Source organism: Balaenoptera borealis (assembly GCF_965194805.1).
Source record: "Balaenoptera borealis genome assembly, chromosome: 3".
Lineage (NCBI taxonomy): Eukaryota > Metazoa > Chordata > Mammalia > Artiodactyla > Balaenopteridae > Balaenoptera > Balaenoptera borealis.
Window position 1 is genome coordinate 375,941 of NC_138866.1, and position 136,425 is coordinate 512,365.

At 61.0% G+C, this 136,425-nt stretch overlaps 6 protein-coding genes and 1 long non-coding RNA gene across 21 annotated transcripts in view; 3 read left to right on the forward strand and 4 right to left on the reverse strand.

Annotated features, from left to right (window-relative positions):
• CDCA4 (cell division cycle associated 4) overlaps window positions 1-4,123 on the forward strand; it is a 12,504-nt gene extending 8,381 nt beyond the window's left edge. For all 10 annotated transcript variants that reach the window (XM_082386808.1, XM_082386807.1, XM_082386809.1 and 7 more), the window contains one exon: window positions 608-4,123. In XM_082386808.1, the coding sequence (XP_082242934.1) occupies window positions 614-1,288 (675 nt within the window). In that variant the 5' untranslated portion in view covers window positions 608-613 and the 3' untranslated portion in view covers window positions 1,289-4,123. The remainder of the gene's footprint in view (window positions 1-607) is intronic.
• A 1,576-nt stretch (window positions 4,124-5,699) lies between these two features.
• CLBA1 (clathrin binding box of aftiphilin containing 1) lies at window positions 5,700-12,694 on the reverse strand. Its single transcript, XM_082386816.1, has 6 exons — window positions 12,452-12,694; window positions 11,359-12,138; window positions 10,085-10,230; window positions 8,456-8,585; window positions 7,355-7,459; window positions 5,700-6,447 (listed from the first exon to the last, which is right to left on the reverse strand). The coding sequence occupies exons 2-6, from the start codon at window positions 11,839-11,841 to the stop codon at window positions 6,283-6,285; spliced, it is 1,029 nt and encodes a 342-aa protein (XP_082242942.1). The 5' UTR covers window positions 11,842-12,138; window positions 12,452-12,694; the 3' UTR covers window positions 5,700-6,282.
• A 6,058-nt stretch (window positions 12,695-18,752) lies between these two features.
• AHNAK2 (AHNAK nucleoprotein 2) lies at window positions 18,753-47,530 on the forward strand. Of its 4 annotated transcripts, none has more exons than XM_082386798.1 (7): window positions 18,753-18,990; window positions 34,606-34,664; window positions 34,780-34,878; window positions 35,643-35,726; window positions 36,590-36,740; window positions 37,127-37,311; window positions 37,468-47,530. In XM_082386798.1, exons 1-7 carry the CDS (start codon window positions 18,936-18,938, stop codon window positions 47,053-47,055), a joined length of 10,221 nt encoding a protein of 3,406 aa, XP_082242924.1. In that variant the 5' UTR covers window positions 18,753-18,935; the 3' UTR covers window positions 47,056-47,530. The 4 variants fall into 4 exon arrangements, with proteins under 4 accessions (XP_082242924.1, XP_082242927.1, XP_082242926.1 ...); XM_082386801.1 differs by lacking the exon at window positions 18,753-18,990 and adding an exon at window positions 23,993-24,183; XM_082386800.1 differs by lacking the exon at window positions 18,753-18,990 and adding an exon at window positions 26,446-26,532.
• A 2,902-nt stretch (window positions 47,531-50,432) lies between these two features.
• On the reverse strand, window positions 50,433-64,525 carry PLD4 (phospholipase D family member 4). Its single transcript, XM_082386802.1, is given in 12 exon segments — window positions 50,433-50,895; window positions 51,327-51,423; window positions 51,498-51,663; window positions 51,828-51,967; window positions 52,655-52,855; window positions 53,433-53,560; window positions 54,000-54,120; window positions 54,303-54,486; window positions 55,243-55,439; window positions 57,881-57,954; window positions 57,957-58,059; window positions 58,236-64,525. Coding segments are annotated over 12 exon segments (1,722 nt in total). The 5' UTR covers window positions 58,344-64,525; the 3' UTR covers window positions 50,433-50,692.
• A 111-nt stretch (window positions 64,526-64,636) lies between these two features.
• CEP170B (centrosomal protein 170B) lies at window positions 64,637-90,970 on the reverse strand. Its single transcript, XM_082388228.1, has 20 exons — window positions 90,771-90,970; window positions 87,769-87,900; window positions 80,602-80,691; window positions 78,929-79,103; window positions 78,713-78,852; window positions 78,126-78,464; window positions 76,839-76,977; window positions 76,116-76,220; window positions 75,484-75,966; window positions 74,517-75,241; window positions 74,264-74,434; window positions 73,709-73,799; window positions 71,842-73,557; window positions 70,368-70,611; window positions 68,062-68,221; window positions 67,654-67,797; window positions 67,451-67,539; window positions 66,902-66,995; window positions 66,707-66,758; window positions 64,637-66,497 (listed from the first exon to the last, which is right to left on the reverse strand). The coding sequence occupies exons 2-20, from the start codon at window positions 87,871-87,873 to the stop codon at window positions 66,262-66,264; spliced, it is 5,298 nt and encodes a 1,765-aa protein (XP_082244354.1). The 5' UTR covers window positions 87,874-87,900; window positions 90,771-90,970; the 3' UTR covers window positions 64,637-66,261.
• A 1,131-nt stretch (window positions 90,971-92,101) lies between these two features.
• On the forward strand, window positions 92,102-100,009 carry LOC309626276. 2 transcript variants are annotated; one of them, XR_014243078.1, is made up of 3 exons: window positions 92,102-92,312; window positions 92,695-92,866; window positions 98,830-100,009. It is a non-coding gene; the product is annotated as an uncharacterized lncRNA (long non-coding RNA). The 2 variants fall into 2 exon arrangements; XR_014243079.1 differs by lacking the exon at window positions 98,830-100,009 and adding an exon at window positions 93,925-94,333 and having other exon boundaries at window positions 92,103-92,312.
• A 34,052-nt stretch (window positions 100,010-134,061) lies between these two features.
• ZBTB42 (zinc finger and BTB domain containing 42) overlaps window positions 134,062-136,425 on the reverse strand; it is a 4,294-nt gene continuing 1,930 nt past the window's right edge. For both annotated transcript variants that reach the window (XM_082387624.1, XM_082387625.1), the window contains exon 2: window positions 134,062-136,425. This exon is cut by the window's right edge and continues 1,154 nt beyond it. In XM_082387624.1, the coding sequence (XP_082243750.1) occupies window positions 136,291-136,425 (135 nt within the window). In that variant the 3' untranslated portion in view covers window positions 134,062-136,290.

Genomic DNA, 136,425 nt, shown 5'->3' on the forward strand with positions numbered 1-136,425 from the left:
AAATGCATTTATCCTGTTTTTGGTCCATTTATTATTTTTTAAAATTTATTTTATTTATTTTTGGCTGCGTTGGGTCTTTGTTGCTGCGCGCGTGCTTTCTCTAGTTGCGGTGAGCAGGGCCTACTCTTCATTGCGGTGCGCAGGCTTCATTGCGGTGGCTTCTCTTGTTGCGGAGCACGGGCTCTAGGCGCATGGGCTTCAGTAGTTGTGGCTCGCGGGCTCTAGAGTGCAGGCTCAGTAGTTGTGGTGCACGGGCTTAGTTGCTCCGCGGCATGTGGGATCTTCCCGGACCAGGGCTTGAACCCTTGTCTCCTGCACTGGCAGGCAGATTCTTAACCGCTGCGCCACAAGGGAAGCCCCATTTATCTTTTCTGATGGAGACGGTTGCGCTGCGATTTAGAGGTGGCGTCTAGAACAGCCTTTACAGGGTCTCTGTGGCTGGGTTTGAGCCAGAGGCGCGCAGGGGCTGCAGCCGCCTGGAGTTGCCCCTCAGCCCCGTCCCGCGCCCCTGTCTGCGTGGGTCACTCCTGACGTTGAGACTGAACCTGGGGCAGAGTCTGCGGGGACCCGGAAGTGGGCTCAACGGCATCTTTCTCGGTTTCCGCAGGGCACGATGTTTGCGCGAGGGCTGAAGAGGAAGTGCGCGGAGGACGAGGAGGCCGCGCCCGCGTACAGTCTGCAGCGCCAGTCGCTCCTGGACATGTCGCTGGTCAAGCTCCAGCTGTGCCACATGCTGGTGGAGCCCAACCTGTGCCGTTCGGTCCTCATCGCCAACACGGTCCGGCAGATCCAAGAGGAGATGACCCAGGACGGGAGCTGGTGCGTGCCGGTGCCCCAGACCGCGGGGCGGGCGTCACGCGACCGCCTGGTGTCCACGGAGATCCTGTGCCGCTCGGCGCGGGAGGGGGCGCGCCCGGCCCCTGACCCCGGAGACCCGGCCTCTGAGCTCCAAGTGGTCCCAGCAGCGCAGGCTCCCGGGGCCCCTCCCGGTGCCGTTTGGGACGGGGACGGTCCTCGAGAAAACAGAGGAAGCTTTCACAAGTCGCTCGATCAGATATTTGAGACACTGGAGAGTCAAAGCCCCGGTGCGGTGCAGGAGCTGTTTTCCGACGTGGACGGCTCCTACTACGACCTGGACGCCGTGCTGACCGGCATGGTGGGCGGTGCCAAGTCGGGCCAGGACGGGCTGGAGGCCTTCGCCGCCACGGCCGCCCCGTCCCCCAGTGCCGGCTGCAAGTCGGACCTGGGCGAGCTGGACCACGTGGTGGAGATCCTGGTGGAGACCTGAGCCGCGGCCGCGGCACACAGCAGATGTGTTTGCGAGGCCCACGAAAGCAGCCGGCGTGCTGGGGGTGTGGGTGCCCGCTGCCCTGCAGCCGGGGCTGGCCTCTGGTTTGTCTGCGATTAGGAGACCGACCCAGAACAGCATCCGGTCCGCCCGCTCCCCCCTCTCTCCCTCCCTCCCAGGGCTGGGCTGCTTTCCCGCAGGCCGGTCATCGCGGCTGCCCTGGGCCCTCGTCTGTGTCCTGCTACAGCCCCGCTGGAGGATGCCAGCCCCCTTCCGCATCCAGCCTCATCCAACTTTAGATAGGTGAATTTTCTAAAATTAAGTTTTATATGTTTTGGGCAATATTTTGTCTTAAGATATATTTTTAAACTTTTAATACTTTTATCACTTTAGATTTTTTTAGCTATTTTCTTAAAAATATATTTTTTCTATAAACATTCTCTGCTGCTACATTAGAAACTTTTATAACCTAAACAGTTGCAGTTGGTGTATTTCATTTTTTTTTAAGGTTTAACACACACTGTTCTTTTTCCAACAAGTGTCACTGCCGTGAGTCTGCAGTGTCCACACATCGTGATTTCCACTTTAGACTCGGGTGTGAGCCTTGCCCATACCCACTGCTGCGGTCAGAGCGAGGTCAGAGTTGAAGGCCTTGCACGGTGGTGCCTTTACCAGATCTGCTGTGCGAGCCACGTCTCAGACTTCAGTGTAGATTTTGGAGGGTTTTATTTATGCCTATTTATGTATAAGTGTCTTCAGAGCCGACGGTCAGGTACGGTCTACCTGGAGATCACGCGCGCCCTGAGGTGTCTTGGGCGGTGCCTCCAGAGGGTGTGTGACTCGGGGCCCCTCCTGCGCGGGTTCCCAGCACAGCTGACCTTCCTCCCGAAGATGCTGCCCTCCGCGTGCCCCTGCCTGGCCGGGCTGCTGGACCCGGGTCAGCAGGGCCAGTGTGCCAGTGTGTTTGGGGAAGGCGCGTGTCCGTGCACCACTGGATTGGAGATTGGTGGCATAAATTTAAGTCTAGGGTTAAAGAAGTCTGTACACATGTCATCTGTGGGCCCTCGATCTTGAGGGTCGTTGATGGTGGGGTTGGCTGGGTGGTGTGTGTGCCCTGTGACCCTGCCCCAGGCACCGAGACCGCCCGCGACTTTTAGATCTTTTTCACTTGTTTGCAAGTGAGACTGCACTCTCTCTGCACACCCACCCCACGTTTCCCGTTTCTCGTGCTTTTTCTTCCTTCTCCAGCCCTTACCCAAAAAGGGTTGTTTTCTTTTGCGCATATGCCATTCTTAGTGTCAGTGGTGTGCACCTCATTTTATTAAAAAATTATCCAACAAAGTGGAAATGTGTTGTCAATTATCTACCATGTCGTAGTCCTCGAGTGGGTCTTTTTACCCTAGTTGAGCTCAGCCAGATTATCTAAGGGAGACTGTGGGGCTGCGAAGGGATTCCCCGTGGGTTGTTGACAGGCAGGCTGTGGGACGACTTCATCACCTGACCTCGCAGGGCTCTGAGGCAACTCTCCCCACCCCAGCTCTTGTGGCAGAAGACAGGTGAGGGACAGCGCCCTTGGATTTGGGCCGATGGTGGGAGCCTAGCCTGGTCAGGAAGCTGTGGGTGAGAGGCAGGCTGTGGCTCTCAACGTCCAAGGGTTGCTTCCTTCAGAGTCTGAAAGTATTTCCTTGTGGAAAGTAGCTTAAGTATGTTTTATAAGCAACAAACCTAAAGCGGTATTTTGTGTCTTTATGGCATTTCTATCTTTTTAAAACATTTGCTCAGTTTCAGGGTAGCTACAGTGTCTTATCTGGCAGCCTTCGCAGTATGACACAGGCAGGGCTCAGGGTGGGGAGTGGGCAGCGCCTATAGCCAGGCTTCGGCTTTAGGGTCCCCATCCCCTGAGAGGCTGAGACCCCAGCCTCCTTTCTGCCCCTGCTAGGGACCCCTCCTTCCTCCCTTTGCTCCTCGGGTTCTTTCCAGCCACCCACTCATTTCGGCAGCTCCCTTGAGGTGCTGATGGCCTAGACGTCCCGGGCAGGGCGAGGTGGAGCCCTGCTGGACACCGATTCCTCTGGAAGCATCAGAGTTTCTCCAGAGAGGAGCAGAGGCAGGTGGCCAGTTGCTGACGATGGATTTGAATTGAATATGGAAGTGCGGGGCGGGGCGGGGCCGGGCTTTAAACCCCCCGTGTGCGTGTGGTCACGTGTCTGTAAACTTTGGAAAAGGAAGGCTGCTGCCTTCACCCCACCACCTCTCCTGGGCTGGTCCTGGGCTCCGGGTCAGGAAGCTGGGTTTGTGGGGAGCGAGTCATGGTGTGTGTTTGCAGTTGCTTCTGAGCACAGCTGAGCTCCGGCCAGCTCCTCCCCCGGAAGGACTTGGAATTCGCTTGCTGCTGTCCGCAGGGCCCGATGTCCCGGGAGCACGTGGAGGGAGGGGAAGTGGGGTTTCGTGGAGGGAGGCAGCAGCCAGCCCTCGAAAGGAAAGACTGCGGAGGGGTTCCCAGCCCTGAGGACAGTTCAAGGTACAAGCCTTGGCCAGTGGCAGGTCCTCACACTGAAACTTCTGAACCGTCGCTAATAAACATACATCGAGTTATCTTTATGGACGGTAAGTGATATGAGATAATCATCACACGAGAAGGTGATTAAAAAGCTCGTAGGCAATGCAGGTTGAAGTACTGAGATGTGTCAGGCAGTGATGGATCCCAGTTCGGTTACTTTTCTGGAGTTTGTGAATTCCAGTCTAAGCACTGCTTGCGTTGCTTCCCTCCATATTTTGATGTTGTATTTTCCTCGTCATTCATTTTTAGAATAAACGTTGTCACGTGTCCTCCTGGCTGTCTGTTGCTTCCTCCCCCATGTGGCTGGTTCCTGGGCTGGCAGACTCCAACACTGGGTCCCTGGGCATCTCTCGGCTTCCGTCTGTGTGGTCACTCAGGACCCCTTCCCTAGCGTGGAGGCATCAGGGAAGCCAGGCTCCTTTTTACACAATGGCCAAGGTCTCTCCAGGCCTGTGTCTCTGAACCCAGCTCTGTGACGCTGATTGAGACTTGGTGGCAGAAACCCCAGAGTGCCCGCCAGAGGGGCTTTCTCTCTGCTCTCCGACCCCCACTTCTGCGAGAGCTGCCTCTGCTCGGGGGGATTTCTTGCAGCTCTCCCCCTCACGCCTGGGCTGGAGGATGGGCCCAGACCTGCCCGCCGCTGGGGCTCGGGACTGGACTCTGCTGGCCCAGCGTGGAGCTGAAAGTCTCCTCGCTCGCCGCTGGGGTGATGAGAGCGGCTGTGGGCCTCTTCTGTTGCCTAATTTCAGTAAGTATTTTAGACTTCTTTGTAGTCTTAACCGTGTTTATTTTCAACCACGGTTTGGTAGCTGATTGATTGGGCTTGTTCTGCTCAGGGTGTGAGTGACCGCCTCCTACACCCTGTACGTCTGAATCAGGTGACCAGTCAGCACTTAACCGTGTGCCAGCCTGTCTCTCCCAATTCAAGAAGCCCCCTCCTCAAGCACATGGGCTGGACATGAGGACACAGAATCAGAGGCAGACTTGATGTCTGATTAGACGGGGAGTGAGGGGGAGGGGAGCAGTGGTTTCTGGCTTGAGGAGCTGGGTGGGTGGCGGAAGAGCAGAGCGGGGTCGGGGAAGAGTTCGGATTTGGGGCCTGTGGAGTCTGGGACTCCCGTGAGGAGAAGCTGGAGACCCAGCTGGACGCTGGGCCGGCGAGGGGAGGGGAGAGCTCGGCTTGCAGCCAGGGGGCAGGGAGGGCAGCTGTGAGGACAGTAAAATGACAGCATCTGAGTTTGAATCTCGGGGGGGAGGCAGAATGGCATATTTTGGGTTGTCACGTCTAACTTTAACCAAAGGCTGGGAAATGATGGCACGGCCCAGGTGATCTCTGCCGGTGGGGTCCTGGGAGACCCCAGAGTGGATGCTCGCCTTTGACGGAAGCAGCATGGCAGAAAGCAGTTTCCAAATTCCCACCTCTTTCTGGCTGAAAATGGAAATTAGGCAGATTTCCCAAACATACAGCCCCCCAAAATCTGTTACCTCTTAACAAAGGCTCAGATCCACAGGTGGTCTGTGGAGTGGCCGAGGGTGCTGGGGTGCAGGTGACAGCCAGCCGCCTCCTTCTCCCATGTGACAGGTGACATCTGCTGGTCACTGTGACCCCACTTGGCCTCTGTCTGGGTCTGACACCTCCATCGATGGAGCTGGCGTCTGAGGCTGCCCCCGGCTGTGGTCTCCCAGACTCGACAGTGGCCTTGGAGGGACAGTGACGCCGGGGGCCTGCTGTGCGTGTGCCAGGCCCCGCCAGTCTTCAATCCCCAGACCTCCCTGAGGCACTGGAAGGGCTGCCTGCCAGGGTTTCCAGCACCAGTCCCCACAGGGCCGGTGATTCAGCAAGAACACAGCTTGTCCAGGCTGTTGTTATTTAATAAAATTTTACAAAAGTCAGTGCCAACTGCTGGGCTCTGCGGTCATAAGAGGTTCCCTCAGCTGAATCCTGCCGGCAGGCAGACATCACCACTGGGTAGGCACCCAGGCACCGGGCAGGCGAGCACACTTGCTTTGCGGAAACAGCACCTACCCTTGCGAGTGCCCTGCCACGTGGACACCCAGGCCAGGGGCCAGTGTGGCAGCAAGGCACGCAGGGCCTCCCGGGTCCCTGAACGGCTGCTCCCGGTGACAGACAGTTCCAGCCACGTGCGAAGCCACCCTGGGGTCCCAGGCAGCCAGGCCTGGGGTCCCGCACAGGTGCCCCCAGCGGCTGGCAACACCTTCCCGGGGGAGGGTCCCTGGAGCCAGGCTGGGGTGGGGCTCCTGGGGACCCGGGTGCCCCCTTCCTGGTGACTGGCTCTGCCGAGGGACACACCCCCCATCAAAGCGTCAGCCCTGATATGGACCACCCCTCCACCAAATAGCTCTGGTTTCCAGTACCAAACCAAACCGGTAAGAAACCGTAAAATCCCTCATCAAGACACAAAGTCCTCCCGCTTTAGCAAACGTCACTGTTAAACAATGTCATCTTTAGGTTACGAGGAGTGAAAATCTTCTTTTTCCTTGGAATTGTGATGTATTGCCCATTTCCGCGTACGGGGGTCTTGAGGAAGAGGCTGTATGTGATCAGCCTGCCCTGTCTGCCGCCCGGCGTCCCTGAGAGCTGGCAAGAGAGGAGGGACAGGTCGGGGAGAGCACGCGCGCCCCCAGAGACGCCCCCGGCCGCCTGCGCCTGCCCTGGGCCCCCGGCCCGTCTCTGGCGGCGTCTCCTTCCCCTCATCTTGCGCCCCTCCCCACGCGCTGCCACCACAGAGACGCGCGGGGACAGAAGCCACAGCTTCTCCCGGAGCAAACGGGACTTCGCCGTGAGCAGGGCCCGCTCTGCCCTAGGGCCGTGTCGGCCTCCTGTCCTCCTCCCACCCGGCCGGTGGCCCCAGGGACATTCCCAACGAACGGCTGCTGTGGCCGCGGGCCCCGCAGGGGCTGCCCGGGGTGGGGGTGGGGTGCTTGCTGGGGACGTTTCTGTCTTGCTGCTCTAAGACGGCCCCAGGCACGTGCCTCTAGAAGGTTCCGCCTCCTGCCCCGCGGTTTCGCAGAGCAGAGGGGTGGCCCCTGTGCCCGTCTCCCGCCAGCCGGGCGGCGCCAACTCACACCGGAGCCCCCTCCCTCCACGCCCTCCTGCCGCCCCAGCTCCGGATCAGGCCCTTGGCCTCAGCGCCCCCTGCATGGCACCCCGCACTCCACGCTGTGCCATCCCGCCTTCTCCCTGGGGGCGGGGGGCGCGCAGAGCCAGCTCCACATCCGGGCAGCACGGGGTCCTGGGGCGCGGGGGTGGGGATGCGCCCCGCGGGAGCTGGGCTGCTTACGGCGCACCCCTCCCAACACGTGGTCCCAGGGTGGGCGGGAGACCCCGTTCCCGGAAGAGGCTTTTCCTCCAGAGGGGCTGCAGGACGGAGGCCGCCTGCCTTCCTCCTGCCTGCCGCCCCTCTGACTCTCACGAGCCCATGAGAGTTAAAGGATCGAAGCGACTGGAACCCGAGACCCAGGCCCCAGGCGTCCCGGGCGCTCACCTTGGTCTGGATCAGGGCTGTGCAGCGGTGCAGGCGGAAGCCGAGCTCTTCAGGCTCGTGGAGGCCAGGGTCTCCCAGAGTGCGGCCCGGGCCCTCCGAAAGGCTCTGAGGAAGTAAACCAGTGTCAGCAGAGGGAAGGAAGATTAAAAGGTCGTTTTCTCCTGTTTTCCTTTTTTCACCTGGGCCCTGCGGCACGTCTCCCTGGAAAATGGCAACGTGGCCCCGACTCGGGCTCCGCTGGGGGCTGCCAGCCGCCCACCCCGGCTCATGCGGCCCTCCGGCCAAGGACCGCGGTGCCCTTCTCAGCCGTGGTCCTCGCCGCCTCTCCTCCCCCGTCCCCCCACTGTCTCCCTCCCGCAGAGACTCACCAGCCGGGTCACTCTCCAGCCCCGCAGGCCCCCTCCAGGCCAGTATGGCCACTGCCACCATTCCTGTGCCCCCGTGTTCACCGGGGCCTGCCTGCCAGCCCCTTCTGTGTTTTCCACTTTTGAAAATTTCCATAATACTTAAAAAATGGAAAAAGATCTTTGCCAACTTGGTGCCTGAAAGACGACCATCCTTACAATTTGCGTTTCTTTGATGACTCATGAGCCCTATGGCGTGTAAGTGGCTGTGAGTTGGGTCTCAGTGAGACACGTGGCCTCTGGCCGTGGCCTTCCCGAGCGTGTCCCCGGCCACCGCTCTGCTCCGGCTTGGCTGGCGGTGGACCCCACACCTCCCCTGCACCCCCCGCCTGCGGCCCTCACAGTGAGCCGGCCCCGCTGGAGCCCCGGCCCCCAAGCCCACCGCCTCCAGTAGCACCTGTGGCGTGTCTGCGCCCTGCGGCCCCCAGCGGAGTGCGCCGCTACATCACCGCGCTGCCAGGGCACCTCCTTCACCAGGCGCCGAGGGCAGGGCTGCGCCTGACGGCCCGTCGAGGAGCTGCCGGAGCCAGACGAGGGCGCCCTGGCTCGCCCTTCCCGCCTTCTGAGACGGCAGCGTCCCGGCTGCAGGTGCGCGCCCGACCCCTGCCCCGTCCAGGAGCGGCGCACAGCGTGGCTGGCAGAGATGCTCAAGGTCCAGCCGGCCCCCAGGAGCCCACCTCCACCCAGGTCATTTCACCTTCTGAGCAGCGTCTATTCCGAGAACAAGAAGGAAGTTTTCCCGGCAACGGGACTCGCTCCAGAGGCATCGGGAAGTCATCACAGTCCTGGTGTTCTGAAGAGCTCTCCAGAGTTTTCTGGATTCAGAACTGGAAAAGAGCGGCATTAATTACAAACTAGCCCAGAAGGCCTTCAGAAGGGAGGCAAAGAGGGCACCTGACCCTTCAGAACTCTGACAACAGAGCCCCGGCTTCTCACCACTTTGTTCGTTTACTCAAGCATCTACTGTCCTGCAAGTGCCCAGCACTGCCCCCTCCTCCCGGCTTTATTTCTCTCCACAGAGCACAGCCCTGGCCTGAATGACCAATTTCACCATCCCGTGTCTCCTCCGAGGGCAGAAGCTCTGGGAGGCCAGATATTCCGCAGTCTTGTTTCCTGATGATCTCAGGTGCCTAGAACCATGCCAGGTGCCACAGAGATGTCCAGAAACTGAGAGGAGCAGATGCCCAGAGGGATAAACACGAGTGTGAGCCGCAGCCCCGCCCTGCTGTTCAGCCTGGCCCCCAGGAGAGGAGGCGTGGCAGGCGCGCAAATGGCTACAGGGAGACGGACTCGCCAAGTGCCGAGTCGCTTCCAGACCACCCCAGAGTAACCCTGACCCTCTGTGTCACCACAGCGTCCAGCCCGGCCCGGTCCCGACACTCAGGACCACCTGTGCCTGCGGGTGCCCCAGGATCACACGGCCCGCCTTCTGCCCTGGACCACGACCTGGGGAAGCAGCATGCCCAGAGGGCACACCAGCCACCTGGGCTGTCCTGGTCATCCAGGCTCTGGCTTCTGTCCCCAGGCCTCTGCTGGGGTGGGGGGAGAGTGCTCTGGGCAGGCGCTGGCTGGGACCCCAGCTCGGACCCCCGCCAGAGCCTGGGAGAGCCCACCTGCAGAGCTGTCTGACACAGTCTCCGCCTCCCGCCTGCCCGGCAGCGCGCAGGGACCAGGGAAGCCAGCCCCCACACGCCTCCACCTCCTCCCTCTGCGGCCGGCCGGGGTCCAGCAGGTCCCAGCCTGCTCAGCCGCTATTTTATCCATGCGAGCTAAACTGGTTTTTCACTCAGTGCTCAGTGAAAGGGTGTCTTAGAAAATGGCCATCCACAAACAAGTGCCTTTGCCATCTCCCTTAGGGACCTTGCCCTGGGAGTGTCAGCCTTGCTGGCAGCCCCAGGAGCAGCGGTGGGCTGACCCTGTGGTGGGCCTAGAATGTCTCCAGGGCGCTGGGGTGTCTCCAGGGTACTAGGGGGTCACTCGGTCCAGTCCCCCAGGAGCCCCTGTGCCCGCCACCCAAGCCCACTGGTCCCTCCCTCACCCCCAGCACTCTCACCAAGACCCGAGGAGCTGGCACTCCCTGGCCCACTTTGCTCCGGGTGAGCTGGTGGGGGGCGAGGGGGGGGGCTGGACATGGTTCCAAAAGGAGGAGCCGCTGCACCTGTGCCACCCGGTCCTTCGACCCTTGGACCACAGGTGGCGGAACCTCGGGAGGGACAAAGCTCTCTATAGAGGTAAAAACGGAAGACCCCATGCGTCCACCATATCAACCAAAGGCATAAATGCGGAGCTGCCAGAAGAAATGTGAGTACCAATTCAAGTTCATTACCACAGTTTATGCACAGATTCAAGGCCAAGTTTTTCTTCATTGCTTGTTTCTAAGAAATGGTCGAAGGTGGAAACATCTTCAGTTGCCTGTGGGACTGGTACTTCTTGAAAAGCGAACCTAAAAATCTTCTCATAGTTGACAATAGGCTGAAAAAGAAGAATTAGGAGAAATACACACATCATGTCACCTTATTCCAAATTTATAATTTTGGTACAAATGAAATTTGTAAATGATTATATACCGTTACTGCTACTAAAACATGACATGTTTGTTCTTAAAAATCACTGCACTGGGCATCGTGCAGTGGAAATCAGTGTGTGTGGAAAAGTGTGATTAGGGGACAATAGTCATAAACTTCATCAGTGGCACATGGAAGAAAGATATGCACACAATAAAAATATGAGCACTGTTTCCCACGTGTTAATTGGTTGAGAAATCCATTCCTATTACAATAAACATGGCCCTTCCTGCAAAAGAGGTTTGCAGGTTGTGAATTAGTGTGAAGTGCTGGAAGGTGGGTTGTCTGACATCAGGGTGGGTGTTGGTAGACCGAGGTGGCTGGGAGAGGTGGGCGTGTGCGTGGTGTATATTCACATGGGCCTCAGTTCAGCAGGTGTGGTTTTCTGCATTCACCTGGGGTTTCCTGCAAAGTTCACATTATGCTTCAATTGTTCCCGATACAATAATCGCATTGGAAGACAGTCCTGTCTTCAAAACAAGCATTAAAGCAGAGCTAACTGTACGAAGACTGGATCTTGTCAGAGGTCCTGGTTTAGAAAACAAACGGTCCATCCTTAGAACCAGCACATCGTCTCCTCCCTTGTCTGTCTCACTTTTGGTGTTCGGGGGAAACCGTTTGGGAAGAGAAGGCAGAGAAAGAGGAGGCTGAGAGGAAGCCACACTGAAGGGAAACCCTGGAGGTCAGGGCAGGAAGGGTGGGCGGAGCAAGGGGGCGAGTCCTGGGCTCTCCAGGCCACCTCCAGTGCCCGGTCAGTGCACGCACACTGAAATGTGACTCTTGGTGAGGTTTTCTAAATAAGTAGATTGACAACTCAGACGAAATGCTCTTTCACCCCATGCCCTAAACTGGGGCCAGGAAAACACAGCCTGGTTGATGGAGAGTGGGCAGACGCTCCCCTCAGGAAGGTGGAGGGAAAGGAAGGCGGGGGTGGGATGAAGACCCGGAGAGAAGCAGACCCCCTCCCTGGCCAGCCCACCAAAACATAGGAGACACTTCCTGTGCAACATGGCAAAGACGAGTACTTTAGAAGTACCTCAGAAGGTGTGATGGCGCTGGTTCCTGTCACCCCAGGTCCACCCTGGTGAGATTGGCGAGAACCACGCTCCTCCTGGGCAGAAATGGTTCTCGGCGGCTGAGGTTCTGTGGGCCTCTCCGGGAGCTCAAAGGACTGAGAGAATTGTTCAGACCTGGCTGAGGATTCCCGAAAGCCTTCAAACTCCCCCCAGGCACCGCTGTGTTCCCCTAGGTCTGGACCACTGGCGGAGGCAGACAAGCCCTCTCCGCTGCGCCCAGAGATCCTGGCTTCCCCATCGCCATCCGGCGGGGGAAGGAGGGAGCGGGGACTCGCCCACTCGACAGCGTCACCGCTCTGTCTCCCAGGTGCCGAGCCTGCACCGCTGTCTTTAGAAACCCGGCAGAAGGAAACCCCGCCTGCTTGCTCTGCGAGGTCACTCAGAAACGCGCAGCGAGGGGGCATGTGGCCAGGTGCTCCCCCCAGCTCCCGCTGGCCTTGCATGTTGGTGCCGCCAAGCCCGCATAGACGCGATGGGAAGATGTTCAGGAGACATGCACACTGCTGGGCGCGAGCTGCCCGGGGCTGGACAGGGCCCGAGGGGGTTGCCTGCTCGCCCACTGCCCAGCAGCTGCCGGCGGCTCCCTCGGGAGTACGGATGGCCTGGTGTGGGTCCACTGTCGCTGTGGAACGGACACAGACCGCATACACAGCCTGGTCACCCAGGGAAAAGTGACCGGAGCTGCTGCCCGGCTTCTTCCTCCACGCGTCTGGGCGAACGGTCCAGCACAGGGGCGTGTCCTAGAGACCAACCAGGTGCTGGGGGTCAGCACTGCCTGGGAGGGTGGACGAACTGCGGGGTCCTGCCTCGGCCGCGGTGGGCAGGGGTCTGCGAGGCCCAGTCTGGCAGAGCCGGGGAGAGTCCGGGCGCCCGCGGGAGGGCGGCGCCCGGGGGTCCCCGAGAGTTGGGTCGGGGGCTCGGGTAGTCCCCTCGCGGGGTGGGCGGGGGTCCGAGGCGGCCGCTGAGGACCACGATCGGGCCTGGCCTACGGCTCCCGAGGGGCGGACTTGGGGCGCGCTGGGGCCCCGGCGTCGGGCTCGGGCCCGCACCCACCTCGGCCACGTCTCCGCCTCCGCCCGCGGACGCAGCAGGCTGCCGGGGGTCTCCTCGGCCTGCGCCGGAAAGTTGCCCGGCAACGACGCGCGACTGTGCAGCTTCCGTCGTCTGCCGCCCTGGCGTCAGTGCGCCGGCGCCGCGCGGGGCGTGGCAGCGCCAGGCCCCGCCCCCGCGCCGGCGAAGTTCTGTGCGCGGAGGGAACGGACTGGCCTGCTGGGACCCGTCACCGCCGCGCCTCTCAGCCGCCGCGCGGAGAGGCTCTGGTTAATTAGACGACTCCTCGTGCTGCCACCCAACGTGGAGCGGGCGCCCTACACTCCCCGCGGCCGGGAGTGAGCAGGCGCGTGCTGCCGCCAACGTCCTTCCCTCCCACCCCGGCGGCCAGCTGCAGCCCTCCGACCCGGGCCGCCCTGGATGCCCTCTCGTGCCCCTGCCCCGCCGCAGTGGGGATGTCTGTAGCTGTGCCATCTGTCTTGCCAAATCCTGAATCCCCAGAAGCTAGTACTTCCAAGCGTGGGTCTCCTGGCAGGCAGGAGCGGGGGCGCGACCCCGTCCCTCTCGGGTCCCATGTAGTGCCCTGATTCTCGGCCTGGTCACCAGCCAGCCCCAAGGCAGAGCAGGGCCAGTCTGGGCCATGGACCACCAGCCCCTCCTGCTGCCACCTGCCCCAGGACAAGGGTCACTCATGGGCTAGCCCTGCCCTCCTGCTAGCTCCCTTCCCAGGCGCTCCAGGCCTTTCCCCATCTGCCTAAATCAGCCCTCCACAGATGCGGCCGTCAGGCCCCCCGGCTGAAGCCCTGATCCATATGCGGTCTCCCAGTCTACCTCCATGCTCAGATTTCTCCACCCTGGGACCTCCTGGGGATCTCCCTGGGCCCTGTCCGGTTTGCATGAATCACCTGCTCTCTTAATGGTCCTTCACAGCTAAGCTACCGAAAATTTCAATTTTAAAAATTACCAGATGAGATCGTTCTCTGAACCCTGGACCGTAGCCATCTGCCCCGTCCCCTGCTTCCCGAGGGGCACAACGGCCAGCAATGCAGTGTTGGAGCAATGCAGTCAGACTGCCCAGTGCTGGGCAGACACCGGGGTGACCCTGCAGGAAGGTGACCAGACACCGGCTCTCTCCTGCCTCGACGTCACCCAGGGAGAGCGGTCCCGTGCTGTCCACCCACTGCTCGGACCCCCTCATCCACTGTCCTTGCCATCCTTACAGTCCAGGGGCTGGAAAGGGGTAGGAGGGGTGTTGTCCTCGTGTCCCGGTGAGGAAACTGACGCCCAGGCACGAAGACCTGAGTAAGAAGTGTTGCTGGGGCTGGAGCCGGCTCTCCAGACCCTCGGCAGCTCCCCACGCGCTGTCTGGACCTCAGTGAAGAGTGAGGATGGCACTGTGACCCTCAGGGGACAGAATGAGGTGACCCAACAAGACACAGGCCCGCGGGTGGGTTGCTCTGCGTTATGTGGTGTGGTAGCTGAGTAAAGCCTCCTGCAGGAGCCCCTGCTGATCCCCAGAACCTGTGAATTTGATGTCTTACAAGGCAGAAGGGACTCTACAGACATGATCAAGTTACGCCTCTCACGATGGGAAGAGGGTCCCGGGTTACGCCGTTGAATTCGATGTAATCCCAAGGGTCCTTACAAGAGGGAAGAGGGAGGGTCAGAGTTTGAGAGAGAAGATGGCAGGACGGAAGCAGAGGTCAGAGTGATGCAGGGCCACCAACCAAGGAGCGCAGGTGGCCTCAGAAGCTGAAGAAGGCCAGGACATGGATCTGCCCTGAAACAGATCCCCGGGAGGAATGCAGCCCTGCCGACACCCGGAACTGTAAGGGAATAAATGAGAGTTGGTTTAAGCCACTGCCTCTGCGTGTGTGTGTGTGTGTGTGTGTGTGTGTGTGTGAGTGTGGTTACACCTGGCTGACCCCTGGCTACCCCTCTAAGGAGGTGCTGCCTTGGGGGAGCCAAGACTCAGAGGAGGCAGCAGAGGTGACCCCGACATTGGGTGCCGTGCCCTGGACGCAGGAGTGGGTGGGGGAAGCCCAAGGAGCTGACAGGTGGCCCCTGGCTCCTCAGGCCGGCATCTGGGGGCTCTGGGCATGACGTGGGCAGAAGCCGAGGGCCAGGCCTCCAGGCGGGTGGGCAGGGCAGGCAGCTGTTGAAGTTTAAAAGGCTTCACGTGCTGGGGGAGACTGGCCAGAGGGGGCAGGTACCCATTAAAGTGGGGGCACAGGGCACACAAGCCACGACTCCCCGAGGTGCTGTGCGGGGTGGGCACAGTGTGGTCAGGAGAAAGAGCCCATGTGGCCCTCCCAGGCTGCTCCTCTCTCGACACCTCGGTCCAGCCCTGAGCCCCTGAGCCCCTGAGCCCCAGCCCTGCGGAACGGTGGTGGGGGCAGCTTCTCCTCTGCCATTGCCCAGCCGAGCCTCCCTTGACACAGCCTCAGGAAGAAGGGGCCGGCTGCCACTCCGCCTGGAGCCCCGCAGTATCCTAGCAACTGTGCACATCGCCTGGTGAGCCATGGGGAGGGGTCACCCGCTCCAGGAAGCACCTAGCTTTCCGCTCCTCAGCCCCGAGTCCTTAGGGTGAGTCCCCAGGCCTGGAGTGGGCACTCAGCTTGGGGGAGAGTGAGGCAGTGAGAGGCCGGGGGCCAGCGGACGTGGAGCCCTTCCCCCCGCCTCTGTGCAGAGGACTGGGTGCGAGGGCAGATGGCAGTGGAGGACGTCCCAGGTGCCCCCAGCACCCTGGTGTGCCCCTCCAGCTGGGCTGGGCTAGGGCAGGGACAGTGGCAGAGCTATTTTTGCTTATGCTGCCGCGGCTGCTGCAAGGAGGCATCAATCATTGATGCTCTGGGCATCCCTGCCTGCCCAGAGTGGCACGGAGAGCAGCCGGCCAGGAGGGTGGGGCAGGCCTGGGGCTCTGCTGAGGAGCTGGGGCCCAAGGAGCTACGGCCGCCGGCAGCCCTGGCTCCTCACGCTGTCCCCACCAGTGCACTGCACCGCCAGCCCCAGCACCTGGGTACCCAGCCTGAGACCCGCGACCAGCGGGCCGGGCCAGGGCTGGGGTGTGGCGCCAGCCTCCCTGGCACGGTGGTCCTAGGGAGGAGGTTGAGCAAGTGCGGGCCAGCAGGAGAGAGCGCGGGCCGCTCACAGCCCCTACAGGCTGCCCCCCGCAGGGGTGACCCTCAGAAACGGTGCGGGGCCTCGTGTGTGCCAAGGGTGGCTGTGAGTCAGCCCGCGTCTCCATGCTTCTTGAGGGGCAGCTATTCCTGAGCCATGCCAGCTGCTGTGGCCTCCGCCAGCGGGGCGTCTGTCCCCAGAGGGGGACCTCAGGACGGGGCTGGAGCGGAGCGTGACGGCAGGAGCTCCTGGCTGCGCAGGGCTCTGCGGCAGGCGCCTGGCCAGGCTTCGGCTGGGCGGTAGGGAGGGCAGGGGTTGGGCACAGATGGGCCTCACAGGTCCTACCCGGGCGGCCTTCTCCCCATCAGGCGCTGTGACCCGGGGGCCGGGCTGGGGTTCCAAGGCCCCCACGGGTTGGGGGAGGGATTGGTAGGAGGAGGCAGGGCCCAGCCTGGCTGGCCTGGGGGCGGACTCATGGGCAGTCTCAGTCTACACAGCTGCAGTCCGCCGTGTGTGGGGTATACTGCCGGAGGGACCACACCCTTCCGGAGATGAAATGGGCCTACAGGGCCCCAGGTGGTACGTGGGGGTGCGCACAGCGGGTGAGGCCAGCCCTCTGCCTCAGGGGAGACAGGAGAGGGGAAGGGGCAACCCCTTGGCTGGGGGTGGGGGGCGGTCCCTGCCTACCCTCATCCTGAGTCTGGGGCCCTGAGCCAGTGCCGAGTCAACTCCCTGGCCGCAGAGCGAGCTCGGCCCCAGCAGGAAACTGTAAGCCCACCCAACCCTCACCAAGCCCGAAGGCAGGAGTGGCCCCAGGGAGGGTCCCTGCCTCAGCCTCCCCCAGGCCCTGGCTGGCCAGGATTCCCAGGGAGCCCCCAATTGCCCAGGGACTGTCCCCAGAGGGGCCAGTGGTGCCCGCCTCCACTCTCCCTCAGTGGCCACATGAGACCCCCTCCTCCTGGCCTCTGTTTAGGTGGGGCAGCCCCCTGGCCTCCCCACCCAAGGCGCCATCCTCCCCCTCCCCGCAGAGCTGACAGGAGCCACCACAGCCCTGTGTGCACCATGCTGGACAATCAGGATATGTCACACAGGGTGAGGCCACTTCAGCTGAACGGGGGCCCAGGATCCACACGACTTATCCAAGTTCCCATGCCTAATAGGGCAGGGGGACAGAGAGCTTGTGCTCACTGCACAGACTGCCCCTTGTTCCCAGGCCCGCAAGGCCAGAGTCACACACACAGAGGACAGGCAGGCTGAGCCCCCCAACAGGCCCGAGCAGATGCCAGACACACCCAGGGACACATACAGCTGTCTCCCTGTGCCCACAAGTAACTGATTCCCATCCGGACAGAGCAGGCCAGGGTCTCGGGCCCCAGGGCAACGCTGCCTGGCCCGAGAGAAGACACCAGGGCAGGAGGGGTGAGACCCAAGCCCCAGTGTCCCCACCTAAAGGACAGGGCTGTGCCCCGTCACGCCATGGGCTCGAGAGACGGGAGGCTGCCAGGGCCTCTTCCCGGCAGTGATGTGTGTGTCTGTCTGACCGTCTGCTGGAAGGCCGCCCGGCTGCAGCCCAGCTAACGGGAACTGCGGGGCATGAGCCGTCCCGCTGGGCAGGCTCACCTGGGCCCTGCCGGCTGTGCGTATCCCTGAGTGAGCCCAGGAGTAAGTGGTGTGCTCTGTGTGTGCACCTGTGTGTGTCTGCATCCTGTTGTGCACAGCCCGGCACGTGGGCCTGAGTGGGTGCATGTGTATGAGCGTGTTCCCAAGCATTTGTGTGTGTGTGTGCGCGCGTGTGTGTGCCTGTCTCTGAGTGCATGCGGACATATCCAAGTAGACCTGTGTCTGTGTATTGGTGTCAGTGTGTGACATCTCATCTACAAGCGTTTGTGTGTCTGTGTCATGTGTGTGTCTATGTGTGTTTCTGTGTCTGTGTCAAGTCTGTGTGTCTGTGTGGTCCTCCTGTTTTAGCCTGGCCCCTTTCTGCCCCAGGAAAAGTTGTTTGTGTGTGTTTCATCTGTCCCAGCACCACCGGCACCATTCCAGGGCAGCCCCCAGGAATGTTGTGGCCCCGGCTCCTCACCCCCAACCCCTGCAGGACCCGCACTCCCCAAGGGGCCCTTCCTCAGGTCTACACCAGGCTGGGCCTCAGGTAACCCCCTACTTTCTCAGAAACAGAACTCTACCAGGCATCCCCACTCCCTGCCCACACCCCCCAGACGTGCCACCCGCTGAACGACACCCAAGCTGGAGCCCAGGGTGGCCCCTAAACCTCCCCAGTGGTCTTCCAAGTTCCCTCTGCCAGCTTCCAGAACATCCAGGACCCTCCTCCCTCATCACAATCCCGCCCTGGTCCAGCCCCCACCCTCTTGCGGGGCTCCTGACCTCCAGCACTGCGCCCCTAGGGACATCCCCCAGCCACCTGGTAGTCAGTCCTGCTACCCCCTGCCCCCAACCCCACTGAGCCTAACTTTCAGCGGCGTGAACCAGCTTCGGCTCTCTTACTCCGTCCGTCCTCTGCACACACACTACTGCGTTGCTTCGGTCCAGAACGCTGTTCCCTACTCCTGAAGTCGGAGCTTAGACTGTCCGCCCGGAGCCTTCCAGGACCCCTCCCCACCCACCCCCACCGTGGCACCATGCTACCCCGCTGCGCACACCTCCAGACCAGGAGCCCCCAGGGCCGGGCTAGTTGGGGTCAGATCACATGCCGTGGCCTCCCTGGGCTCCCGCTGCCCCCACGCCCTCGCCCAGGGTGCCCCGCTCCCCAGCTTGTGACTGAAATGTCTTGTGTCCGGACTGGGAGGGAAGACTGCGGCGCGCAGGTCAAGTCCGGGAGTCTTGGCGCGGCGTCCGGGGACCCCTCCCTGGCAGGCGTCCAAAGTCAATCCTCAGGACTCCGTTGGGGCGCGGGGCGGGGCCCATCTAGCGGAGGGGCGGGCCTGCCGCGGAGCCTGTGCCGGTGATCAGACTGGAGGTGGGACGTTGGCTGGGTCGGGACTGAGAGGCGGGGCCTTAGGGGGCAGGGCCTGGGTCACGCCGGTTCCCGGCTGGACAGGGGCGTGGCGTGGCCACTAAGGGCGGGGCCTGGCGGGCAGCAGCCAATGGGCTGAATGAGGCCGGCGGCACCGCCCGCGCTCGCTCCGCAGTGGCTGGGCTCGGGCTGGGCTGGCCGGGGCGGGGTCCTGGCGGTGGCGGGGTTGGGGGCGCGGGCTCCGCCCGCAGTCCGAGGTCTGCAGCCAGCGGCATCGCGGGGCTGCGGAGGCAGAGCGTTGCGCTCGCCCGACCCGCTGGCCGCCCGCGCGGCGGAGCCGGGATCTGCGACTGGACGCGACGGGCCGCCGCCGGCCAGCACCGCCCGGCCGCCAAGATGTGCGACTGCTTCCACATGGTGCTGCCCACCTGGCCCGGAGCCCCCGGCAGCGGTGCGCCTCCTCCCCGCCTGCAGCCCGCTCCCCTCGGGGCGGGTGGGCTCCGCGCGGGGCGCGCGCCGGGCGGGTCCTGGGGCGCGCAGTGCGGGTGGGCTGCGGCGCCGGCCGGGGTGGGGGTGCCTCCGGGACCGGCCCGCGGTCTCGAGCGCGTTTCTGCGCCTCGGGGGCTGCTCGGGTCTGTGCGTCCCTCCTCCTGCGTCTCGCCTCTTACCTGTCCCTGTCGCTCGGCCTCCCACCCCTCTCCATCCCTGCCGCTCACTTTGTTTCTCTGGGTCGCTGACTCGTCTCTACCACTCTGTCACTCCTCGCCTCTCTCTCTGTCACTCACTGTCCTGTCTGTCTCTCCCTCTCTGTCAACTGTACCCCTGCTGTAGCCCTCGGGGACGTGTGCTGTCCCTAGAGGCAGCCGCCTTGGGAGGGCCGCACGTGTAAGTGGGGCATGACTGCCGTGGGTCACCAGGCGGTGGGAACCTGCCGCCAGGACTGCCCTCTGATCTGCTTTTGGGGAGAGCAGCCTGGCTGGACCAGGAGTTAGGGTTATTGGCTTTGGTCCAGGACTGCTGGGCTGGGCTGGGCTGGGTCCAGCGTGCGCGGCTGTGTGCTGGCTCCCTGGCTAGGTGGTGGCTGAGGTCTGGGGCTTGGTGAGGGGCCTGAGTGGGGTCAGAGCTCAGGCCACAGGGTCCCCCAGTTCTGAGCAAGGGTAGGTGGGGCTTCCCCATGGGGCAGGACCCCCTCCCTCTGCACCTCTGGCCGCAGAATGAGAACCAGGTGCTCTGTCTGTCTGTCATCTGTCTGTCCCTGCACTGGGCCTGGCTCCAGGGCCTGGGTGTCTCAGCATCGTGGAGGGCAGGGACAGTCTTTCCAGCCCAGGGTCAGTAATGCCGCAGCCTGGCCACACCCAGGACACCTGGCCAGCTGCCGGCAAGGGGGGCTGGGGCCACACTGCATTAGCACAGGCGGAACCCCACTCCCTGGGGAAAGCAGAGATCGATGATGATGGCACTGCTGATGCAGAGGGGGTGGGGCTCCCCTTCAGCTGCAGCAGGAGCCCCCATGGTCCCTCCTGTTGCCCATTCATCTGGTTAGCACTGAAGCCCAGCTGACCTCCTGTTTCGGGCTCCCTTGCCCAGGTGGGAACCCAAGGCACCCCGATTCTCCCTGGACGGCCAACGGGAGAATGATGGGTCCCCAACCCCCTCCTCCTGACTGTGGCGGGCCTGGCCCACATCCCTGGGAATCTGCCGCGTCACAGGGAGAAGAGCAGGGCCCAAAGGACTTGGGGCTGTTGCTCTGCCTCGCATCCCACAATGGCCTTCTCCTCTCTCAGCCGCCGCCTGGAGACTCCCAAGCTGCAGGGTCTCAGGCCACCTTCTCCACCCTCCTGCCTTGCAGAAGCCTGTGCTGGGAGCACCTCCCCAGCCGAGGCCCTCATTCTTACTCTGACGTGTGGTTCTCTGACCTCTGGGGCAGTTCCTCCTTGTGTCCAGCCTGCAAAACCATCCCCTCTTAGGGAACAAGATCAGTGGCTTTCACGGGGCGTTGGCAGGAGACCCGGCCCTGGGGGTTGTGTCCAACATGCAGATTCCCAGGCCCTCCCCATCCTTCTGAGGAGGCCAGGGAACATGCATTCCTAATAAAGAACCATGGGGATTCAGTCCAGGCATTTTCCAGCTGCAGTTCCCTCCTAGCAGGCCAGAGGTGGGCAGGCCCTCCCCGTCCCTCGTGTTTCTGCCCAGCCCACACCTGCCCTCCTGGACCAGCCCCTCCAGGTCCTCTGAAGACCCCTCCCACATCCTGTCGGTGCCCCAGACAGGGGCCCGGGGGAGGGAGCCAGGTCTGGTCCAGCCTGCACTCGGAGGCTGCCCCCTGGTGGCTGTGCTGGGAACACACCAGCACAGGACCCGCCTAGCCTCCCTGTGCCTGGCCAGTCTGAGTAGCACCCGCTCACCCCCACCCCACTACTGCCTTCCCAGGCGACCTCCCCGTTCCCGCGGGGGAAGGGATCTCCGTCTGGGCGCACCGCCCTCATGCAGGCACCAACCACTCCACCTGGAATGGGCCCCCCCCTTCCTATCCCAGGGGCAGCTGGTTCCTTCCCGAGGCAGAGCTGGGTCCTAGGCAGCTAGACTACTGATAGGGAGCCCCCAGCTCCCCGGCTGGGGCTCTGCGCTGCAGCTTCAAGCCCCTGGCTTGGCCTGAGGCCCCTCCCACACCCACCCTGAGAAGCCCCCACAAGGGTCAGAGAGCCCCAGGTGCAGATGACACCATGAGGGGTATCTGGGTGGTCTCTCCCTGGCAGGGGGCCGCGGCAACACTAGGGCCTCTCCCGAAAGCAATGCAATGTCGGGCATCCTGTGTGGTGGCCTCACCCTTCTGAACAGGGCCAGTGGCCTCTGCACAGGCCTGGACTCTGGGCTATGGGCTCGATCTCGAATCTATGAACAGGAGTGACCATGGCTGCTCACGGCCCAGGCAGGGCAGAGAGGTAGAGCTGTGTAGCCAGGGAGGCCAAGGGGTGGCTCCAGTGAGCTGTCCAAACTGGTGGCTTTGCCTGGGTTGTCCACACTGGTGGAGGACTGTGTCCCCATTTTGCAGACAGGGACACTGAGTTTCAGAGCAGTGAGGCAGAGCCCCGAACCAAAGTGGAGCCTCTCTGGCCTCCACAGGGGCCAGAGCAGCCATGCCACACGCTCTGATGCTGCCCTGCCCCCCCAGGCAGGGGGCCCACAGGGGCGGGCACGGAGAAGGAGGCCTCAGAGGCCATCCTGGGCAGGAGTACCGACCTTCCTGACACTCTAATGAGGACGATTCTGAAAGCCACCGCTGGTGACAGCATATGTGTTGCTGACAACACCCCCACTCCTTCTCTTTGTGGAGAAACACTGAGTAGCCTAGCTCCAGCCTCAGGAAGCGGGGTGGGGCCCAGGAGTGGATAGGAGGGCCCAGTGCCCCAAACCACCTGCCTCCGCCTGTGTGCCCACTCCACCTGGGGCTCATCAAGGCCTTGCCCTTGTGAAGGCCACGGCCTTCTCTCCCTCTGGCCAATCTCTTTCATCCTGGGCCCAGCCAGGAGCTGCCTCTTCCTGGAAGCCCCCTGGATTGTTCTCCTTCAGACTCCAACCCTCTCTGTATCTTCTCTTGTGACTGCCTTTGCTGAAAGGCTGTGTTTCGGGTTCAGCCTGGGGCTGCTTTGCCTGGGGGTGGGGAAGTGGAGGTGCCAGCGAGGAGAACCCCAGGGAGGTTGGGTGGGGCATGGGCCATCTGGGGGCCCCCGCCACCCATTTCATGGGTGAAAAGCCCAGATTTCCCCAGCTTGGCCCTCTGCCTGGACAGGGGCAGTAGGAGGCAGACCCTACGCTTAGGGCTAATGCGAAGCGGGGTTGCCTGTCCACCCACCCATCCATCTGTGCATCCCAGGGGCCCCGGGCCTTAGATGTTCACAAATTGGGGAGCAGGGATTCACCAGTGTTCATTCATCAAAGGTGAGACAGGTAGGGCTTCTGCCATCAGTGCCACCTTGGTGCACAGGGAAGTCAGGGAGGGCTTCCAGGAGGAAGGGCTGCCTGATGCGGCATCGTGTGCAAGAGGCCTGGAGAGAATGTTGACTGGGGAGCAGCAAGTAGCTTAACAGGGAGGGTCTGGGGCTGGGGGTGGGGGTTAAGGGTGGAGAGGGGTGGGGACCGTGCTGTTAGGAGGGAGGGCTGTGTTCCAAGGGCACCGGGGAGCCTCAGAGGGCTTCAGGGCGGGTCCCATGGGAAGGGATGAGGCCCAGTCGGGCGGAGGAGGGGGCACCAGAGGAGCTGAGGCTGAGAGCAGGGAGGGTGGACGGGGAGCCTCACGAGAGCTGGCCACGCACCCCTGAGCCCCCTCCCCATTCTAAGGGCAGCTGCCCCTTTTGGCCGGGGTCTGGTCACACTGGGTGCCTTCAGGGGCATCTCTAGGCCCTGCCTGCCCGCCCTGCCTCTTCCTCCAGGTGTCCCTTTGTTTTTCTTTTTTTGGAGGCACAGGTGGCCGGGAGCTAAAGGTCCACCTCGCTGGGATAAATATTTAATAGTCAGAAGCACTTTCTAAAATGGAAAGATGGAGCTGGCCCCGGGAGGCCTGAGGGGCTGGGGCGGGGTGGGAGACGGCGTCCCACTGTGCCCACTGCTTGCCTGGTTCCTGCCCTGTGGGGAGCCGGAGGACCCAGTGTGTATACCTGAGGGTGAGGGGCGGTGACGTTGGGCCCCTCCCCAGAGAGCTTGGTGGCAGAGACTCGCCCGCGCGTCGCGCCCAGGGCTGCTGGTGGAGCGGTAGGCGGAGCTGTGGCTCCCAGCCGCCAGCAGAGGCGGGCTTTCCACCTTCTTAGCTGGTTGAACGCCAGGAGTCCCGGGAAGGTCCCAGAAGGGCTCCTGCCTGGACACAGCACCGGATGTGGGTGTCCATTGCCGAGAGGATGGCCGAGGCTCAGAAAGGAGCGGCCCAGGATACCTGGGCGGGGTTCTTATTTGGGCCTCACTGTCACAACAGTGGGGTGACAGGCTCGCTCAGCCCCGTTGTCCACTGGAGGGTCCACCCAGGTGCCGGTGTCTGCGTGGGCTGGAGGCCCCGGAGGTGAGGCCCCGCTGGGCCAGGTCAAGGCTACTTTGTTTGGGGCTCAAGCCTCCGGCTGGCTGCCCACCCCAGGGTAGGGGTCAGACCGTGAGTGGCCCACATTGGGCTCTGGGTGCCCTGCTCCTCCTACACCTCCCCCGACCCTGGCTGATGCCCTTGTTTCCCAAGAGCTGCCAGCGCTGCCAGACCTTTCCAGGCGGGAAGAGGATGGCCCCCCACCAGGCACCTGACTGCAGGACCCCTCCAGGCGGCTCCCCCCACACCCCCGCCCCGGCAGGCCTTGCTCCTGGGTGGCAGAAGCACCTGCGGGCTCCTCCGTGACACAGCCCCTGAGAATGCCCCGCTTGCCCCACCTCCTCGCCAGCTGATTCACTATCCGCTGCCCCTGGCCCTGCCATGCCCTTTCCCACGGTGACTCCAGGGAAGGGCCCGGAGTCCAGGTGGCTCTGAGCTACGGCTGCCTGTGCAGCGGGGGTCGGTGGACACGTGCTGGGCAGCTGGCATCCAGGCCTGGAGGTGTGGCAGCTCAGCAGCTGCCCTGCCCACCGTCCCTTCAGCTGGCCCGGCACCTGCCTGGAGCCGGGGGACCGGCGGGTGGGGTCCCCGGGAGCCGAGGTGGGCGGACAGGGCCCCCTCAGCCAGAGCCCTTATCCGCTGCGGAGCCGGCTACCCGCCTGCGGGACTGACGCCAGCCCAGGGGCGGGGTGGGGAGTGGCCCCCTGACTCTCGCCGCTACCGGATCACAGTGGTCCCGACCCGGAGCCCCGTGCCAGCAGCTGACTCCTTCCCTTCCCAGCCACTTCCCATCGCCCTGGGGCTGCCCCCGCACAGCACTGCAAGGGCTGCTGGCGCTGGGCTCCTGAGGGAGCGAGTCCAGGGTCTGAGCCGGGGCGGGGGGGTGTTGGAGTCTGGAGAGGGCTTGTGGGGGGCGGGGTCAGAGCACAGGGTGTCGGGGAGAGTGTGGTTGAGGCCCCCTCCAGCCAGTGGGCGGGGGGTGTCTGGCCGCAGGAGGTGGGAGCCCGGCCAGGCTGTCACAATGGTCCAGGGCCCGGTGGGTGGCCGCGGGGGAGGTCGTAGGGTTCAGGAGGATGGGGGACGGCTTGATTGGGATGGAGCGTCCAGGCTCAGGAGGGGACGAGGCAGGGTGACCCTGCTGCGTGCCAGCATCTACCCCCACCTCCCAGCTGAGTCAGCTGCCCGGCCCTGCGGGGGGGTAGGGGGCGGGGGATTTGGGGGTGTCGGTAACAGTCTAGTGGGGTGTCGGGCAGTAAACAAAGAATTCCCAGGTGAGAACTGTGTGGGCCGGTGGAGTAGGTGAGGCCGCTGGCCAGCAGGCCTGGCCGGTTTTCCTGTCTCAGTGCAACTAGAGTCTTCTATGACCGTTAGGTTTTCAGCGGGGACAGGCCGGGAGGGCCCTGGTGCTTTTCCTCCTTCAGGCCTCTCCCCCAGTTTTCCCAGCAGTGCCGGCTGCCTCGAGCTGGTGGAGCCCTCTGCCCACCCGGGGGCCCTCTGAGCGGCCAGGGGCCTCCCCCTGCTGTCACCCCACCTCAGGCCGCTCTGGGCTTCCGCTGCCCGGTGGGGGCCCGGCCTCCCGGCAGCTGCTTTCGGTGCCTGTTGCCCTCAGTTACGCAAGGAGCCCTCAGCTCTGCGGCCACCATCGCAGGCCTGGTGTGTCTGGTGGGGGTGTAGGTGTAGGTTCGGGCTGACCCATCGCCGCCCTTGAACCCCAGCCTGGGCCCCTCAGCTGTGCCGGCCTGCTCCGACCTGCTCGTGGGATGCAGGTGCCCGCAGCCAGCTGGGCCCCACCCCACGGGGCTGTGCGGTGCAGGGCGGGGCAGCCCCAGGACCAGCAGCAGATCTGCAGATAGGCCAGCCCGTGGGCCTGCCTGGGCCTGCCGGGCCTGCCCGGGCTCCTGAAGCTGGGAGGGGCCTTGGAGCCAGAGTCCGCGTTCTCCCGCCCCGCTCAGGGGTCCCCCAGGGCAGGGGCTGGGAGTCCTGGGGGGCAGAAGGGTGAGGTGACAGGAGGGGGCGGGCCAGGCAGGTGGCGTCTGGGGAGCGGGGGAGTTGGGGGGTCTGCAGCGCGTGTTCCTCAGTTGCCACTTATATCCAACGACTGGGGAGGGGTTGGTTAAAGCTGCTGGTTCCGGGGACCCACCGCACTCAGCTCATCAGATGCCCTGGAACTTTGAGGGATGAGTTTTGGCTGAGAGGGCTAGAAGGTGGCCGGGGTCAGGCTGCCCTCGAGGGGCATGGGCAGGGGGGCAGTGGCCAAGGCCACCTTCCCCAAGGTCACTGGCCCAGGCCATGGGTGGGCTCGGTCTGGCCGTGCTCTGGCCTTTGTGGCCTTGGCTGTGGAAGGGGCTGGCTGTGCCCTGGGCGGTGGTCTCAGCAGAGCCTGAGGGGCCGTGCAGCACTGAGGTTCCAGAGGGAGCAGTGGCCTGTGCCCATCCTGGGTCCCTCCTGGAAGGGCCTCCGTCCCTGCCTTGGGCTATGCCTCCACATCCCTCCCCTGCACCCCCAGCCCGACAGCCCTCAGCCTCTGTCCCAGGCTCGTGCACAGCTTGCCAGGACGGTCCTGTGTGACATCTGAGCCTGTCCACACAGCAGGACTGGACTGGACCGGGCCGGGCGGGGCGGTGGCAGTGACTCACACATCCCCGAGCTGGGCGGTGTTTCCTCCCCGAGTCAGCTGCTCGGCCTGGGGGGGCGCTCTGGGGGAGGGGTGGGGGCCTGGCCCCGCTGCGGGGGCCTGTAAGGGGACCCGCCCAGTCCCTCTGGTAGGGCGAAGGGGGCTTGGCGGGCTCTGGGCCCCGTGGAGAAGGGGGCCTGTGGGCGGGGCAGTGGAGGGAGGGGCCGTGGAGGGGAGGAGTGGGAAGGACGGCCAGAGGGAGCTGCAAACCTGGGATCTTCACTTCGGGGCAAGTTGGGAGGACGTCGGGTTCGGTAAGCGGCTGCGCTGTCGTCTGTACCCACCCTCTGCCCCCTGTCCCCTGCCTTCCTCCTGGGTTTAGCCCTGGGGCACCTGACCACCTCAGCAGGTGGAGGGTGGGGGCACAGGGTTGGGGGGTGGCAGAGCTGGGCCGGGCATCTCCCTGACTCTGCCCTGCTTCAGCTCCAGCCGATGTTGGAGGGTGCCCAAGGGCACCAGCATGGCCATTTCAGTCCCAGGACAGGCAGATCCCCAAGGCTGGACCGTGTGGCCTGCAGGGGGTCCTCAGAAGATGGCCGTTTGGTGCACTGGGAACCCTGGGGGTTGGCGGGAGGGCGCTTAAGACACGCTTACGGGCAGGTGCCAGGTGGGTGGTGGGGGCCCGTGGTGGTGGGCCGCCCTGTCACAGGGTCACACTGTGCTGGGCATCTAGGTGCTGGCCTTTCAGCCCAGACAGAAAGAGACTCAGGCCCGCTGGTCCTGTTGGGGTGGGCAGGAGGTGGGGACGCCCCTTTCGGCTGCCGGGCCCATGGAGGTGGGGGACTGGAGTGCCTGCTTCAGGTCTCGGTGTCTCCAGGTGCAGGAGGAGAAGCGCCGGGCCCACCTGCTGGCCCTCCCAGCCCTCGAGACCCCGCTGCACCCTCAGGCTGGGCGGGACTCACCTTCCCTTCCTCTGCCCACCTATGCCCACCACTAGCATGCACCTACTGGGTGCCGGGCTCTGAACGTTTGTGAGAATGTTCTCGGGACCAGGGACCAGGCAGTGGCCAGAGGTGATGACAGGGTGGCCAAGCTGGACCGTGAGATGGCGGAGGAAACTGCGTGTGGAAGGGACAGAGGTCGGGCGAGAGCCTGCGCTGGAGGTCAGCTCCGAAGGTCTGGGGCCCAGGCAGCAGCGGCACAGACCGGGGAGGCTGCCGATGATGGCGGGCCAGGCAGACCGACAGGCCGGAGAGGGCGATGGGAAAACCTCCTGGCCGCAGCGGTGGCTGCAGTGGCAGCGGCTGCGGGGTGGGTGAGGAGTCCTGGCCCCCAGGCCCGGGCGGGCTGAGGCTGCTTCCCGAAGCCTTGGAGGCAGAGCAGGAGCCTGTGGGTGTTGCTTCAGAAAGTCTGACAGTCTCGTGACGAGTCAGCAGAGCTCGGCACTTTCCTCGTGGGGTTCCAGGATGGGGTGAGGCCAAGCGTCCCGTGTGCTGTGGGCACCGGGCTCCAAGCCCGAGGGCAGCGTCCCCCGAGGAGGGAGCCTACATCCGGGACTCCCACCCCCTCGGCTCCCTGGGCCGGCCGGGGGCCTCAGCTGCGGCTGTGCACATTCACACACACACCCAGCACAAGCACGAACACCCCGTGAGCAGAGGCCCTCGTGCTCGTAAACACACACACGCACGCGCGCGCGCACGCAAGGCTGGACACTCAGGCCGCTACCTAGGGCCCTCCTTTGTTCGCAGCTCTCCTCCCCACCGCTCTCACAGCCCCCCAGTCCCACCGCGGCCCTCGTGACACCCCAACTTGTGCCCACACCCGGCCCCACTTGGAGGCTGGAGCTGGGCCCTGGCAGCGGCCAGTTTGGATGCAAACTTGGGTTCTGTTTAAGCAAAACTGCCACACCCACGAGTGGCCCTGCTCTGGGCCCCCTAAGAAGCCGCACTTGGCTGTGGGCTGGCGGGAGAGGCCCCAACTCAGTCCGGGGCCCAAAGGGCAAGGTAAGTATGGGGAAGTCATCCAGGCAAATGCCCCCCTTCCTGCGTCCCCCTCCACCTGGTGCCCCTCAGCCAGCATCGCACATCTCCTCGGCTCTGCCCCCTCCGTAGACTCACTTCCTGGAGGTCCCACCCCGGAATATTACAGTTCCCGGGAGTGAAGCTTTTCAGCTGACGTGGTGCCAACCCCCCTCCCCCAAGTGCCCCGCTAGGTAGTGTTTGAGGCCATGGAAGAGTTAGGGTGAGGGGCTGGGGCCACAGCAGGGCCTTGAGCCTCGAGGAGGAGGGGGAAGGGCATTTGGCGAAGTACCAGGTGCCAGCAGCGGGATCTGCTGGGCCTGGCTCAGCATGTCACCTCCACATCCTTCTCTGTAAAGTGGGGCTTTGGTGACCTTATTTTATTAGTCATTATTCGAGGCGACTGCGGGGCCAAGGCCAGGCCAGGCAGGCTGTTGGGACACCTCCCATGCACTCGGGGTGGGGCCCCAGGACATGGGGGCTCGCAGGCCAGTGCTCTGGGGGGTACTTGAGTGCCTCCTTTTCCCTCCCCAGGGGCATGTCTGAGGCTGGCAGGGCTGCTGGCGGCCTTGCCCCGTGGCAGGCAGGATTTCCTCCTTCCTGTTTGTGCATCTCTGGGCCAGGCTCCAGCCAGCCTGGGGTTCTGCCCTAAGGGTGCAGAGGGACCCTGAGCTTAAAACCACAGCCGGGCATCTTCCCAGCGGTCTGAACTTGGGCGAGGCCTGTCCCCGCCTCCCTGAGCCCCGCTTTTTGTTCCTACCTTGGGTGTAGGGCTCTTGCACCCAAGGGGGTGGCTGGGAGGGCAGGACTGGGCCGGGTGGGGGCCCAGAGGCAGGAGCGGTGGTCCAGCTGGAGCAGGGCTGGCTGAGCCTCCCCTGCCCCCAGGTTCCCGGCTGTTAACACCTTTCCTCATCCCTGCCCTGGAGCGGATCTGGGGGTACGGCTTCTCAGGGCCCGGGGGTCCCCGCCCGAATTCGGGGCCTTCCACCGCATCCCCCCTGGCACACAGCGCCCGGCCCAAGGCCCCGCTGGCTGCTGGCCCGACCGCACACCCGCTCGGGGTCCCCTCCTCCAGCAGCCGCGGTCCAGAGCCTCCCCAGGTCTGGGCGGACCCGGACCGCCGCGCTCGCCCCCAGGGACACGCCTGCCTGCCCCGCGCGGAGGGCGGTCCGGGCCTTGTTTTGCTGTGACTCAGAGAAGGCTGCGGGGCTCAGGGGAGGCCGGGCTGCCTTTCTGGGCGCGTCCCCGCAGCTCCGCAGACCTCCCCGCCCCTCTGCCGGCTGCCGCAGCCCCGAGCCCAGGCTGGTGGGGACCCTCCGACGCCCCCAGCCGGGCACAGGGCGGGAGAGGCAGCCCCGCAATGACCGGTCCCGGGCTGGCCGGGGTGGGAGCGCGGCCACCCTGGACTCCGCCCGCCGCGTCTAGTCCCCGCGCCGCCCCGCGGGCTGAGCCACCTCGGGCCAGTGGCTTCCCCTCCCCCAGCCTCAGGTTCCTCGTCGCTCACCCACAGCGCGCCCACTTTGGGGATGGGGGTGAGGGTCTCGGCACAACTGGAAGGGAAACTGCGGCCGGAGAGAGTGGGGTCAGCTGCCCTTGCCCTTGGCTCCCGCGCAGGGCAGCGGGCTCGGTGGGGAACAGGCTCTGATCTCCACCGCTCCCGCGGGCGGGGCCTGAGTCAGCCTGGGACTCGCTCCCCCCCCCCGCCGCCGCGCTCCCCCCCCACCCCGCCTCCTCCACAACCCCCTCTCCGCGCCGCCCCCCCACTCCCCGCGGTCCCTCTGGGCTTCCGGGTGGGCAGAGTAGCCCTCTGACATCCATGGGGAAATCAAGGCTCAGAGAAGGGACAGGCTTGCTCAGGGTCACACAGCAAATTGGCCAGAGAGTAGCAGCCAAACCTGCACTCCCGCCAGGACTGGGCTTCCCCCGTGTGCTGCACAGGGACAGGGACGTGCCTGGTGCCCATGCCGGCTGCCCGGCCTGTGGGACAGGGATTCCCTCCCGGCTCTGAGCCCTGCTGGCTGCGGTGGGTTGGGAGTGGGCACCCGTGTCCCCTCCTCGCCAGCAATGCAGTCACAGCCACAGAGGCTGAGGCTGAGCCCAGGGCCAGACCTAGTGTGAGATCCTGGGCTGCTTCTCCTGGAGTACTGAGTACAGTTCCGGGGGCGCTGGGCCTGGAGTTGCTTGTGGACCGGTTTTAAGGAAGGGCTTTGGTTGTTGAACCATCACAGGACTATTTACGTAGCCTGTTTCTCCTTGTGCGGTGCTCGCAGCGTTGTTTCTCTAGGAATATGTCCAATTCCTCTACATTTTCAGATTTTTTGGCATAAAGTTTATAATTTCCTCATTTCAATTTTATGTAGAATTTAAACATTTTGGGAGAAAGGTACAAATCATGTGTGTGTAGCTGGATGCATTTTCCCAAAGTGGACACGCTGGTGGAACCAGTACCCCTTACCCCCACCAGAGGCCTCTCCCCCGCTGGTCTGCCCCCTCCCAGAGGACTTCCAACACCAGTGCACTTGTAAACCGCGTGCAGCGGGTTCTGTTTGAGTCTAGCTTTACTGCTGCACTAAGTTTGTGAAATTCCCCCACACTGTCTGTGGACGCAGTTCATCGGACAGAGACTCCCAAGTTTTTTTCATTCTACTGGTTTTTTTGGCGGTGCTGCACATCATGCGGGATCTTACTTCCCAACCAGGGCTCGAACCCGTGTCCCCTGCATTGGCAGACGGATTCTTAACCACTGCGCCACCAGGGAAGCCCCTAATTTAATAATTTTAACAATTAATCAGTTGTTTCCTTTAGGGCTAGTGTTGTCTGTGTCCTGGTTAAGAATTGTTTCCCTATCCCCAGTGTCATTTCTGTTTATCTTCTGGAAACTGTATCATTAAACTTTGGATCTGCAATCCACATGAAATTAATACTTCCTGGGTCTGACCTAGGGGTCGAGATCAATATTATTCCTTGTGAATTTCCAGTGGCCCTCACACTGCTGACTGAAAAGATCATTACTTTCCCACAGCGCTATATCTGTATGAGTCTGGTTCCGTGACCTTTGTTCTGTGCCATTGGTTTTATTAATAATTTGCATTTCCCTGACGACTAAAGAAGTTGACCATCTTTTCCGTGCTTACTGGTACACCTTCTTTTGTGTCTGTTTAAATCTTTTGCCCGCTTTTAATTGAGGTTTTTTATTTTTTGTCTTTTTCTATTGATTTGCAGAAATTCTTCTGGATGCAAGTTCTTTGTCAGATATACTGAATTGCCTTTTCATTTTCTAAAGAATGTCTTTCAAGAGAAGTATTTAATTATGATGAAATATGATTGATCAGATTTTCTTTTATGATTCACACCTTTTGTATCCTGCCTAAGAAAACACTGCCTCCCCCAAGGTGGTGAAGAATTTCTCCTCTGTTTTCTTCTAGAAGTTTTATAGTTTTAAGTTTTACATTTAGCTCTATGATTCATTTTGAGTTAATTTTTACATGTGCTATGTTGTAAGGGTCTAGGGTTTTTTTCCCCAAATAAATATCCACTTGTCCCAGCACCATTGTTGAAAAGACTATTATTTTTCTATTGAAATAATTTGGCTGCTTTGTCAAAAATTAATTGATCTTACAAAGTGTGGGACTATTCTGGACTTTCTATTCGTTTTCACTGATATTTGTGGTTATACCATGCTGTCTTGATTCCGTTGAGAGTCAGAGAAAATACATAGTTGATTTGAAATGGTCTTAATTATTTTAAATTTACTGAGACATTTAAATGAGCCAGCATATGATCTATCTTGGTGAATGTCCCATGTGCACTTAAGATGAATGTGTACTCTGCTCTTGTCAGGAGGAGTGATCTGCACTGTGGTCTCATTGGTTGATGGGTGGATCACTGTTCTTACCTATTCTGTTTTGTAAGGTTATCGATTACTGAGAGGAATGTTACAATCTCTATTGTAATTATGGATTTGCCTTATTTGTCCTTTCATTTTTGCCAGCTTTCACTTCAGTGCTTTTAGCCTCTGTTATTAGGTATATACAGACTTAGGTTCGTTATTTTTTTTTATGAATTGTGCCCTTTATTATTATGAAATGATTAGTTTTTGCACTGTATGTATTTTTTCTTTCCTTTTTTTTAACTTCTTTATATTTATAGTCCATTTCTCCTAGATAGCATGTAGTCAGGGTTTGCTTTTTAAATTTAATCTGATAATCTCTACCTTTTTGATTGGAATTTTAAGTCCTTTTATATTTAATGTATTGTCAAAATGGCTGGTTTAAATCCTACCATCTTGCTAATTGCTTTCTATTTTATTCCATCCATCCTTTGCTCCTCTTTCCCTGGTTCCTTATCTTGTTTTAGAATTAATTAAATATATACACAGGTATATAATTACTTAATAACATACATTACATATATAAATATAAATTTTGTATTTATAAACTAATATAGATGTATACGTTATAATTAATTATATATTAAATTTATATATTAATGTAAATTATTTATCTACATTATATATATGTATAAAAACAATGTGTATTTTTAGTATTGCATTTTATTTCCACTATTGGCTTATTAGCTACACATCTTTTTCATCTTTTTTAAAAAAATAAATTTATTTATTTTATTTATTTATTTTTGGCCACGTAGGGTCTTCATTGCTGCTCAGGGGCTTTCTCTAGTTGCGGCGAGCGGGGGCTACTCTCTTCATTGTGGTGCGTGGGCTTCTCATTGCAGTGTCTTCTCTTGTCGTGGAGCATGGGGTCTAGGCGCGTGGGCTTCAGTAGTTGTGGCACGTGGGCTCTAGAGCGCAGGCTCAGTAGTTGTGGCACATGGGCTTAGTTGCTCTGTGGCATGTGGGATCTTCCTGGGCCAGGGCTTGAACCTGTGTCCCCTGCATTGGCAGGCAGATTCTTAACCACTGTGCCACCAGGGAAGTCCCTATCTTGCCTTTATTTTTGAAGGACAGTTCGCTAGATATAGAATTCATGGTTAACAAAGTTTTTCTTTCAGCAATTTGAATATATTGTTCCACTTTTTTCTAGTTTCCGTGGTGTCGACTAGTAATTGTATTGCTGTACTATTAAATGTGATGGGCCATTTCTCTCTTGTTGCTTTCAAAATTTTCTCTTTCCCTTGAACATTTTGATGTGATTGTCTAGGTCTGGATCCCTTTGTGTTTATCCTACTGGGGTTTGTTGAGCTTCTGAGATCCGTAGATTGTTTTTAGCCATTATTCTTTCAAACATTTTTTCTGCCTCCCTCTCTCTCTGTCTCTCTTGTTTCCTTCTGAGACTTCAACTACACATATATTGGTGTTCTTAATGTCATCTCACAGATCTCTGAGGCTTTATTCATTTTCCTTCAATCCTTGTTCTTCAAATTGGTCAATTTCTATCAATCCACAGGTTTTTTGTTTTGTTTGGTCTTTTTTTTTTTTTTTCTGGCGCACTGTGTGTCTTGAGGGATCTTAGTTCCCCAACCAGGGATTGAACCTGCGCCCTGGCAGTGAAAGTGCCGAGTCCTAACCACTGGACCACCAGGGAATTCCCCTAATCTACAAGTTTTTTGCTTCCTTCCACTGGCACCTCAGCTCTGCTATTGAGTCCCTCTAGTAAACTTTCAACTTCAGAGTTTCCATTTGGCTTTTTTTTTTCTTTTTCTTAATATAATTTCTGTTTCTTTATGACATTCTTTCTTCATTGGGCCCTTGTCATCATATTTTTCATTAATTCTTTAAACATGGTCTCCTTCACTTTTTTTTTTTTTTTAATTACAGTTTTATTTATTTAGTTATTTATTTATTTTTGGCTGTGTTGGGTCTTCGTTTCTGTGCGAGGGCTTTCTCTAGTTGCGGCGAGCGGGGGCCGCTCTTCATCGCGGTGCGCGGGCCTCTGACTATCGCGGCCTCTCCCGCTGCGGACATTCAAACATTGTTTCCATTAACTGCTCTGTTCCTCAGTGTGGATCATACTTTCTTGTTTCTTTGCATGTCATGTAGTTTTCTGTTGAATGCTGGACATTATAGTTTATATATTATAGTAACTCTGGATTCTGACTCCCCGTCAGGGTTGTAGTTATTGTTTTATTTGTGTGTTTGTTTAGTAACTTTCTTTGACTAAATCTGTGAAGTCATCTACCTTGTCTGAGCCCGCCCCCCCATCCTGGCTCACTGCCATCACACCTGATCTCGCAGCCCCCCCGGCTCAGTGGCTGTGGGTCCTCCCCCGACCCCTGCATGTGCTCCCAGACCCAGTGTCCAGGGTTACACCACCGCTGCGGTATCCAGCCTCTCCTGGGCCCCTACCCCCAGCTCCACCCTCTGCTCTGCCCACCTGCAAGGCCCCACTGACTCATCCTCTCCCTTTGCAGTGTCTGGCCGGCAGTTGCAGCCTGAGGAGCCAGATGCAGAAACCGAGGAGGACCACTGTGTAAGTGAGGTCCAGGGAGCATGTGTGCCCCACTCGTAGCCCCCACCCCCCTCCTTTCCTGGACTTGAGCAGAGCCCGAGTGGCTGAGGGTGACCTGATTCTCTCCTCCTGCCAGGTGACTGAAGGGTCTGTGGATGAGATCATTCGGCCCCGGCCACAGGGGTCCTCGCCTGTCTACGAGTACGTGACTGAGGGTGCCAGCTTCGGCCTCCCGGTAAGCCTGCTCTACAGACACCCACAGGCTTAGGGAAGGCTCAGGTGTGCGGCCACAGGTGACCACGCCTCCTGCGTCCCCCTGTGTGGGCAACTCACGCACGCACCTGTGCAGCCACACTGCCCTGCCACGGCGGTGTCCACTCGGCTGTCTTCTCTGACTCCTCGGTCCTTCACTGGAGCTCTCCCATCAGCTGGCCCGGACACACTTGAGATGGCACACGTGTGTGTGTGGGGGGAACAGACCTTGTGCTCCTGTGTGCGACGGGGCACAGGATACGTGCACACACGTGCCCTCTCTGACGAGGAGACACAGACAGGGTCCTGCGGCCGCCTCTGGAGACACCTGGGGGAAAGCATGGACCAGGTGTGTTTACTAAAGGCCTCATTCTTTTTTCAGAATTGTTTACGTACTTACTTCTTTTGGCCATGCTGTGCGGCATGTGGGATCTTAGTTCCCTGACCAGGGATCGAACCCGCGGCCCCTGCAGTGGAAGCACAGAGTCCTAACCACTGGACGGCCAGGGAAGTCCCAAAGGCCTCATTCTTGTACTGTTTCTTTTTTGCCCCCTCTACTTGCGGACACGAGGACTGGGCCCTGTGGGACTCACCAAGGCCCAGAGTCACCTTCCCCCTGGAGGAACTCAGCTCCCCCTGCACACAGTGCACTCTGGGGGATCTAGCCCCTGAGCTGGGGCCTCCCCGAGTCCCTCCCGTCCCCTGGGCTGGGGCAGGTGGGTGACCCGCTGTCTGTCGCTGCTGCAGGAAGACACGCCAAGGAGGCGGAGGTCCTGGTGGAAGCGGGATTCGGGGGATTCGCAGACGCATTCCAGGATGAGCCGCCTGGAGGTGGGTGTGCCGGGAGCTGATGTGGGGGGGCGGCCCGTCCACACGGGCTCCAGCGGGGGAAGCCAGAGCCAGAGCGAGAAGGCGAGGAGCCGGAAAGCTGGCAGCGTGCCCCTGTGCCCTGGGGAAGGGCGTGCCACCTCCCTCATCAGGCCTGGGGGTGGGTAGGGCCTCCAGAACACTGGTCCAGGCCTCCCCCAGACCCCTCTACTCTCATGGTGAAGGGCCCAGACTGCTGACCAGATGGACCCGGGTGCACGGACCTCAGTGTTCTCAGCTGTACAGTGGGTACGGCTGCTGCCTGCTGCATCCAAGGCCACGGAAGGGGCTGGGTTCTGTAGGCTCCCAGCCAGGAGGGTGCGCTGCCTGCTGTCATTGGCGGCCCCAGCAATTCTAACGCTCTCCCAGACCCAGAGGAGCTGTCGTGTCCGAGGTCAGGCTGGCCCTGCCGTTTCCGGTATTTTCCTCGGCATTTATGAGCCGCCTTGGTCTGAGCGCCGGCTGCCTTGTATGTGACGGGTGCTTGGAGTGAGTGTGCTGGTGAACCAGGAGCTGATAAAGGAACGCTTTGGCCACGTGCAAGCAGAAGACTCTCCCCTCTGCTTGCCAAGCCCCGCTGGGCCCGGATGGCCGGGGCCGGGCTGCTCCTGAGTCCTGGCAGGTGGGGACGGGGACAAGGGAGGCTGCTCCCAACTGAGGCGGCTGCAGCTGGCTTCCCGCGGAGCCTGGACCCTGCGCCCGGGCTCAGCTGCCCAACGATGGGAGGACTCTGGGGTCCCTGGCCTCAGAGGAGGCAACCTCCCAGCACCCACGCCCACTGGGGGATAGGCGTATGCTCACTAAGGCCTGATGTGCTTCCGCCCTAGTCCACGCAGGAGGCGACGGGTGGGACACTGAAGACCAAGGTGGAGGCCGGAGCCAGTGGCTACATTGTCACGGGCGGCGGGGACCAGGGGATCTTTGTCAAGCAAGTGCTGAAGGAGTCCTCAGCTGCCAAGCTCTTCAGCCTGAGAGAAGGTGCCATGGCCCCATCCCCATGTCCCCGTGGTCCCATCAGGATGGGGGGGGGCCTGAGGGGGACGAGCCACAGTGGACTCAGCATGGCCCCATCCCCATGTCCCCGTGGTCCCATCAGGTTAGGGGGGCCTGGAGGGGGACAGGCCACAGTGGACTCAGATGAGCCCCTAGAGACTGCTTAGCTGTGTCCAGGCTGGGGCCACTCGCTCTAACAGGTTTTCTGCTTGGAAATGGGGGCTCCTTCCCACCCGGGGCTCAAGAGGAGGAAGGGGCCGGGCAGCCCGAGCGGGGTCGCCTTCTCGGTCACGCACCCCTGTGGACCCCTCCCGTGAGGCCCGGCGAGGTCCGGGACACTAAGGGGCGGGGGCCGCTCTGTCTTTGTCTAGGGGATCAGTTGCTCAGCACAACCATCTTCTTTGACGACATTAAATATGAAGATGCTCTGAAAATCCTTCAGTACTCAGAGCCTTACAAGGTTCAGTTCACAATCAAACGGAAACTTCCTGCCAGGGAGGACGAGGAGGGAGCTTCCGGCGGCGCTCAGCGTGGCTCAAGGGACAGCAAGGAGCAGGTGAGTTTGCGTGGCCCTGCAAAGCTGGGCCCTGGCCGTGCTCCTGGTGCCCAGGCTGAGGCTGGGATGGGACCCCCACTGCCCGCTCCCATCCCCCGAGCCCCTGCCTCCGACTCCCTGTACGGGGGGCCAAAAGGTTCTCTCTCCCTGTTTCAGGACCAGGATATCGCCGACGGGTGCACGGAGACCCCCACGAAGACGTTGCTGGAGGACGGAGACCAGGAGAGGCTCATCTCCAAGCCCAGGGAGGGCAGAGGCAGGCAGCCCCAGAGGGAGCGGCTCTCCTGGCCCAAATTCCAAGCTCTGAAGAGCAAGCGTGGGCCAGGGCCCCGGAGGTCACACAGCTCTTCGGAGGCCTACGAGCGAGGGGACGTGCCTGACCTGCCCCCCACGAGCACAGACACGGAGGCCCAGCTCACGGAAGAGGAGCAGGTGCCGGGAGCAGGGCCGGGCAGCCAGCGGAAGAGAAGTTTCCCAAACCTGAGATTCCGGGTGGGCTCAGGGAAGGGGCTGTCGGGCAGGGGAGCCCACGGTGGGACAGTCCAGGCTGGGGTCCTGGTGGAGACGGGGCCCTGGGATGCCGGGCGCAAGGCCGCCAGGGCTGCCGCACATGGCGGGAGAGAGGACAGGACGGCAGGGGTGCCAGAGGAGGCCGACCCCACCATGGAGCCCGGCCTCCCCAGTGAGGGAGCCCCGGGGGAAGGGGCCGGCCCAGCCCCAAGACAGAGCGGGGAGGGGGCCAGGGAAGGCACGCAGGCGCTGGAGATCGGCATTGCCAGACTGTCTCTGCAAGACTCAGCAGGCCGAGGCAGCCACCAAAACCACCAGCCAGAATTCCACGTCCGCATACCCATTTTAAAGCCACCCAAGTTTGGACTTTACAAAGAAGAAGTGCTCGAGAAAGAAGGGGACACGACAGCTCTCCAGGGGGGACCATGGCAGAGAAGGGTCTCTGGTGAGGACGCGGAGGCCAAGGGGGAGGACGCAGGTGAAGCAGAAGCGCACAGGACCAGACAACCCCCAGTCCATCAGGATGCTCTGCCAGCACAAGCGGGAGGAGACACGGAGGAAGATGCAGCCCGGAAGGGAGAAGAGGACAGCGAGGCGGGGGACCCGCACACGGAGGAGAAGGAGGGAAAGACGAAAATGCTAAAGCTCAAGCTGCCCTCCTTTGGGTGGTCACCAGCAAAGGAGGCAAAAGGAGACAAAGTGACACAACTCCAGGAAATGGAGAAGGAAAAGGAAAGCAGCACCACAGTAGTAACATCAGAGACAGACATAAAAGGCAAATATGGACTAGAGACAGACAGCAAGTTCAAAATGCCCAAGTTCAGGATGCCATCCTTTGGGGTGTCAGCACCCAGAAAGTCTGTCGAGGCCGCCGTGGAGGTGTCCGTGCCCAAGGCCCAGGCCGAGTTGACCCTACCCTCGGTGCAGGCCAATGTCAAGACCAGTGACCTCAGTATCAAGCTGCCCTCTGCCGAGCTGGAGGTCAAGGCCGCCGAGGTGGGCGTGAAGCTCCCAGAGGGCCACATTCCCAAAGCGGAGCCCAAGGAAGCGGCCGCGGGAATCGGACTCAAGGGCCACCTGCCGAAGGTGCAGGCGCCCAGCATCAAGGTGCCCAAGGGGGACATCAAGGCACCCCAGGTAGACATCAAGGGGCCCAAAGTGGACCTGAAGGATGCCAAGGGCGAGGTGATGGCCCCCGAAGTGAAGGTATCACTGCCCAACGTGAAGGTGGACACCCAGGCTGCGAGCACCAAGCTGGAGAGTGACATGTCACTTGGGGAAAAGGAGGTGGCCGCCAGAGACAGCAAGTTCAAAATGCCCAGGTTCAAGATGCCATCCTTTGGGGTGTCAGCGCCCAGCAAGTCCGACGAGGCCGCCATGGAGGTGTCCGTGCCCAAGGCCCAGGCCGAAGTGACCCTGCCCTCGGTGCAGGCCAACGTCAAGACCAGTGACCTCAGCATTGAGCTGCCCTCCGCCGAGCTGGAGGTCAAGGCCGCCGAGGAGGGCGTGAAGCTCCCAGAGGGCCACATTGCGGAAGCAGAATCCAAGGAAGCGGCAGCGGGAATTGGACTCAAAGGCCACCTGCCCAAGGTGCAGATGCCCAGCATGAAGGTGCCCAAGGTGGACATCAAGGGGCCCAAACTGGATTTGAAGGACACCAAGGGCGAGGTGACGGCCCCCGAAGTGGAGGTGTCACTGCCCAGCGTGGAGGTGGACACCCAGGCCATGGGCACCAAGCTGGAGGGCGACGTGTCCCTTGGGGACAAGGAGGTGGCAGTCAGAGACAGCAAGTTCAAAATGCCCAAGTTCAAGATGCCGTCCTTCGGGGTGTTGGCACCCAGCAAGTCCGTCAAGGCCGCCGTGGACGTGTCCGTGCCGGTGCCCAAGGCCCAGGTCGAAGTGACCCTGCCCTCGGTGCAGGCCGACGTGAAGACCAGTGACCTCAGCATCGAGCTGCCCTCCGCTGAGCTGGAGGTCAAGGCTGCCAAGGTGGGCGTGAAGCTCCCAGAGGGTCACATTGCAGAAGCGGAGCCCAAGGAAGCGGCAGCGGGAATTGGACTCAAAGGCCACCTGCCCAAGGTGCAGATGCCCAGCATGAAGGTGCTCAAGGTGGACATCAAGGGGCCCAAACTGGACCTGAAGGACGCCAAAGGCGAGGTGACGGCCCCCGAAGTGGAGGTGTCACTGCCCAGCGTGGAGGTGGACACCCAGGCCATGGGCACCAAGCTGGAGGGCGACGTGTCCCTTGGGGACAAGGACGTGGCCGCCAGAGACAGCAAGTTCAAAATGCCCAAGTTCAAGATGCCGTCCTTCGGGGTGTCAGCGCCCAGCAAGTCCATCGAGGCCACCGTGGAGGTGTCCGTGCCCAAGGCCCAGGTCGAAGTGACCCTGCCCTCGGTGCAGGCCGACGTGAAGACCAGTGACCCCAGCATCGAGCTGCCCTCCGCCGAGCTGGAGGTCAAGGCCGCCGAGGAGGGCGTGAAGCTCCCAGAGGGCCACCTTCCCGAAGCGGAGCCCAAGGAAGCGGCAGCGGGAATTGGACTCAAGAGCCACCTGCCCAAGGGGCAGATGCCCAGCATCAAGGTGCCCAAGGTGGACATCAAGGGGCCCAAACTGGACCTGCAGTATGACAAGGGTGAGGTGACGGCCCCCGACGTGGAGGTGTCACTGCCCAGCGTGGAGGTGGACACCCAGGCCGCGGGCAGCAAGCTGGAGGGCGACGTGTTCCTGGGGGACAAGGAGGTGGGCATCAGAGACAGCAAGTTCAAAATGCCCAAGTTCAAGATGCCATCCTTCGGGGTGTCGGCGCCCAGCAAGTCCGTCAAGGCCGCCGTGGAGGTGTCCGTGCCCAAGGCACAGGCCGAGGTGACTCTGCCCTCGGTGCAGGCCGACGGCAAGACCAGTGACCTCAGCATCGAGCTGCCCTCCGCTGAGCTGGAGGTCAAGGTCGCTGAGGTGGGCGTGAAGCTCCCGGAGGGCCACCTTCCCGAAGCGGAGCCCAAGGAAGCGGCAGCGGGAATCGGACTCAAAGGCCACCTGCCCAAGGTGCAGATGCCCAGCATGAAGGTGCCCAAGGTGGACATCAAGGCCCCCCAGGTGGACATCAAGGGGCCCAAACTGGACCTGAAGGACACCAAGGGCGAGGTGACGGCCCCTGACGTGGAGGTGTCACTGCCCAGCGTGGAGGTGGACACCCAGGCCGCGGGCAGCAAGCTGGAGGGCGACGTGTCCCTTGGGGACAAGGAGGTGGCCGCCAGAGACAACCAGTTCAAAATGCCCAAGTTCAAGATGCCGTCCTTCGGGTTGTCGGCACCCAGCAAGTCAGTCAAGGCCACCGTGGAGGTGTCCATGCCCAAGGCCCAGTCCGAGGTGACCTTACCCTCGGTGCAGGCCGACGGCAAGACCAGTGACCTCAACATCGAGCAGCCCTCCGCCGAGCTGGAGGTCAAGGCTGCCGAGGGGGGCGTGAAGCTCCCAGAGGGCCATCTTCCCGAAGCGGAGCCCAAGGAAGCAGCAACGGGAATCGGGCTCAAGGGCCACCTGCCCAGGGTGCAGATGCCCAGCATCAAGGTGCCCAAGGTGGACATCAAGGCCCCCCAGGTGGACATCAAGGGGCCCAAACTGGACTTGAAGGACACCAAGGGCGAGGTGACGGCCCCCGATGTGGTGGTGTCACTGCCCAGCGTGGAGGTGGACACCCAGGCCACGGGCACCAAGCTGGCGGGCGACGTGTCCCTTGGGGACAAGGAGGTGGCTGCCAGAGACAGCAAGTTCAAAAGGCCCAAGTTCAAGATGCCGTCCTTTGGGGTGTCAGCGCCCAGCAAGTCAGTCAAGGCCACCGTGGAGGTGTCCGTGCCCAAGGCCCAGGTCGAAGTGACCCTGCCCTCGGTGCAGGCCGACGGCAAGACCAGTGACCTCAACATCGAGCTGCCCTCCGCCGAGCTGGAGGTCAAGGCCGCCGAGGAGGGCATGAAGCTCCCAGATGGCCACATTGCCGAGGCAAAGCCCAAGGAAGCGGCAGCAGGAATTGGACTGAAGGGCCACATGCCCAAGGTGCAGAAGCCCGGCATCAAGGTGCCCAAGGTGGACATAAAGGGGCCCAAACTAGACCTGAAGGAGGCCAAAGGTGAGGTGACAGCCCCCAACATGGAGGTGTCACTGCCCAGCGTGGAGGTGGACACCCAGGCTGCGGGCACCAAGCTGGAGGGCGACATGTTCCTGGGGGACAAGGAGGTGGCCGCCAGAGACAGCAAATTCAAAATGCCCAAGTTCAAGGTGCCGTCCTTTGGGGTGTTGGCGCCCAGGAAGTCCGTCGAGGCCGCTGTGGAGGTGTCTGTGCCCAAAGCCCAGGCCGAGGTGACTCTGCCCTCGGTGCAGGCCGACGTCAAGACCAGTGACTTCAGCATCGAGCTGCCCTCCGCTGAGCTGGAGGTCAAGGTCGCCGAGGTGGGCGTGAAACTCCCCGAGGGCCACCATCCCGAAGCGGAGCCCAAGGAAGCGGCAGCAGGAATTGGACCCAAAGGCCACCCGCCCAAGGTGAAAATGCCCAGCATGAAGGTGCCCAAGGTGGACATCAAGGGGCCCAAACTGGACCTGAAGGACGCCAAGGGTGAGGTGACAGCCCCTGACATGGAGATGTCGCTGCCCAGCGTGGAGGTGGACACCCAGGCCGTGGGCAGCAAGCTGGAGGGCGACGTGTCCATGGGGGACAAGGAGGTGGCCGCCAGAGACAGCCAGTTCAAAATGCCCAAGTTCAAGATGCCGTCCTTCGGGGTGTCGGCGCCCAGCAAGTCCGTCGAGGCCGCCGTGGAGGTGTCCGTGCCCAAGGCCCAGGCCGAAGTGACCCGGCCCTCTCTGCAGGCCGACGTGAAGACCAGTGACCTCAGCATCGTGCAGCCCTCCGCCGAGCTGGACGTCAAGGCTGCCGAGGTGGGCGTGAAGCTCCCGGAGGGCCATCTTCCCGAAGCGGAGCCCAAGGAAGCAGCAACGGGAATCGGGCTCAAGGGCCACCTGCCCAGGGTGCAGATGCCCAGCATCAAGGTGCCCAAGATGGACATCAAGGCCCCCCAGGTGGACATCAAGGGGCCCAAAGTGGACTTGAAGGACGACAAGGGCGAGGTGACGGCCCCCGGCGTGGAGGTGTCACTGCCCAGCGTGGAGGTGGACACCCAGGCCGCGGGCAGCAAGCTGGAGGGCGACGTGTCCCTTGGGGACAAGGAGGTGGCCGTCAGAGACAGCAAGTTCAAAAGGCCCAAGTTCAAGATGCCATCCTTCGGGGTGTCAGCGCCCAGCAAGTCCGTCGAAGCTGCCTTGGAGGTGTCCGTGCCCAAGGCCCAGGCCGAGGTGACCCTGCCCTCGGTGCAGGCTGACGTGAAGACCAGTGACCTCAGCATCGAGCTGCCCTCGGCCGAGCTGGGGGTCAAGGCTGCCGAGGTGGGCGTGAAGCTCCCAGAGGGCCACCTTCCCGAAGCGGAGCCCATGGAAGCGGCAGCGAGAATCGGACTCAAGGTCGATGTGCCCAAGGTGCAGGTGCCCAGCATCAAGATGCCCAAGTTGGACATCAAGGCCCCCCAGGTGGACATCAAGGGGCCCAAAGTGGACCTGAAGGACGACAAGGGCGAGGTGACGGCCCCCGGCGTGGAGGTGTCACTGCCCAGCGTGGAGGTGGACACCCAGGCCGCGGGCAGCAAGCTGGAGGGCGACGTGTCCCTTGGAGACAAAGAGGTGGCCGCCAGAGTTAGAAACATTAAAATGGAAGGCGGAGGTAATATCCAAATCAAAAAATCACATTTTAAAATTCCCAAATTCTTCTCTTCATCTGGCAAATCCTTCAAAAGTTCTGCACCAGTAGATGTTAATTTTGGGGTTTCTCTGCCCCCAAGTACCTCTGTCACGTTCTCAGAATTTAGTGGTGGTGGATCTTTGACGCAGGATTCGGCCACCAGGGAGCCGTCCGTGCCTCTTCCCTGGTTGGGTTGGCCTGGTTTTTCTGGCAGCCTTGATCTCAGTGGTACCCATGCCGAGCCTGCCTCTCTGTCTCCTGCCGAGGGCATCATACTCACAAAATACCAGGTGACTCTCCCCGGAGCCGCCGTCCCCCCGGAGCTCCCTCTGGAAGCAGCCCCTTGTTCCCAGAACGATGCCCATCTTCCCAGCACAGAAAGTTCTGCCCGTCTCCCAACCCAGGAGAGAGTTGCAGTGTCCCAGACTGACCGTCCCGCAGGCCCTGTGGACCCCATGTTTCTTGCATCGTACGGTCGGGTGAGTTTTCCTAAGTTTCATCCACCAAAGTTCGGGTTTTCTGTCCCAGAAGCAGCCGATGCAGAGGTGGAGGCCGGTGCCGGAGATTGTGCCCCCTCTCTATCCACTACTGGCCCTGCCCGGGGCCTGGACTCCACAGCCGTGCCGTGCAGCGCGGGGCCGTCGGCAGTGGCTGCAGGTGAGACCCCAGCTAAAGATACTGAACGTGGAGGGAAAGACAGTCCCTTAAAAATGCCGTGGATCAAGCTTCCGTCATTCATGTGGTCCCCAAAGAAGGGGACGGTGCCCCCAGGGGACCCTGAACGCAGCCTGGACACCGCAGAGCTCGGCGTGGCTGTGGACACGGGTCCCAAGGGCATGCCCCCTGGGGGTCCTGTGTCTGCAGCGGAGGTGGCAGTGGACGCGCTTCCGGACAAGGACAGAGAGGGGAGAGGCATGAAGTCGCCTGGCTGCGCCGTGCTGGAACACGCGCCTCCCACAGCGCCCGCTCCAGAGGGAGGGCCCGGCCTGCCACGGGGAGACCCCGCTGCTCCACGCTCTAGGCCCCCGGCGGGCGGTGGCGCCCGTGCCACAGAGAGGGCTGGTGGTGCAGCTGGTGCTGGGGGCACCGGCACGGTGGTCGGCCCCCCAGAAGGAGCGGGCGCGGACCTCCGTCTGCCACAGGCCCCCGCTCCCCTTTTGGACTTTGCCAGACCTGACCTCAGACCCAGCAAGGCCAAGGTGGGGGTGAGCTCGTCTGCTGGTGGCCCTCCGTCTCTGGGACACAGCAGCCAAGGGCACGGGCTTCGGGACGGCTCGGCAAGCCAGCCTCTCGGCGAGGCGACGGCCCCCTCAGTAGGAGACCCCCAGCAGCCGTCCTGCAGCCCAGCAAATGTGGACGTCCCTGCGGTGGAGACCGCGGCCTCGCCTGGGGGCTGGTTCAGGGTGCCCACGCTCCACCGGCCCAGCATCCGGCGCCCCGCCAAGGAGAGGGGGGCGGCTGGGGCTCGGGGGGCGCCAGTGCCCGCGCCTGCCGCCAGCGCACTGAGGGAAGGAGAAAGGCCAGCTCCAGTCAAGGGTCAGGGGGTTCCTGGGTCAGAGGTGGAAGAAGCTATGTCCCTGCAGCCCCCAGAGGCAGGGGCAGACGAGGCAGCTGCGGAGCTCGCGTCCTACGCAGACGCAGACATTCTAAAGAGAAACCTTGAGCAAAAAGGCTCAGAGCCGCACCTCTCTGCTGCAGGGGTGCCCGCTGCGGACCTTTCCCCTTCCGAGGTCAGGGTCCGTCCAGGCGAAGGCTCCCTGCCTCTTCAGATGCCCAGCGGCAGACTTTCAGGAACCCAGGCTCCACTGGGAGAAATGGGCACGGCTCCTCCTGCTGGTCCTGCAGGACTGGACCTTGCTGCGGGGGAGGGGAGGGCAGAGGAACGGTCCTCCCAGCCTGAAGGCCCCATTAAACTGAAGGCGTCCAGGACCGACGGGCCGTCCCAGGTTTCTGTCGTTAACATGGGTCAGCCCTGGGAAGGCTCCGTGGTGACTGTCAAACTGCCCAGGATAAGCGTGCCAAGGTCCGCCTTTCCCGACCCCAGCTGCGAGGCTGACATCTTTATCCCCGCCGTGACGGAAGTGCGGTGCCCAGCGAGCAGCCTTGCCCACGCCCTGCACGAGGAAAGCCCGGGAGTCTGGGCTGCCAGCATCCTGAAGGCAGGTGCTGGGACCCCCGGGGAGCAGCCCATGACCCTTGACTTCTCCCCGGAAGCTTCCCCCATTTCCAAGGTCAGAATGCGCACTCAGCACGCGCAGGGAGAGAGCCCCGAGGTCGCCGTCCACAGCAGGGTGACGGCAGAGTTGGCTGACCTCTCAGGACCCGAGGCTATTTCCACCCGGGTCGTGCGGCAATTGGAGATCCCCGCCTCCGAGACCCAAACGGCTTCTTATGGGTTCTCGTTGCTAAAGGTGACGATGCCGGAGCCCCGCACGCAGGTGCGTGTCCGAGACTCCCGGCTGAGGGAGGGCCTGCAGGAGGCTTCCAAACAAGCTACCCCGGGAGCAGACCCCGCTTCTGGAGATCTGCAGCCGGACACCGGAGAACCGTTTGAAGTGATCTCGTCCAGTGTCAACGTGCCTGGACGGCCAACATTCACGCCCAAAGTGCACTCTGGCCACCAGGGTGCCGACAGCTGCTCGGACGACGAGGAGGCTGCAGAAATTCTCGAATTTCCCCCTGAAGACGAGAGCCGGGAGGCAGCTGCCTGCCTGGCAGAGGAAGGCAGGGCTCCAGAAGAGAAACCAGAGGGTAAAAGATCTTCTGGGCTGTTCAGGTTCTGGCTTCCGAGCACTGGGTTTTCTTCCTCTGCCGAAGAGACACGTGCTCATTCCAAAGATGAAGCCCGCTCGTCGGCTCCCGTCCAGACACAGCCTGGGGCACGGCCCGAGGCAGAGCCACCTAAGAAGCCCGAGAAGGCGGGCTGGTTTCGATTTCCCAAATTAGGGTTCTCCTCCTCTCACACCGAGAAAAGCAAAAGCTCTGAAGACGAGGCAGCTCTGGCAGAGCAAAAACTCCAAGAACAAGCGGTCACGTTCTTCGATGCCCCAGAAAGCTTCTCCCCAGAGGACAAGGGGGCCGGGGAGCCGGCGGAGACTGCGGGCGCCAGGCCGGGCGCCAGAGCGGTGACCACGTCCACAGCAAGGACGGAGCTGGGCCTGCTGGAGCAGGACCCAGAGGGCGGGATGAACCTGCACCCGGGCCCACCACCAAGCGAGGACAGACGGACAGACGAAAGGAGGCCCTGCGAAGCCGCCACCGTGAGGGCGCGTGTGTCCACCTTGATTCACAGCACCGAGAGCGGAGCAGAGGTGCCTGAGCGCGGCGGGGCCCCACCCTCACACAGCCCTCCCAGAGCGGGGCCCCAAACGTGCCGGCGCCCCAGAACCTCGGCGGCAGAGGCGGCGTCCGGACTCCCCACGAGGCCCTGCGCTCCTGAGGGTCCTCGTTAGACACGCGTTCCTCGAGATCCCGGCCCGCGAGGCCCTTGCGAACACAGCTGCTGCTTGCAGAAGGGGCTGTGACGGCTGTGGGTGCAGAAGTCGTTTGGGGTTCAGCTCCTATCCTGCTGCTGCTTCCTGGGGAAGGTAGTTTCCCTGTTTCCGGCGGAGTCCGGCATATTCCAGGAAACCCCCTTCCCTGCTCGCTTAGAACCAGCTCACTCCGCTGTTGGATGTCTCGCCGCGCAAGCTTTGGAATGCGTTGTGTGACGATGCACGCGCCCTGGGCTGGGGGCGGGCGAGCCAGCAGAGGCCGTTCAGACAGCCGTGAGTTCCCACGAGACGTCTGTGGGCGTCCGCTTGCCCGCCGGCACCCCCCCCGCGTGCCCGGCCCCTCAGTGTACCCGCCGCCGCCAGGCTGCAGACGGGACCTATTTGGCTGCTGCCCGGACCCTGGACGGGCAATAAAGGAAGTGCTGCTTCCCCAGTGATGACTGCGAGGTGTTCTGTTCTGCGTTGGAATTCAGCCCCGCTCTCCCCCCACGCGCTCTGTCCTAAACGCTCCTAGGTTGCTCTGGAAAGCAGAGTCAAGGGCGGCTCACTCATCCGTTTGTCTGTCCAGACCCTCCTCTGAGCCAGCGGCTGCGAGAGACCAAGAGGAAGAAGGCGAGGGCCCAGGAGTCCACAGTGTGGCCGGGGACACAGACACACCCCCCACCCCCAGCTGGGAGGCAGCGCAAGGCGTGGGTGGTGGGCAGAGCAGGGACAGCACACAGAGGGGCCCTTGGCCTCGGGGGCGGGGGATGGGTAGCTGGGTCCTGGGCCACGATGGGGGCCCCTCTCAGAGGCTTCCTTTGCCGTGGTGGCCCTCCTCCCCAAGCAGCCCACGGGAAGCAGATTCAGAACAAGGTTGAAGGAGTTTCCTACAAACTTCTAGGGGTCAGATCTCCTCCCGGCTGCCTTCAGACGCCCCTCAGGGGCCCGTGGGCATGAGGCGCTCGGAGGGGGAGCTGGAGCCTGGCCCACCCCCCTTCTGCTCGGAGAGGAGGGGCTGCCCTCATGGCTGAGGCTACAGGAAGAAGAGCAGGGCGGGGGCGGCGGGGGGGGACGCTGGGCCCAGAGGGCATCTTGCTGCTGCCAGGGCTGCCCCCCCCAACCCCCCTCCCCGTGCTGCCCTGAGAGAGCCTGGGAGGCTGGGTCCTTCCCCCTGGCCACCGTGGGAAGTCCCATCTCCCGTGGCCGGCTGGGGGTCCCCCAAGGTAGGGGATGTGGAACCCTCTGTAAGGCGGGGCGGGGGGAGGGAAAGCTCAGTGGGGACTGGGTCCCGCAGTCAAGGAGGCTGCAGCAGCCTCTCGCAGCCCCAGCCTCGCTCTGCCCATCAGACCGACGTGGGGAGCACAGCCCCCCGGGAACACTGCGGTGGGGGTCCGCCTGGCTCCGTGGGTGTCATTCCTCTCCGAACCCAGAGTCAAGGCATGAGATACCGTAGCCTCGGTGCTGGAGGCCGAGCAGGCAGCTGTCAGCCCGTGGGGAGCCGCTGACAGCACAGGCCCTTCCACCTTCCATGTGGCCCCTGCTCCGTGTGACAACGTGCGTGAGCCACCTGCACTGTGCCAACATCACCGCAAATGAGTGGCTTGAAACAACACACATTTATGATCCCCCAGTCTCTGTGGGTCAGGACTCCAAGCACAGCTTAGCCGGGTCCTATGAGGCCGCCATCAAGGCACTGGCCGGGCTGCCATCTCATCTCCAGACTCAACGGGGGAAGGAACCACTTCCCAAACTCACAAGGCTGCTGGGTGCAGGCTGGGTGCGTCCTGGGGCCCTGTTTCTTGCTGGCTGGAGGCTGGAGGCTACTCCTGGGGCCCTGCCCTGCGGGCCTCTCCATAGGACAGCTCACGGGAGTTTCCTTCATCAAACCAGCAAGGGTCGGCCCCCCGCAAGATGCTGTTACCACCTCATGTCACATAACCACCTCTGCATTCTACCTGTCGCACGCGAGGTAGCTGGTGCCCTCCCTCGACGGAGGGGTCACACAAGGGCCTGGGTTCCAGGGTCCCAGGAGGTAGGGTCTGTCCCCCACACCCCAGAAGGGGTCCCTGGGGCCTCTCACGCCTCATCAAGCTGGGCCTCCTGTGATGGGGGTCTGCTTTGGAGGCCTTTGAGGCTGCCACTGAGGTGTGGCCCCCAGACCCACAGTGTGTGAAGTGGGCCTTGCACTGGCTGCGGCCTTTCGCCCTGTTGCCCCGCCATAGCCTGGCGCACAGAGCCCTCCTGGACCACGGCTGATCAGCCGAGGCAGCAGAGGGCCTGGGGTCTGCTGCTCCTGGGGCGCCGTCCTGCAGCACAGTTGCGGTGGGAGCGGGGTGCCGCCAGGGGCAGCTCACGCACAGACCAGCTCCCAGAGGCCCTGGGCGCCTCTCAGGCCGCTTGGAGCCGTGGCACTCTCTCCAGATCCCCGCGGGTCTGGGCAGGGAGACAGGCTGGGTTTGGGGATCTTCCTCGCAGACGAGGACACTCACGTCAAAGGCGTCCAACAGTAACCCAGCCAGGTCTCTCTGGGGCCAAGATGACGTGGGGACAGGGGAGCAGCGGCCTGGGGTCCACTCGCTCAGCTCCCTCAGCGGCCAGGGTCTCTTGGACATTGAGCCAGCCCCCAGCTCTAGCCTCGGGTGCCCTGGGGGCCTCTGCGAGGGCAGGTGGGCTCTGAAGCCGAGGTCAGAAACCAGGAAGTGGCGAGGCCAGGGCCGAGACAGGCTTCTGACCCAGCATTCCTAGCGGAACCGAGTTGTCAGACCAGGATTCAGCTCCTGCCTCTGCAGGGCAGGTGCTGGGCGAGTCCCAAGAGAGGGTGAGCTCCAATGGGGCTGCATCCAAACCCCATCCTGGCTGGTGTCACCCTCCTGCCAGCTCAAACCCAGGTCCTCTCCACTCTACAACTCTACCGCCCGGTTCCTGGCCCCTTATACACCAGGACTGGGTGCCACGAGCAGGTTGGCCTCTACAGGTCTGGGCCCACCACCCCAGGCGCCAGCCCTGCCCCCATCAGGCCTCCCCCCGACCCCACGGCCCCATGCCCTGCCCAGGCACCAGCCCCGCCCCCATCAGACCTGGGCCCACCCCAGGCACTAGCCCTGCCCCCATCAGACCTGGGCCCACCCCAGGCGCCAGCCCCGCCCCCTGCTCTGTCTCTGGGTTCCTGTGGGCAGGAGGCTGGATGCTGGCAAGAGTCAGGGGCTCGCATGGCGGAAGCCCAGCCCCGCCTCAATGTGGCCTCATGGACACAGGCGCCTCGCAGGTGGGTAGAGGCTGAACTCCAGCCTGGGGCTGAGAAGGTGGGACGCAACCTGACCCAGGACTCACAGGAGAAACAGGGAGGCACACAGTATTGTAAAGGCTCCGTGTGTGGGCAGGAATTGCGGCTCTGTGGGAGCCAGGGAGGGCATCCTGGAGGGCTCCCTGGAGGAGGTGGGGCTTTAAGAGGGTCTAGATTTGGAGAGCAAACAGTTTGCGCCTGCCCTGCATTGGGCAGTCCTGTCCCTGACCAGGGCTTGTGTGGATCGAGCTGCTCGGGGTCCAGACTGGGGGCCAGGCAGGGAAGCCTGGTCGGGAGCAGTGGGCCTCCGCAGCCAGGAAGGGCTGGACGTCAGCCCTGCCAAACACAGTCCTGGCCCTGGGCCTGTCCGTCCAGGCCTACAGCGTAGCGGGAACTCCAGTCTCGCTCAAAGAGTTGCCGCAGCTGCTCCTGCACGGTTGTCACCCCTGGCTGGGTGCTGGGGGCCCTCTGGCTGACCACCAGGCCCACACCCGAGGTGCTGCTGAAGTAATCTTCGGACCAGTTGGAAGTGCCTGTGGGCGGAGACACTGGGTTACTGGGCCACACGGGGGGGGTCCTCTGCTGCCTGGCCCAGCCCGATGGCCCCAGCAGCCACTCTGCCGTGGTCCGACTCCAGCCCTGCAGCCTCTCTGGCGCCGAGTGCAGCCCGCTCTTCACGTGAGGGACTGCACCCCAGCAGCCCACGGACTCAGTGCTCGGGGGGCTCGGTGCCAGGGGTCCCCACCTGCCTCCATGGGGGAGGGCCTGAGCCCTTCAGCAGGTCCCCGCCCGGGGTCCGCGCTGGACGGAGAACAGCGCCCCCTTCAGCACCCTGGCCTGGCCACCGCCCGGGCGACACGATCCCTTCTGCGGGCCTGTGTGCCCTCTGCTGGTGTCCGCTCGCTCCGCAGCCCACAAGGACTCAGGTCCCGAGCCCCTGCCCGCAGCCCTCACCCCTGCTCACCTATGTAGGCCGCCTTCTCCGTGACCATGAACTTGCTGTGGTTCACCCTGCTGAAGGGGATGTTGGAGTGGTTCCTCACGGGCACAATGAAGACTTTCTTGGGGGAACAGAGAGGGCGTGTCAGCCAACAGGGAGGCTGCTTCCCGGCCCGGCCAGGGGGTGGGTCCTCACCACGTCCACAGACACGTTGGCCGCGGGGTTGCTGAGGGCTTGCAGGGACCGCAGGTAAGGGAACATGCTGGGGTCCGTGTTAAGCCAGCAGCTGACCAGCAGGTGCACGCGCACGCCCCTGCCGACGGCCGCCGCCCGCAGTGCCGTGTCCAGCACCGGCCAGTACCTGGGGAGGGGTGCGGGGGAGGGTCCGGGTCCTCAGGTCAACCGGGCCCTGCCCACACGCCCCGAGTGGGCAGGGGTCCTGGCGGGCGAGGAGACAGGCCAGGAGCTGCCCACGGGCAGAGGGGCCTCCCCCGTCCGGGGCTGCCCGGCTCCCGCCCGGCCTACCTGGCGGGGTGGGTGAAGCGTGTGGTGGGGAAATACTCCATCACCGAGGCATAGATGAACTCCCGGGCGCCCCCCATCACCGCCAGCAGCGCGTCCAGGTCCCGGGTGCGGCCGTGGGGGCAGAGTGCGGGCGGCGATGCCTGTGCGGGCAGAGAGGTCCCTGAGGGCACTGGCCACCCGGTTCTGAGCCACTGGGTTCTTGGACCCGTGACGCCACGGTGCACCCACCCTCCAGCACTGGGAACCAGGAGGAAGACAAGACGTCAGGTCTGAACAGGGGCCCCGGGCTGGCCTGACTCCGGAGGAAGCTGCCCGCGCGGCTCAGCCTGGGCCCCCACGTCTGGGGAAGCGTCCCTGCCTCCGAGGCAGGGTCTCCACTGTAGCCCAGCACTGGGGCAGCTGCCGTGTACCCTGAGGGAGGGTCGTGGCTGGTGGGCGTGACCGCCCGCCCCTCAGTCCCCCTCTCCTCCCCGCAGAGTGACAGAATTGCCTGATGCACGGGTCCTCCCCCCACCCTCCCTGGGCCTGAGTCAGACCCCATCCAACAGTGTGCTTGGAGGCCCCCAGGGCCACAGGACGACCCCCACAAGCACTCAGGTTGCCTGTCTCCCGTGGATGACGATGACCGCGTCCTCTCCTGGGGCCGGGCCTGCCCCTCACCCTGGGGCCGCAGTGCCGTCCACGGCGCTGGCTCCCGGAGCCGTGGCCCCGAGGACCTAGCAGACTCCGAGGTGTCTGCAGGCCAGGCCCAGGGTGGGCGGGGCTCCCTGTGCCTCTGGCCAGCCAGGAGAGCAGGGGCTCCAGTCGGCCCCCCTGACCACCCTTACCGAGAAGTAGGCAGTGGTGGGCACCCCGTCAAAGTAGTCCCGGAGGGGCTGGAAGCAGTTGATGTGGGAGGAGAAGTTCCGAGGCCAGGGTTTGGGGAGGACAGCCTTCGGCACCCCCAACACCCAGTAGGTCTGGAAGGTCTTCTCCAGGTCCTGGGCCAGGCGGCTGCAGTTGTAGATGATGGCGCCGAGCTCCTTCACCTGCAGGGACCGGGGCAGCGCTGCGGGAGGGGCCCCTCTGGGGCCGTGTGGGCCCCCCGGGCCGGGGGTGCCTGGCAGGTGCGGCCCCCGGCTCGGCAGCCGGCCCACAGCAGCATCCACCCCCCGCGAGAATCCGTGGCAGATGGTGCGCTCGGGGAAGCCATGGGGTGCGGTGCCCTGCGGGTCCCTGTTTTCCCTGAACATTGTATTCCAAGGGCAATACGTGTTTATTACCAAAAGACAATAGAAAACGCATAAATGCCCGGAGAAGAACGAAAAAAAAAATCATTCTCCACTGCTAGATGACAGCTGCTGTCACCGTTTTGACTCATGGTTAAAGCACTGCTTTCCCTAGAAGGGATCGTGCTTTGTCTGCATGATTTCCCGGATAAGGTGACCTGAGCATCTTTCCGGGCGGTTAAATGGCCTTCCGCAGCAGGAGTTCAGTGCCGTTTGAATCCGGTAACCAGTCTCCGGGTGTTTCTACCACAGCGATGTTACAGACATGGCCACTTCCCCCAGGGTGACTGCCCGCATGGGGACATGGGGCCTCCCCACTCGGGTCTCGGGGACTCACCTGTGTCAGTGACCGCCAGTCCATGTTGGCACTGCCCACATAGACGTGCCGCCCATCCACGACCCAGAACTTGGAGTGCAAAACGCCGCCGGTGAGCCTTCCCATGGGCACATGTCGAACCTGGGCGCCTGACGAGGGTGCAGGACAGTGTGGTGAACTCGCTTCGTGCTGAGCCAGATTCTCAGCTCTTTCTTTGCAGGTGGGTGGATTCCTTTCTCCTCACAGCAGTCCTACTCAGTTGATGTTGTTATTCCCATTTTACAGGTGGGAAAACTGAGGCATTGACCAGCTGGGGGTCCCTCCAGGCAGCCCGGCTCTGTGAGGATTGTCCCTGCTGCCTCTGGCTCCAGGCCAAGCCGCCACCCACAGGCTGAAGCGTCTGGGCTCAGCAAGGCCCGGAGACCACCCTGTGCTCTGCCCCCTGGGAAATGACACGTCCGGCTCCCTGGAACTGGCCCCCGGGGAAGCCCACTTGAAGGCGCTTGCAGCCCTGGGCTCCCGGCCTCCCCTTCCCGGGCAGCCCCACTGCTCTCGCCCGTCCCCAGGCCCAGGACGGCAGGAACCTACCTCGGGCCACCAGGACCTGCAGGTCGGTGGAGTTCCGGACCAGTGTCGGGATGCTGGTGGCCACAGCCAGGGAAACGTTTCTGTCCAGCAGCTGCTGCAGCTTCTGCAGAAGGGCCTCTCCCTGCGAGAGCAGGCCAGCGGTGAGAGGCCAGCCCCATCCCACCAGGAAGGGCCCAGACTTCCCCAGGAGGCCGCCTCTGACTGCCCACAGCTCGGTCAGACAGATGCGCTGCCCGCCGGGCTTGCTGTGTGCCTGGCCCCTAGACGGCCCGCAGCCTCCGACTTGGGGGACGGGTGGCGCACCAGCTGGGAAGACGAGTCATTGACCCCAGTGTCGGACCCCGTGAGGGACCAGTAGAAGGAGGCCACGTGGACACTCTCCCGGGCGGCGTCCAGCAGCTGCAGCCAGGCCTGGGCCAGGGGCTGGGCAGACGGGCTGCCTGCTGCAGGCGGCAGGTCCTGGGGGATGCTTTCCACGAGGACGAGCCTGCGGAGGGAGGTGCCAGGTGTGAGCGCGGGAGCCACCAGCCAGCCTCGCATCACCTGCTCCGCCCCGTCCAGCCAAGCGGGAGGGTGCAGGGAGGGGGCCGCAGGCCAGACTGGGCAGGGCAGGCCGGACACCCAGGAGCGCCCCGGGGAGGGGCCTGAGTGGGGGGCCTGAGAGCAGGGCAGATGGGGCCCAGGCCCCCCCAAGCCCAGGCGCTGTCTGCTCGGGGCTGTCGCTTGCGGAGCCCGGCAGAGGTGTTGGGTCTGGGCTCCTGCAGCTGTGGAGGCCCTTGGAGACGCCCGGGCTGACCCAGAGGGGAGGGCTGGGCCAGTGGGGGTTGGGGGTAGGCTGGGGGTGTGCTGGGATCCCAGGACCCCACAGCGGGGCGGGAGGGGCGGGCGCTGCGACTCCACCCCAGGTGGAAGGGCTGCGATGGTGCCACCTCGGCCCAGGTAGGACCGGGGCTCGCGGCCTTGTCGGAGTCCCTGGCTGGCCGCCTGCGTTTGCTGCAAAGAGCGCCCCAAGTCGTCCCCGTCCCCAGCCCCGACTCCGGCCCATACAGTTCGGGGCTTCTCCCCCTCCCCCGACCACGCCCCCTGCCTCACAGCCCGCCCTCCCCGGAACCTGCCTCTTCCAACAGGAGGTGGCAGAGGGCGATGCTGGTCCCTGTGGGGCGCCCCAGGGGGAAGGCAGGCGGCGGCCTGGGCCTGGAGCAGCGACGCGCCGGCCACCCTGGAGACCTCGCGGCTCACTCACCGGCAGGAGTCGTTCTGCTGACGCCGCCAGGCCTCCCCTCCCAGGGGCGCCCAGGCCAGGCTGGAGCCAAGGCCCCAAGACGCGGTGGGCCCTTCCTCGGGGCGCACGTGGCGCCAGGTGGAGGAAGAGAGCACTTGCCACAGCGCGTAGGTGAGGGTCACAGCGCTCAGGCACAGCAGGGCCAGAGTCCCCCGCACCTGCAACCGGAGGAGGGCGTCACCACGGGGTCCCCGGGGCGTGGCCGCGCTCTTCCGGGCGGGCCTGACGGCCTCTCCAGCGCTGAGACAGGCCGTCCCTGCTGGCAGGGAGGCCAGGCCTGCAGCCGGGCGGGGCTGGCGCGGATGGGGCCACGCAGGCCCGAGCCCACCGCCGGGGCCCAGCCCGGGCCCGCACGGTCACTGGCCATCTTCCCAGGTCCCCCGAGACGGGGCATGTGGCCGGTGGCGAGCAGCCCACCCGTCAGGGTGCCCCGGTTCCCCCGTGGCTAGTTCTGTCCTTGCCACTCTGGCCCAGGGGTCCTGTGAGGCTGCTGAGCCCCCTCCCTCAGGCCCCCAAATCCTGCTGTGCGGGCCTCCCTGTCCCGTGGTCTGTGGGGTGGCGTGGATCGGGGCCACGCAGGGGCCACCGATGCGCTCTGCAGAGGCCTCCGCACCTGCTCGGGGTGACTTGGCATCACCCACAGCTCCAGGCCCGGCTGCAGTGGCTCCACGGTGCCTGGGCAGCTGGGCACCGGGGCCGCCACCTCGTGGGGACCCCTACAGCCACCACTGCTGCCCACGGTCGCACCCTCACCACAGCCCGGCCTGAAGCTGGCGAGTCCCTTGCCCATCACTGGTGCGTGTGCATGTGTGCGTGCATGTGTGTGTGTGTGCGCCCCGGTCTGTTCCCGGGACACACGTGACCCGCTGTTCTCCCTCTTGGACCCCCTCTCGGCGGGCATGTGGGTGTCTGAATCTCAGTTCCTTGTTTCAGTCACAGCCTCAACGAGTCTGATGCCATTTCTGCTCTCCAGCTTGGCCCTCTCAAGGCTGGCCTATAAATAGCTGCTTCCCTTCCCGGGCTGGGCGCCCCCGGCCTGGCCCCTTGCAGCCCCTCCTGGGCGCCGGGCAGCAGCCCTTGTCCTGGCTGGGGAGACCCGGCACTGACAGAGTGTTGCTGTTCAGGGGGCTGGGGCTGAGTCGGGACCCCTTGATGCTGGCAGCGGAGCTCTCCCTGTGCAGCAGGACTCTGCAGCCAGCTGGGGACAGAGGATGCGTCTCGTCCCCTCTGAGTGGTCACTCCCACGAGGAGCTGGAAGCCAGGCCGGCTGGGCCCCGGCTGGGCCCCGGCTGGAGTTGGGCCCCTCCCCAAAGCAGCCTCCAATGCCGCCGTGAGGGGGATGCCCCCGATCTCAGCACGCCCGCCCCGGAGTGCAGGGAGGGGCCCACGCGCAGCGACAGGGATCCCCCCCCGCCCCGCCCGGCCAGCCAACCGTGAGGGGTGGGTGCAGCCCTCCCTCCTGGCCTTGGTGGGGAAGTGGCCCCTGCAGCCTGGGGCCTGGGGCCTGGGCTGCGCTGCCTGCCTGCGAGTGCAGCTTGGCCAGGCACTGGGGCCCTGGGAGCAGGTGTCCTTCCACAGGACCCGCTGGCCCGCCTCAGTGTGGGGAAGGGGCGGCCATAGGAGCTGGGCCCGGGGGCTGCGTCTGCCCTGAGCCAGAACCATTACCGGGTGGCGGGGGCCCCAGAAAGCAGAGTGAGACGGGGGACTCAGGCAGAGTGCCCGAGGCCCGGCACCCCTCCCTGCCAGGAGCCCCCATAGAGGGGAGTCAGGGTGCTTCCCCACCCGCACGCCGCAGAGGAGCGCTCGGGGGCCTGCCACTCCCCTCCCCGTCCGGGGAGGGCTCGGGGCCGCATCAGGCCTTCACGGTGAACAGGTCCCAGGCCCCTTCACCGACCCGCAGGAGAGGCAATCGGGGTGCAGTCCTGGGCGGGGCCCCAGGGCCATCCTTGGACAGACGCTGCCCCTGCTGTACCACCCGGGGCCCCAGGCAGACAGGAAGGTTGGAGCGCGGCAGCCCTGCCCCCACGGCCCCCATCTGGGACTCGGAGCACGGCCGAGGCACCTGCCGGGCCACCCATCCCCTTGGGAACTACAGGGGCCTGGGGAGGCCAGCCGTCCAGGGGGGCTCTGGGCAGCTGCAGCCCTGGGGACCCTGTATGTCCAGGGGTGGGGCTGGCTGTTGGGCGAGGATGACCCACTAGCGCTGGCATCTCAGGGCCGTGACGGGCTGGGAGGTTCCCATGGGACAGCTCTGAGCTCCCCCCCAGCCCTGTGTTGGGCAGCCGTGGGACCCTGCAGGCATCGGAGGTCATGGGTGAAGGGGTGAGACTTCCTGCCGTGCAGGGCATGTGGCGCAGCTGCCCGGCCCAGGCTGGGGCGGAGGGAGGGCCTGCTCTGAACTCTCTAGGAGACCCCGAGGCCCTGGTGGTCCTGGCTGCACAAACCGGAGGAGGAATGGGTGCTCTGCAGGCCCAGCTGGAGACTTTATGACCCTTTGGGCCCAGGGCTGCTGGCAGCACGGGGCCAGGGGGCAGTGGACCGAAGTCCCCGTCTCAGGGCCTTTGGCCTGACTCTCCCATCCGGCCTCACTGGCACTTACCTCTGGGGGTCCTGCCTTGGCGTTCATCTTGGCTTTGCCACAGACGCAGGCCCTCAGCTCGCCAGCGAGCGCCCGATCACATCCCACCTGCCTCCTCTCTGCAGCCTGCCGCTTCCCCTTCTGGCCACTTCCTTTTCTTCCTGAGTACCTCCCTCCGCGCCCTTGACAGACATCTGGAGCTGGGTGGGCCAGCCAGGGGGTGGGGCTGAAAACTTTCACATCCAGAGAAAATCCCTCTCCACCCCCCAACCCCAAGTCACAGGCTTACGCATCTGAGTTAGTTTTGGTGCAAACCACCGAGACTCTTGACTTGAGGAACCAGGGCTTGAACATTGTTTTTCTCCATCACACTGACCAGATTCTGGGGCTGGCAGCCTAGGGATGGTATTGGTTCCACAGCCATCAGGAGCCAGGTCCCTCCAGCTCTCAGCTCCCAATCCCTAGGGTTGACTGGCAGCCTCATGGCCCCATAATTGCTGCTGGAGCTCAGCCATCACCTCATGTTCCTAGCAGAGCATAAGGGACATCCCAGAGGAGACATCCTGGAAGTCCCACAGGGCACTTCCATTTATGTCTCATGATTCAGAACTTAGTCACATGGCTGCATCTAGCTGCAAGGGAGGCTGGGAAATGGAGGCAGCTAGGACCCCCATCCTGGAGAATGCAGGTGGGCGGCTTACTGGGCTGCCTGAAAAGGCAGGCCTGGCTATAGTTTGCTGGTGCTCAGCCTGGGTCCCCAGCAAGGACTTCTGCCTCCGCCTGCCCCATCCCACCACCACCCCCGCAACCAGGACTCTCTGAATACAGGACCCTGTCACCCCCAGCCCTAACCCATGCCCCCTGCCCCCTGCCCCCCCGCAGACAGTGGCCTTTAGAATAGCCCTTCTCTTTGTTTTTTGTTTTGGATTTGGCTTTCTTTTCCTCCCTTCGGCTGCTCTCTTCATTCCTTCCTTTTTTTTTTTTTTTTTTTTTTAATAAATTTATTTATTTTTTAAACTTTTGGCTGTGTTGTGTCTTCATTGCTACACACGGACTTTCCCTAGTTGTGGCAAGCAGGGGCCTACTCTTCATTGCGGAGCACAGGCTCTAGGCCCACGGGCTTCAGTAGTTGTGGCATGTGGGCTCAGCAGCTGTGGCTCGCGGGTTCTAGAGCACAGGCTCAGTAGTTGTGGCGCACAGGCTTAGTCGCTCCACGTCATGTGAGATTTTCCCAGACCAGGGCTTGAACCCGTGTCCCCTGCATTGGCAGGCGGATTCTTCACCACTGAACCACCGGGGAAGCCCCCTGGATTTTTTTTCTTGTTCCATTTTCTCCTATTCCCTGAATTCTAGGCTTTGGGGGATGATGCTTTGTGATGGACACTCACACAGACCACTCGGACGCAGGGGAGGATTCTCTGCCCTGGCCACCCTGCAGTCCGGCAGGTCACCGGCCACCCTGCGGTCCGGCCGGTCACCAAACAGGTCCTGACCGATGCATTGTGAGTGAAGGGGCGTTATGTCAGTTCTCTTCTGAAGCCTTTAATCTTGGGTGTAGGAAGTACCACTCTTCCCTCCTGTCTGTTCTGGGCTCTGACAATGCAGCCCCGATGGGAGAGCTCCTCGGGCTTGATCCGCAGCAGACTTTCCATCAGCAGTAACTATTCTTCGGTTGTGTTGATCCACTGATGTTAGGAGGTGGTGTGCTTCCACACTACTCAGCTTATCTTTAAAACTTTGCCCCACAGACATAAGAAGGTATATACATAATAAACATCTTTCCCTCTTCCTGAATAATGTGAGGGCGTTTGAATACTTCAACTCCAGTGATCTCCCCCTTATATTCTGCTGTTGTCATTTAAAAAAAAAATTCCAGCTTGTAATACTATTATTATTATTATTTTAAAACCCCAAAGGGAGTTCCCTGGTGGCCTACTGGCTAGGATTCCGGGCTTTCACTGCCATGGCCCGGGTTCAATCCATGGTCAGGGAACTGAGATCCCACAAGCCGTGCGGCACAGCCAACAACAACAACAAAAAGAACCCCCCCCCAAATTATGCATCTTATAATTATTTTATGCACTCAGGGTGTGCTTAAGAATTACTCACTTTTATGGATTTATCTACTCATCTTTCCTTCTTTTATTTCAGAGCTTCCCTCTGTGGTCACCGTCCTTCCTCCTGAAATAATCTTTTAGAATGGACTTGATATAAAATTGATATTTTAAGGCAGGACAAGAAAAAAATTAAACGTAAAGTTCTCTCTCTGTGTTTGTTTGGGCCTCCTCCCTCCCTGTGTGCCAGGTGCATCTGCGTCACACCTTAGCCAGAACTCCTCACGGGTGGGCGTGCCTGCCCCCCCACCCCGGGAAGATGGGTTTTTCCTTTCTTCTGACGCGAGAATAACGTTCCTTCCCAGCTCCGTAGGGGTCACGGTGACCCGCTGCCCACTTTGTACGTGCTTCCCTGGGCTGTGCCTCCTTGGTGACCTTAAGGTAAAATACCGCATGTCATTGTGATGTACGATCCTTTGTCTCGAAAATGTGCGTGGCTGTGTCTTCCACTCCGAGCAGGCAGAACCGTCCTCAGAGCTTCTGAGAATCTGCTTCCCCAGTTAGAATCCTCAGCTGGCTTGAATAAAGTTCCCTTTTTTTCTTCTTAACTTGATAGTTTATTGAATTTTCGTCAGCAGACTTCACTAATCGTTCAGCTGGGGATAAAATTCTCAGTTGCCAATTATTTTCCATGAACTGGGAGCGTGTTGACAAATGCTCAGTTTTTAGTAACATGAAAATATCTCTAATTCTCCTTCATTACTGAAAGAACTTTTCTAGGTACAGAATTCTTAATTGACAGTCATTTTCTCTGGAACCCCAAAATCTTTAGGGTTCCATCATTGTTGGGAGACCTGCTGTCACACCTTTGTAAGGACTCCTTTGCTCTGCTTGTTTTTAACAGATTCTCACTGTCGATGTCTGTGTCTATCCTTTAGTGTTACCATGATGTAACCAGGTGTAGTTTTCTTTTCTTCCTTTTATCCTGGCATACATTATGCTTCCTGTAGCCGTGGATACATGTTGTATTAGTTTGCTAGGGCTGTTGTAGCAAAGTATCACAGACTGGGCAGCTTAAACAACAGAAATTGACCGTCTCCCAGTTCTGAAGTCTAGGAGACCCAAATCAGCGTGTCGGCAGGGTTGGTTCCTTCTGAGGCCAGGAGGGAGAGTCTGGTCCAGGCTCTCCCCTAATTTCTGGTGGCCCCTGGGGTTCCCTGGCCTGTCTATGGCGTTCTCCCTGTGTCTTCACATCATCTTCCCTCTGCACACATCTGTCTCTGTGTCCACATTTCCCTTTTTCTAAGGACACCAGTCATATTGGATTAAGGTCCATCACAATGACCTCATCTTAATTTGATCACCTGCAAAGACCCCATTTCCAAATAAGGTCACATTCGCAGGTCCTGGGTGTTAGGACTTTAACATCGTTTTGGTGGACACAATTCAACCCACAGCACATGTCTTTCCCAGTTCTGGAAAATTCCTCTCTGTTCTCTCTGTGAATACGTCCTCTCCCCTGTTCTTCCCTTTCCCTTGTCAGGAACGCCAAGTAGATATGTTCCAGTTTGTCGCTCCATCCTCTCTGCCATCAACCCATCTCATAGCTTCTACTTCCACGTTCCTGTGCATTGCATTTGGATAACTTCCTCTCGTCTTTCTCATCATTGACTTTTTCTTTTCTTATAAGTTTATTTATTTATTTTTGGCTGCGTTGGGTCTTCTTTGCTGCATGCAGGCTTCTCTAGTTGCTGCGGGCGGGGGCCGCTCTTCATCCCGGTGCGCAGGCCTCTCACTGTCGTGGCCTCTCTTGTTGCGGAGCACAGGCTCCAGACACACAGGCTCAGTAGTTGTGGCTCACGGGCCCAGTTGCTCCGCAGCATGTGGGATCTTCCCAGACTAGGGCTCGAACCCATGTCCCCTGCATTGGCAGGCAGATTCTCAACCACTGCGCCACCAGGGAAGCCCCTAATTCTCTTATTGAGGTTTTTACAAAGCTTTCTTTTGAGTCATTATCATTCTCAGTGTGATGCTTTTCCAACTCTGGCTATAGTTTATATTCTTTTGCTCTTTTCTAATCTTTTTTTGGTTTTTTTTGACCACTCTGCATGGCATGTGGGATCTTAGTTCCCCTACCAGGGATCAGACCCATGCCCCCTGCATTGGAAGCACGGAGTCTTAACCACTGGACCGCCAGGGAAATTCCAATACAATTTTATTTGTTATTTCATGCTGGTGTCGCTCATGGTGTGTTTTATGACATTTGACCAGGAATTCGTCCTGGGCTAGACGTACTGTGGGGCAGTGGAGGGCCCTGGGCTGAAGAGGCCTTTCTCCAGACATGATTTGCATTTGCTTCTGTGGGAACCTAGGATCGCGATCAACCTAGAACCACTTTGAATACATCACTTGTCCTGGAGGCTCTTCACCCATCTGGGGTTGTATATATAAATTTGAGCCCCAGGCCCACATGACACAAAGGAAACTGAGAAGAGACACGCGTGGGTGGCCCTCAAGGCTCTTCTTTCTTTCTGTAGGTTTGGAAGATGCTGGCGCAACAGTTCCAAGTTAGATTAAAGAAAGAACAAGCTGACATCGAGTCCTGGACCCAGAAACTCTTAATACGAGTCTGTTACCCAGCCAGGAGGCCCTGCGGTGGGAGCTCCCAGACGGCGTCTGCCCCCTCTCCCACTGAGGGCATAGAGATCTTCAGGGATGTGGTCTGTCTCCCTGTTTTTTTCCCGCTGCGGTGTAGTTGACTTACAATGTTATATTAATTTTAGGCGTACGACATAGTGATTCAATATCTGTATAGATTACACTCCATATAAAGTTATTATAATTCCCTGTGCTGTACATCACATTTTTGTAACTGTTTCATTTTATACCTGGTAGTTTGCACCTATGTGCCCAGCTCCACGGGGAGAGGACAGCTTGCCCCGCGGGGCACCCAGGGCAGTGCTGGGCCAGTCACAAGGCAGGGGGCGAACTGTGCAGAAGTGCCTTTGTTGCGGTTTCTGCGGGAAGCGGGGGTGAGGCAGGGCAGGCAGGCTTAGGATGGGCCAGTTATGCTTGAAGGGCACCCCACCCCAGAAGCTGGTGTTCATGGTGAGTGTGCCGAGCGTATAGTTTGAAGCTGTGTGAGGACTCCAGGTACCCCAGGCGAGTCTTCATTTGCTTAGCGATGGCTAATAGGCCCTCAGGTGGTTGATGAAGCATCAACTGACAGATAGTGAAGTGTGGCTACTACCCTCCCTGACGCCTGTTTCTAGCGCATCCGGCCCGGCAGTACCCGCCTGAGCTTGCCTGTCTGCAAGTCTGTGGGGACCTACAGGACAGGGTGCTGTGTTCCTCCTTCACTTGTGTGTTTAACCCATTTTCCACTATGTTCCACATATACCGGGCAGGGCCTAAGGCTTTCTGTTCGGCTTCCTCTACACAAGAGAGTTTTGGGGGGTTTTTTGTTGGGTTTTTTTTTTTTTTTCCCATCCAAAGCTGGGGCAGAGACAGACAGGTTTCTTCAAGTTTGAAGGCAGGTGGATTTTTGCCTTTCTATCCTGACACAGAGAGTGCAGGCCCTACAGATGTCCCAGATTCGTGTAGCACCCCCAGCTTGGGTGGACCTGTGGCCTGGGCCGGAGGTCATCAAACTACAGCCTTGGGCCAAACCCAGCGGAGTACGATCCTTGGCGTTCATCTCATCACAGCAAACCTCCCCTGAAAACAAACTCAGTGGAGGTCTTTTGGAAAATGATCAAGGAGGGAAACATGGAAATCCAGGAGGCAAAGTAGAACACCAAAGGTCCATGCAGGGAAAGGGCAAATGGACTTTAAAACCAACAGCTGACTCTGGGGTTTACAATGTGTGCGAGGACAGAGCTCTGTGGGGACAGAGCAGGGGAGGGGACAGAGCAGGCGTGGGGACAGAGAAGGGGAGGGGACAGAGGTCTGGGGACAGAGCAGGAGAGGGGCAGAGCAGAAAAGGGAACAGAGCAGGCCTGCGGACAGAGCAGTCGCGTGGACAGAGCAGGCGAGGGGACAGAGCAGTCGCGTGGACAGAGCAGGCGAGGGGACAGCACAGTCGTTGGGACAGGGCAGGCAAGGGGGCAGAGCTGCCGTGGGGACCTGCTTGGGTACAAGTGACTCCCGCGCAGCTGGCCAAGTGACCTGCGAGCAGGCTCCGGGGTGGCTTTGCCTCGAGGACGCTTGCTCCTGCTGCCTTGTCCCTCTTGCTTCTGGGTCCGCCCTGTAGCAGGAGGTGGGGGACAATATCGCCCCTGGGCTGGAGGGACTGAGTGGTGTGACGTCACCCCAGAGCGGGGGAGGCCTCAGACCCCTCTGAAGCCATAAAAAGGGAGAAGGATTCGGGAGCAGCTGGGCCCCGGCACACAGGGCCTGTGCCCCTCCCGTGCTACGTCTACACGGGATGGCCTACCTTACAGGGTGCTCTTGGACGCTGCGTCACTGAACGGCTTGAATAAAATAACTTTTCTCTCTTTGAGGAGCAAACCTCCGGAAAGTTCCCTGCTTTGCTTTCTTGCCTAGGTCTCCCCCTGGTGGCAGCACATCTGCATCGCACCGTCCCTGGTCTTGGGGGTCAAATGGGATTTTCCAGCCCAGGAAGGGAGACCCCTGGGCTGAGCCCCCAGGGGTGGCAGGGAGCCCCCTCCCCACCCCAAACACCACCACTGGAGAAATGAGGCCAAGGCGACAAACGCCGGCATGTTGCCACATGATAGAAGAATGATTTATTAGAACAAATTCCATGACAAATCATATAAAATAACCATTTTCTGAAAGACATCCATAAGACCACCTGAGGACAAAATGCACAGAGGTGCCTCCAAGAAGCCAGACAAATAAGTTACCAATCCCAAGGCGAAGGCTGGAGAGGGGAGGAGCATGAATTTGTGAATAAAAAAAACTGTACGGCGATCACCACGGGGGGTGCGGATGGAAGTGTGGTGGACGGACGGCCACTGCTCGTGCCCGGGGGACAGGCCGTGGGCAGCTGTGTGGAGCATGCGGGGCGGGGCACCAGGTCTCGCACCTCCTCCGTGTGCACACAGCAGGCTCGCGGACGGGGCCGGCCGCGGACCCCACTGCCACTCACACACGTACACATCGGGGAGGGGGCGCAGGGCCCGGGCATGGGGCCCCACGTCAGCTAAATGTAAACACGGACACACGCGTCACCAACCGCGGCCCCAGACCCGCGCCCGCTGGCCTCTGGTCCAGCCTCGGTGACCCCGCCCCCCGCAGTCGGCCCTGTCCCGCAATCAACATCAGCACAGGTGCCAGGCAGGGTGTGGGGCACCCCAGCCCCACCTGCCGCAGCCAGTGGGCTCTTTGGCTTCGAGGCTGCGGAAACATCAGCCCCCAGGAGGGGGCTGGGCTCTGCTCGCCTGGCACGTTCCCAGCTGAAAGAATCCTGAGAAATAAAACTGTTCCTGGGGGGCTGTCCCTACCGCCCCCCCCAACAGGACCTGGAGCACAGAGGCCTGTGAGGCACCCAATTAATGCCCACAGAGTCTGCAGGACAGCGGGGAGGGGAGCCGGGGGAGGGCACGTTGTCCAGGGAGCTTCTGAAGCCCGGTTTTTGGCCGCTTTGGTTAATCGCTCCCCTCCATCTGGCCCAGAACCATCGGAAGCCAGGTGCCGGGCTCGTGTCGGGGGCTGAGCCTGGGCTCGTGTGAGCGCAGGCGTGCCTGGTTTGTGCATGTGCCTGTGTGCACAGCGCCCGGCCCACGTGCTCAGTGAGTTTGGCAGTCGTGTTGGCACCAAAGGCTCAAAGCGGTGGGGTTCCTGCCACAAATGTTTCCACGGGCTGCGTCCCCGCCCCGGGCCACCGGACTCTGGGGCGGCTGGGAGCTGCCATCGCCCTGCCCAGCCCGCACTCTGCCGCTTCAAGTCCCGGGGCGTCACGAGGCGTCCCCCCACCACCCTGCTCTGTGTTTGGCACTGAAAGACCGCATCGCCCAGTCTGCTCCCCCCACCTGGTCCCGGCCAGCACAGAGGGGCAGGGCGGGTACGCACGCATCCCCCAGACCACGAGGCAGAGCGGGACCCTCCAGGCCGGGGAGCCTGCTGCAATGGCACAAACTACTCCTTCCTTGAAAGCTAACGACAAAGTAACAGCGATGGAGAGGAGGCTGGGCACACGCCCGGACACTGGCCCGTGGCATCGGCCACAGCGGGAGCTAGGCCAGGAGGCCAGTGGGGCGGGGGGGGGGGGGCGCTGGGAGCTGAGGAGGGGGCCTGGGCACCCACGGGGTTATGGCACGTGTGGGAGTCTTTGTGGTGAACCGTCCAGGCCCAGGGTGCGGGGAGGCCGCCCGGCCCCACCACCTAGATCAGGAACCGCTCTGTGTCGGGGAGGAAGGAGGGAAGGAAGGAGGGGTCCGGGAGGCCGGGGGTCCCGCAGTTTGCCCGCTGCGGGAAGCTCCTCGCTGGCAGGGCCGAGGTGGGGGAGGACGGACTCTGGGAGGCCGGCCGGCCTCTCCCGAGCTGGGCCGAGCCCACAGAACCCCGGTTTCCGGTCAGCAGGTCGAGGTTCCCGCTGGGGTCCACGATGGCGTTGATGACTGGGGGGGGGGGGGGGGGGGGTCAGCCGGCCGGAGGGTCCTGTCCTGCCTCCCGTGCCCACCCGGAGGCCTCCCGGCCGGTTAGCTGTGGGTGTGAGCCAGGCTCCACCAAGGCCCCCGCCAGCCCCCCACCACCTGCGCCCCACCCCCCGCACGGCCAGAGGCACCAGTGCAGCCCCCCCCCACCCCCGGGTCTTGGCCACACCCACCTTCCAGCTGCTTCTGCACTCGCCTCAGTTCCTTCAGGATGGAGCTGATTTCCTGGAGGCGGACGGGGAAGAGGCCGATGGAGCAGGACCACCCAGCGCTCGCCTCTCCCTGGGGTTCCGGGGGCAGGAGTCGGGGTCCCAGGCTCAGGCAGCTCCCCCGAGTCTCCCTGCAGCCGGGGCAGAGGGGCCCCTCACCTTGTTGGACGTCTTCAGGATGGGCACCTCGTTCTCCGCGTTGATCCTGGCCTCCAGGTCCTCCCAGGCTCGCCCTGTGTTCTGAAAGAGGATCCTGTGCCCCGAGGGGCGGGGGTGGGAACAGGCAGAGGACAGTCACCAAGAGACCCAGGCATGGCGCCCTCCCAAGCCACCCCGCCAGTCACGGGGAGGTCCACGCCACCCCCTCCTGGGCACAAGGGCAAACTGAGGCCTGGAGCAGGACCTGGGCAGGCCGGTACCAGTGTCCTGTCTCTGGGCCTAATGTGGGGAGGGCTGGGAGGAAGGAGGGGGCAGAGAGGGAGGGGCGGGTCATCCTGGGGGCTCTGGCCCTCCCAGGCCCAGGGTCTGGTTGCCAAACCGCGCGCGTGTGTGTGTGTGTGCGCGTGCACACGTGGCACAGTCCTGGCGCACAGGCACTTGTCTGTACCCGTGTCAGGGCCTCGGGCTGGGTGTCCGCTAAGCAGCGGTGGCTCCCCGGCCCGTCCCCCAGGGGCTCTCACTGGCCAGCGGGCACGCGGGCCGACTCACTTCATCTTCTCAGCGAGGTGCTCCGTGTTCTCGCGGATGGCCTGGGACAGCTGGGACACGGGGTTCAGCATCAGGTTATCGAAGATCACCTGCGAGGACCTGGCATCAGCCCGGCGCCTGGACGCCCCAGGAAGCCCTGTGCCCTCCACGCCCTGGTGCGGCCCAGAGCCCAGAGCGAGCTCTCTGCGGGGAGGGGCGCCTGCCTCCTCACGGTTCCGAGGCCGCGTCTTGCCGGCCAGGGGGTCCTCACAGCGGTCGTTCATGTTCTGGTCCAGGTCCTGAGAGCGCAGGGAGCCGGGCGGCACCTTCTGGAAGTTGAGGCTGGCCTCGGGGATGCGCTGCACCAGCTGCAGAGGTGGGGGAGCAGGGGCGTGGCCTGTGGGATGGGGCGGCCGCCAGGCGGTGGACAGAGCAGACGCCACCCGGCCGCTCGGGGTCCCTGGGCGCCCCGCCCTCGTGGAGCAGGTGCCGGGCCCGCGCTCTCAGGGTGACCGGTGGGGGACGGTGCTGGGCACGGGGTGCGGCCCCGGGGAGGGCTCACGGCCCCGGGGAGGGCTCACAACCACGGCACCCCAACTGAGCGCGCAGGGGGCTGCCGAGGGCAGGCTCACCTCCTCGCGGGCGGAGATGGTGGAGGCGGGGGTGCCGGGCGCACTGGCGCGAGAGGGGCTGTGGGCAGGCCCCGGGCAGCCCGGCGAGTCGCCGTCGCCGGCCACATCGTGGATCTCGCGGGCCAGGGTGGCCACGTCCTTCACCAGCGTCTGGCTCAGCCTGCAGCGGCAGGAGAGAAGGCAGGTCCTGCGGGGTCCTCCTGGGCCTGGCTTCAGTGCAGGGAAGTGTGGGGACAGGAGCCAGACGGGACATGATGTCATCCCCCCACAGGCAGAAACCCCCCTGCCCCGCCCAGGTGGGGAGGGACTCCCTCCCAGGAGGCAGCCACTGGGTCAGGGGCAGGGCCAGGGGTACACAGCCTCCAGCCCGGCCCAAACTACACCCAAACAGCCACCAGCAGTGCCAGAGGAACTCCCAATGGGCGCCTCAGCGTCCGACCCCCTGAAGGTGGCGGGGGGGGCTGGGGCGGGGCCCTGGGAGGAAGGGTGGGCAGAGACACCCACAGGCTCCTGGCCACACCCACTGCTCCTCTGGCCACCAGGGCCGCACGAGCCCCGCTCCACAGGCAGGGAGACGGAGGCCGAGTCACTGCCAAGGGTCAGAGCCAGGCAGGCCCGGAGGCCAGGGACTCTCCACAGGGCAGGGAGGCCAGGCCTGCAGCCCCAGAGACAGCCTAGACCTCCGCCCCCTCCGCCCTGACGACGGTAACACACGCTTCCCTGAGAGGCTCCCGGGCCACCCAGGAAAGGACACAGGCCAGCTGGGGACCAGCTCCCTGCCCCCGACTGCCCGTGAAGCCCCAGGGCTGGAGCCAAAAGCCTCCGTCGCCCGCCCTCGGAGCACCTCAGCCCCACGGCCGGTGCGCTCTGCGCTACTCCAGCCCTTGGCCAGGCTCGGGGCGGGGGGGCGGGCTCCGGCCTCTGGCTCCCTCAGCCCTCCAGCGCCTGCAGTCACTCCAGGGGCGGGACCCCAGGACCCACCAAGGACCAAGGCCCAGGTCTCCGCACGCAGCTGTCCCAGCTCTGCTCAGGGCGCCCCCCAGCCGGCCCTCGTGCCCGTCCGCTCTCGGCGGCAACTACAGCCCCTCCCGACAGGTGCTGGGCACAGCTGGAGAAATTCCCCTGGCTGGCCTCTGCCTCCTACCAAGGGCTGCCCCAGGCCCCCTCAAGATAGGGGTCCCCGACTTGCTCCCACCCTTCCGACATCAAAAAACACAGAAGGACCCCCTTCGAACTGCTGGTGACCCGTGCCCCTGCCTCCCGTGCCTGCCCCCAGCCAGCCCCGCCCTCCGCTCCCTCTGTCCTCCGCACCCTGCTTGCTGGTGTGTTCAAGCTCGCCCACTCGGGAAGCCCCCGGGGGCCCCCACTTCCCCTTCCTCTCTCCCTCCACCTCCACCCCCTTCCCCTCAACCAGGTGCGGCGCCCCCCTCCAGAACCCCACACCCTGTCTCCTTGGCCGACCCCTCGGCCCCCCCGCAAGCATCACTCTGCACAGGCAACTTCCCTCCAACCACCCCCCAGGTGTCCCGAGAGCTCTGTCCCCAGCCCTCTTCTCTTCATGCTCTGCACGTCCTCACACGGCCCACAGCCTCGGTCACCGTCTTCGTGCTGATGACACCCACCTCCATCCCCGACGTGGGCCACTGCCCTAGGAGCCACCTGCCCCCGCTCACCTCCCTCCAGGTGCCTCACCGGCTCAAGCTCAGCATCCTTGGCACCAAAACTCACCACTCACCAGCCCCAGCCGTTCACCTCCTGCCCTCTCCACAAACCCTGCAGGGCCATCACAGCACCGACCACTGCTCAGCGGAAGACCACTCTCTTTCCCTGCCACCTCTGCACCATCCTTTTCAGCGCCTGACCTGGAGGCGATGCTTCCACTGAATGACTGCATGAAGGACCTCATCTTTAATAAAATTCTTGGAGAAGACCTTCCTGTACCAGAGGTTCCCCCACCCTTCTGGGCAGATCTGCATCCATCCATCCAACCACCCACTGCCCATCCATCCATTCATCACGCACTCAACCATCCAACATCCATCCACCCAACTGTCCATCATCCATCCACCCAACCACCCATCGTCCATCCATCCATCCACCCAACCACCCACTGCCCATCCAACTTCCCATCCACCCAACCGTCCAGCATCTATCTATCCACCCAACCATCATCCACCCATCCACCTATCTATCCATCCCCCTGACAAGCATTTCCCAAGCCCTTTTAGGAACTAAACCCCTAGCCCAGTCCCAAGGAGAGGCGCCCTGTGGATCAACAGCTTGTGCTGTCAACTGGCACCACTCACCTGGCAATCTCAGCAATCTCGGCTGTCTGCACGATGAAACCATAAGGGTCGGGCTCTTCTTCCTCGTCATCTGTGTCCCGGAGGCCAGGGGCCCGGGGTTGGGCCCGGCCAGAGCTGCCAGCCCGTGGGGTCTGCGTGGCTGTTGAGGCATGGGGGCGTGCGTGTTTGGGAGAGCCGTGGTGGGAGCCATACTCCTCCTCGGATGTGGACGTGCAATCCGAGCCCTGCTGCCGGCGACGCACGTCTCGGGTGAGCGAATTGGTTCCAAAAGCAAGAACAGAACAAAGCAGCCCTCAGCACCTGCGGCAGCCCTGGGCCCCTCCAGGCAAGGGTCCGGTGCTGCAGGGCGAGCTGTGTTGCGGCTGGCACCCCCGCACCCAGACGCCCTTTGGCTGAAGTGCCAGCAGCTGCTGGGCTCCGGGGACTGCAAGGCCACTGCGAGCCCAGAAGCACGTGCACAGACAGGCAGCCTGGCGTGTCCATGGGCCCTTGTGGAGCAGCCCAGGGTCGTGGCTGGTTGGCAGTGGCAGGGGCCACGTTCCGGGGGAGGGGTCTGTGCCCATCAGGCGGGAACCAGCACCCTCGGTTAGGGTTAGGGAACTGGGAATTGGTGCCTGCAGACACCCGGGTGGGGGTAAACCCCTCCACGTGGATCAGCCATGGCCCTGGGCTGGGCCGTACACGTGGCCGCACACAGCCCGTGGTCAGGACCCAGCTCACCCACCGCAGCCCCTCCCTGTACCCACCCGGCCTCAGTCCCGACTCCTCGCCCACCCCTGCGCTGAGCCCCTGTGGCGGCCGCAAACGTGCACAGTACAAGGAAGGGGGGGGCAGGGGGTTCCCACCAAGCAGGTGTGGCCCTCACCCCTCGGCCATGGGGCAGATGCCACCTTGGCCCCCTGCGGCCCCGGCGGGCAGGGAGGGGCCCAACCTCCAAGGCCGTGGGTGTGGGAGGGGCCGGGGGTCGGGGCAGGTGTGGAAGCAGCGGCACGGGGCTGGGCCAGCAGAGCTGACACCCGAGACCAGTTCATTCAGAGCACGGGTCAGTGCGCCCGCAGGGCGAGCCTGGCAGCAGGGAGGCCCACGTCCCCCCGGCAGGAGCCCCTCCCTGCTGCCCACGTGGGGTCCGCAGCGCCAGGAAGGGCCAGGCCCGGCCCTCCGCCCGCAGCCACCCAGGCCCGCTTGCGAGTCAGAGGCAGTCCCTCCAGGCTGGAGATGGTCGGGGTTTTCTGCGCTCGCACCAGGACCGCCTGGGGGCTGCAGGAGGCCCGCCACCCGTGCACACCCGGGTGCACGTGTGTGTGTGTGTGTGTGTGTGTGGTGGGGAGAGAGACACCCGCCGATGGGAAAAGGGGCTCCTCCAGGGCCAGGACTGGGGGCCCCGTAGCTGGTGCAAGGCCGACGCACAGGAATCTGCAGACACACTGCCCGTGCCGACCGGACCCGGGGCCACCCTCCCGCTCCCAGCACTCACTGGGTGAGGAGTATCGGGCGCTGCCCGGGCGGGCCCTGCTGAAGGGCTGGCGGGGGACCGTGGTGGTGTTGGTGGCCTTCCTGGCGGTGGCCCGAGCCTCGGCCATGGCGGGCTTGCGACCGGCGCAGTACAACTCGACGCTGCGGCCGGAGAAGCCGGCGCGGGTGGGGGCCACCTCCGAGTCGCTGGGCCCTGTGAAGGAGCCGGCCCGCTTCCGGGGCATCGCCAGGATGTCCAGGCGTGACAGCTTCTTGGCCTGCTCGGCAGCCGGCTGCCCCGCCAGCTCCGGGTTGGCCGCGGGCCCCCGTTCGCCATCTGCGGCCTCTGTGTCTGAGGCATCCCCCAGCCGGGCCCGCCTCAGCCGGGAGGCCCGCGTGGGCCGTGGGGTGGACAAGCTGTTGGAGCGGGTCAGCGCCTGCTGCACCTTCTGGACGCCGGCTGAGCCGCGGCCCTGTTCTTCCCGGGCAACAGGGGACGGCGGTGGGGCCGTGGGTTTCCGGCGAGGCCCCCGCTGCCCTGCCCCCATGGCCCCGGAGGTCTCGTGGTCAGAAGTGACTGTGTCCACACCGGGCAGGTGGGCAAGGCTGGAGCCTCGTTCCTCATCGGGCCAGTCCAGGGACCCTCGGGGCCCGTGGCCACGCCGTGTGGCCAGGCGCCTTGCCGGCTCTCCGCGGCCCCCGTCCGCTGGGCCCAGCGGGCGACGCTGCTTCTCTGAGAGGCGCTCGCGGGCGCTGCTCAGGCCGACACCCCCCAGGTCCTGCGCTGCCGGCGGGGACGGCAGCTTCTCCTTCTGCAGCCCCGTGGGCTGCGGGCTGGGCCCGTTCTTACCGCTGAGCAGACTGACGGTGCTGGCCGTGTCCACGTCGGAGTCCCCGGACAGGGAGTCCTCTGGCGGCCCAGGGGCGCCACCCAGCTCACCCTCCGGCTCCTCCACTGACTTGGAGAGCAGTCTGGCCTCCAGGGCGGCCAGCGCCGTCTCCGTCTCCTTGAGGATCAGGTGGGTGTCCTGAGTGCGCAGGTCCATGCGTGAGGCCCGGGCCGCGGCCAGGTCCTGCAGGAGGGGATGGCTGCTGATGGACGGCAGCTGGCCAGGAGCTGCGGGGCCGCTGGCCGGCTCCTTGGTGAAGCTCTCCTGCCGGACGAAAGCCGGGGCCTCCTTGGGGGGGGCCGGGGCGGGGCCCTCAGGCTCCGGGGACCGCCCTGTCCGCAGCTGGATGACCATCCTCCCGCTGGTGCTGACGTACACGCTGTCCCGCGTCAGGGGGCTGGGCTGGGCTGCCCGCCCTGGGCCCTCCGCCTGCCCTGGAGCCACAGTCGCTTTCCTGGGGAAGGCCGCCTCCCCGTTCTGGTCCCCAACGAAGAAAGAGGTGGGGGCCGGCTCTCCAGGGGCCCTCGGTGAGCGCCGGCCCCTCGTCCACGCCAGTCCCTCCTGGGGGCTCCCACGTCTTTCTTCCTGCAGGCCCCTGCCTGGCTCAGGGCCCCGCCCTCCGTCCGACCCACTGGCGTCACTGAGGCTGTCGGGCTCCAGGTCTTCCTGTCCCAAGAGGAGGCCGGCCTGCTCGCTGCCCAGCTCCGGCGGCCCCGGCCCGCTCCTCCTGGTGGCCTCGGGGCCGGCGGGGCTGTCCGCCCTGTCGCTGGGCAGCTGTGGGAGCAGTCGTCGCTGGCGCACAGGCAGGGCCCCCTCCAGCTCTCTGGCTCTGCGCCCGGGGCCGTCGTCTGGAAGACACGGGGGCTGGTTAGAGGGAGCGCTGCCCGCGGGCCCACACGAGGAGCTGGCCCTCCCCCGGGCACAGTGACGTGCGCGCCCCTCTGCCTAGTTGGCGGCCTCAGGCTACCCCTTCCCTGCTGCGGCACTGGAGCCACTTACCTGACAGGCCTGGGTCCGAGTAGCTGTCGGCCAGACTGGCCCAGCGGGACACCCACTTCTGACCCCCGGGGGAGCCCGGTACTGGGAGGCCCTACGGAGAGGAGGGCAGGAGCGTGTCCACGGCAGGGAGAGACAGGAGCCCCACGGGGAGGCGCTGGGGGCAGGAGGGGGCGAGGCAACCCACTCCAACACCTGGCCCCCACACCATCCCCATGCCTGCCACCTGCCCCCAAGAGAAGCAGCCAGAGAGCCCCCGTGGCCTCACCTGGCTTGCAGGACCCTGACATAACTAGCCACGTCTCAGCCCGGCTGAGTGGCTTGGAGATCAGTGGTCCCCACAACCCAGACTCAGCCAAGCCCCGCCCATGGGTACATATACCCGGGCACCCTTGATCCCTCTGCACAGGTGGGCACCAGGGCCTGGAGCCCACAGCTCGGGCATGACCAGAGCCTCCGAGTGCATGCAAGAGGCAGTGACTGGGGCCCCGGCCCAGACGCTGTCCTCTCCCTGCCCAGTCCCTCCCCAAGGAGGTGTCTGGACTCAGTCCCACACACCTGGAGCTCCACCTGGGGGGTCCCGCCCACTGGCCGGGAGGCAAACTCCTGCAGCAAGGCCATCCGCTGGGCCACTCCGTCACCAGGCTCGTCTCTGTGCCCTCTGATAACTGGACGGAAGGTGGCCGAGGACGCTCTGGAGAGTTCAGGGGACTCCCGTACCCCAAAGACCTGCCAGGAGGGACAGCCGGGCAGCAGGTCAGAGCCCATGCCCGAGGCCGGACTCCCAGGCCTCCTGCACCAACACGGGTACCTGGTCAATCATCTTGCGGGCCTCCTCCACCTCCTGGTCCTGCGCCTCCGTCTCGATGGTGTAGGTCCCTGCGTCACTGAGGCTGTCGTCCTCCTCCTGTTTGCGTGCCTTCGTCACTTGGGGGTCAGCAGGGGGTGGCGGTGGGGGCGAGGGGGCCACGGGGCTGGCCCCGCGGGGTAGCGGCGGGTTGGGCAGCGGCGGGGGGGTCTTCTCGGGGCCTGACCGGGCAGCCGGGGAGCCATCCCGCAGGCAGTGGGCCATGAAGTCCTGGGCCAGGCGGGAGCGGCGCCCCACGCTGCCGAAAGGGCGAGCAGGGGCCCGGGCGGCGGGCGAGGGGCTGCCCAGCCGCTCCTCCGTCTTCTCCCGCTTGAGCGAGCCGGCCCGCTGCGGCCCCGAGCTGCTGCCCGCCCCCCGGGCCGAGGACGGGGCGGGGGTGGCCGGGCGGTCCCTGTCGGCTGGCCCAGGGCCGCGGCGCCTGTCGGGCCTGGGGTCCCCGGGTGGCGTGTGCGTGAAGGACTGAGAGCGCTTCTTGCGCGGCGTGTCCTCATCGAAGAACTCGATGACGAAGGCCTGCTGGCTGTGCAGCAGCTCCTGGGGGTCCCGCTTGAGCTGCCTCTGTAGCCGCACCTGCTCCCCGCCGGCCTCCGAGGGGACCCCAGCTGCCCCGGCCGCCTTGGCCATGGGGTCCTCCGAGTCGCTCTGCGTGCCGTCCTCGTGCTTGTGGCCTGGAGGGGGCGGGGGCCCAACTCATCAGGCCGAGGGAAAGGAAACGCCCGGGGGTCGACACACAACCACCGCTGTCGCGTGGTCGGGGACACACTGCCCTGCCGTGAACCCAGCACACGTGGCCCAGAGGAGCAACAGGACCACACTGGACGGCCCCCGATGGGGCAGGCGGCTCTCAGGCAATGTAAACGGACCAGGGGGACGAGGCCGCTGAGGCGAGGGCAGGCAGCCGCGCACTCACCCTTCAGGGTGCGCGTGTGCACCGGCAGGTCGCTCTTGGTGCTGTGCCGGTCGTCGGCGGAGCCGGCCCGGTGCAGCAGGCTGGGGTCGTTCTGCACCAGCCAGTCGGCCACCTTGGTCTCCGCAGAGACCACCTCGATGGGTGTGGGCTCCTTGCCAGGGGGCCGGCGCTGGCGCAGAGAGAACTTGGTGACGTGGTCCTTGATCTTCACCTTGCCGGGGCTGCAGTCGTCAAACTCGATGGTGAAGCAGGCGTGGCTCTGCACCACGGGGGTCACCCCGCCCCCACCCACCTCCGCATCCCTGGTGGGCGCCTCGTGTGCCGGCACCTCTGGGGCCCGCGGCGGGGGGACCTCCTTGGTGGGGATCTCGAAGTAGCTGGGCTCCCGGCGGAACGGGTAGCCCTGCGGCTCCGCGGGGGCCCGGAAGGCGGCCGGCGTCCCCACGAGGTCACTGTCCCGCTGAGCCAGCTCCTTGGGCCGCTCTGTGGGGGAACATGTGCTCAGGCCAGGCACGTGCTCACGGGTGGCGCCCTCATCCCACCCTCCTCCGCGAGGACCATCAGCTCCGTCTCTCCCGCCCACGGCCCCGCCGAGAGGGCACCTCCAGAGCAGGCTGCCCTCCAGGACTTACCTGTGTCGGGCTCGTCCTGGCGCCGTTCCTCGGGCGGGCTGCTACCATCGTCCTCACCCCACCAGGAGGGCTGCCCGTACAGGGGTGTGCGGTAGGCCGCCGCCTCTGCAGAGGGAGAGTTTGACCCTGGGTCCCTGTGGCCCCAACACAGACAGAGGCGGAGACCCGGAGCCGGGGAAGATGCTGAGGTCTGCAGGGGGCCCCGGCACCACCTCCCAGCTCGGATCTGCAGCTGCCCAGAACCTTGGCCAGCCACCCTGAGCCCCATTTCTGCAACCCTGGCGAGTGACAACGGCAGTGACAACCTCCCCAGGGGGCAGCTGTTCCAGGGGAGGCTCATCCCTGGGGTGGCACTGTCCTCAGCATTCCGGTCCTGGGGCAGGCAATCCCTTGAGCCCAGCCTGGGCCCTCCACCCCCAGGGCCTGCCCCACAGCAGCGAGCCCCACCCAGGGCTGGTCTCTGCCCCAGGGCCCGTTAAGTGGTTCGGGCCACTAATAGGTGACCTGGGGGCTGAGAGCCACTGCAGTCTGACTGAACCACATGGGGCAGGGGTGCGGGAGTGCACAGTGAGTGTGGCTACAGGGGTGCAGGAATGCAGGCACACGTGCTGGGGGGCCGTGCGGGGAGGGGAACGTGTGTATGTCGGGGTGCGGGGGTGAAAGGTCAGCTCCTGGATGAGGTGGATCAAGGCCCCTCCCGCACCCCCCTGCACACCATCCTACCTGGCCCCGGCCTCCGGTCCCCCCTCTCCGGTCTGGGGCTCGCGGCCTCGCAGTAAGGCGCCTGCTCCGGCATGGCCTCGCCCCTCTTGGGTGCCGGGCTCGTGGCGCTCACCTGCAGCTGGCTGGTGTACTTCTCGTGCTGTGGGCAGCGGCTGGGGTGAGGGGCGGGGGCTGCCTCGGGAGGACGCCCCCGCCCAGGGCACCTGCCTGGCCGCTCCTCGGCCCCACAGCGGCATGAGGTCTCCCTCACGACCCCCGCGGAGCAGACAGCCCAAGACCTGCCCGCGTCACGAGGCTCGAAGCTGGGGGTCTGCACCCAAGGCTGGGGGCGTCCTCAGGTCCACAAGCTTCCAGGAGGGAGTGGACAGCAGCCGTCGGAGGGGAGGCTGCCACCCACAGGCCCCTCCAGAGGGAGGGGTGGGACAGCCCTCAGGAGCAGTGGGCGGCGGGGAGCAGCAGCCTGTCCGCGCTTGCGTGTGTGCGTGCACGGGTGCATGTGTGCGTGCGTGTGTGTGCGCGCGTGTGCGTGTGTGTGCACGCACGTGTGCGTGTGTGCACGCCGGGCCCCAGCTGGCTGAGCTCGGTGGTTATCGGCGCCGGGCTCACACCGGCCCTGCCCCTCACTGGCCGTGTGACTCCAGGCAGGCCACCCACGCTCCCTGTGCTGCCCACGGTTACTTTGGAAGATGGGACTAAGCCTCCCCCCAACCCCCCGCCGTGGGGCTCCTGGGTGAGGCTCTGGGCAGGGTCCCCCGAGTCTGCTCCATGACTCCTGCACAACCGAGCAAGGGGGAGGGAGAGGCTCCACCTGCCGTGAGCCGACACTGGGACCTTCGAGCCCCAGCTGAAGGAAGGGTGCTTGAGGGTGCCCCTCGCCCAGGACCTCCCACGAGGCCGTCCCCTAAGCTGCCCCCCTGCTCGCCTCCGGCCTGCTCCTGGCCACCCCCACCCATGGTACCCAAGATGCCGGGTGGGCCCTCCCTCCCCCCCTCCCCCCTCCCCCCCTCCCCCCCTCCCGCTGGGCAAAGCAGCCTCCTCTGGGGCTCCAGCCACGCCCGCAGTCTGTGGCTGCATCAGCCGGGGGTGGGGCGGGGCGGGGGGGCGGGGCATGACTATCTTCCCCACCTGCCAGACTGGGCCATCCGGCAGGGCAGGCCAAACCAGGCTGACTCACGGCACCATATCAGGCCAGGGCGGCCCAGAGGCCTGGGGGAGATGGGCAGTGGGAAGTGGAGGGCTGTGGGGACACAGGGATGCAGGGGCCCCAGGCCCAGCACCAGCACTGACCCTGAGCGCCTCCTCAGGGACGCGGTGCTGCACCCGCTCCAGCACGTACATGTTGGAATGTGACAGCGCGTTAAGGAGAACAGGAAGCAGGAAGAGGCTGGGGCCCTGGGACGGCGTCCTCTGCTCCCAGGCGTGGTGGATGAAGAGGGAACGCGGGGTGCAGGCAGGGCTGGTGCAGATGCCTGCAAGCTTGCCCCCCGACGCGTGTGCACTGGCCACGCGTCCACACCGCAGGGACAGCCTGCAGGCCGTGCTGTCCCCGGTCAGGGGACAGGACAGAGGCTGCTCCAGGTCACCGCACACATGTGCCCTAGGTCCGCGGGGATGCTCTCCACCCCACTTTCAGCCCAGGAACCCAGCGGGGCCCCAGAGGCCATGCCACATGCATCCAGCTCCAGCTCCCATCCCAGACCACCCCTCAGCCCTGGGCCTCCTGAGGCTTCAGGGGTGGGGAGGGCCTCAGCCAGCCGCTGGGTCCACACCCGCCAGCGGGTGTGCCCAGGTGAATGCGGATGGAGGAGAGGATGCATTCCTGCCACATGTACGGGTCCCCGGCTGCCCAGGGCAGAGGCACGGCCCCCACTCACCCACGTCCTGAGCACAGAAAGCCATGCCTGGGCGGCCCCCAGAAACACCAGGACTCCGGCTCCCGGGAAAGTTCTCCCGTTCCCCGGGTCCTGTGTGAGCTCAGCCCAGAGGGCGGGCAGAAGGTGTCCGTGGCTGGGGCCTTGGCTGGGGGGCAGGTGGCAGGGGCTGGAGTTTAGGCCGGAGCCTGGCCCGGGCTTCACCCTCCTGCCTCTAACCCCCTGAGGCCCCCACCCATTTCCGGTATAACAGGGCGACTGAGGCCCTGGGGACAGAGGGAGAGGCCAGGAGGGGTGAGCGCCCCGGAAGGATATCGTAGCCAAATCGGATGACATCGCTGAGCTTCAGCGTGACGTATTTCTGGTCCGGGATGCGCACGTCGTTCACGAATGTCTGCGGAGTAGGCAGGTGGCGGAGATGAGCCGGGCCCGGCGGGCCGACGACTCTGGAGCCACCAGAAGTGGATCACCAGGCCCTCCTGTGCCGCCGCCCTCCCCGCAGGGGCGCACCAGCCTCACAGCCCAACGGGACCACAGGACAGATGGCCGCAGGAGGACCGGCCGAGGGGGCCGAGGCGCCAGACCCCACCCAGCACCCAGGGACCCTGACACAGCCCCTCAAGCACAGAACCCGTGGACACCCCTGTGAGACGGCCCCGTCTCTCATCCACACAGAGCCTCGTGCCGGCCCCAGCCCCCAAAGCCCTCGGGAGCGCCGAGGCACACCCACAGGGTGGCCCCGGGGCAAGGCCGGTCAGACTGTGCGGCCCATTCAGGCAGGGATGCTTCATCCGATGGGGTGCTGAGGGAGGAGGGGCTCAGGGGGCAGATCCCAGCAGAGCCTGAGACCCTCGGCGGGGGGCACTCTGAGGGAGACCGGGGGGTGGCACGCAGCACTTGCTGGAGTGCTCACATGGTAGAGGCAGGGCCAGCCTGAGGCTGCTGCGGGACCCCCAGCTCAGGATGCAGGGGACCAGACTTCACAGGCTGGGAGGGAGGGAGGAAGGGCCCTCCTCAGCTGGTATACAGGGGTGGAGGCTGGTGGTTTGTTTTCTTACTGAAACAGCCTCGCAGGGCAGGAGACCAAACACAGAAAGAACAAAGCACCCAGACAGATGTTGGACCTTGGAGAGAGCCCCTCCCTGTCCCTCTCGCCCTGTCTCCACCTGAACCCCTCTCTGCTCCTGCAGCCAGGGACTTCTTCTTGGTCACCTCCTTGTCCCTGTTGCCCCCAACTCACAAAAGAGCTCACATATACCCCTTAGGACAGGATACCCCAGCACAGCCCTATCCATCACAGGAGCCCCATTTCCCAGCCTGCAGGAGGTCCCAATGCCTCCCCTGCCCACCTGAGGGCCCACTTTCCTCCTCACCCAGCAGGCAGCCCCACCTCCCAGAGGCCCTACCCAGTGGGAGCCCTCCCAAGGAGGCCACCAGGGCAGGAGGTCCTGGTGGGAGCCAGGTGGGGACAAAGCAGAGGGGTGGGGCCATGATGAGGGGGCAGAGCCAGGGTGAGGATGGAGCTGGGGTGGTGCCAGCACTGAGGGAGGGGTCATGAATGGGGGTGGGGTCGTCACAGGGGGAGGGTCATGGAGGGGGTGTGGCCATGGGGGGCCCAGCTGGAGTGGGGAACCAATGCAGAGGGGTGTGGCCATGAGGGGGTGGTGCCAGCACTGTGGGAGGGGTCATGGAGGGGGTGGGGCCAGCACAGGGGGCGGGTCCTGGAGAGGGTCAGGGGGTGGGGCCACGATGAGGGGTGGAGCCAGGGTGTGGGCAGAACTGGGCTGGGAAGAGGGGCGGGGCCAGCACAGGGGGCGGGTCCTGGAGAGGGGCAGGGGGCGGGTCCTGGAGAGGGGCAGGGGGCGGGGCCAGCACAAAGGCCCTGCACTCACCCCATTGAGGCTGCCCAGGTCCTTGACCCAGTGCTCGTCCCTGTCGTGGTCGTAGTTGATGACAGCATGTTGCTTGTCCACACTGCGGGACTGGGGAGACACAGAAACCCTCGGGCGGCCGTCCGGGCCAGGCGGCCCAGGAGGCGGAGGCACCCCGCAGAAGGCCCCACTCCCCACTCTCCAACCCTCCCCCACCCGACCACAATACCACCACCAGGCCCCTGGCCACGCAGCCCACGAGGTCCCACCCACACCTCCACACCGCAAGCGTGTGTGCCCCAGAAAGCCCACCCAGGCCTGACCCGGCCAGCCGTCCTGGCCACGGAGCAGGCCGCGGGGTTCCTCCTGCCCCAGCCTGCCACCCGGGCCCCTCCCGTTGTGATCAGCCCTCCAAGGCACCGGGAGGCCAGTGCCCCCTGCCATCCCAGCCACTGCTCCCGGGTCAGCGTGGGAGGGGCTGGGAACGCTCGGAAGATCTGGGACACGCTGTTCACTCCCAAGGGCAGGGCAGGCTGGCCGGGCGCGGCAGGATCAAAGGGCTATGGCCGCTCAGGGGGAGCCCGCCCCCGCCCAGCCTGGCCCACAGCGCACACCTCTCGGAGTGACGGACACGTGCACACACGCGTGACGTGCCTCAGGCCCCACTGCCTCTGCTCGCGTGCACAGGCTCACACGTCCTGAGCACGCCCTCCACCCAGATGCCACAAGCGCATGAACACATGCAGGTAGCTCCGCCCCGAGCACTGCCAGCTCTGCCCTGGCCACCAGCCGACCCAGAACCCCTCCCCAAGGACCGTCACCCAGCTCCCTCACACAGTCAAGCTGGAGGGCCACAGCCCCTCCACTCCAGGGACACAGAGGCAGGGACAGGACACATTCTGCCGGATCAGGCACCGCCAGCAAGAGCTGCCTTGCCCAGCCAGGGGGCCGGCGGTCTTGACACAGAGCGCATCACCACCGCCCAGCCCGCTGCCCACACCTCACTGCTGGAGGTCCCGTGTGTCTGGGTGGCAGCTGCATCCCTCCCCCACCACCTGAGGAGCCCAGGCCTGGGGCAGCCCCAGGAAACACCGGCGGGACCGGCCAACCGTGGGGTGCTGGGGCCCAGCCCTGGGCAGATGACAGTACCTGCCCAGCAGGGCTCCCACGAGACACCCAGGGCCCCCACTTCCAGAGTATGTCACGGGAACGACGAGACCCACACACTCACTCCCCACCGCCTGGGACAGGCCGGCCGGCCCTTGGGAGGGTACCCCAGCACCTGAGTCCCTGCATCACCACCCTCCAGGCTTCTCAGCTCTCCCAGGTGAGTGCCCAGACCCCTTCCCCCAGCCAGCGGCCACCTCCACGGGGCCACTTTCTCTCTGATTCTCTCCACCTACCCAGCCCCTCCGGCACCATCCAGAAATGGCCAGTTTCGGGGGGGGCCCAACACCCTCCCCCGAGGACTGGAGCTCCCAGGGCTGGGCCTCCCTCACCCAGACACAGGAGCGCACAGCAGGGTGGGGTGGGGTGGACGTGGGCTCTGGCCCAGCCCCGCCCCCACCCAAGGTCACGCCGCTTGGCCGAGGTGCCAGGGCAGGGCCTGGCAAGGAGACTGCAGCAGGCAGGGCTGTGAGGCTCCAGCCTCTCCTGGGCTCAGAGACCTGCGGTGGCTGGCTCAGTGCACAATGCTGCTGCTGCAGCGGGGGCCCACCAGGGCTTGCAGGCCCACACCTCACGCTGCCACGGACCCTGGGTCCTCCAGAAGGGAGCAGGGGTGCAGGGGAGGTTTCGGGGGGCGCAGAGTCTGCGGGGCCAGCCGGGGCCTCCTGGACACAGAGGCCAGCCCGGAGCCGCCTGCACCAGCACCATCCCCGTGAGCCAGGGGAAGCACGGGCCTCCCTCCCCGGGAAGCCCCCAGGGTTGATCCTGGCGGGGCTCCAGTGCCAACTCACCTGCCTCCCAAAGCAACGGGTCTCTGGCGAGGAGAGTATGACCTTGAGACCCCCTGCCCCGCGCCCCCGGCCTCATCTCTTCCCCCGTCCCGAATTCCTCAAAGTCGGCACCCACAGCTATACAGCTCTGGGCCACCCTGGCCGCAGCCTGTGCCCCGGACGTGGGCACCACCTCCTCCAATGGACTCCCCCGCTGGTTCCCGGAGGCAGCCCCTCCCACTGGCCTGGCCCAGGCAGGGGTGGGGGCAGGGCACACTGGGGGGCCCCACACGCCCTCCTCTGGGCCTTGGTCTCCCGGCTGCAGGTGCTGGCAGAGCTTCCCCAGGACCCAGTCCCCGGGCGGCCTAGACAAGGACCAGCAGCTGTCCCAGGGGCCTGCGTGCTTGGGCTCGCCCCACCTCAGGCCAGGGAGCTGCCCCGCTGGGTGGCCCCGTGGGTCAGGCATTCCTTAGAGTCCAGCCTGGCAGCTGGGAGGCCTGGGGCTCACTGAGGGGCTGGGGGCTCCCCTCCTCCTGCGCCCCCTCTGTGCCCAGCCACCTGCCCACCTCAGCCCTGCCCAACACCTGGATGCCACTGGGGCCGGACTCTGCCCTCCACGTGGCCGGGTATCGGGCTCCCGGGGACCGCGGGCCTGAGAGGGGCTGCTGCTGCCTGCACACCGGGACGTGGCGGGACGGGGGCTCTGCTCGGCCTGAGGCAGACGTGGAGGACGACAGCAGGAGGGCACTCTGTGCCTCAGGCTTGGCCGCTACCTTTGCCGAGGTGTAGCCCCCTAGAGGGGCTTCTGGGCCGACCTTTCTGGCCTGAACACCTCCCCCCCCCTCCAAGCTTCAGACCCCCAACTCAAGCCCAGCCTGGCCAAACCCAATTCCTCCTCCCTGCCCGCCTGGCCCTTCAGCCTCCCCGAGGAAGGCCGCCAACCAAGCGCCCACCCGGCTGCTCCGGCCACACCCCCTCAGCCCCAGGCAGCAACCCCCGCTGGCCTTCCTGGTCAGCACCCCTCAATCTGCCCCCCGCCTGCATCCCCGAAGCCCTCCCCAGACCTCCCTCTCGCCGCTCTGCCCCCGCCTGCCTGCTGGCCAGACACTTTGCCTCTGCAGGTGCCACGCCCTCTCCTGGGCCACGCTCTCCCGGTGCCCACCTTCCCTTTCCCAGCAAGACGCCCCACCCTGCCCCACCCCCGCTCAGCCCTGGGCTCCCCAACGCTTGTACCCAGAGCCTGGGCTGCCCCACCCCCTCCCCAGACAGCGGGGAGCGCCAGGACCCCTGAGCACAGGCAGGGAGGGTCCCGCATCCAGAGACCTCCCTCCCTCCCGGCCCGAGGCAGACCCCACCCCCGCCCCAAGTCCAGGTGCCCAGAGGCTGGAAGCCCATGCCAGAGGGGGAGGTGGTCCCTTGGCCCAGGCAGGACCCAAGACTTAAAAGGACACAAAGCAGGCCACGTGGCAAATGGAGTGAATGGGGCACAGACGCGTAAAATAGCCTTAAGAGGCTCCAAATACACTGAGTTTTGGAAAAGGACCTAATTGTTTGTAGTCACTTTAAAATGGAATAAAGATGTGCTTCCAAAATTTGGGTCTGACGCCCTCCACGGGTGAAAGCCCCGCCCAGGCTCTGGCAGCGGCCCAAACCCCAGGCTCTGGGCACACCCTCCTGCCAGCTCACACCCAGCGCCACCCTAGCGGGGCCACAGCGCCCATGGCCTGTGTGTGTGCAGGGGGATCCCGAGCTGGGTCTCTCAGGCCGTGGTTTCCGGGTAAGGATGCGTGCAGATGAATCCCAGCTGTCACCCCTCCCACGTGGCAAACCAGGCGAAGGCAGAGAAGACACCTTGCCACAAACACGCACAGGCTCTCTCTCTCACACACACACAGACATGTACAACATCCACACACGTGTGCACACATGCACATGTGCGCATACGTGTTTGTGTGCGCACATGTGTGCGCAGACGTGTGCCGACGCACAGGTACTCGCCCGTGCACATCCACACACGTACATACACACACGCCCTACACCAGAGCCCAGGGACACAGGGGCAGGAACCACAGCAGGCAGCCTGGGCTCGGGCACCAGGCAGACCTGGGCCCGTGTCCCCGCTCACATCCTCACTGGCCCAGCTTGTGCCAGGCTCGCCCTGGGGGTCAGGACCCGTGGCGAGTGGGTGGCCTGGCTGGAGAGCGTGGCGGCATGAGGCCAGGCTGGCGACTCTGCCGCTGGGACACAGCGCCCCTGCCCCCGCCCCTCTGAGGTCCACACGTGGGCACTCCTGCCTGGGTTGTGGTACAGCCTCCTGGACGGCCCGTTCCCCAACCTCGTCTCCTCCCGCCACGCTGCCTCCCCCTCCCCGCCGGACAGAGGGTCCCCCCCCCCCCGCCTCCGCCAGCGCCCTCTGCCAGCACCGTCCCCCATGCTCCCACTCCTCAGCTCTCAGTACAACATCGCCGTGTCCAGTCGGCCCCCTAGCCCCCTGTCCCAAACCCGGTGCCGCCTTTGGGTTTGTCTCCTGGGGGGTCACCTGGCTCCTGCTTATGTGTTTGTGGGCAGCCCAGCCCTGGAGTGGAGACCCCAGGCTCCAGCGTGGGGTCAGTGACCATCGAGTGACAAATGTGGGAATGGACGCGAGGACACACAGAGGGCAGGCCCGGGTGCTCCGGGAGCACGTGGCAGGGAGAGGGTGAGGATGGGGTGGGCGTGGAGGATCCCGGAAAGCCAGGCAGGTGGGGAGAGGCTGTGGCCCCGAGGCGGCCTAGCGGCCGGGGGTACCCGTCCCTGCACCCGGGTGGGGGTGGGAGCAGTACTCGGGGGTGCCTGAGGCACGAGGTGGGGAGAGGGAAGGTCGGGGTTTGCCCCTGGACACCCGGCAGCGTCAGAGGAGAAGGAGGTTTGTTCAGCAGCACCAGGCTCGGGCTGCCTCTGAGATGTCCAGGAGCTGATGACGCAGGAGACTGGGGACAGCACGGTGACAGACACCATTTGCATCACGTGAGCAGAGGTGGAAACCGAGGCTGTGGGTGTGGACAGGACCTCCAAGGAGGGGTCTCGTACACCCAGAGCCCAGGCCAAGGGGGAAAGCCGCAGGGGCCGCCAGGCAGGAGCCAAGAGGCCCGGGAGCCTGGAGCTGCCATCCTAGGGAGAAGCTGTCGGGCGGGACGGCGTGTGCAGTGGCCATCCAGGCGGTGGCGTGGGGACTGAGGCCGTGGTGTGCAGGAGGAACTCCCTAGCAGGGGCTCCACAGAAGAGTACAGGGTGAAGGGGGCTGGCAGGACAGCACAGCAAGAGGATGGGCGTCCTGAGCAAGGGGCAGGTGGGCTGGAGGGGGCGGCATTCCCACACCTACTCTACAGCTACGTGACCTCCCTGAGCCTCAGTCTCCCCGTGAGATGGAGACACGGCCACGCTGCCCAGGACAGCCTGGGGCAGAAATGCAGGTGCACCCAGGCCAGGGCCAGCCCAGCATGGAGGGCTGAGGATCCCCCCTCCCTCCACCCTGCTCAGGGCTCCACAGTGATTGGTCCAGAAACTGGGAATTGGACCCCAAACTCACGCTGAGCACCCTGCCCACCCCCTGTCCCGGCAGCCTCTCCCCCAACCCCTGGGAAGAGAAGCAGGCAGAGTGAGGGCCTGGTGCAGGGCACAGAGCGGCGGGCGGGAGGCAGGAGGTGCAAGCGCGCTGGGCCCCCAGCACTCACAGGCTCCCATCAAGTGCCACCTCCTCCGAGAGGCCCTCCCAGCCATCCCGGTGGAAGGGCAGGGCCATCGACAAGCCACACAGTCACAGCAGGGAACACACAACTCCCTGCCAGGGGTCAGGGCCAAACGTGGTGACCCCTGCGGATCTCTCGCCAATGGACAGACAACAGAGGTCATGTCACGTGACACCATCAGGGGGCCACCGGCCACATCAAGACCTCGGCATCGGCCACCCCAGGAGGCCGGGGGGGGGCGACCTACAGCCTCTGCTTGCTTTACGTGGCCTGAGAACAGTCTTTACACTTTACGTGGTCAAAAAAAAAAAAAAAAACTCTTTCAGGACAGGTGAAAATGATATGAAATTGACATATCAACATCCACAAAGTTTGACTGGCGCACCCCGTTTGTCTTCTCAACAATAGCAAAGCTGAGTGGCTGTGATGGAGGCGTGTGGCCCGCAAGGCCTCAAATGTATACCCAGCCCTTTACAGAAAACATTCACCCAGCCCTGCACAGACCCACCGACTTCCAAAGGCAAGAAGCAAAGAGAAAAAGAGAGAGACTGCTCTAGATCAAAGATACTGAAAAGACCGAACAAGCAAGGGCGGGTCCTGCTGGGTCTGGAGTCAGGCAAATTAGAGGATGTTTGGGGAGAAGTCAGGGTGTCTGGACATGGACAGGCCTTGCATTTGCTGCCCAAGTGGACATGCACATGGTTGGGACCCCCGGCTGCAGCCCAAGCCCCGTGCATCCCAGGGAGTGAGTGGGCAGCAGCAGCCAGGGCTGCACATGGAACAGGGGAGGGGTCTCACCCTGCACCCAAGTGGGCCGCTTGGTTGGACCGGGCAGTGCAGCCCACCTAGGACACCTCCTGAGAGTCCCATAGTGGGAGTGTGGAGCTTGGAGGGCTTGGGGACAGGGACCCAGGTGCCACGCTGGGGAGGGGTCAGGGCTGCAAGGAACCCGACTCAATCACCCCATGAGGATGGGGAAACCCTGTGGACCCTACAGAGTCAAGTCCCCCGCCCCCTCCCCTCCTCATTCCTAGGAGCCGGACACGTGCACCCCATGGAAGCCAAGGTTGGCTCAACTCAAACTCAGGGACAGAGAAATTCCCGATTGCCGAGTGCCTGGTGTCCTGGCTCTGAGTGCCCTGCCAGCCTCTCGAGCCTGAGAAAGGCCCCCACCCTCCACCCCAGGGCACTAGCCTTCCACTGGACAGCTCTGATGGTCAGAGCTGACCCTGTGGCCCCCTGATTCACGGCCCTGTGGGGGCCCCCGGACAAGGATGTGGACAGATCTGCTTTCAGGCACCCTCCCAAGGTGGGCCCCGACACCTTCAGAATCCGATAGCACCTTCCCATCAGAAACGGTCCAATACGCAGAGGCAGGGACCCTCACCCACGAGTGCACACAGCCACCCGAGGCCCCCGAGCCCAGGTGGAAACGCCCGGGCCTCCTCCCCAGGGGTCCCGCAGCAAGCGGGGTGGCGCCCTCCTGCCCAGCGCCCCGCCCTGGCCCAGGTGCCCGCACTCACCTGCAGCACGAGCTCACACTCGTCGCGCCCCACGAAGATGAGCTCTCGGGGCAGCCGGTGGCGAGTGCCACTGCTGCTCACCAGGAACCAGGAGGTGATGCTCATCTTGGCACTGGCGAGGCCTGTCCGGCCCTGGGGGGGAGGCGTCGTCAGAGCAGGGCTCCCCTGCCCGGGCCCGGGCCCCCGGACACCCCAAAGGCCAGCACAGATCCTGCCCCGGTGAGGTTCAAGCACCTCCACGGCACCACAGCAGTGGCCGCTTCCAGAAACGCTGGGCTCCGGGCCAGCCCCTCGCCGAGCGTGCCTGTCCCCTGTGGACCCCTCCCAGGCTAAGGTCGCCCGGTCCTCCCTTACACTCTAGGTCCACACATAGCCTCTTCTCTCTCTCTGGGTGCCAGAGACTGGGTGCATGGGGCGCTAGCCACACTGCCTGCGTGTGGACCCACACGTGTCCCTGTGACCTGCACGAGCTGCTCCCAGGCGGGACTCAGCGTGGCCCTTCAGGGTCCCCACAAGGCTAGGTCCACACCCAGGACAGACTCTGAACCAGAGGCTCTGCCTCCCCCTGCTGGACACTCTGGGGTGGGCCCAGGCAGGGGGCTGGGAGGAGATGGCTGAAGAGCCCTGAGCCATCAATACGCCTGCCACTGAGAGGGGGCTGAACGTCCCTTGGTGGCCCCCGTGGCCGCCCTGCAGACGCCCCCAGGCCAGGACAGTACCGGGTGGTCAGGGCAGCAGTGCCCAGGAGGGAGGTGCTGCTTTGGGGGCTGATATGGTCAGGACAGACAAGGGAGTATCATGGTGCCTTGAGGGGCACAGTGGGGGCAGCCTGAGTGACGACAAGGGCCAACGTCACCCGAGACCAGGCCCTGGGGCAGCCTGAGGCCCCACGCAGCCAGTGTGCACGTGCTCTCACACAGATGCCAGTTGCCCAGAGCCATGTCACAGGGGCTCAGGTACCAGAATGTGCAGACACACCTGCACCCCCCACATGTGCACACAGCTTCCACACACACCGGAGCACCGCCTATAAGCGCCCTGGCCGCTCTCCTGTGGAAGCTCACACACGCGCGCGCGCACACACACACACACACACACACACACACACACAGACGCACTGGGTAAAACGTGTCCTGAGCACTGCCATGCGCCAGGTGGTGTCCTGGGCTCTGAGAGACACACACTGTCCCCGCATCACGGGGCTCCCCTCCAGCCAGAAGGGGGGGGCAGCAAGAAGGGAAACAGCTTGTGACAAGGTGCGGGGTGGGGACAGCAGCACAGCCGCGAGGGGTCCATCTAAGGAGGGTGGTCAGGGAAGGCTCACTGGGAGCGGGCGGAGGCAGGCATGTGAACATCTGGGGGCCGTGCTCCAGGCAGAGGGCACAGGCAGGGCCGAGACGCTGGGCCGCGTGCTCCCAGGAGTGGTGTGGCTTGTCCGGGAGCGAGGGGGGAGGCCCTGGAGGGCCCAGGACACGCTGCATCCCTAAGTGCAGACTGCAAATGCAGTAGGCCTGTTCCAAAATCATGAAGGATTTCAAAACAGCGAGAGCAGAGTGCTAAACCCAGCGCAGGGTCTGAGTGCGGGGCCCATGCGAGAGCGTGCGTCACACACCCGTGAGACCAGCCCTGGAGGCCCTGGGTCCAGGATCTGACTCACAGTGTGCAGAACAGACGGCAGGTCAAGCAAGAGACTAGTTAAGACGTGAGACAATAACCAGGGAGAGGGAAGATGGTGCTGGCACCTGGCGGGAGCACAGGACGTAGGGAGTATCCCCAGGCCCTGTCCCTGCAAAGCCCACACCCAGAGCCTCAGCCTGAGGCTCCTAAGAGTCAGGTCTCAACACCAGGCCCCACCCATCGGTGAAGGCCCAAGTGACCACGTAACCCAGGGCAAACCCTCAGGTCACCTCGGGCAAGCAGGTGGGAAGATGTCGAAAAATCCACCCAAAAGACAGCCCCAGCCGGCTAGAGCCCCTCATCCTGGGACCCCTGCCCTTCCTCAGGGTCCAGCCAGCGGGGCAAGCTCTGGAAGCCGAAGGGGCGGGGACTTCCAAGCCCCTGCAGCCTCCGGAGGCCTCATCAGCACAGCCGGAGATGACAGTGCTCTCTCTAGGCGAGTCCCCACCCAGCCCCCAGCCCAGCCCAGCTCCCACATTCTGCCATCACCTGCCACCAGGTCGTGATGGGCAGTTGGGAAGGGGACCCCGCCCAGAGGAGGCCACAGCCTCTGCTTATGGCAAAGGGAGGCCAACCCCCCCAGAGCCGGGTTATGCGGCTGTGGCGGGCAGGCCGCCCCTGCCGCTGCCAGCCCATCTCGAAAAGGCCCAGGCCTGGAGTCGAGGACGCTCCCGAACAGTCTGCGGCCGGTCCAGGGCTAGGCTGGCCATCGTTGCTAGGAGGGAGAATACTAAACACCCCAAACTTGTCCCCCCAGAAGGGCCACCCGCCGGGAGGGGAGGGGAGGAGGTGGAGTCGCCCAGGGGCAGGGGCGGCGGCGGGCGGCTGGAAAGCGCAGACTGAACGGAGGCCGGGACAGCGGAGAGGCGGCGGCGGTGAAGGGAAATGAGGAGAGAGGGAGGTGGAGGAAGACGGAGGGAGGGACCGCGGGAGGGGAGACCAGGCCCCGGAGGAGGCCGGGCGGGAGCGCCGGGCCCGGAGGAGGAGGGAGCGACGCCTTCTCCTGAATCAGCGCTCGCCGGGGGCGGCCAGGGCCCAGCCGGTGCCTGGGCGGGGACCCCGGCGCCCGGGCCAGCGCCCCCCTCTCCAGGCCGCGTAGACGCGCGCCCGGCGGTCCCTCCCGGCCTGACGCAGACCTGGGCCGCCTCCGCGGCGGCGGGGACCGACCTGGCCAGGTGCGCCGGCAGCCCCCACCCTCGCGCCTTTGTCCGGCCCACCGGGCTCCGCTCCCCCGCCCCCTGCCCGCTGCCCGCGCGGCCCCGTCGGCGCGCAGGTGCGGGACCAGGGAGGCCCGGCCGCCGCGGGCGCAGAGCGGCGCGTCTTACCTGCGGCTCGGTCCCGACTCGGCCCCGACTCGGCCCCGGCTCGGCCCCGGCCCTCCCGCCCGGCCGGCCGAGCGCTGGGCGGGGCCGCCGCCTAGGACATGACCGGCGCGGCCCGCACGCTCGCGGCAGCCCGGCGAGCCCACGGGCAGAGCGGCGGCCCGGCCTCGCGCGGCGGGTCCCTGACGTCTGCGGGCGCCCCGCCCCGCCCGGCCAAGCCCCGCCCCCGCCCCGCCCCCCGGAAATCCAGGTTGGGGCGGGCCCGGAGCGCCAGGTGAGCGTGGCTCCCGCCCCCGGCGGCTCAGCGGGCCCCGCCCCCGCGCCCACCCCCCCCAACCCCCGCCGCCCGGGCCCAGCCCCCTCCCCCACTCGCCCCCACCGGTCGGTCCCCAGACCCCTCCCCTCACGGTCTGCGTACCGCCTCGGCTTGGGGACCCGCCCCTGCGTGCCGGGCGCAACCCGGTGCCCGCAGCAGCCCCGCGTCTTGGCTCTGAGCCCGCGGTTAACGCTTAACCAAGCTCCGGGAGCCCGAAACTCGAACCGCACCCCTGAGCCCTAACCTTTGGCCCCGCCCGCCCAAATAAGGGGTGGAGGGCGAAGGAGGTGTGGTGAGTCCCAGAGGCCCGCCCCGCCCTCTCGTGCTCCACGCGCCCCAACCCGGGATTTCGGCCGGGCTGGGTGAGGTGGGTCGCGGGCGTCGACGCAGTCCTACCCGCTGCTGACTGCGGGCCGGGCCCCGCCCAGGGGCGGGGCGTGGATCCCGGGGTGAGTTCTCACGCGCCGCTCGCTCCGCGGTGGGCGCTACAATAGAGGTGTCCGGTGTCCCGAGAGTGAGAGGGGGAAAGGGATTAACGCTGCGGACGGGGGCGCTGTGGGAGACGCCTTGGTGGGGGTTTGCCCTGCAGGCATTCCTGCTTTACTGGTGGGGACTGACCTTGACCGAGGGAGGAGGTGCGCAGCGAAGCCAGGGGAAGTCCTGGGAGCTGGGGTTGAGGAGGCGTGTGCCGGCGAGTCTGGGCTTCGTGGCCTGGGCGGCTGGCGCCTCTGAGCGTTCACGGGCTCCCTGCCCTGCACCGGGAGCACCGCCCCATGGTCACCAGCCCCCGACAGAGCCAGGCCTGGGGGTTGGAGTGCGGAGGGGGTCCCACACCCTCGAGTACAGAGGGGAGCCCCATACCCACTACGCAGGTGGAAACCCACCTGCAGAGGGAAGAGCTAGGAGGGTGCAGGGAGTGTGCCGGACGGTGGGCGGTGCCACCTGTGCGGGACTCACCGGAAGAACCTGAGTTGGGAGCGCGGACTGCTACGGGTTGGGGTGGTGGGGGGAGGGGCAGGCCAGGGGAGGGACCTGTAGCCAGGTGATCAAGGAGCTTGGACTTCGTCCCAAGGACAACGTGGCGCCCAAGGAGCGTTTGCTGCTGGATGAGACCTGCTCAGATGAGGCTTTCAGAGAGCTCCGGGTGCCAAAGGGCATGGAAGGAAGAAGAACAGGACTGGGGGGTGGGGAATGGTCAGGTGTCCAATCCTAGTCCTGGAATGGAAGAGGTGGGGGCAGAGAAGTGGCCTGGGTGTTCCCGGTTTGCCCCCAGACCCACCTTCCTCCCTCCCCATGGCCTGCCCTCTGGGCCGCATCGGTGGCCCCATCCCCCACTCTCCCCTGGCTTCCGGGTGAGTTTGGAAGCCAGCCCAAAGGTTGGGGAATTTCCCCAGCTCCCTCCCGGCTGGGCACAGACCTCTGCTCTCCCTGAGGTCCTCTCTCTGAGGCCCCAGTCCCTGCCCTGAGGCCCTTTCTACCCTCTTAGGGCTTTGAGACCAGCCCCCACCCAGGTCTTCACCACCCTGTTGGTTTCGCCTACCCCTTGCCTGCACCTTGGTAAATGGACCTTTGTAAAAGTCCTTTTCTCTCTTTGCATCTTTCTCCTGCCAGGACCCTGACTTCCTCCAAGGTGAGGAAGAGAGAAGGCAAAGACGGAGCCCAGTGGTCACCTGGACTCCCTACTGTCACTGGGAAACAGGTGAACAGGCCGGGAGAGCAGGTGTGCAGGGGTCAGCTGTTGAGAGTTTGATGCAGAAGGATGGAGAGACCTGGGGACACTCAGGTGAGCTGTTCGGGACAGAGCTAGGGGCAGCTGGAGGCCTCATCATGTGTGGGTGATACTTGGAGCCAGAGGGAGGGGGTAGAAAGAACAAAGTAGACTAGCCAGGAATCCACAGTGAGGACTGGAAAGGAAACCCAAGGAGGGGTGAGGCCACAGTCTCCCCAAGGTTGCATTGAATGCAAGTTGCATTCAATGTAACTTGTAAGAGTAGCTACAGGATTTTTTTTTTTTTATAACTATGTGAACCTATCCTGAAATCCATGAGGAAAATAAAGGTGCAAGAATAATTAGCCTGCAAGTACTTGAACAGACATGTCTCCAAAGAAGATAACCAGATGGTCAACAAGAACATGGAAAGATGGTCAACATCATTAGTCATTAAAGAGATGCAAATCCAAACCACAGTGAGCTACCACTTCACACCTGTTAGCATGACTATTATCGAAAAATAATATAATAATAATCAGTGTTCGTGAGAATGTCTGTAGAGAATTGAACCCTATGCATTGTTGGTGAGAACGTACAATGGTGCAGCCTCTATGGCAAACAACATGGCAGTTCCTCAAAAAATTAAAAATAGAACTACCATACAATCCAGCTATTCCACTTCTGAATATATGCCCAAAAGAATTGAAAGCAGGGACTCGAATAGATATTTGTACACCTGTGTTCATAGCAACGTTTTTTACAGTAGCCAAAAGGCGGCTGCACCCCAAATGTCCTTCAGTGGATAAATGGATAAGAGAAATGTGGTCCATCCTTACAATGGAATATTATTCAGCCTTAAAAAGGAAAGAACATGGATGAGCCTTTAGGACATTGTGCCAAGTGAATTAAGCCAGTCGCAAAAAAGCAAATTCTTTATGATTCCACTTCTACGAGGTCCCTAGAGTAATGAAATTCTTAGAGACAGAAAGGATGTTGGTTGCCAGGGGCTGGGGGATGGGGATGGGGAGTGAGTGTTTAATGGAGACATAGTTTCAGATTTAGGAAGATGAAAAAAAGTTCAGGGGACTTCCCTGGTGGCGCAGTGGTTAAGAATCCACCTGCCAATGCAGGGGACATGGGTTCGAGCCCTGGTCCGGGAAGATCCCACATGCCACGGAGCAACTAAGCCTGTGCGCCACAACTACTGAGCCTGCGCTCTAGAGCCCGCGAGCCACAACCACTGAGCCTGCGTGCCACAACTACTGAAGCCCGTGCGCCTAGAGCCCATGCTCCGCAACAAGAGAAGCCTCTGCAATAGGAAGCCCGTGCACGACAACAAAGAATAGCCCCTGCTCACCGCAACTAGAGAAAGCCCGCGAGCAGCAACGAAGACCCAACGCAGCCAAAAAATAAATAAATCAATAAAAAATAAATAAATTTATAAAAAAAAAAGTTCAGGAAGTGGATGGTGATGATGGTTGTATGATGACATGAATGTACTTAGTGCCACTGAACTGCACCTTTAAAAATGGTTGTAATGGTAAATTTTAGGGCTTCCCTGGTGGCGCAGTGGTTGAGAATCCTCCCGCCGATTCAGGGGACACGGGTTCAAGCCCTGGTCCGGGAAGATCCCACATGTGCGGAGCAACTAAGCCCGCGAGCCACAACTACTGAGACCGTGCGCCACAACTACTGAAGCCCACGCGCCTAGAGCCCGTGCGCCACAACAAGAGAAGCCACCACAATGAGAGAAGCCCGCGCAGCACAACAAAGAGTAGCCCCCACTCACCGCAACTAGAGAAAGCCTGCGTGCAGCAACAGACCCAACGCAGCCAAAAATAAATAAATACACATAAAAAAAAGAAAGCTCACATTTCTTGAAAAAAGGTAAATTTTATGTTTTTTATGTTTTACCACAATTTTATAGATTATTTTTATTTATTTATTTTTGGCTGCATTGGGCTTTCGTTGCTGCACGCGGGCTTCTCATTGGGGTGGCTTCTCTTGTTGTGGAGCATAGGATTTAGGCGTGTGGGCTTCAGTAGTTGCGGCTCGTGGGCTTAGTTGCTCCGCGGCATGTGGGATCTTCCCGGACCAGGGATCGAACCCGTGTCCCCTGCATTGGCAGGCGGATTCTTAACCACTGCGCCACCAGGGAAGTTCCCACAATTTTAAAAAGTAAAGAAAAAAAACAAAAACAAAAACAGCCTGTATAATTCTAAAAAAGAAGGCGCCAGTCTTGCCAGAGGGTAGAATCTGTCACAGAACCGACTAGAACATTCTGTTATAGGTGGTTGACTGGACACACAGATCAGAGGTCCGTGTGATCATTTAGCATACGATTATTTGGCATTTAAAATCTGCGAGGAAAAGGGCGTTCTTTAATAAAGGGTGTTGGGACAACTGAGCAGCCATCGGAAGGAAACATGACATTGGACTCCTATCTCACTCCAAAATAAATTCCACATGGACCAGAAATACACATGCCAACAACAAACCCACAAAAGCATTTGAGGAAAACACAGGAGGCTGGAGACAGTTTAATGATCTCACCATGAGGAAGGCTTTTCCCAGCGTGACAAAAGCAGAAGTCATAAAAAATTTTTTTGATAAATTTAAGTAAATTACAAATTGCAACATTTTGCATAGGTCTAACCTTTTAAGTCCTAGGATGTGCCACAAACTGGGAAAAGCTTGTTGCCAACTCATATCTCAACGGAAGGGCCAACTCCCCAGCAGAGTGGGCCTATGAATTAGTAAGGATGGGGGCCGAGCGTCTCACTGGAAGTTGGGCAAGCAGCCCAGACGCATGCAGAAGGAAACCCGCATGGCTGTTAGCTGAAAGATGCTTAACTTCACCCATGATCAGAGAAATGCAAATGCACGTGACCTTCAAACTTTGGAGGTTTTGAAGAGGGAGGGACGGGAGCGGTGGGGAGACGGGCCCCCAGCTAGGGTGTGAGTCTGAGGTTGAAGGTGGGGTGACAGTGCCCATCACCTTACAAAAGCCCTTGTGCAGCCCGCCTGTCTGCTTCCCGGGATCTGTCCTGCAGGAATACTCGCGCGTGTGCACCAGGCCTAGTCGAGATTTTCATCGCTGCTTTGCCCCTAAAGCAGAGCTAGAAACGGCTCGGCCTTGGTCCACCCAAGGGCACCGCTGAGGGCCGCCAGATGCCGTGCAGCTGTGGGCACCACTCGGTGGCTCCCTGGGGAGCACAGAACCATCTCCTCAGTGTTCTCAGAGAACCCACAGCCCCTCTCCCTCCTCTGCACGGTCTGGTCACGGGGTGGCCCCTGCACGCGGGAACTGGGGATGGGGAGACCTCGTTTCCACCCTTGGCCCTTGGCTCTGCCTGAATTTTTTAAACCAGGAAGCTGTGTTAACAATGACAAGATCTGCTGTTTTCTTTAGGGGATAGTCAGGAGGGGGCACGGTCCCCGTGCAGAAAGAGGCAAGGGAGCGGCCAGCACATCCTGTGGACACGTGGCTCCAGGGCTGGGCAGGGCTCTGAGGTGGTGCCTGGGGCTTGACGTAGAGCTGCAGACCCCCTTGGGGGTGGGAGTGGAGCCAGGGGATGCAGAGAAAAGATAAAAGCAGGCCTCCCATCCCCCTCCCAGCCGATCCCCAGCCCTAGGGCCTTGCTGCCCTTTGAAGCCACTGGACTCAGCGGCGTCAGGCCAGCCCACGTTCCTTTGGCCTCCTCCTCAACCCCATACCCCGCTCTCCAGGATTTCACCGGGGTTCTCTGGTTGAACTCATATAACCTGAGCATCTGCCAGCCTAGCGGCCCTGTCCTCTGTGGTCGAGAACCATGGAACCCTGGCTGTCCCTTTGCCTTTGGATTTTTGCATTTAGTCCCTAGTTTCACGTGCATTTGCTGCTAGTGGGAGAAAGAAACCTCAGTGCTGACACAGAGGTGACGGGCCCAGCCCCTGCACCTTCCCAGAGTCAGGCCCAGGGCCTGTTCTTTCCATCCCGATTGTCTGTCCGGCCTTGCTGACCAGACACCAAGGTCAGCTGCAGCCAGGAGCTGGGCCTTCGTGAGGGGCCGGCTTCCCACTCGTGTGTCTGCTGCGTAGCTGCCCAGGCCTGTTGGAGCTGCCCGGCCCAGGACACGACAGGGATCGCCTGCAGGCTTGGGCCCCGCCGGCCCGCACCTGGGAGAGTCCTGCGGGGCTGGTCTGGGCCAGGCAGCTGGGGCAGGGAGGCAGGTGGCCCGGTGGAGGCGGGAGGGCCCCTGGCCACTGTCCCTGTCCTCCTGGCTCAGCCTCAGGGCTGAGGTAATTATCCTAATTATCCACAGACGGCAGGAGGGCCAGTCCTAAAACCTGGGCCTCACTATGTCCATGTTTCATTATTCGGCCCAGCTGAGCCCCGCAGCTGAAGGGTCAGGCTCCGTGCCGGGGGGTGGGGGGCACCAGTCCTGCCAGGGCCTAGCATGGGAGCAGCGGGTGCTGGGCTGTGGCAGGACAGTCATTGGCCCCTGCACCCCTAAACCTGAGGGCAGGTGGGAGGGGCTGCCGGGCTGTGTCCCCATAACCCCTGAGCCTCCCTCCTGAAGGGCACAGTGTCGGCCTGCACCCCACGCAGAAGTCACCCCTCAAAGGGGACCCAAGGGTGGGCAGGGCAGTGGCCACGCCCCGCCGGCTTCATGCCCCCATTCTTTCCCCCTCCCCCATTCTTCCCCCCTCCCCCCATTCACGCCGCCCTTGCCCCCTCCCCCATTCACATCCTGGCCACGGGCTGTGAGCATTGTGCTCCTGTGCTGTGGGTGTCCTCTCGCTCGCGCGCCCTCAGGCTGGAGGGCAGAGTCCATCTCTGCTCGGGGTCTAGGCTCTCATACTCCCCCCGCACACACACACCCCCATAACCCTGCAGCTCCCGGGACGGACAAGGAGGGTGAGGAAGGGCTGCAGGAGTCACCTCCTCCCCACTCGGGGTGACCCTTTCTCAGGGATCCCCCAGGGAACTAGGAATGTCTTTGCTCACATCTGTAGCACCGCCTCAGCCCTCCTTCCACCACGGCAATCCTGAGGGGACCCACTCCAAAGCCTCCCGCCCTGTTCCTTCCAACAGAACCAGGTGCTTTCAGCCATCAGTGCAGAGCTCTTGATCTCAGGGAGGATGCGCCAGACCCAAAGCTGGGTGTGGGCACAGGCCCAGTTTTTGCCCAAGTGAGGTGACTTCTGCTGTCGGCCAGGGAGTGGAGAAGGGTGCTTCTGGGAATGCTGTTCCTCCCATTTAAGAGATGAGGTGAGGTAAGACACTGCCATCTGCTCACTGCCTTTGCTGGCTGAGGTTGTGATGCTTGGAGCTCCAGCAGCCATAATATGACCAAGAGGAGAAGACCAGGAGCTGAGCAGCAAAACCAGTCCAGATCCCTGCCTTTGCTGCTGAACTGGACCCAGAATAAACACCTTATTCTTATTAAGTCAAACAGACAAAAAAGCCCTCATTGTCTTTTTTTTTTTTTTTTTTTAGCTTTTTTTTTTTTTTTTAATTTTTTATTTATTTATTTATTTTAGCTTTGGCTGTGTTGGGTCTTCGTTTCTGTGCGAGGGCTCTCTCTAGTTGCGGCGAGCGGGGCCACTCTTCATCGCGGTGCGCGGGCCTCTCACTGTCGCGGGCTCTCTTGTTGCGGAGCACAAGCTCCAGACGCGCAGGCTCAGTAGTTGTGGCTCACGGGCTTAGTTGCTCCGCGGCATGTGGGATCTTCCCAGACCAGGGCCCGAACCCGTGTCCCTGCATTGGCAGGCAGATTCTCAACCACTGCGCCACCAGGGAAGCCCGCCCTCATTGTCTTTTAAGCTACTTTGGGTTGAATGTTGTGTTAATTGCAGCCCAGCCATCTATGTAGCATAATATGTTCAGATTGGCTTTCTCCAAACTGTTCCTTGGAATGTTAGTAATCACTATATCTATGAAAGAAAAGTCCATTTTGGTGATATTTATTTTTTAAAATAAAAATGTGTTACCCGTCCCCGCCCTCAAGCATGACCACCTGGAAACCACTGATGAGGTCCCTTCTCTCTAGGGATGGTGACATTGGAGATAGGCTCCGTTAGCCCTCCTCCAGGATGAAGCATGTGCCAGAAGACCTGGAGAACCCCGCTGGGCCGAGCTTTTGAGAGTCTGGGTGTCGTCCATTCCATCAGCCCACACACCTCAGGGCAGGAGCACATGCTAGGACGGAAGGCGAAGAGCACGTCGACATCTGCAAGACGTGCTGCTCCTCCAGAGCCTTTGACCTCGAATTTGCAGCGTCGCTGTTGGACGTTAGACGTGAGTTAGACGTGAGTTAGACGTGAGTGGAGGCATCGTGAACATTGCGGAGGAAAGGTGGGCGGCATCCCTTCCCCTCCCTTCCTGTTGCGATAGACTCGTTTGGCAGTTTTCTGTCAGATGTTAATTCTTGCAAGTGCCCTGTGCCACCCACCGCTGGTGACAATGGTGACCACTGCCATTGTAGTAGCAGAGGTGACCCTCTCGAAGCTCTTCTCCCAGCGGGGTGGTGGTTGGCCAGGTGCTGCCATCTTATCAGCCATCCTTCCCCGGGCTGAGACCTGCCTGTGGATCTCCGAGAGTTACCTCAGGAAGCAGCAGAAGAAATCAGACTCCCGACAGGTCAGGACGCTTGAGAGAGTGGCACTTGGACAGCCTGGTGGCCTTCCTCGTGGCCACTTGGATTCTCCTCCTGCATCTGAGGTGGGACAGTGAAAAACTGCCACTAGAACTCCAGGCACTGAGGGTCACTGGAGGAAGACAGTGGCTGGAGGTAAGGTCTCCCCGTTGGAAGGTGAATGGTGACATCCACGGGTGATTTGTTGAACAGCTAATAAGAATGGATTCAGTGTACAACCCTCCAACGTGGTGCCACGTGCACGTGCGTGTGGCAGCCTGCGGGGCTGCCGAGGTAACGCCACGGTCCCTCTGCAGTCAGTGAGACTGAATCTGGTCTTTAATGAGTCGTGGCACAAAAAATCTTCTGCAATAGCCCTAACCAACGACTTCTTAATATATTGAAATGCCCCTTTTTATTAAGCAAAATGCCTTTTTATTTTGATGCACAGAATGGAATTTTTTGCTTTATGTCTCGGATTTATATTATTTTTTTAACTCGACATTTACTCCCTTTGTGTATTTTAAGTCACGCACATGTACTCTTTGTACAGTTGTAAAATTTTAATAAAAATCAACGTATTTTTTTAACTGCATTACATCAGCATTTATAGACGTTGTTACGCACAACCTACCTTGGAGTCCCATGTGCACACTGGCCGGCGCCCGGCGTCTGCTCTGTCCCCTGGCAGCGCCCGTGGCCCTGTCTGCTTGTTGCTCCAAGCCAGGTACCTTGCTTTACAATTTCAGCCCATATCATGATGCCCGTCAATGTTTGTTGCACCCCAAACACAAAACACTGTGCAGACTCATTTCTCCTGCTTCCATGGCTCAAACAGGAAAGTATTAAAACGCAGCAAGATCTTATGGTCTCAAACTGGACCCAAATCAAATAAGCAGAAACCAGAATTCTTCCAAGTAAAGATAAGTGGTTGCAGCCTCCCTGAGGCAGGAAAGGCCTGATGAACGAACTCCCAGGTATCAGAACAAGACATTGCATGTGGCTAGCATTGCTGCTTCCCTTTGTGGTCCATAAACGGCTTTCAGACTATTCTGGAATGGGACTAGGGCTGAGTTAGGTGTAAGATTCCCACACAGAAACCACTGGCCCGGGGAGTCACACAGGCTTAAGATTCTTGTGCTCTCTCAGGTGAAGTTTCATGAGCAGGAAAAGAAAAGAAAAATAAATACTCTATCTTGATATGTTTCCTTTCTTAATATGGTTCTTACTAAAATAAATGCAACTTGATTTCTCTTATTACTGTTATAAAATTTAAAACACACAGGGACTTCCCTGGCGGTCCAGTGGTTAAGACTCTGTGCTCCCAATTTGGGGGGCGGAGCATGGTTCGATCCTGGTCGGGGAACTAAGATCCTGCATGCCACATGGTGCGGCCACACACACACACACACACACACACAATTTTGATAATTTCTTACGTCAAGTAAATCAAGTAGATTATTTTACCACGTACCAAGCAAGTCCATGGCACTCATTATAGTTTATAAGACCACGTAGTGTTTAATCGTGCTTCCAGATATGACGGATAGCAAATATCAGACAAAACCTTGTACCAAAGGCAACTCTAAAAGCCATATTTAAAAATACATAGCTGGGGGTACTTCCCTGGTGATGCAGTGGTTAAGAATCTGCCTGCCAATTCAGGGAACACAGGTTCGAGCCCTGGTCTGGGAAGATCCCACATGCTGCGGAGCATCTAAGCCCGTGAGCCACAACTACTGAGCCCATGCGCCTAGAGCCCGTGCTCCACAACAAAGAGAAGCCACTGCAGTGAGAAGCCCGCACACCGCAATGAAGAGCAGCCCCCGCTCGCCGCAACTAGAGAAAGCCTGCGCGCAGCAGAGAAGACCCAACGCAGCCAAAAATAAATAAATAAATAAATAAATAAATAAATAAATAAAAAATACACAGCTGGGGACTTCCCTGGTGGTCTGGTGGTTAACTCCGTGCTCCCAATGCAGGGGGACCGGGTTCGACCCTGGTCAGGGAACTAGATCCCGTGTGCCGCAACGAAGATCCCATATGCTGCAACTAAGACCTGGCGCAGCCAAAATAAATAAATAAATAAACATTAAAAAACAAACAAACAAACAGCTGTTTGAAGGCATCGGCGAGCAGCCGAGGCAGCCAGGACTTGAGGGGCTGAGACCCTGACCAGAGGGAATCACCTTGAGGTGAGCTGTCGTTCGCGGCCACTCTCCTCCTGGGGGAGCTCGCTGACTCTTGGATGCTGCTGAGCCTGGAGGCCAAGGGGAATGTGGCAGCACAGCCACGGCCCGGGGAACGGGCCTGGAACCACTGGGCCAGGCGCTGGCCCGGCAGAGGAGGGGCGGCCCGGGGCTGCAGGGCCAGGAGCCACTGAGCATCGAGGGGAGCTGGGAGACCCCGTTCCAGGGGCAAGGTGTGGAAGCCTGGCCAGGAAGTGGAGACAGATGAGAAGGTTTTACTTATTTATTTATTTAAATTTATTTTATTTATTTATTTTTCGCTGCGTTGGGTCTTCGTTGCTGCGCGCGGGCTTTCTCTAGTTGTGGCGAGCGGGGGCTACTCTTCGTTGCGGTGCACGGGCTCCTCATTGTCGTGTCTTCTCTTATTGTGGAGCACAGGCTCTAGGCACACGGTCTTCAGTATTTGCAGCATGTGGGCTCAGTAGTTGTGGCTCGCAGGCTCTAGAGCGCAGGCTCAGTAGTTGTGGTGCACGGGCTTCATTGCTCTGCGGCATGTGGGACCTTCCCGGACCAGGGCTTGAACCCATGTCCCCTGAATTGGCAGGCAGATTCTTAACCACTGTGCCACCAGGGAAGCCCGAGAAGGTTTTAAACGTGTGCTCTTTTCCAATCTGGGAGAAGGTGGCAGAACTGGACTTTGAGACACCTCCGCACGCAGTGGAGGGACCTGGGGAGATGGTCCCTCTGTTCTTTCCGAGTGGCCAGATCCCCAGCCAAGACCCTAGTCTCAAAGCCAACCCACTTCTCCTTTTCAGCAGCAGGTGCTCATGGAGAAGGGGTTTCTGAAATCTGAGCCACAACGTGGCTCTGCTTTTCAGGGGCAGGCCCTGGACTAGCCTGCGGGGAGGGGGCAGGGGGCTGGGGCATGGACAGCTAGTGTCCTGCCACCCCGAGAGGCCCTGGGGTCACTGCGGGGAGGAGAGGACAGGGGAGTCACGAGGCGGCCGGGAAGCTCTCTGCTAAGCTGGTGGCCACTGTGTTCCCGCAGAACTCCTCCGGGCTGGAGGACCTGAGCCCAGGACCCCGAAACCGGTCCAAGCTCAGCTCCGCCTGCCAGGGTGTCAAGTACGTGAGACCCCCCCAATCCCCTACCTGCCCCCCACCCCACCTGGGGAAGAGCACGGGCCAGAGGAAGCGGGAAGCTGTTGATCCACAGGGAGCGGGGGAGGAGAGGATGGAGGCCGCTGAGATGAGGAGGCTTGGGTTGCCGGCAGGGATGCGCTCAGCCCCATTTCCTTTTCGGGGACGGGAAGGGCGGTGAAGGGCTTCCATGCAGAGAGTGCAGGTGTCGGGAGAGGGAGCCCAGACTCGGTAGGAGGGGCCCTGGGGCCTGGGGTGGAGAAAGTCAGCACCGGCCCCAGGCGGGAGGGAGGGGCACCCCCAGGACTGAGCACTGCCGTATGCCTATGCCGTATGCGGGGTCCCTGGAGGCCTGGCCTGGCCTCATCCCTGAGGGCCTCACACACCACCTCCACTTACAGGTGGGCCAGCCAGGAAGTCTCTGTGACCCTGATGGGTGACAGCATGGGTGACACGCTCAGCAGCGGGGCTGGCCTGTCTCCTCCATGCCCCGCCCTGGGGTGGGGGGCAGACTCTGGGATCCTCCTCCTCAGCCCCCAGACCTACAGGTTGGGGGCTCACAGTTACACCCCAGGCTGAGAGGAGCCATCAGCTAAAGGACCCCTGGCTCCAGGTGGGCAGGAACCGGTCACCAAGGCCTCCCGTGGTGAGTGAGGCGGGCCACCCGGGAGCTGGTGGGGGCAGCTGGTTTGCCCTGCAGGAGCCCAGGTTGGGCGGTGACGGCTGGGGGCTGAGCGGAGCTGCAGGACTTGCAGGCCTCTGGTCGCCTTCAGAGAACAGACAGTCTGAGCGCTGACTCTATTCCATTCCACAGGGAAAGGCGGGACCCCTCCCCCGCAGCTGAGGACAGATGGTGCAAAACGATAGCCATCCCACTTATGAATACAGATGGAGGTGGGAGAATTAGCGTAAGCAATGAAAAAGAAGAGTGAAAAGCCACCTCTTGTTGAGGATGATATGCTTGAACACCGGACAATCTAAGAGGCTCTAGTAAAAACTACTGGCGTGAATAAAATAATTTGGTGAATAGTCAGGAAGAGAAGAATATAGAATAATCCATCATTTTTTCTATTCCGATAATGAGCCTTTAGAAATGAATCTATTCCATTCCCTACAGTGACAAAACAAACAAACAAACAACCTTAAGAAGTCCACTAAGGAGGGCACAGTATCTATATGAAGAAAGCTATAAAATGTTATAGAGCTATATAAAGCAAGATCTGAACAAAAGAAAGGAGTACCATGCAGAGCCCAAGAAGGTCTTTTCAATGGCTAAAATAATCTTAAAATTTATATGTAAGAATAAATGCCCAATAACAGGCAAGAAAAGACTGAAAAAGAGCAAGGGAGGATCTGCTGTCCCAAATATGAGGCCAGTCTCTAAAGCTACTAATCCGATAAATACGGTATTGATCTAGGAATAAATAAATAGACCCATGCACCAGAATAGAAATGCTAGAAATAGTCACCATTTTCCAGCAGAATTTCATTCATGACAGAAGAGGAAGGTAAATTCAGTGGGAAAGGATGGGTTATCTACTAACCATATGCTGGCACAATAGATAACCATCTGTAAGAAAAATTTACATAGTGTGTCAACTTTAGAGCCAGATTGATTAAGTAATAAATGCAGAAACCAAAAGAACTGGAAAAAACACATACGTAATCAGCACACATGTAATCTAGGGTCAAGAAGAACATCCTACCTCAATCCAGGTACCCTAAAGCTATACGAGAAAGGTAGATATATTTGACTTTGTAGGAATATTAAATTTTGTGTGGAAAAAGAAGCCATAAACAAACAATATAAAAATGATAAATTTGGAAAAATACATATTTGTAAAGCAGACGATAGACAAATGATGAATACCTATAATAGACCGAAGGCTGTTGGAAATTGACAAGAAAAAGATTTTTAGGAACCAGTAGAAAGATGGACAAAGGATATAAATAAGCAATTCACAGAAGAGCAATTCATTGACAATCTGTTGGGAAACAGGAGAAGACGTTCAAAGTCACGAGCCATCAGGGAAATGCCAATTAAAGCACCACTGATACAGGGCTCCACCCTCAGGCTGCCAGACACTGAAAACGGGCCTAGTGGTCCTGGGAGCATAAGGGATCAGGGACCCTTGTATGCTGATGGCAGAAATGAGAATCATTACCACACCTTGGAAAGCAGTCTGAAAACTGCAGATACGATTAAAAAAACAGATGGACATCAATCCCCTGATGGAGAATTTCTGCCATAAAAATAAAAAACCTCCGTTGCAGGAAATATATGTTCACAGCTATCCAGTGCAGCATTCTTTGTCGTGGCACAAGATAAAAGCTACGGTAAATGAAGTGAATGCCGATATAGGTAAATGGTTCTGTCATTATTAATGCTCTCAACAGTTACGTACTGAACTATGTGCCTGACACTGTTAAGATACCATGGCAATAAACAAATCCAAACTTCAGCCCTTATGGAAGTTTATTCATGTAAAGGAGACAGAAGATAAGCAAATATATATACTTATTTTTATTTATTTATTTATTTTTTATTTTTGGCTGTGTTGGGTCTTCGTTTCTGTGCTAGGGCTTTCTCTAGTTGTGGCAAGCGGGGGCCACTCTTCATCGCGGTGCGCGGGCCTCTCACTATCACGGCCTCTCTTGTTGTGGAGCACAGACTCCAGATGCGCAGGCTCAGTAGTTGTGACTCACGGGCCTAGTTGCTCCGCGGCATGTGGGATCTTCTCAGACCAGGACTCAAACCCGTGTCCCCTGCATTGGCAGGCAGATTCTCAACCACTGCGCCACCAGGGAAGCCCCAAATATATATACTTAAAATGTTAGGTAGTGGAAAGTACCTAAGACCACAAATAATTCAGGAGATAAAAGGAAATTAAGAAAGCAATTCCATCTAAAATAGCATCTAAAAGAATTAAATACTTAGGAATAAATCTAACCTGCTTGGTGAAAGCCTTGTATGCTGAAAACTACAAAACACTGCTGAAAGAAATTAAAGAAAAACGAAATAAATGGGAAGACATCCCGTGTTCATGGACAGGAAGACTCAACATTGTTAAGATGTCAACACTGACCAAAGGGATCTACAGATTCAGCACAATCTCTGTGAAAAGTCCAACAGCCTTTTCCCACAGAAGTAGAAAAGCCAATTCTCAAATTCATATGGAATTGCAAGGGGCCCCAAATAGCCAAAACAGTCTTGAAAAAGAATAAAGTTGGAGGACCCACACTTCCTGATTTCAAAACTTACCACAAAGTTACAGTAATTAAAACAGTATGGTACTGGCATAGGACAGATATATACACCAATGGAAGAGCACAGAGAGCCGAGAAACAAACCCTCACATATATGGTCAAGTGATTTTTCGCAAAGGTGTCCAGACCCTTTAACTAGGGGAAAGGACGGTCTTTTCAACAAATGGTGCTGGGAAGTTTGGATATCTACATGCAAATGAATGAGGTTGGACCCTTACCGTACACTGTATACAAAAATTAACTCAGAATGCATCAAAGACCTAAATGTAAGAGCTAGAGCTATAAATCTCTAAGAAGAAAACATAGAGGTAAATATCCATGACCTTAGATTAGCCAGAGTTTTCTTAAATAGGACACCAAAAGCACAAGCCACAAAAGAAAAAATAGATAAATTTAACTTTTCAAAAAATTAAAAACTTCTATGCTTCAAAGGACGCTATCAAGAAAGTTAAAAGACAACCCCAAAAATGAGAGAAAATATCTGCAAATCTTATATCTGATAAGTCTAATAACCAGAATATATAAAGAACTCTTACAACTCGGCAATAAAAAAATGACAAGAAACCTAATTAAAACATGAGTGAAGGATTTGAATAGACATTCTCCAGTGAAGACACACAAATGGCCAGCGAGCAGTGCTTCATAGGTGCAGAGGGGAAATGTTCTGGAATTAGGTCTTGGTGATGGGTGATGCTTGCACAACTCTGAATATACTGAAAACCACTGAATTATACACTTTAAATGGGTGAATTTTGCGGTCTGTGAATTATATCTCAGTTCAAAGTTCTTAAAAAGAAAGAGACTGAAAAGAGGCATCAGAGACGTTGTGTTATAGCCAATATTCTACAGGCATTTTTCAACAGAGATCTGCGCCTGTCATTGTAAATTATACTGAATTATATGTCAACAAAAAATAAAGGAATAAAACATAATAACAGCAAAAGGACGCTCCCAATGCAGGGGACCCGGGTTCGATCCCTGGTCAGGGAACTAGATCCCACATGCCGCAACTAAAGATCCCACATGCTGCAAGGAAGATCCCGCGTGCCGAAACTAAGACCTGGTGCGGCCAAATAAATAAATAAATAAATAAATAAATATTAAAAACAAATAGTAACCTATGAAAGGGAAAATTTTAAAATCGAACCTATGATCAATCAACAGGAAATTAGAACTATTGGGTTGGCCAAAACGTTCATTTGGTTTTTTCCATAACATGTAATGGAAAAACCCGAACGAACGTTTTGGCCAACCCATACAACAAAATAAAGATGTGGCAAGAAAAAGAGTTAGGGTAGAGTTACCTTTTGAAACACAGAAAGCTTGGAAATTACTTTAGCACCTTATTGGAACCTGTATCCAGATAAAGATCAAGTCTCAAAGGGAAAACAGATGAAGACTAAGCAGAAAAGTGAGAGTCGACATTTGAGGAAAGATTACTCCATTTATGGGGAGCTCTTAAAATTGGGGGCTAGAGAAATATACCAACGTGGCAGGTAAGGTAGAAGCATAAGGGACTCCAGGTGTGAGAATCGCAAGATCACGAAAGAATAAGTGACAAAATGGCTGTCGTTAAGAAGAAATGTTAAGGAAACATCCACTGTAAATGGTCTTCCAATGCAAACATAAAATCCTACATTGAACTGTGATCAAAGCACAGGAAAGTCTCCATCTAACTGACAAATCAGTTTTAAGCAAGCGAAAGGCCTGCAAGTTTTTTCCAAAACATGTGAGGAAGCTTGATAAGGAAATTATGGAGTTTAAGGTCAATAGATATAATTTGGTTTCAAATAGGAGAAGCTCATCGAAATGACTCAGATGATCCGGAATACACTGTCTCAAGCTGTATGAGCCTCGCATTGCGTACCTAGAATATTGGAGGGTCTGCTGTTTGAAAGTCTATTTCCCAAACCTTATGAAAACCAGACTGCATCTTTAAGTGGAACACTGTTTGCATTTCCAGTCCCTGGGAGGTCAGGACACTTGTTTCTCTCCCGTCTGTTTTGCCTATTAGGCTGTGAGCTTCTGGAGGCCCAGGATTTTGTGCTATGCCCTCCTCTTTCCATGGTGCATTGTAAACTTTCTCAATAAAATTTTCATGAATGAATGAAAAAAAATGGAGAGATTTGCAGTAAAAATGAGTGAGTTAAGTTAAAAAAAAAAAAGTACAATAAGCACATGTTTGTATCCACCAAAAGAATGTACAAGAACCATCAGAGTGGCTTTATTCCTAAGAACCCCAAACTGGAAAAATCCAAATGTCAGTAGATGGGCCATCAGCTGCTGAACCATGAAAAACCAACTACTGTTCCTCGTACGTCGTGGATGAATCTCATGGACATGTTATTGGTGAAAAAAAAAAGTAGGATGCAGAAGAGAATGTACCCTGAGTCCACTTAGAGGAAGTTCAAAAACAGGCAAAGCTGGTGTGGTGTGAAGGCCAGAGAAGTGGTCCCCTTGGGACCACGCTGAGTGGACACAGGGGTGTCCAGTGGGGGCACGGAGAGCGCGGATGTTTACACGGATGTCTACACAAGTAAAAATTATCTAACTGTCCACTTAAGATTTGGGCGGGTACTGCGTGTACAGGATACCGCAATAAAAAATGCGTTACATGAAGAAAGAAACAGCATGCTTTTTAGCACGTTGCTACTCTTGTAAGTTTGAAAATCACACAGGAAACAAAATTAAACACTTTTTTAAACCAACATGAACACTTTATCCTGGGAGCGGCCGAGGCCGGGAGGGACTCCGGGAGGGGCCGAGGAAAACAATGGAGGAGGTGGCGGCGTTGGGCACCCGGGGGCGCTGCCCTAGCCCTGCGGCCACTGACGCCGGGTCACCGCCTCTGCCACCCCTGACCTGGCCCCGCTAACCTACCCGGCCATCCCTCTTTCTCTCCAAACTCACCGGGGCCCTGGGTCCCTGAACTCTCCTCCGGCCTCCCTGGGTCCCCAGCCCGCTCGCTCCTGCGCAGGTAGGGGGCAGTGATCCGCGCGGTCCCCGCCCCGACGTCCAGGCCACCGCGCCACACCCCCCGCCCCCCGTCCCCTCTCGGAGGACCCGACACCGCGAGAAGCTGCGGGCAGTTTCCCCCCCACGAGGGATTCCCACCGCACCTGGGGCCACCCGAGACAGGGCCTGGGGCACGCGGAGGCGCAGGCGGGTCCAGAGACCCCAGAGGGAGCGGCTTTGGTGATGGCTTCGGAGAGAATCGAGCAGATGGGGGATCCCGGGGCGCTGGTGTGTCCCCACACCACCAGGCCTCAGCCCCGGGCTGCCCGGGCTCCCGGCGGGCAGAAGAGAAGGAAGGGGCAGAGGGCAGGCTGGGTGTGGGCACCGGAGCTGCCTTGAGGACACCACCCCGCCCCCTCCCCCGGCACACGAGACCGTTGCCGGATCCCCACCCGCACCTGGCCGGGGGCTAGCCCTCCGGGTGCCCCCTGGCGCTCCTCCAGCCCTGCCTCCACCCACCGGCGGGCTGGGGTGGGCGGCCGCCCCCAACAGGCCCGTGCTGGCCGCTCCCAAACCCTGGTCACCACCCAGGCCTCTCTCTGCCCCTCGGGTTCCATCGAAGTGCCAGAGCTGAGGTGCCCCCGGGTGCCCTCTATCCTTCTCCGTCCAGCTGCTACCCAGCCCCGGGCACCCTCCTTCCCTCCCTCCGTCCACCGACCGCCAAGGCCTTCAGCACTCGTGGGGGCGTCCAGGACAGCCCCCGCCTCAACTCTCCCAACCATTCTCCGCTGAGTGCACAGGGCAGCCCTCCCGCGCGCAAACCCGACCGGGTCGCGCCTGCTTAAATGCCCCGTGCTCCCCCATTTCTCCTAGGACGCCCCCCCCCCACAGTTTAGCCCCCGTTTACCCCGCTCCTCTCTGGTCACCTGCAGCCCCAGGACAGCTGCTGCGCCCGGGTCAGGCGGGATCGAGCGTCGGGGCTGCCGGTGTCTCGGAAGATGCGGCCCCCGGCACCGCCCCCGCGACGCCCCGCCCCTTCCCGGAGAACTGGGCGCAGCCTTCCAGCTCCCCCCGTGAGCGCCCCCCCCCCCGCGGACCCTCGCTGCCCTCTCCACCCCTCTGGCCCAGCGCGGGTGGACCCCGGGCGCCCCGGGTCTCCACCCCCGGATCCTGCGGACCTCCCCCCCCCGGGGGGCGGGAACCCAGATGCCACCAGCGTCAGCTGTGTTCAAAGAGCTGCGTTTGCTCACAGTTCTGCGCTCCGGGGGCCGCGGGTTAGGGGTTTCCGCGGAGAAGCGCGTTAGCGGCAGGGAAAGAGGGGAGGCCCGCGCGGGGCGCTATGGCGGAGCGACGCCGCCAGGTGGCGCGCTGGTTGCGGGAACCAGGCGGGGCTGCTTCGCGAAGCGCCGCGGGATGCTGACAGCGCCCCCCGATGCTGGGAGCCCTCCCTCCGGGATGCTGAGGGCGCCTGCGAGCCGCCGGAAAGGGGCCTCTCCATGCAGACACCTGGTTCCAGGCTGGCGCTCCTCTGCGCAGAGCAAAAGCGCAGGGCTGGCCACTCTGTGGCCCGAGGATGACTTGGGACGCACCGCCCAACTTTCTCAGTCCTCACAGCTTCCCAAATAGACCAAATCTTTCGCTCAGGAGCCCTCATTTGGAAACTTTAAAGCCCTCAGTTTACCCTGCAGGGCTTGGCTGAGTGAGCCCTCGGGGCGGTGCCCGCCTTGGCCGGAGCGTAAGAACCGAGATCCTCCAGCCTCGCCGACCCCCGCGCCCAGCCCTCCCTCCGGCGTCTCCCCTGTACTGCTGTCCTGCTCTATCGCAGCGGCCCCCTCGCTGTCCCCTGCTCCTTCCGTCTTTGCCCTGTGTGCTGTCCACACAGCAGCTGATGCAGTCAGAATCCAAGTCCGATCTTGTCACTCAGCGGATTGAACTCTCCAGAGGCTCCCACTCAAAGTAAAATCGAAATCCCTACGATGGCCGCGAGGCCTCTGTGCCCTTCCCAGTCCCCCCTCCTCTCCCCGCCTCAGCTCCAGACACGCTGGCCTCCTTGCTGCGCCCACAACACACCAACAGTCTCTGCCTGTATCTTCCCGCCTCTGCTCAAACGTCCGCGGTCAGCCAGCCAGCCCTGCACCTCCCACCAATATGCCAATCTGGCATCCCAAATATTTACTTTTCTATCTGCTTATTGGGCCACGGGATTCTGCCACCTGCCTTCATGACTCCCACACAGAAGGGCCCTGGGGGCATTCTAGAATCACCTGGAGTCCCCAGGTGAGCCCAGACCATGCCCCAGAGTATACCTGCACCTCTTTCTTATCTGTGCCTCACCTCTGCCCCCAACCTGGCCCACGAGAAAGCTGCCCCCCTCCTGCCTTCTCAGCCCATCAACAGGTCCCTGAGTCAGGCATGAGCAGAGGGTAGGGGGGAGCAGACAGGGTAGCAAAGTAACCCACTGGAGGCCGTGATCCAGGTTTCCGAACCTCCCGGAGCTCGCAGGCAGCACCCCTGCTGATCCTCCGTCCATCCCAAACATCCATCCGTCCAGTCATCCACCTGGACCAGTTCTTTCGAGGCATCTCAGCTCATTAGGGCGTAATGAGCTGTCTCTGCCAATCCCCCCTTTCCCTCCCATAATTACATCTCAGGCTCAGGCAGGGGCCACAACATTCAGGCATCAAAACAGCCCAGTGAGTTTAAAATACCCATCTCATACCCAATTTCAGCCCCGCTTCCCTCCCTAATCCCTCACTGCTGGCCACACCTGTGACTCACTGGCTCTGAATTAGGGTGGGGCGGGGTCAGCTCACTTGCTCTAGAACCTTGGGACTGAGGAGGAGTGCAATGCATCTGCCCCTGGGACAGGCCTTTACCTCCCTCTCCTGGGTTTTGGGCCTTCTTGTTTCGGGGCAAGGAGGTGTGGTGGGGAGGCAAGGGCCATCGCAGTGGGGACACGTCCCTGCTCTTGCTCTGGCCCGGTCTTATTATCCCTACACTGTGATGTCTCCGCAGTAGTGGGGGTCATTTGTGGTCGTCCTGGGGCAGTAGTCAGCTTCAGCCGGGCCCCGCCGAGGCTGAGCCCCCAGAGGGCAGCTGCGTGTCCCATGGGCCCCAGCAGCAGTCCCTGGCTCCAGGCCCTTCTCCAAGGTGGCAGCCCCCAGCCAGCCGACCGCCTGGTGTCTCATTTCCTGGCCTCCCTTTAACCCCTCACTGGAGCCTCTACCCCGCTCTGTGCCCTGGGAGGCTGGCCCCTGTGGACTGCATCAATACGGGCTCCCACGCCAGCCGGCTTCTGGCTGGTTCAGCCCGAGGGGGACGCAAGCAAGTGACCAGGGAGGGAATTCTTTGGTAGTTTAGGTAATCTCTCTGAGCTTCTGCCCAGCGTCAGTGCCAGGTCTCCGGCAGCAGCCACGTCCCTCCATGACAACAGCCCCTGGGCAGCCCTCCTCCATGGGCCCAGCTCCTCGTGGGCTCTGGAAACATTAGCTGCTACCCTTATCCATTCAGCTCGAAAGATGGTGATGGTTTCCTGACTTTGAGAGGCTCCAGTGCCTCCACCTCGCCTTTGCTTCCCAAGGCACGCCCACACCTCCATAAGTAGCACCTTTTGTAACGTTTCTGCATTCAAACTGTCTGGGATGAAGACGGCTTCCTGACTGATCCTGTAACCGCTGCTGGTTACAGGAGTGTCCCCAGGAAAGAGACCTTCCAAATGGATCTCGGGACTGGTGAAAGCCCGGGCTCCCATGAAGGGGCCGTGGGGCGCCGAGACTGCATGCCTGCAGTGACCTCAGTTACGCAGGTCATCGCCAGAGGTGGGTAAGATGCAGCTGCCTTTCTGGAGAAACGGGCCTGGCCTCCTGACCATCCTTCAGTAACGTCCCTGGGGTGGACAGTCACCTACTTCCCTGCCCCACCACTGTCACTGCCGTCCCAGCACGGCCCAGGGGACCACTGCAGATGTGGTCCAGGAGGAGCTAATGGGACACCAAGTGAGTTACCAGAGCTCCCTAACTCACATCGGCAGGAACTCCGGAATCATTCTGTCCATGGAAGGATGAGACCAAAGGGGTGAGGCCAGGGAGGGTGGCATGCGAGACTGGGTGGGGCCCTGTGGGTGCTCATGTGGGTGCACGCAGGCAGAACTGGGATTTGCCGTTGCGGCTGAGTTGCTGGGAGAAGCACTAAGGGTTCGCTTCGTTGCTGGTTGAAGCAGAACAGGCTGGGGATCCAAGACCCTCGCCCAGCTCCCCAACCTGCGTCGGGCCATAGACCCCAAGCTCCGTGATGGAAGGGAGGCCGGGTCGCCCTGAGGAAGGGTGCTGCTGTGAGGTCACGTGTGTCTGCCTCAAACCCTTCTCCAGGCCTGTCCCAGAGGACCGTGGCCACCAACCACGTGAGCTGGGGAGGGAGGACAGCCACACCCTCTGGGAGTGGCCACATACTGGCTCCGAACTAGCCCCTTGGGCCTCCAAGTGCGACCATGTCAGAGGGGAGGCTTAGGGAGGTCAAGTGACAGAAAAAGTTTGACCCAAGTCCATCTCATAGTGAGGCCAGTGGGCCGTGGACGGTCCCGGTCATTTCCCCGCTCCTGGATGTATTGAACTTAGACAGACGTGGCACGGGAGTGATTTCCATATTGGCTCCCTGACCTATGGAATAAGAGCTAAGAAACTAGTTTAAGGGAAACTCATTTCTTCTCACAACACTCTGGACCCCAGGTGTGGGGTTTTCCCACACCAAGCACCCTTCCAGTTCTCAGCGGACACCCACTGGGTGTCCTACAGTTCAACTCAATTCTGAAACTATCTGCCTGGAAATAGCACAGATCCCACAGGTTAAGGACTCAGTCCCACAAGGCTGCCCCTTACCGTACCAGTCACAAGTCCACGTTGTCACCTGTGCTTCTGACTCAAAGGCTGTAAGTCGGGGGTCCCATGATGCCCTCCTCAGGTTCAATAATTTGTAGAATGGCTCACAAAGCTCAGGGAAACGCTTACTTACATTTACCAGTTTATTGTAAAGGATACAGGAGAAAAACCAGATGAAGAGGTCCATAGGGTGAGGTCCAGAAGTGTCTTGGGCACAGGAGCTTCCATCCTCATGGAACTGGGGTGCGCCACCCTCCTGGCACCTGGATGTGTTCCCAACCCAGAAGTCCATCGCATCTTGTTGTTGGAGAGTTTTCATACAGCTTAATCTGAAGCACCCCTCCCCCTTCCCAGGAGGTCAGTGGGTGGGGCTGAGCGTTCCAACCCTCTACCACTGGGCCTTTCTGGTGACCGGCTCCATCCTGAAGCCATCTAGGGGCCTCAACCCAAACCACCTCATTAGCATAAATCCAGGTTATCAAAAAGGGCTCCTTATGAAGAATAAAAGACACTCTTATCACTCAGAAAATTCCAAGGGTTTTAGGAGCTCTGGGCCGGGAACGGGGACAAAGACCAAATACATTTTTTATTATACCACGGGTAGAAAGGGCCGAGCAGAACATCCGAGGCTGCACTCCAGCCTCGCCAAAACTGTAATGCAAACCCACAGCATATCCCTGAGGGAAATGAAATTAATGTCACCATGAAAGTCTTGAAAAACACAGGGGTGGTGATTCTTTGAATAATGGTCCCCCCAAAGACGTCCATGTCCTAATCTCTGAAACCCTGGAACCTGAGGATATGGGACCTCACATGGTAAAAGGGACTTTGCAGCGGTGATTAACGCAAGGATCTTAAAATGGGGAGATGCTTCTGGGTTATCCAGGTGATCCATAGTAATCACAAGGATCCTTACAAAAGGGGGGCAGGGGGGGTCAGAGTGAAAGGGACCAGAGGTTAGGCGGTGCCTTGAGGATGGAAAAAGGGCCTTGAGCCAGAGGATGCAGGTGCCTCGAGAAGCTGGAAAAGAGAAGGGGATGGATCTTCCCCTCAGAGGCTGCGGAAGGAATACAGCCCTGCCGACGCCTTGATGTTAGACTTCTGCCCACCAGAACCGTGAGAGAATAAACGTGGGTTATTTGAAGCCCCTGAGTTTGTGGTGATTTGCTACAGCAGTGACAGGAAACTAACACACATCCCATTCCGTGTGTTTATTTCCCCTCTGCATTTGCAGGTTGGGTGTGAACAACCACGGGATATTGTGATAATTTTAATCAGGTGGCGACATCTGCAGCTTTTCCAGATGTTGTGTGTTCATGGCGCAAACCACTGCACCCTTTGCACCCAGCGCGCGGCTAGTGACCTGTCTGGTGTTTTGTTTTGCTTTCCCCTCAATCCCGACTAGTCTAGAAAACCAGAAGCCATCTGCTTTCACTTGGCAGGGGTACCAGTAAGCCCTGCTGGTCTCCTCATGGCAACGTCCCCCCTGCATCTGTCACAGCGTGGCTCCCGGGGAACTTGGTCACATTGACATCCCAAATTGATACATTGCCCTGTGCCCCTGCATTGACTGTATAATGCTAACTGGATCCAGTTATTAGGAAGTGGTAAGGACACCAGGTACCTTGGTAAGACGTGTGTCAGAGGCTGGGAGGTGAGCCTCATGGAAGTTCAGGTTGTGATATTTCCTCTGGTGATCTGGAGCGTGGTGGTCAGCCCTCCCTGCAAAGTGAAAGATGAGTCCCTGTAATTTGTGCCGCTCACCTCAAAAAATGGGGCGCCGTGCTTGGCCAGCCGCGCCTGGCGGCTTGCAGGATCTTAGTTCCCCGACCAGGGATGGAACCCGTGCCCCCTGCAGTGGAAGCGTGGAGTCCTAACCACTGGACCGCCAGGGAAGCCCCGTGGCAAGTCATTTTGGATTTTGGAGGCAGCATGTACCCTGTTTGGATATGTTTCCCCAGCGTATTTACTGAGTGACACGTGGGCTTCCAGGTTTGGGTGGGGCTCAGAGCGGGAGAGAGAGCTCTTGCCTGGGGCCAGGCATGGTCCAGGCTGTCCTGCCATCTGGGGCTTATGACTCCTTGGGGTTAGCGCTGCTGAGGGGCCCGCAGAAGGTGGAGTTCTGTGGGGAGCCTCTGGCGGCTCTAACAGGAGAATCACAGGCAAGACCCCGAGATGTCTGGAGAGAGGTCCTGCTCCCTTCAGCTCACAGCTCTCCGTGCGAGAGGCAGCTCCCGGCTGGGCTGCTGGGCCCGGGAGACGCGACGGTGGGCCCTGGGGTGACTGCCCGCGCTGCCCTCGCACCCGCGCTGACCGTCCAGCCACACAGACGTAAAACTGAACGCGCCTCGCAGCACGCCCGTCCCTAACTGAAGACCGTGGACGTGAGCCCAGGCCGCCCGATCCAGAAGGCGAGGGTTTGCCTGAGACGGCTGCACCTCCTGAGACACTGAGGCCGCTGCTCAGACTCCTCCCTCCGAGTGTGTCTGTGGCCTCACGCAGCGCCCAGTTGATGGGTTAACAGAAGAGAGAAGAAGGGAACGAGCTGACGTGGGGTCTGAGCGGGCAGCTGTCCCCACAGCGCCACAGCCCCCAGGGAGGCCCCGGAGGACAGCGGTGAAGCCATTACCAGACAGGTCACAAGGACAGCCTGGGGCACGACTGCCCTGCTTCACGAGGCGTGGCTCACAGGTGGGGTGGCAGGCGGCGCGGAGGGTCGGTGAGGGCTGTTCTAAGGAGCCACTTGAAGTGGGCAGAGCCTGGCGACACCTGTGTTCTGTGGAAATGCCCCCAGAAGCATCCCCTGCCCAGGAGACGCTCGAAGATCAGGTCAACAGAATGGCCCCTTCCGCGGTGTCGGTCACCTCCTCACCCTCGCACAGCGGGCTCAGGGCAGCAGCCCGGTACACACAGCAGGCACCCGGCCGGCCCGCGCCATACCCCTGCAGCGGCCCTCACTGCCAGGTGCCCGTCTCACCAGCAGAGACAGGGTCTCAGCCACTGATGTGGCTCCATCCCCAGGGACCGCCTAGCTTCCTGGAAGCAGGGAGAGTGCCGCGGGCCCTCCCGTCGGGGAGGGGTCAGGGCTGGTTGTGCCCCAGGATTGTGTGTTTCCTACCTGGACGGCTCCCGCCAGCGCTGCCATCGCGGATGTACAGGGTGCCTCATTCGCTCTCCTGGTGAGGAGGACTGAACATCTGTGTCCCCCACACCCAGATGTTGAAACCTCACCCCCCAAGGTGATGCATTAGAGAGGTGATTAGGTCTGGGGGGTGGAGCCCCCAGGAGTGGGATTAGTGCCCTCATAAAAGAGCCCCCGCAGGGCTCCCTGGCTCCCCCCACCACTCGAGGGCACAGCAAGAAGACATAACAAGAAGTCGTGAACCAGGAGGCAGGTTCTCCCCTGCCAGCGCCTTGATGTGGGACTTCCAGCCTTGAACGGCGAGACATCAATTCCTGTTCTCCGTAAGCCACGCAGTCTATGGCATTTTGTTACAGCAGCCCAAATGGACTAAGACACTTGCATTCTAGAAACGGCACCTCTAATCAAGGGATTCATTTCAGAGGAAGGACGTGTGGCAGTGGCCTCGTGTCCACGAGCTTCTCTGGGCTCGTCCCACGCCCCTCACCCAGACGCAGGTGGCCTGGCCTCCTGGGGGCCCAGTGACGCTGAGGTGCGTCCAGCAGGACGGGGTACAGTCTCACACCCGGGACCAATGCACGACGTGTCTGGGAACCACGGGGTAGAGGCAGCACGACCACTTACTGTGACGTCTCATAATCTAGCAGAGGATCCCTTCCTTCCATCCTGGCCACGCGGGATCCACAGGACGGGAGGTCCCGGTCCCCAGTCGTCCAGGGAACGTGGACTGTTCCTGCACGTGAAGCAGAGACTGCCCTTGGCCGCTGGGCTCCTCCTGCTGCTGGACCAACGGCTGGAGAAGGGGGCTAGTGTGCCAGCCAGGGGGTCAGTCCTCATCGCTAGGGGGATGTGGGGTGGGAGAGAGCCCCACGTCAGGGACCCAGGGACTCGGGGGCCACATGACAGCCTCCCGGATGGTGGTAAAGGGCCGTAGAAAACTGTGGGACGCAGAGAGAACCACTGAGGACTCGGAGCTTCACGAATGAGGGTTCGGGTCCCACCATCTGGTAAAAACCCCAGCCGGCTAAGTACTGGCAGAGAGAGAGAAGCGTGTGGCACCTGGGGGAGAGGAAAGAGGCTGTGATGGGGTGAATTGTGCCCCCAATTCATAGGCTGCAGTGCTGACCCCGGCACCTCAGCATGTTGCCTTGCTTGGAATAGGGTCCCTGCAGATGAGATCGGTTAAGACAAGGTCCTAATGGAGCGGGTGGCCCTCATCCCACATGACTGTGTCCTTACAAAAGGGGACATCAGACAAAGACACGCACAGGGAGAAGCCATGTGAAGACTGAGGCAGAGACCAGGGTGGTGCTTCTACAAGCGAAGGAAAACCAAAGATGCCACAACCACCAGAAGGTCAGAGGGACGCACGGGACAGAGTCTCCCACGCAGCCTCAGAAGGAACCAGCCCTGCCGACAGCCTGACCTCAAACTTCTGGCCTCCGGGACCACGAGAGAAAAAACCGTAGCTGTAAGCCACCCAGTTTATGGCACTTTGTTACGACAGGCCTAGCGACCCAACACAGAGCCTGTGGCCAACCGTGGCCTCACGACCAGCTTCTGACGTGTGGACAGCAGTGGACAGTGCAGCCCTTGGGCCCAGAAGCTGCAGCCCGTCCGGGGCCGCTCACCAGAGTTGCCTGCAGCCGGGGGATGTGTCCCTCACAGCCCATCCCCCTTGCTGCCCGACCAGGCGCTGGTACCTGGGCCCCAGAACTCCGGCCCAGACGGCCCGAGCTGCTCCCCCGGTTGCCAGGCCCTTCTTGGGGTCTGGCCCAGGGCGGGGGGTGCTCTGGTGTGTGCAGGCGGTGACAGGCTGGGGTGCTGACACTCTTCTTGGGGGACCTCAGGGTGCAGGTTGGGACAAGGCGAGGGTACACGCAGTGGGACCTCCCATCTGTGCCTGGTCCTGAACTCAGCAAACCTTAGGGCTGAGCCTGGCGGGACGCAGGCTTTAAGGTTAATCTGCTGTTTCTTTTGACGCCCTCTTTCCCCCCACTTCCCAAGGAGCAGGCAGTGGAGGCCAGCACTCAGCTGAGGACTCAGTTGCGCGTGTGGCCTCGCTGGCCTCGCCTGGTGACTTCACTTCCTCCTGTTCGGTGGGGGGACTTCAGCCCGGCAAGGGGCGGGAGTGGCCACACAGGGCTGGGCCTTGCTGGGGCTCTGTCCCTCCCTCCCGCCCCCGAGCGCCGCGTGCTGCCTGCTGCCCGCCCGGCTCCCTGGCCGCTGGATTCCTGCGGGTGTGGCCAGTGGGCCTGACGGGCACACGTTTCTGAGCTCTGCTTTAAGAAAAAAAATCTTTTTAATATATATATAAAGAATATATAAAGATACAGTTATAGCTATGGGCTGAATTGTGTGTCCCCCAAATTTAAAAATTCATTGTTGGAGCCCTAACTCTGAGCACCTCTGAATGTGACTGCATTTGGAAATAGGGTCTTTACACAGGTAATCAAGTTAAAATGGGGTCACTAAGGTGGGCCCTACTCCAGTCTGACTGGTGTCCTTTATTTTTTTTTTTTGGCCACACCACGTGCCTTGTGGGGTCTTAGTTTCCCAACCAGGGATGGAACCCGGGCCCTCAGCAGTGAAAACGCGGAGTCCTAACCACTGGACGGCCAGGGAAGTCCCAAGACTGGTGTCCTTATAGGAGGAGGAGATGAGGACACAGACACACGCAGAGGGACGACCATGTGAGGACACGGGGAGGAGACGGCCGTCTACATGCCATGGAGAGAGGCCTCAGGAGACGCCATGCCTGCTGACACCTTGAGCTCAGACTTCCAGCCTCTGGAACAGGGAGACAATGGATTTCCGTTGTTTAAACCACCTAGTCTGTGGCACTTTGTTTTAGCAGCCCAAGCGCACATATATATACATAATATATAATGTATATATCTATATGTATATATACACACACATATATATCTTTCATATATACTTATATTCATTTTTTATACAGCTTTTACAAATTTTCAAATACATGTGACTATGAGAATGCATTTCTGGGGTCCCTCCCAAAGCCGTGGAAGGGCTGGTGGGGGTGAGGCCCCTGAGGCTGGAAGCCCACTGCCCTCAGAGCACAGCAGCCCAGCTCCTCCGGCCCCTCCACAGAGGCGCCCCCCACCCTGCCCTGCACCTCTATGAACAGCACCCCGACGGCCGCCTCTGCGTCTGAACCTGCAGAGTGGGCTGTTTTCTGCGGCCCCCGGGGCGCCCCATGGCCAGGCCCACCTCCCACCCGTTGGGTGCCCGCTGCTCTAAGGGGCCTCTCGCTCTCATAAATACCCCGGGGAGTGGGCACCGTGTCCCGGAGTGCGGCCCGCCTTCAGGGAGGGTAAACCCAGCCCCTGCGGCTGGCTCTGCTCCGACGGGGTGGGTGCCGGTGGACTCTGCCGCTGGAGCGAGATGCCCGTCTCTGTCGTGCAGGCATTTTGGACTGTGGAGCCCTCGCCTTGCTCCAGGGGTGATGGGACGCAGGGGCACTGCCTCTGCCTGAACGCTGCGCGGCTCCCCCAAGTCCCCTCCGGGCTCGGGCAGGACAGGTCAGGGGTGGGGGCGTGGCAGGAGGCCGGCTGCCCTGGCTGGCAGCTCTCAACAGAACTTGCTTTGAAAGCGCAGGGAGGGGAGTCTGGGCCAGCTGCTCCAGCTGTCCTCAGGGTGCGGGGGCCTCCCCACGCACAGCAGAGCCCACCACTCATACCTGGTTACACGTCCATCCGCTGGCCCCGCTCCACTCACCCGGTCACTGCTGCTCGGACGATGGGCTGGGGTCCTTACCTGCTGTATGCGTGTCCTGGGGCTGCAGTAACAAAGCACCACAAATCGGGGGGCTTAACAGAAGTTTATTCTCTCACACTCTGGAGGCCAGAAGTCCAACATCAAGGTGTGGGCAGCGCCGTGCTCCCTCTGAAGGCTCTAGGGGAGGGTCCTCCCCGCCTCCTCCAGCTTCTGGGGCAGCTGTCAGGCTGGCCTTCCAGGGCTCGAAGCCGCAGCCCCTCCATGTCTGCCTCTGCCGTCACACGGCCTTCTCCCCTGGGGGTCTGTGTCCAAATTTCCCTCTTCTTGTAAGGACACCAGCGTATCGGATTGAGGTCCACCCTAATAACGTCTTTGTAACTTGACTACATCTGTAAAGACCCTATTTCCAAATAAGGTCCCATTCGCAGGTACCGGGGATTAGGACTTCAGCATAGCGTTTGGGGAGACACAATCCAAGCCCTAACAGTTGTGTATAAAGGAATCCACTCTAGCTTGTTTAAGCAGATATGGATTTATAAGGGGCTGTGAGAGGGCTCGAGGATCTAGCTAAGCTTCCAGAAACAGTACCCAAAACCCCTGCCAGGACTGGTCCGGGTTCAGGCTCTGCTGCCCCCACCACACCCAGAGCTGCTGTGTCGGCAGCAGCAAGAAGCTGACACCACCCCCGGCCCCAGAAATAAGCTGCCTTTGCTGGGACCAGTCCAGCAAAACGGTCGCCCCAGCAGCCCACTGGGGTCCTGGTGCAGCCGCCCTCTCCCAGGTCAAGTCAGACATCTGCCCCTAGTGGTGAGGGGAGGCTGACCAACATAATCCTTCTGGATTCTAAGTGGGAGAGAAAGAATTCACGATGTGGGAACTACCAAATTTCAGAGAGGATATTCAAAAGATGCTGGGCGGTCGCAATGCCAGACATTCGCCACAGTCATAACTCCACGCTCTTCTCCCCTTCTCTCTTCCACTGTAGACCCCGGAAAAGCTTAGTGCCCACTCCCCAAGCTGTGCTGCAGTAGCACTGGTCATGTGACACAGTTCTGGCCAGTGAGATGTCACCGCCGGAAGCGGAATTTTGTTTCCATGATAAAAGAGATAGACATCCCTTTCACTATCCTTTCCCCTCTTTGTCCAGCCTGGGACATGGATGCGGTGTCTGGAGCTGTGGCAACCCTCTGTGAGCACAAGGGAAGCCTGGTATGATTGCAGAGATGCTGGTCTGACATGACCAGGCTGCTGAACTAACGCAGACTTGCCTGTCTCCAGGATTCTTGTTATGGGAGAAAAATAAATCCCTATTGGTTCAAACCACTGCACTTGTCATAATCTCTGTTACTTGAAGCTAAAGGTGCTTCTAACTGATATACTAGCCATCCATTCATCCCACAATCCATCTATGTATCTGTGAAAATTAATAATGGGAAGCCTCACTCAAATGGAATCAGGAGGCCAGAAAGAGGAGCTCACACACATGTACCACTCAATACATGTACCACATCAACACAGATTGGGACAGGAAGAGCGGTACCTTCATCCTCAGCAGGAAGTGACACTGCTTTACCACCAGCAGAGGAAGGAAGATTTTCTACTTGCCTGGCAACAGCTCAGCCAATGAGAGACAGTCACAATTTGGCCAATGAAAACCCACTATACTCTGATCTCCCAATTTCCTCCAACAGACTTTTTTTTCCTAATAGCCCTTCCCAACGTCCCCTTCTCTAGAAAAGAGTGTCCTCTCCTTTGCCTTGCCAGACTTTCGTGTGGTTTGCCATAGTTGCAAGTCCTGAATTTCAATTCTTTACTGCTCCACAATAAACTTGTTTTGCTGGTAAAGATAACTGGCTACTTTATTGGTTTTGATTAACATAGCCAACCATCCATCCATCCACCTAGAGTTAACAGTGGTTTTAAGGAATAAGGGACATCTGCTTAAATTTACTTGAGAGACTTGGAGGAGACAGGAGGCATAGAAACCAACCAGAAGTTAGAAGTGGGCATGGAGTAGGAGTTCATGCCAGGGAAGGCCTCTGTAGCAAGTTGTTTACTGTTAGAAGTAAGATTAGGGAGATGGAAAGTTTTGAAGAATTCCTAGATTTGTACAAAACCAAGCTTTCCAATGGGGATACCACTTGCACTATAGCCCTCTAAAGTAGTGGAGGTTTTTCTCCTAGAGCTCACTTATCTCAGGCTTTGGAGATGGGTCAGAATTCCCCTCCATCCCATTGAGGCCTCTAACATTCTTCTGCCCCTTGGAGAGAAATCCACGCTCCACCGCAGCTTCCTGCAAGCTGGTTCCATCACCCATCCCCCCTGGTGAGCTCTCGGTGAGCCCAGCTGGGGACAAAACCAAGATGTCTCCCCAAAGCCGGGCCCAGTCAGGCCGTGGAAGGGTTCCCATTTACAGACTTGGACTTGGAAGTAAGAAATGCAGACGGCCTTGCTGAGGGTCAGGACAGAGCTGCCCTGTCCCTGTGCCCCAGGGTTGAGCAAGGACCAGCAGGACCATAGGGTCGCTACTCATCTGTAGGGTTGGAGCTGCACACGGGAAGCAGGACGGCTCAACAGGGGGTGCGAGGCCTGAACAAAGCCCTAGACTCAGCAGACCCCATCCGTGGGTAGGCTTTCGGTCTCTCCTCCAGTCACCCAGGACAGGCATTGGCCTGTCCCTTTCTGTCCTGCTGTCCCACGGGGTGGCCGCAGCGTGCGTAGGGATGACCCATCTACCATGCCCCCTTATTCACGCCTCCAACATGAAGCGACCGTGCCGTACACGGATGGACAGGCCGGACAAGGCCGGCCACCGCCCGGTCAGTCAGTCAGCGAACGACTGAGCCTTCACTCCTGCAGTCGCCCACACTTAGCTTGCAGGACGTGTCGGGCACGGCGGGACCCCGGCGGACGGTGGCGCTCAGACCACACACCGCGGCACACTGCACCGTGGATGGGCCATGAACAACACGTGACCCACCGCCCACCGCCGCCGGCCGGAACCCGCCGCCCAGGGGCTCGCGTTTCCGGGGGAACTTCCCGGTGCGACCCGCGCGCCGTCCCACGTGACGCGCGAGCGCGCAGTGGGAGGGAGCGAGCATGCGCGGCCTGCGCCGGTCACTTCCGGGCGGGCTGCGGGCGGGGGCGCCGGGTCGCTGCCTCCCGGGGCCCGCCAGGCCCCCTGCCCGCCCCGTCCGCCCCAGCTGCGCCCTGCTGTTTTCATTTGGACGTGTCAGGGCGGCTTCTCCAGACGCCCGCCTTTCGTCGCCACCCGTCTGGCTGCAGGGTCAACTCGGGGAGGGGGGCGTGGCGAGTTGTCCCCTCTCGAACCTCCGCAGGTGGCATCAGAGGACAGGCAGGTCGTTCGTAATAGTGAGGAGGCGGCGGGTAACGTGGGACCTGGGGGGCGAGAAGGAGCGGGGCCCGCGGGCCCTCGAACCCCAGGCCCCAGCCCCCGGACCCCGGATCCCAGTCCCTGGACCCCAGACCCCGGGTCCCGAATCCCAGTCCTCGGACCCTGGATCCCAGACCGCGGACCCCAGCCCCCTCCCCGGCCACCCCGTGAGCTGCTGCTAGGACAGCCATCCCCGCCAGAGAAAACCCCAGCCCGGCAGGAAAGCACCCAGCACGGTTGGGACCTGGGCCTGGGCTGTGACGCCAGGCCTCAGAGAGGAAGGGCTCCGGACGATGCTGGGAAATGAGGTCAGAGGGAGGGCAGGGGCTGGGTCACTCGGGGAGGAAGGAGATAGAATGTCTTTGCCAGTGCGATGAGGAACCAGCCGGGGATTCTAAGCCACGGGGGGGATTGTGTGGAGGATGTTAGCGCTTGGAGAAGGGTGCTGGCCGTGGAGGAGAGAGACTGGACCTCTGTTCTGCAGACAGGCTTCAGAACTCGCTGTGGGCCGGGGGGAGTGAGGCAGAGGAGGGACCCGGGGGTGACATCCAGGCTCTCAGCTTGAACAGCAGGCTCGCTGATGCCCTCATTTACCGAGTGGGGGCAGCCGGGTGAAGAGTGGGTTTGTGGGGGGAAGTCCAGGTTTCACTTTGTGTTCCCGGAAGGCACACAGGAGTTGTGTGGGTGTTGCATATGTGACTGGGCTCACAGGGGAGCTCGTGACAGGCAGCGTCAGTTTAGGAGGCCCCAGCAAGACATGGCATCCCGCAGGATGGGAAAGGATGAGATTCCCTAGGAAGGGGGCACTAACGGTGGCGGGGCCGGGGTGTTGCCTGGGAGGGCTGCTGAGGAGAGCCAGCACGTGCAGAGAGGGGATCGGGGTGGAGAGCAGCCAGGGAGGTAGAAAGAAAACTGGGAGGTGCCGGGAGGAGGGTTTGAGGGGGATGGTCAGCTGAGGCACATGCTGCTGAGAACTTGGTGCAGAGCACAGCGACAGCAGGGCCTCTGACTTGGTGACCTGGGGTTTCGGTGGCGTGTTGGGAGAGAAGCTGTTTGGAGAGGATTACAGAATAAATAGCAGCTCTTCCCCTTGAACTAGATGAGCTGACTGGAGAGTTCAGTGGGAAATGAACAGGCCAAAATAGCCCCCTCCCCCCAAAAAACAGAAAAAAAGAGAAATTGGAGCCGCTCTCCCCGCCAGATATCAGAACACGTGACGAGGCCCATTCAGTCCAGCCCTGGAGCTCGGCTGCGGGGACTGTGGGAGAGCAGCGGGAGGGGGCAGACCTGGACGCACGTGGGGATTTGTGGAGGGGCCGCTCTCCAGTCAGCGAAGGGGAAGGTGGACACTGTAGTAAAGTGTCGCTCATGTGAAGATTGAGAAAGTTAGATCCTCCGCTTGAGCATGGACCAGTTGAAACGAAAATATTGATCAAAGATATAAATGTAAAAGAAGTGAAACCGTAAAAATGCCAGAAAGAACTGGGTGAATTCCTTAGCCTCGGAGTAGAAATGCCTGTGGGAAAGTGGGCAGAGGGTGTGAGCACAGGAAAGCAGGGAACCTCACATGTAACAAGAGAAATGCAAATAAAATGAGTCCGAGAGGCTGTTTTTCACCTGTCAGATATTTTTAAATCCCAAAGTTTGATACCACACTGGGCTGTCACGGTGGTAGGGAAGCAGATGCAGGGGGTGAAGGTAGGTGCGACCTTCACGGAGGCAGTTTGGCCCCTGATGGGATCATAGGTGCTTTTACCCACTGGGAATGTACACCGAATACCCCCTGTGAGGAAGGATGCACGATAAAGGTTATTAGCCGAAGCACTGCTTGTAACAGCAAAAGCTTGGAAACCACCCAGGTGTCCATCTCTAGGAGACCAAATAATACAATAGTACAACCGCACCAGGGAACACCGTGCAGCCATTGACAAATAAAAGGGTCAAGGAAATTTTTATGTGTTGATGTGGGAAGGTCTCTATGGTCTTTTTTTAAGTGAGAAAAGAAAAAAAAAAAAGCAACGTGCAGAACAGCATACATAGTATGCCACTTTTGGGGGGTGATAATGGAGGGAAAGAGTATTTGCCTGTATTTACAAAAAGGAACAATGGAGAATACGCAAGAAGTGAATAATGGTGGTAACACGAAGATGAGGGTGTACAGAGCGGGCAGGGAACATATAAATCAGAGGGGGCATTCAGTGTGTGTCTTTTAATGACAAAGAATAAAGATTAAAGCATAATACTTAGGGAAAAGCAGAAATAGAAGGTACACAGAACTAACCAGTCATGTGAAAAATCTCGCTGGGAACAGCAGAAAAGTGGAAGGAGATGGGGGATAAAGGAAGACGTTTACATTTTAATTAACATTCGATCTGGGAACTAATGATTGGTAACATGATTCAAAATTTAAAAAGGTCCCCCACTTCCCACACCAGCCTCCAATTTCCCTCCCCATAAGCGACCAAAATATCCAACTTAGCTATTTCTTTAGTGTTTTTCCAGAGAGATTTTATACCTATGTGAATTACGTTCATGTGCATAGAATGTGCCCTGTTTTTACAGGGGGAGGCTGGCACACCACCACGCCCTGCACTTCCTAGCTTCACTTCACAGCGTGAAGATCACCCTGCCCCACACAGGGCACCTCCACTTCCACGGCTGTAGAGTATTCCGTTCAATGTGTGGACTGTGGTGTCACTTAGCTGGTCCCCTGCCCCTGGACATTTAAGCCTTTTCCAGTGTTCTGCTACATTGAACAACGCTCTGATAAATACTCTTATACATAAGTCGTTGGGCACATATGTGAGCTTATCTGTACGATAGCTTCCTAGAACTTCTGGGTCCAAGCATTCATTGCCATTGTGACGTGGACAGCAGTTGTCAAGTCGCCCTCCACATCGGACACGTGCCAGCCTGCACCCTGCCCGTCATGCCCACAGCCTCCCCAAGGAAGGGCGGTACCAGGCTGTTATCTTCGGCAGGCCGATGCAAAATGTATCTGTGTATTTTTTTTACTCTGAACATGTATTACAGGGGACTTCCCTGGTGGCGCAGTGGTTAAGAATCTGCCTGCCAATGCAGGGGACACAGGCTGGATCCCTGGTCTAGGAAGATCCTACATGCCGCGGAGCGACTAAGCCCGTGCGCCACAACTACTGAGCCCGCGCTCTAGAGCCCGCGAGCCACAACTACTGAGCCCACATTGCCACAACTACTGAAGCCTGCACACTTAGGGCCCGTGCTCTGCAACAAGAGAAGCCACCGCAATGAGAAGCCCGCGCACTGCAACGAAGAGTAGCCCCCGCTCGCTGCAACTAAAGAAAGCCCGCGCGCAACAACGAAGACCCAACGCAGCCAAAAATAAATAAAATTTAAAAAAAATAAACGTATTACGGAAAGTTTCAAATACACAAATGTCTTTTAAGTACAATAAGCTCCCTGTACCCGTCACCAGTTTCAGCGACCACCCTCTTTCCGCCATTCTAGTTGTGTCTAGACCTTCACCTGCTCTTGTCCTCCTGCAACTATTTTAGTCTTGACAGTACGTGTGTTGAAATGCACAAAGCTTAACTGTAACTCTTGACAAACGCTACCCCTGCACAGCACACCCCCAATAAGCTCTAGAAGTGTCCGTCACCCCAGAAGGTCGCTTACATCCTGCCCAGTCATTCCTCCCCGTCTGCCCAGACCCCCTTGGACAGCCGTTCCTGCCCTCAAGCTTCCTGCTGTCAGTGTGCGTGGCCAGCCGCCTTCTCCCCTCTGAACGGTGACGTTCGCCCACATTGTGCCTTACTCGCTGGTCCCCTTCGGGTCCGTTCTACGACGTGGTGTGAGTGTGCTGCCATCGCATTCACGGACGTTTGGGCTGTTGCTAGTTGCCAGGTAAATAGGGAAAAGCCGCTGTGAACATTGCAGTCGGGTGCCTTTGTGCTCACGGGTGCCAGTTCTCCTGGGCTGTGCCCTGGAGCGGAGCTGCTGCGTCCAGACATAGGTGTATGTTGACCCTGGTGGGAAACGCGATCCCTTTTGCACGCAGTGTGGGAGCGTTCCGGTGGCTCCAAGTCCCCACGCATGCTTGGTGGTGTCGGTCGTTGAGTTTCAGGATGGGCGTGTGGTGACGGCTTGCTGTGGTTTTATTTCACACTCCTCCACGTGCCTCTCAGCCATATATGTGTGTAACTTCCCTTGGGACGTGTCTCTAGACCCTGCGGCCACAAATGCACACGTCTGGCTGGTTGCAGCTTCTGTTTTTCAAGGATGGGCTCCTGTCCAGCTTCTGCCTGCTTCCCTCGCTCTCCAGTGCCTTCAAAGTGTTATTTAAAACATATATTTTTGTCCAGCATTTCTCACTGTCGTCTGTGGGGGTGGGCGGCAGTCCAGCCATGCTCCGCGGGCATCGCAGACTCCGTGAGATTCATTTGCATGTCTCTCTGTTATGATACCGTTATGAAGGAGGTCAGGCAGATCCGTCGGGCCTGCCTTTTCCGTGGACTCCACAGCAAGGGGAATGTTTACAGCCGTCCAGGTTCTGGTTTTGCCCAGGAGTTTGACAGAAAAAGAGGGCCAGTGACTCAAGATCTGGGCAGGTGGAGTGAGTAAAGAGGGGGGCAGGGCAGGAGACGTGGTGAGAAGATGGCAAGGTCAGTGGGTTCACAACCACGAGGCCGAAGAATTATTACTGAGAAGCTTGATCAGGTCAGCGGGGAGCGAGGGAGTCTGAACTTCAGATCCCAGAGCAGATGCCGTTGCTGGTGGTGACGGAGCCAGGAGCGGGACTGAGGGGGGATGGAACAGGCCTGGGAGCCCAGGGCAGGGCGGGCACTGCGTTTCCTGCACAGGGTTGAATCTTGGAGGCCTTGGCAACTGGAGGGGGAGATGGCGGAGGGGACACAGGCGGAGAGCCCACAGGGGTGAGGAAGGGAGGGGCTTTACCTGGACGGCAGGAGCCTCCAGAGGGCTGGGGTCTTGTGAAGGGCAATGGGGACACATGTGCTTCCCTTCCTGGCCCGGCTGGTGGGGGCTGATGGGAGCAAAGGCTCGTCCATGCCCCCTGAAGGAAAGCAGAGTCTGTGCGGGACGGTCAGGTGGGACCAGACGCGGGGCCACCCTGGGGAGGAGGCATCTGCCCTGCGATGGAACGAGGGTGACAGTGGCCCCTGTAGGGGGTGTGGGCTCCTGAGGAGGGCGATGTCCCCACAGCTGCGGCTCTGAGTGCCAGGCGGCACACAGCCCATGGGTCGGAGGGCAAAAACGGAAATATCAACAAACGTCACTGACAAAAACACTGCAGTGGCTTCTCTGGATGTGGGCAGAGCCAGGCTGGGATCTGGGCCTCCCGGCTCCCGGGCCAGGGTCCTCCGGCCTCCATGCCCTTCTGAAACACCAAAGGTGCGGGTTGGACTCTGTCCCCCAAATTCACATGTTGAAGCCCTGACCCCCAGGACCTCAGAACGTAACTACATTTGGAGATGGGGTCTTTACAAAGGTAATCAAGTTAAACGGGGGTCACTAGGGTGGGCCCCAATCCAGTCTGACTGACGACCTTATAAGAGGAGGAGATAAGGTCAGAGACACGCACGGAGGGACGACGTGAGGACACGGGAGAAGACAGCGTCTACACGCCGCAGTGACAGGCCTCGGGAGAAGCCAGCCCTGCACCTCCTGGCTCTGGGATTCCAGCCTCCAGGGTGTCAGACAGTGATGTCTGTTGTCTAAGCCCCTGCCTGTGGTGCTGTGTGATGGCAGCCCTAGCAAACTAGTACCACCAGTGAAGAAACCAATGACAAGCTGTGATATTATGATTTATAATAAGAAATACAGGGAATTCCCTGGCTCTCCAGTGGTTGGGACTCTGCACTTTCACTGCCGAGGGCCCGGGTTCAATCCCTGGTTGGGGAACTAAGATCCCCCCAAGCCACGCAGCGAGCACAGCCAGAAAAAAAAAAAAAAAGAAATACATATTTGGTCTTAGTCCCTGTTTCTGGCACAGAGCTCCTAAAACCCTCGGCATTTCCTAAGTGAAGAGAGTGGTCAAGGTGTCTTCTGTTGTGTGAATGAGGTGACCTTGGAAACACCTGAGGGTGCAGACTGGTTGCCAGGAGAACCAATCACGTGATGACAGGGCTGGAACTCTCAGTCCCCACCCACCCCACCCCCCATACCTGACCTCTGGGGAGGGGAGAGGGGCTGGAGGTGGAACCAACGATCAATGGCCAGGGACTTCCCTGGTGGCGCAGTGGGTAAGACTCCACGCTCCCAATGCAGGGTCTCGGATTAGATCCCCGGTCAGGGAACTAGATCACAAATGCATGCCACAACTAAGGAGCCTGCGAGCCGCAACTAAGACCCGGTGCAACCAAATAAATAAATATAAAAAAAAATCAATGGCCAATGTTTTAATCAATCATGCCCATGCATGAAGCCTCCATGATACCCCAAAAGGACGAGGTTCGGAGGGCTTCCTGGCTGGTGAGCCCGTGGAGAATCGGGGAGAGGGGCTCATTCAGAGGGAGCCTGGAAGCTCACGCCTGTCCCCACACCTCACCCCGGCGTCTCTTCCATCTGGCTCTTCCTGAGCTATATCCTTTTATAATAAACCGGTGATCTAGTAAGTAAACCGTTTTCCTGAGTTCTGGAGCCGCCCTAGCAAATTAATCAACCCCAACGAGAGGTCGTGGGAACCTCTGATCTATAGCCCAAGGGTTAGAAGCACAGGTGACAACCTGGCGTCTCAACTGGGTGGGCGGTCTTGTAGGACTGAACCCTTAACAGTGGGATCCGAGCTTTACCTGGATAGATAGTGTCGGAATGGAGTTGAATTGTAGGACACCCAGCTGGTGTTAGAGAATTGCTTGCTGGAGGGGTGGGAACGCCCCCCGCAACACACACACACACACACACACACACACGTAGGCACACAGAATGGAATTGGGTCCAGAGCCTAACTTTCAAGGCCTCAGCTGTCTGCTGAAGGAGGCAAGGGAACAGGTTTCTCTTTACACAGATTTCTGTTCAAATTGGAGAAAACAAACCCATCTGGGTCCAACCCAGGGAGGCGAGGCCCTGCCCCTGGATTTCGCGGGATCCCTCAGGTCACTGACTTCTCTGAGGGGCTACCGGCTAGCCTGGCCGGAGCTGGGGTCAGGGGGCCTGGACACTGTCAGCCCAGCCGGTTTCCTCTCTGAACGGCCCCCGCCCGGCCCCCGCCCTCCTGCCAGCTGTCCTGGACTCCTCGGACCACGGCCCCCCCCCTCCGGAGCCCTCGGGGGGCCGGGCAGGGACAGCTGCAGGGGGAGCATGCGGGGTGGCCCAGGAGGCCTGGGGCCCAACGGTGTCGCTCCTCCAACTGCCCTCCCATCACACCCGACCCAGCACGGCCGGCACTCCGGGGACTGGCTTGCCTGCTCCGCGGGGCACTGTGGCCAAGCCCTCCGCCCTCTGCCCTGGGTGGACATCGTCAGCAGCAGCGCTGCCCGTGTGCCCGCTGGACGGTGTTCCAGGCTCCCCTCAGCAGCTGTCTGCCATGCCACGGTGCCTGTTCTACAAGTGAGGACACGGAGGCGGGGGAGAGGAAGGGACCCGGGGACAGGGACCGAGGAGGGCTTCTCTCCGTGCTGGTGTTGGGAGGCCAGGTGGCCTGCGTCGGGTGGGGAAGGCACAGATATCTTCCTTTCTGAGCCGGTGGTGGGGTGGGGAGGGGAGGGGGAGGGGTGGGGTGGGGGAGGGGAGGGGAGGGGGAGGGGACTGAGAAGGTCCTGGAACTTGAGGGCACAGGAAGCGGGGCGCAGATGCTGCAGCACCTCTGGGAGGACCTCACCGTCTCCGCCACTTCTCAGCTTGTAGATACCGAGCACCGGGCCCTCAGCTTGGAAACTGGCCTAGATGAGGGGTCAGTTTCTGCAGGGACCCGCCACAAAGGCAGTGGTGGACGTGACCGTGGACGTGGGGGAGGAGGGGGAGGGGAGGTATAGTGACCATGACAATGACAATGGCCGTGAGAGAGGAACCATGCGGCTGAGGTGGGAAGAGCAGTGCCGGGGACCAGCAGAAGCTGGCAAGCAGGGCTGGAGCCGTGTCCGAAGCCTGTGCGCCTGTCCTCGGGTGTCTGAGGATGAACCTCCCTCAGCAGCGGGGATGAACCCAGGGAGGGGCAAGACCCGGTGTGGGGGGAGTGGGCAGCTGGCTGAGCCCCCGGAAGCTGGGGAGGCCTGAGGCTGGCCAGAGCTGCCCTGGCCTCTCCCTGCCTCAAAGCCGGTGGCTTCCCTGGAGCGCCCCGGCCGTCACAGCCCTGCGCCCGCTGGCACACGACCCCTCGCTCTGACGCCCCTGCAGCAGCGGCCCTCGGCCTGGCGCACCCATCTCCGCGTCCACCTGGAGGGTCCTGAGCGCTCACCCTGCCAGGGGGCCTTGGGGAGCCCTCTTGCCCCGGAGTCCGACCCTCTGCACTCTCCGTGGGCTCCTCCGTACTGCCCCGAGCGCCAGCTGCCAGGGGGCTGCGTCCAGCACCGCCGGCGTTCCTGAAGGTTGTGCAAAGAGGGCCTGGCTTTGGGACTGCGTGCCAGCCGGGCCCCTCCACGATCTGCCCAGGGGCCAGGCTGGATGCCCTCCCCGCACCCCAGGAGCGGGGGCGACAGCTTCGGGGGTGGGCGTGTCAGTGCGCAGAGTGCGAACGCGGCTGGGCAGAGCCGCCGGCGGGAGGGGTCCCGGAAGCCCCTCCCTAGTCAGCTCTGCCCCCAGGCACCTTTTGACTGCCCTCTTCCCCTGCCCGGCTGGCCCGGCAACAGCCTTCTCCGGGGCTCTGAGAAGGCCCGGGCTGAGTCATGGGCCCAGCTGGGAACATGACAGGGCCGCCCTGCAGGACAGTGGCTTAGGTCCAGGAGGAAGGCTCCGTGGGAGCCAGGCTGGGCAAGGGAGGGAAGGTGCCAGGCACAGCCTCCCAGAAGCAAGGCCTTGCGCTTGGGGTCAGGACTGGGGAGGCCTCGAAGCTTGGCCCAAGAACCAGCAGCCCTTCTGGCACCAGTTCAGCTCGGGGCAACTTTGGGGGACCTCTAGGCAAGCAAGGTCCCCCCGCCCTGCCCATGGGGTCTGTCTCAGCTCTTCCTGGAGGGTGTTTGGCCAGGACTAGGCTTGGGACACACATAAGGCCATCTGCCCATCTGTCCTGGGCCTGGTGAGGAAGGCACAGCTCCCAGGAGGCTCAGGGCAGCACCAGCTTCACGCCCCTCCGTGAAGCAGCGGGGTGGGGGGGGCCCTGGAACACCCATACGCACCCGCCCATCAGCCCGGGCACCAGCTGGGCTGGCTCAGGGATCCTGGAACCACCAAGGGGCCAGGCCCGCCCAGCCGCCCAGCCAGCCTGACCCCCCCGGCCCTCTAGACATCAAGCTGGGCTCCACGGGGTGGGGATGCGGGCAGCAGGCGCACAGCCCCCTCCCAGTCCTGCCCACCTCTGTGAGGGCCCATCCCGCCCAGAGGGAGGTAGGGGTACAAATGAGGTGTGGAGGGAGGGGAGAGGGCACAGGGTGGGCTTGGGGAGGGGAGGGGGGTGGGAGAGGGCAGGGGAGCTGGGGTTGCCCCTGGATGCAGGGGCACAGGAAGACCCGGAACCACAGGATTGGGAGCCTCAGATCTGAGTCCCAGGGCCTGCGGGTGCTCAGAAGGCACCCCAAGCGAGAAGCCACGAGGTCTCTCACCAGGTCCCAACCTGCATCCTGCTCCCTGGGACTCCCCTCCCCCAATTCAGGGTTAAGGGGGTACAAATCTGGGGAAAGAGTGTCTGTCACCTGTCCACGGCCCTGCCCCAGTCCCCTCCACCCACGAGGCACAGCAGGTGGCATCTGGGACAGGGCTCCCAGAGTGCCCACCACCCACCTGGGTCCCCCCCAAGACCAGCAGCGCCCCCAATTCCCACACGCACTCCTGTCCCCAGGAATAATCACGGCCGTCTCCACCTGGGGTGGGCTTTATTACCACTGTCATTGAGACGATGATGAAAACATGGGAAGACAGCACTGATTTCCAGACCTTCACAGCAGGCGGGCACGTGCACACAAAACCTCCCGCGGAACGCTAAGCATCAACAACTGTCCTCTGGGCACCCAGAGCCGCCCCCCAGGGGCAGGACAGCAGTGACCGAGGGGCAGGAGGCTGAGCCGCCCGGGAGGACCCACACAGCAGGCTCCACCCGAAATGCATTTACACGCACCTCTGCTACACGATGGCACACGATTAGCGTCTTAAATATACTTGTGTGTGTATGTATATCTATTTTATCTGAACCGCGTCAGCTATTAAATGTAAAACTGACCTCCTCTCTGTACATTAACTTCACAGTAACTGTTTGCAAAAGACAATGAATCCAGTGTTGATAACTCAGGGCAGGCTTCCTGCCCCAGGAAAATAAATTTCTTCCCCGGTGGAAACTCCTTGGGGAAAACCAGGCCTGATGCTCATCTCCCCGCTGCCTGCTGGGGTGGGCGCGCGGCTGCTGGTCCGGCTCAGGCCCCGCCTTTGCTGGACACAGGTGCCCACACAGGCAGACTCACACTCACACACACACACACACACACACACACACACACACACACACACGGAAATTCGATCATGAAGCACATCATGCCAAGCGTGAGGTCCCACCAGCCCTTCCAGAGGTGGAGGGGCGCCAGGACAATCAGAAGCGGAGGGCCCCTTCCCCCAGCTCTCTCTCTGGTCCGCAGGCCAGTTGCCCACACACCGGGAGAGCCGAGGGCTTGCAGGGAGATGGTCCCCGCCTGTCCACCTGCTGCAAAGGCCAATGGTCTTCTCACTCCAGACCAGGCAAACGAATAAATACGACATCAAGTGTTGTCAGGGGCCGAGAACATCATTTAAACTTGAACTCTGACCTCAGCACCACTTCCAGTCACAGCAGAAAGAGCCCATGCAGTCTGGGGAAACCAGGAACCCAGGTGGCTCTGCCACCTGCGGGACTCCCAGAAGCTGGGGCAGCCCCACCCCTGCCCCCCCCTTGGGTTCCAGCAGCGAGCCCTGCTGGGTGAGCCGGCAGGCGAGGCGGGGCGCCCCCCACCAAGCACGAATGTGGCGGCCTTTTGCATCTCAGGGGCATCAGCCCAGAGGCCCCCCGCCGCCCCTCCTCGCGAGATGGCTGCTTTCACCCAGGCCCCACTGTAGGGAAGGGAAACGCTGCAAACACGGCTCCTGGTAAAGAGAGCAGCCCTCAGCCCCCCTGCTCAGTGCTCTGGAAATGACCAGCAGCTCCAGGGAGACCCTGAGCAGGCGGAGAAGTGACCTTCAAGGTCAGGCCTACCGTTGACCTGCGATACTCAAGGCGGGCAGCTGCGTTCCCAGCCCCCTCAGTCCCACCCTGGGGAGGCTCAGAGGCGCACTGGATCCTGCGCTCAGGCAGGGGAGCGGCATGGCCCATCACCCACGGGCAGACATCTGGCAACCTCCGGAGGCTCCTTCTGTATCTAAAGAGAATCGTTTCCAAGTCCCCACTTTCTCTGCCCTCTGATACGCTGCGGTCAGGGTCGAAAGCTCTGGAGGGCCTACCTCCCACCCCAGCGCCTGTAACTCTGGAGCCTCGCAGCTTCTGGCTGGTTCTGCTCCTGCCGCCCTGGGGTCCCTGCTGGGGCCTGCACCCCCGTCACACCAGCTGTGCCCTGCTGGCTCTCACTGTGCCCTGCTGGCTCTCACTGTGCCCGGGGCCTCCCCTGCAGGGGCTTCCACTGCCACCCGCCAGGAGTAGCCTGTCCCATCAGAGCTCCCTGGCGGAGGCTCACACTGGCAGCATCTGTGAGCGGGCATCCGTCACCGAGCGCCGTGCCAGGCTCACAGGGTACCCCTGAGCCTGCTGGTGAGCTGGTCAGCAAAGCCCCGAGTGGAGGGTCAACGGGCCTCCTCGAGCTGCGGACACTCCTTGGGACTGGCTGAGGGGATGGAGAGGAGGGCGGTGTCTGGTCAGGGCACGTCCAGGAGCAGGAGTGAGTTGGCGGAGGCACAAGGCTGGAGAAGGGCTGTCCGTGGGGCTCCCAGTCGGCCCAAGTCTGAGGCCGCGTTCCCAGGGCAGCAGGGTTCTTTCCCCCGGCGGGCCCAGACTCAGGGGCTTCACCTGCTGAGCTCCGGCCCCTCACACTCCATCCGCCCCTCCTTCCACCCTCACCCCTGCAGCGAAGGTCACACCAGCAGGGACTTGACCAGGCCACAGTGGAACTTGCGGACGTGGCGGTAGAGGTCCCCCGACTGCGTGAAGCGGCGCTCGCACCAGCGGCAGGCGTGGGGTTTCTCGCGCGTGTGCACCACGGCGTGGCG

Bases quoted from the DNA above. Each gene is read 5' to 3' on its own strand.
- CLBA1 (XM_082386816.1), bottom strand. From the start codon at position 11,841: ATGCAAGGCCAGCGGGAGCTGGGGGGAGCACCTGGCCACATGCCCCCT. The intron at 8,586-10,084 runs GTAATGAACTTG...GCTCTTTTCCAG, and splicing joins GAATCTGTGCATAAACTGTG to TTCTGAATCCAGAAAACTCT. The intron at 7,460-8,455 runs GTGAAATGACCT...TTACTTCCTCAG, and splicing joins GAATAGACGCTGCTCAGAAG to AGCCTTTCGGAGGGCCCGGG.
- AHNAK2 (XM_082386798.1), top strand. From the start codon at position 18,936: ATGTGCGACTGCTTCCACATGGTGCTGCCCACCTGGCCCGGAGCCCCC. The intron at 34,879-35,642 runs GTAAGCCTGCTC...TCGCTGCTGCAG, and splicing joins GTGCCAGCTTCGGCCTCCCG to GAAGACACGCCAAGGAGGCG. The intron at 35,727-36,589 runs GTGGGTGTGCCG...CTTCCGCCCTAG, and splicing joins CCAGGATGAGCCGCCTGGAG to TCCACGCAGGAGGCGACGGG.
- CEP170B (XM_082388228.1), bottom strand. From the start codon at position 87,873: ATGAGCATCACCTCCTGGTTCCTGGTGAGCAGCAGTGGCACTCGCCAC. The intron at 73,558-73,708 runs GTAAGTGGCTCC...CGTGTCTTCCAG, and splicing joins CTCGGACCCAGGCCTGTCAG to ACGACGGCCCCGGGCGCAGA. The intron at 68,222-70,367 runs GTGAGTGGTGCC...CTGCCGCTGCAG, and splicing joins GAGATTGCTGAGATTGCCAG to GCTGAGCCAGACGCTGGTGA.